Genomic DNA, 144179 nt, shown 5'->3' with positions numbered 1-144179 from the left:
CTCCACACAGACAGTGACCCAAGCCAGGAATCGAACCTGGGACCCTGGAGCTGTGAAGCAACAGTGCTACCCACTGTGCTACCCCACTGCCATGACAAAAGCTCTGGATACGATCACCCTTATTCTACCTCTCATCCAGCCACGGTATGAAAAATGAACAAAGGAATAAAAACACAAGTCTTTCTCTCCTTCCCCACTTGTCGGACTCTATAGGTCATTCAAATTAATCAAATTATTATAAAGCGTGTCATGTAATTGAAAAACTAAACGTAACATATCACCATACATGCAAAGTCCTTAATCCGAAGAAAAAATGACAAACTGTATAAAAAGAAACAATCATTTACGAGAAAATAAATTCGCAGTGCCAAATAAAAGTCTAGCTATGAAACCTTAACAGACTGCAGCAGTCAAAACCAGCATGCCCTGTCCAAGCTGAACACCATCCAAAAAGGCAGATTCAAAGTGACTCAAAATTAATTGAAGGTCCAATGAAAACATAAAAGAAAGGAATGACAGATGGAATTATCATCCATCGCTGGTCTTCCAATTAATTTCTGATTCCACATGCCAGTCTCGTCAAAATTCCAGGAATCTGGGCTCAATTTGGCTTCATGAGCCCACTGAGAATGCTGTTTCCTTCACATTAAGTGAAGAGATGGAGTCGTGAAGAAGAGTGATGGGGAAAAACGTCTGTATTCACAAATGGATAGAGATAGGTTAGGTGAGTGGACATCCATTTTGGTCGGAAAAATGGAAAGGCAACTTATAATCTAAAAGGAGAAAGACTTCAGAGTGCTTCGGTACAGAGGGATCTGGGTGTCCTTGTTCATGAATCTGTGAAAACTAACATGCAGGTACAGCCGGAAATAAAGAAGGCAAATGGCCTTCATAGCTAAAGTGATTGAGTATGAAAGTATGAAAGCTGCAACTGTACAAGGCATTGGTGAGACCGCACCTGGAGTACTGTGTACATAGAACATAGAACGTACAGTGCAGAAGGGAGGCCATTCGGCCCATCGAGTCTGCACCGATCAACTTAAGCCCTTACTCCCACCCTATCCCTTTAACTGAATAACCCCTCCCCTTTTTGGACACTAAGGGCAATTTAGCATGGCCAGTCCACCTAACCTGCACGTCTTTGGACTGTGGGAGGAAACCGGAGCACCGGAGGAAACCCATGCAGACACGGGGAGAACGTACAGATTCCGCACAGACAGTGACCCAGCGGGGAATCGAACCTGGGACCCTGGCGCTTTAAAGCACTAGCCACGGGCTGGTTTAGCACAGTGGGCTAAATAGCTGAACAATGCCAGCAGCGCGGGTTCAATTCCCGTACCGGCCTCCCCGAACAGGCGCCACAATGTGGCGACTAGGGGCTTTTCACAGTAACTTCATTGAAGCTTACTTGTGACAATAAACGATTTTAAAATTATTTATTTATTTACTTGTGCTACCGTGCTGCCCAAAAGTTTTGGTCTTCTTATTTGAGGAGGGATGTAGTTGCAACAGAGGCAGTTCAGAGGAGGTCCACTGGATTGATTCCAGAGATGAGGGATTTGTCTTATAAAGAGAGATTGAGTAGTCTCGACCTCTCCTCTCTGAGGGGGCCCCCTGTTCATAGGCTCACTAAAAATGTCCTGCTGTGCCAGGTAAGGTAAGAGAGATGTGACAATCCAGACATTGTGATCTGGATTGAAACATTGCAGTTAAAGTACAGCACCTGTCACTGTGAATTTTAGAACTTCAATTTCTTAGCTGAAATTGAACAAATCGGGGCTGACACTTCCATGAAAGTGAATGGGCCGATGGTCTTATAAGACTTGAGATTAAAGTCAATCAACACCAAGCTAGGAACAATCCCAGAGGTTGAAAACATTTGTATTTTTCTCAGCACATTAATATAGCCATGGAGCCTTTCATCCTACAATCAACGCCAGGTCAGAGGGAACAGTCAGGAAACTTCCCATATTTCACCAGAATATCAATATCGACTCACTGCAAATTAAGGCATGTCTGCATTTTTTAATGGTACAATGAAACAAAGACTGATCATCTTGAAACAACAGGCATTACCTTCTTCCAGACCCTTCCATCAGGCAGAAGGTACAGAAGTCTGAAGACTCGCACATCCAGACATAGGAACAGCTTCTCCCCACAGCTACAAGACTCCTCAACGACTCCCCCTCGGACTGATCTGTTCCCTGTAAGAATATTCACAATGCCCTATGCTGCTCTTGCTCATGTATTTGCTTTGTTTGCCCCCTTGTTCCACACTGTAATCAATCACTGTTCTGTCGATGTACCATTTGTCAATGTTCTCTGTTGATTATTCTTGTGTCTACTATGTTTATACTGTGTACGTTCCTCGGCCACAGAAAAATACTTTTCACTGTACTTCGGTACATGTGACAATAAATCAAATCAAATCAAATCAAATTGAAAGGTGCAGAATGAGTAATCAGCAAAAGGTGAGCTACATCCAAAGTCACACCATAGTTAAGAAAGGAATGGTTATTGACACAGGAATAAAATATAGGGGGATATGAGTGATTTTTCTTTTCTTTAAAGCTGTGGATATAATATTTATTAAAGGGGCAAGTTAAAGAGCTTTTGCCAGATGTTAATCAATGAAATATGTCACACGAAGATGCATTTCGCCAACTCCACGGATGAGGTATACCATGAAAAGCCTATTACAGCAACTCAATTTGGCACACCAAGTCTGCATCAACCCTCCAAAAGGACACTCTACCTCAGCTCATTTGGCCCACTAGGCCCACTCCCCCACTCTTTGGGCGGGATTCTCCCAACGGGAGACTAAGTGCCGACGCCGGAGTGAAAACCCGAGTGTTTCACTCCGGCGTCGGAGGCCGCTCCTCGCCCGTTATTCTCCCACCCCCGGGGGGCTAGGAGCGGCGCCGCGTCATTTATGCGCGCCAGGCCTTGGCGTCGCGTGAAAGCGGCGCCGCATAAATGACGTCACCTGCGCATGTGCAGGTTGGCCGGCGCCAACCCGCGCATATGTGGTTGCCGTCCTCCCCCCGGGCGCCCCGCAAGACATGGAGGAGTGATCTTGCGGGGTGGCGGAGTAAAGGATTGCGCCCTTTAGAGACGCCGGCCCGCCGATCGCTGTGCACCGATCGCGGGCCAGACCCAATCTGAGCGCCCCCCGGTGCTCGATCCTCCCTCCCCCCCCCCCCCACAGGCCGCCCATGCAGCGTTCGCGTGCTGTTCACGCCGGCAGCAACCAAAGAACAAAGAACAAAGAAAATTACAGTACAGGAATAGGCCCTTCAGCCCTCCCAGCCTGCGCCATCCAGATCCTTTATCTAAACCTGTCTCCTATTTTCCAAGGTCTACTTCCCTCTGTTCCCGCCCGTTCATATACCTGTCTAGATGCCTCTTAAATGGTGCTATCATGTTACAACTGTAACTGTAACATGACCTCTACCACCTCCGCTGGTATAGCATTCCAGGCACCCACCACCCTCTGCGTAAAAAACTTTCCACGCACATCTCCCTTAAACTTTCCCCCTCTCACTTTGAAATTGTGACCCCTTATAACTGACACCCCCACTCTTGGAAAAAGCTTGTTGCTATCCACCCTGTCCATACCTCTCATAATTTTGTAGACCTCAATCAGGTCCCCCCTCAACCTCCGTCTTTCCAACGGAAACAATCCTAATCTACTCAACCTTTCTTCATAGCTAGCACCCTCCATACCAGGCAACATCCTGGTGAACCTCCTCTGCACCCTCTCCAAGGCATTCACATCCTTCTGGTAATGTGGCGACCAGAACTGCACGCAGTATTCCAAATGTGGCCGAACCAAAGTCCTATACAACTGTAACATGACCTGCCAACTCTTGTACTCAATACCCCGTCCGATGAAGGCAAACATGCTGTATGCCTTCTTGATCACTCTATCAACCTGCGTTGCCACCTTCAGGGTACAATGGACTTGAACTCCCAGATCTCTCTGCATATCAATTTTCCCCATGACCCTTCCATTGACCATATAGTCCGCTCTTGAATTTGATCTTCCAAAATGCATCACCTCGCATTTGCCTGGATTGAACTCCATCTGCCATTTCTCTGCCCAACTCTCCAATCTATCTATATTTTGTTGTATTCTCTGACAGTCCTCCTCGCTATCTGCAACTCCACCAATCTTAGTATCATCTGCAAACTTGCTAATCAGACCACCTATACCTTCCTCCAGGTCATTTATGTAGCTCACAAACAACAGTGGTCCGAGCATGGATCCCTGTGGAACACCACTAGTCACCCTTCTCCATTTTGAGACACTCCCTTCCACCACTACTCTCTGTCTCCTATTGCCCAGCCAGTTCTTTATCCATCTAGCTAGTACACTCTGGACCCCATACGACTTCACTTTTTCCATCAACCTGCCATGGGAAACCTTATCAAATGCCTTACTAAAGTCCTTGTATACGACATCTACAGCCCTTCCCTCATCAATTAACTTTGTCACTTCCTCAAAGAATTCTATTAGGTTTGGAAGACATGACCTACCCTGCACAAAACCATGCTGCCTATCACTGATAAGTCTATTTTCTTCCAGATGTGAATAGATCCTATCCCTCACTATCTTCTCCAACAGTTTGCCTACCACTGACGTCAAGCTCACAGGTCTATAATTCCACGCATAAATTTCCTCTTTTGTCTTTAAGTGAGCCAATCCTTTCTCTAGTTACCCTCTTGCTCCTTACATAAGGTGGACTTGTCCACCTTAATGTCTTTTAGAATACCCAAAACTTCCCCCTTCCGTATGACAACTTGACCGAGAGTATTTAAACATCCATCCCTAGCCTCAACATCCGTCTTGTCCCTCTCCTTTGTGAATACCGATGCAAAGTACTCATTAAGAATCTCACCCATTTCCTCTGAGTCCACGCGTAAATTTCCTCTTTTGTCTTTAAGTGAGCCAATCCTTTCTCTAGTTACCCTCTTGCTCCTTACATACGAATAAAATGCTTTGGGATTTTCCTTAACCCTGTTAGACAAAGATATTTCATGACCCCATTTAACCCTCTTTATTGCGCGTATGAGATTCATGCTACTTTCCCGATATTCCTCCAAAGCTTCATCAGTTTTGAGTTGCCTCGATCCTATGTATGCTTCCTTTTTCATCTGAGCTAGTCTCACAATTTCACCCGTCATCCATGGTTCCCTAATCTTGCCATTTCTATCTTTCATTTTCACAGGAACATGTCTGTCCTGCACTCTAATCAACCTTTCCTTAAAAGACTTCCACATTTCAAATGTGGATTTACCCTTAAACAGCTGCTCCCAATCCACATTCCCTAGCTCCTGCCGAATTTTGTTATACTCTGCCTTTCCCCAATTTAGCAATTTAGCACTCTTCCTTTCGGACCCCTCCTGTCCTTGTCCATGAGTATTCTAAAACTTACGGAATTGTGATCGCTATTCCCAAAGTAATCACCGACTGATTACCGACCAGGTGTGGTTTGCAGCGGTGTGAACCCATTGTATTGGGCAGGCCGCTTGGCCCATCTGGGCCGGAGAATCGTCGCTCGCCGGTTACAAACAGCGAGCGGCGATTTTCCGAGCGGCCTGTCGTAAATCTCGGCGCGCCGTTTTGCGGGGGGTGGGAGAATCACGTGCGGGTGCCGAGGCGGTGTGGCGGGATTCGTCTGGCCACCCCGCGATTCTCCTACCCGGCGTGGGTGAGGGGGGGAGAATTGCGCCCTTTGCCTGTAACTCCACGTGCATTAATCATGACCAATCCACCTAACCTGCACATTTTGGACTGTGGAAGGAAACCGGAGCACCCGGAGGAAACCCACACAGACACGGGAAAATATACAAACTCAACACAGACAATCAGCCAAAGCTGGAATTGAACCTAGGTCTCTGGCGCTGTGAGACAGCAGTGCTAACCTCTGTGCCATCGTGCCATGTCATGCTGTGCTTTGAAAGTACGGCGAATTATAATGTAGGAAGGAACGATCTAAAGTACAGAATCTGAAGAAAATCTAGAGTAAGGATAGGATTGACCACAAATCAGAACAGTAATAAGAGTACTGGTCTTTTTATTGTAATATCAGGATTCTTTTTGGTATCACGTAGCATGATTTGACATTTTAAAGTGTTGACTGAACTTCGGTTGGTGACATGTCCAGCAGCTGTCAGGTTATATTAAGCTATGGAAATAATTGTATCATTCCAAAATATGTAAGAAGTGGCCCACTGAGGAATTGGTTGCTTTCTTCTCCGTTTTCTATTCTTAAAATATCCAGTTCAAGTTATTAATGGTGAGCAAGGGCAGCATGGTGGCGCAGTGGGTTAGCCCTGTTGCCTCACGGCGCCGAGGTCCCAGGTTCGAATCCCGGCTCTGGGTCACTGTCTGTGTGGAGTTTGCACATTCTCCCCGTGTCTGCGTGGGTTTCGCCCCCACAACCCAAAGATGTGCAGAGTAGGTGGATTGGCCTCACTAAATTGCCCCTTAATTGGAAAAATGAATTGGGTATTCTAAATTTATAAAAAAAAAAAAAAAAAAAATTAATGGTGAGCAAAATTCCCAAACATTCCACTATTATACCAGTCCTACCATGAGGAAAATATTAGAGTCGATGCTCTGTTGGTTAGTAGCTGCAGGAACCCTTTAACGTTATATTGAGGTATACAAAACCATTACCCCTTTCTTAGCTTTGCCCCTTCAGTGAAAGCTGTGATATGAGGCAGTAATGGGAAAACTACACCATTGGGGAAATAAAGTAGACATGCTTTTTGTTTATGCTTGCTATTTATTGATTCCTCTGTGTGTGTGCGTTTGCGTGTGTGTGTGTTGGGGAGGGGGGGGGGGGAGATCAAGAGTAGGGATGGGAAGATTGGCAAGACCAGTAATTCCCCTCTGGACAAAGAGCTTTACCTGGTCCTTCTGCCAAGTAAAACGCTATGAGATACTGGAGATTGATAAATGCCCCAGCCTCAGTAAGGTCCACATGAAAAGGAAGGCAGAGCAGCAACAACAAGACTGTCAGCTAAAATAAGGCACCATTAACATGGGGAGTAAATCCTGCAGCTAAATCTGTTAATCCAACACACTTCATTCTGGCCTCTCGCATTCTATTCTCTACTAACTCGTGGTCATTCAAAACTATACTACTTAAATCCCAACTCAAATCAAATCCCTTACACCCATTACCTCTCTGCTTCCTGATCTACACCCAAGGCATTTGACAGCAAGCCAACCACGGCAATACTAGGGAGAGATGGCCAAAAGTTTGGCCAAAGAGTTATGTTTTAAGGAGTGTCTTAAAGGAGGAAAGGGAGATAGAGAGATGGCAAGGTTTAGGGATGGAAGTGCAGATCTTAGTACTATGGTAGCTGATGGCACAGGCACCAATGGTGGAGTGATTAAAATCAGGGATGTTCAAGCTGTCACTAGAGGAGTATCGATATCTCGGAAGATTGTGGGCTGGAGAAGATTGAAACGATAGGGAGACGGGAGGTCATGGAGGGATTTGAAAAATAGGATGAGAATTTTTGAAAAATATTATTTTTCGTTTTTTTCCAATTTTTTTTTACAATAAATGCAACTAAGTAACAAAAAGAAATATCAATGCAAAACAGATACACCCCAGAACAAGAATTATAGCAAACATAGGAACAAGCAAGACAGGATAAATTCGAAACAGTATGCTTAAGGAGCCAGTACCCCTAGTTTATATAACAGATTAATTCAACAACAGATTAACAAATTGAGTGGGGGAAAGGAAGAACAATTCAGTGCGCAAGCGTTTAAGTATTACGGTATGAAGACTAACAAAATGAAATTAATTCGCTCATGAAAATCCCAACGGGAGTAAGGCAGCCAAGGTGGAACCTATGAATTTAAGATGGGGTCCCATACTCTACAGAACACATCAGACTTAGGCCGGATCACAGAGGTCAGGAATTCCATAGGAATGCATTCCATAATTAACCTGTACCAGTTTTGAATTGTTCACTAATTATCACTAATCCAGGAGCATAGGATATTCCTATGAACTGTGACAGTCAGGATATTGTACAGCCTTTTCTCGTTAGTAATTTTCCCATCTGGAAGACCCAGAATCAGGAATACAGGCTCAGACTCGAAGGTTAACTGCAAATCTTCTCCAGTTCATAAAATCATAGATTCATAGAATTCCTACAGTGCAGAAGGAAGTCATTCGGCCCATGCACGGGCCCTTGCTCTGATAGAACACCCTACCTCGGCCCAATCCTCCCCCCCTATCCCCATAGCTCCACCTAACCTTTTGGGCAATATTAGCATGATGCATTCATCTAACCTGCCTAACTTTGGACTGTGGAAGGAAACCGGAGCATCTAGAGGAAACCCATGCAGACACGGGGAGAACGTTCAAACTCCACACTGACAGTCACCCAACATAGCAATTGAACCCAAGTCCCTGGTGTTGTGAGGCAGCAGTGCTAACCACTGTGCCATGATGCCACCTTCTCTAACCACACCAGATCAATCGGATTGAATCTTAACACAGATCCATAAACAATGTATATAACCAGACTACCAGGCACTTTAGGCACATAAGGGATATAGCAGGATCAAACTTATGTCTATATATTATATATTATATAATATATTTTTTTTAAAACTTAGAGTACCCAATTCATTTTTTCCGATTAAGGGGCAATTTAGCGTGGCCAATCCACCGACCCTGCACATCTTTGGGTTGTGGGGTCGAAACCCATGTTGACACGGGGAGATTGTGTAAACTTCACATGGACAGTGACCCAGAGCCGGGATCAAACCTGGGACCTCAGCGCCATGAGGAGCAGTGCCGGGATCGAACCTGGGACCTTGGCGCCATGAGGCAGCAGTACTAACCATTGCGCCACCGTCCTACTCTGACTAAGCATTATATGATGATGGTGCAGTATCTTAGACTGGGCCTCCTTCGTTTTATTGCAAACCAAACCTATACCGACACAGTCCATATATTACTGCATGTCTCCTCATCAATATTGATTGTCAAGTCATTTTCACAGGACTGCAAAGCACTCAATGTGCTACTGCAGGATCCACAATTTAACGTATCATACAACTTGCTGATCAACTGTGTGGGCTTTCACAGAAATCAGGATTCTTTCCACCAAGGAAATTGAGGAGTCAAGACACAAAGTTGTCTTATTAAGGATAAAGTCTCTAATTTGTAACTACTTAAAAAAGGAGTGTCCCTTAGCTCCTGGAGATGGAGCGTTACAAACTCAGGGCGAAGATTCTTCGTGTTCCAGATAAATTAACTAATCATTCCATTGATTTCCTTAACAACTCTAGCCGACAGTAGTACGGACATCACCTGCAGGGGATACAACAATCTAGATAACATACACATTTTAATGAGGGCAATCCTTTCCAGCCAAAATACTGGCAGGGCTGACCAACGAGTTAAATCTCACCTAATAGACGCAATCAACCACGGGAAATTGGCCCCATATAACTGCCTGAAGGAAGGGGTAATTGAAACAGAATGGCCGGGATTCTCAAATCCCGCAGCCAAGTTCTGACGCCGGCGTGAAAAGTGGCGCGAACCACTCTGGTGTCAAGGGGCCTAAAATGGCAGGTATCCACCCCTTCCTAGGGGGCTAGTACGGCGCCGGAGTGGTGTCCGCAGCTCTGGCGCCCAAAAGCCTGCGCACCATGGCCGGCGCGATTCCGTGCATGCATGTGGGTTCCCGTCTCCGCGCCAGCCCCCGGGCAATATGGCTGAGCCCTACATGGGCCCGGCACGGAGGAACCTAGGCCCCCCACGGAATTAGCCCACCCGCCGATCAGTAGGCCCTGATTTCAGGCCAGGCCACCGTGGAGGCCCCCCCCCCCCCCCCCCCCGGGTCGGATTCCCCCCGTCTCTCCACCAGGACGGCCCCCGCAGCCAGAACTCCGAGGTCCTGCCGGGTGGGACCATATGTAACCCACGCCGGCGGGACTCGGCCGAACTCGGCGGGCACTCGGCCTTTCGAGGCCCGGAGAATTGCCTTGGGGGGAAGGGGCGCTTTCAACGACCCCCGACCCCGCGGGCACCTGAGAATCAGCGCCGGAGAATCACCGGGATTGGCGTGGCGCGATTCACGCAAGAGGAATAGGTTTACCACTCAATTCACCCGCTGACATAGCCTCAGACTTAGTGGGCACGATTCTGTGGCCTCGCCGCACCGGTCTTGGTGGCAGGACGAGGCCGTTGCCTGTCATGAGAGCCTCTCGTGAGATTCCTGATGCTCAAAATGTCTCGCGAGATTCTGTCGCAATCTGGATCTGGATCTCACTCTCACTGGGCGTGATCCGGATCTGAATATTTAAATGAGCAAGTTACTCATTTAAACACGCGGTGCCCAGGACTCAATAGCAGCACCTGGGAGAACCCACCAGGATACCATTTAGTACTGGTCTACACAAACATACAGCTTCTGCCTTTCATACTTTAAGCTTCTCTCAGCCTGCTGAGTAAATAAGGAATCGAGGGCCACCTTTGCTGCGTTAACCTCCTTCAATGATTCCCTGTTGGGAGTCTCTCATGCCTCTCCTGTGCTTCCAACAAACAGACTTCCAGCTGGCACTGATTCTCCTCCATCTTATGTCTCTGTTGTCCGTAGAAAAGATAATTAGTCCTTTTGAATAGGCCTCAAACATTGCCCATAAAATGAAAGGGGAAATGTCAGGAGTCAAATTGACTGAAAGAAAAAACTCAAACTCTTTCTTGAAATAAGTAGTAAATGAAATATCTCTCAGCAGTGAGGCATCAAACCACCACGTTCTAGATCAGGAGTGGGGGGTAGGGTGGTGAGCCCTCAGGCAAAAAAGCATAGGATCGCCCTTGGCGCAAAAACAGGATGAATTATATGGTGACACTGATGAGGGGCTGGGAAGAACATAAAGTCTCGATTGCTGGGGTGTAGGGTGTGAGGTACAAGTAAGGTTTCCTGCAATAGATGTGCTGAAGCAAGGCTCAAGATGGGCAATTGATGAAGGTGCAAATGCGCAGCCTTAGTGATGGTATGGATATGTGGTCGGATGTTCATCTTGGGGTCATATATCACCAACTTCAAAAACAGTCTTGTTCAGCCTCAGAGAGTCGCCAGGGAGAGGGATGAAGCTGGTAGCTAAAGCACGGAAAATGGAGAAATAAAATTAAATTGAGGAGAGTAGAGCATACTTCTATATAGTGCCTCTATGAAATTGCTTAGAATATTTTACTTTGCTAAAGGTGAGAATTCTACGTCAGTTATTGCTATTATTATCACAACCACAATACTAACTAATTATATAAATGGGAAATCGCCAGTATTCTAGGGGGGCTGAGATAGAGACGAGAGATGCAAAATTTTAGTAACAAGTATTACAGTGAGCTTTTCTGGAATGAATTACACTGGTGAAAAATAAAAATGATATTCAGGTGTTGCTTGTTACTGCTCCCTTTCTCTCAGGGGTGTGTGACCCCATGCGGGCTACTGATAAACGGCTAAAGCAACGTTCAAATAGTAGTGGGAAACACATGAAGTACATGAGGAAGGACAGCTGGAGATAAAGAAATTTAGGGACACAATTTTACATAATAGTTAAGAAGCGATTAAAGGATTAATTTGAATATCAGGGCAGCCATATAATAATTGATCTAAGTACAAGGCTAAACACAGGGTCATACACAAGTGAGGTAAACGGGAGAAGACTTAGGACTGTTTGCTGACTGCATTCCGGCTGCCTGTAGTTTGAATGTCTTAAACATAGAGATATCTACATCAGAGAAGTCAGAAAAATCCAGTATAAGACATGCACTCGATATTCTATTCCCCTGTAATTGACGGCAGATTATTTCTCAGTAAACCTACTGTAATCACAAGCCTCTCTTAATACCTTGCTGCAGCTGTCAGTTTACCATAGAAACATGCAAATGATCAGCGAGAGACCCCTAAAATCTGCAGCACAAAAAAATGCAATAGTCTAAATCTATTAACTCTGCCCTAGATTGTTATTAGTAAGAGAAACATTTCTGATTTACCAACAGAAAATTTATAGTGAATGATAATAGAGTTGATGGATGTTGAAAAGAATCATGTGTAGAGATTGTTCGCCTTGTAGAGCTTCCAAATACAGGGCCCAGGAGAAAAAGCAAGTCAGAAACACACTGACATTTATATATAATTACTATTGTGATCAGATTTTGACCCCATTCAATGCCCTTGATTTGATGACAACTATCTCATCCCTCCCTGCATCTTTACATTGAAAAAAGCAATAAATGGTTTTGGGTTTGGGATTATCATATTTAAGAACCAAGATAGAATAATGAGCAGGTTTTGTTGCAGCAGAGTTTATTCAACAAGTATATAGTGTTAAGAAGAGAGACAGGGAGAAACCAGGTTAACTACAGACCTGTCAGTTTGATATCCAATTTGGGGGAAGCTGCCAGAATTAATCAGCAGAGACAAAGGGACTGGAAACGTGGTCAAGTATCAACCAATCAAAGCATGTCAGCATGGATTTGTGAGGGGTACTTCATTGGCTAGTCTAATTTTTTTCCAAGAAATGTGGTGGTTTGTGGCAGTACTAGGAAGTTTTCCCGTAAAATGGAACAAGGATTTATTGGTACCAAATAAAGATCAACTCTTCACAGGCACAGAGTCACTAAACAGGACTTCACTCTCTGGCTCCAGGGTCCAGTCTGCCCAAGATCCCACTCGCAGGGCCACATGCTTTTTCACCATTAGCTGGGGTCCACGCATTGCCATGCCATTGGCCCTGAGCCGATCACGTGGACAGTAAGGGTTCGCCTCTTAAAGCGGCTGCAGTACTGCAAGGACATTACTTGTATTCTGTAAAGACTTAGGGTGGGATTCTCCCGTACCGGCGGGGTGGGTGGTCCTGGTGGGATGGAGTGGCGTGAACCACTCCGGCGTCGGCCCGCCCCAAAGGTGAGGAATCCTCTGCACCTTCAGTGGCTAGGCCGGCGTCGGAGTGGTTTGCACACTGCGGCTGGCGTGGAGGGCCTTTGGCGCCACGCCAGCCGGGGCCGAAGGGACTCCGCTATCCGGCAAGAGTCCGCGAATGCGCAGGAGTATCAGCGGCTGCTGACGCCATCCCCGTGCATCGCATGGGGGGGGCTTCACCTACGCGTCAGCCATCGCGGAGGCTGACCAGGCTGATGCATAGGAAAAGAGTGTCCCCACGGCACAGGCTCGCCCGCGGATCGGTGGGCCCCGATCGCAGGCCAGGACACCCTGGGGGCACGTCCCGGGGCCAGATCGCCCAGCGCCCCCCTTCCAGGACCCCGGAGCCCGCCCACGCCGCCAGGTCCCGCCGGTAAGGGACCTAGTCTGATCCACTAGGACCAGAACCGGCAAACACCAGCGGGACTTCGGTCCATTATGGGCCAGAGAATTCGGGCAGCACCGGGACCCATTGAGTCGCGCCGGTCCCCGCCATTCTCCAAGGTGGGCGGCGCGATTCACGCCTCGCCGACTTTTGGAGGGCCGGAGAATTCGGAGGACAGCGGGGGCGGAATTCACGCCCCCCCCCCCCCCCCCCCCCCCCCCGGCAATTCTCCGAACCGGCGGGGGGGGGGGGTCGGAGAATCCCGCCCTTAATTACCTGCAAATTATTCGCATTCAATGTATCGTCTTGCATCATTGACTTTGTCTATATATGTGTTTCTGGAACCCAACTCTTCATTCACCTGAGGAAAGAGCTGTGCTCTGAAAGCTAGTGATTCGAAACAACCTGTTGGACTTTAACCTGGTGTTGTAAGACTTCTTATTTGCATTCTGGATAGAGGAACATCTGTAAGTGTTGCCTGTACAGACTAGCAGAAGGACTTGCAAGAAAGATAACAAAATTGAGAGTGCGCAGATTAGTAGGTAACCTTGTAAAGATACACTAATAAGCTGGGAGGCAAAAGACAAAGGTGGAATTTTATGTTGGTTGGATAACCAATGGGAGGGCCGCCAGAATTAAGTAATTATCAGGCACTTAGCTGGCCACCGCGGACCTTCCCTTGAATCTAGGGTTCTCTGAGCAGAAATCACATTGTGAGGGCTGCTGGTCCACAACTCTCCATTGTCCATCAGTACCACCAGGAGTGGTGGCAGCTGCTGGTAATGCACCTACCAGAAGCCTAGCATAGATAAGGAACCCAGTGCACAGGTGAGTGAGGGAAGGATGGCGATCATGGGGAGAGGGTCACTGGCTAGGCTGGAGTGGGAATGGTACATAGGGCAGGGAGTGGTTGTCAATGGTTTCACCCCTCTTCCCGAAACCAAATTCCTTAAACAAGGGACCCTTCAGAAACCTGTGAGCAGATCTCACAGGATTTTGCTTTTCGGCTTCCCCATGTGGCAACTCCCCCTGCCTGCCCTGTTTGAGTACCAGCCCTTAAGTGGGCATTCATCACCTTAGCATTCACTCCCTCCGCCATCAACACACAGTGGCAGCATTTACCAGATATGTGCAGAAACTTGCCAAGGCTCCTTCGACAGCACTTTACAAACCTCCGACCTCCATCACCTAGGAGGAGAAGGACAGCAGAAGCATGGGAACGCCAGCACCTTCAAGTTCCTCTCCAAGTCACATACTATCCTGACTTGGAATTATCTCACTGTTCCTTCACTGTTGATGGTCTAAAGACATGGATCATCCATCCTTATCGCACCATGAGTGTACTGACACCCCATGGACTGCAATGGTTCAAGAGGGCAGCTCTTTCCCATCTTGTCGAAGGCAATTAGGGATGGACAACAAACCTTTCCAGTGAAATTCCCATCCCGTCAAAGATTTTTTGAAATCTAGAGTAATGTTTTCTGTTTTGGGCAATGAAAATATACATTGGTCTTGGAAGTGGTTTGGCACAGATTCAGCAGAAAGATGCCAATGCTTAAAGGGTTAACCAACAATGACAAGCTGCAAATCAAGGTGTTTAAAATGATCAAGGAGCTCGATATGGGAGATACAGAAAAACAAATTCCTTTGCTGGAGAATGCAGAACATGTGGGCATAATCTTAAAATTGGAACCTGGAATTTTAGGAAACATAGGAAACACTTTCCATGCATAGTGGAAATTTGGAACTTTCTCATTCAAAAGGCTGTGAGCATTGAGTCAATTGAAGTTTTCAAGACAGATTTTAATAGAGTCAGGGTACTGAGTACTGGTATCATGGAGCAAATGGAATTGAGATCAATTACCATCTAATGGTGATTACCAATAGAATTGTGAAACAGCCCAAAAGGGGATGAATGACCTAATCTTGTTCCTATGCTTCTATATTTAATATTTTGTACTGCGTAGTACAAAGTGAATATTTACATTTGTTGCAAATTAACAGTAACTTGTGGCCAATTTTCTGACTATCAGGTAAAAAGGCACTTTAGCTTGTTACATTATTCATTTTAAAATAGAATGAAAAAGGACCATCCATCATGTGTATGAATTATATAAATAATGGGTTAGATTCTCCATTGCCCAACACCAATCAGGGGAGAATGGAGGTTCGAGGGAAAAAAGGATTCTGTTGCAACGATCCGATCCCCCGCTGGAGCCGCAGCGTGTAATTCATCTTGCTTTGGCCATTTCCTTTTGATTAATGGGCTGGAAGCCCAATTCACACCCCCACCCCCTCACGTTATGCACCGACCAGTCAGAAATACTCCAGGTGGGCTTTGGTGCAAGTTTGTCCAGCTGTGGCCCTGGCGCAGTGTTCTCCGAGGTGAGTCAAGGGGGTCAGTGAGGTGCCCAAATAGTCCATTGGAAGTTCCCCCCCCCACAATGCAAATGCTGCCCTCCCTGCTGACAAGTAGGGGCATCCTCCCCCCGCCATGGAAATAACGGGTCATTCCCCCACAGCACACAAGCATGAGTTTGACCTGACCACCCGTCCACCGATCTCCCATCAGACCCCCCCCCCCTAGACCCCCCATTAGATCCTCCCATCAGAGACCCTCATCTGAGACCCCCATCAGAGACCACAATCAGAACACGCATCAGAGACACCCATCAGTCACCCCTGCCTGAAAGCTGAAAGTAGTCCAGGCAGTAGAGTGAAAAATCACTGCATTTCAACTGACCCTTCCCTAACATCTGCTGCCTCAGACAAAAATCTTTAAATCAGCAGCTTTTACAAGTATCAGAGGCTTCCTTGAAAGCAAGTACACTTCAAAGGGCGTCAAATCCTTGACAGCCTTTGAAATGCAAATTTCCCATTCAATGACACAGCGATACATTGTATTAACCAGTGATTGACAGTTTTATTACTCCAGGGACAGGTGCTTGGTAGATTGTTGACCTTTCTTTCCCTTCATGCTTGAATGTGTCTCACGTACCCTGCTTTGATGTAAACCACAATGTTTACAAACACTCTATGATTGACAGCCCCTCACCACATCAAAGCAGCTAAGTGCTTCCTGCTGTGAAAAAAGAGGAAGTGCAAGCACTCAGCTGCTTTTGGTCTGGGGCGTTGTTCGGGTCACCTTCATGCATGCGTACTGTGAGAGTGTGACCCATTATTCCAGTGATGGGGGTAGGATGCCCCTAGTTGTCAGCATGGGGAGGGAGTATGGCAGATTTGTAGTGGGGTGAGGGAGGCCCGCCAACACAGTTCGTTACTGGGCATTCCGTTTAAAATGACACCCAGTATTGGGATTCCGATGGAATCGGGAGAGCTCTCCCCCATGCATAAATTAGCATGGTAAAGGGGAGAAACTCATACACTGAACATTTAGGCTCCAGAATGGAGAATCCCGGCCAATATGTGCACATCCGTGATGAAATTATCAGAAAGACCATGCCATCGAAAGTCGCTTGCATGAGGCTGGTTTTGGAGGCTGGAGGCTATTTGCAATCTGTCCACTTTTGTACAGTTAACATATTCAGAAGCAAATGCTGGGTGCTGAGACAATTTTTAATTTGTGAGAAAATGATGCCGGGATAATAAAATAGTTTGGTTGTCTTTCGAATTGGGAATCAGCTGGAATGTTAAAATAATTCCAGTCAGCATCATAGCAATAATGTTACTCTAGTAATCCAGAAAACCAGATCTAATGATTCAGAGACATGAACTCAAATCCCACCCTGGCAGCTGGGGGATTTCAATGCAGTTAATTAAATAAATCAGGAATAATAATGTCCTGTAAGGGAGTAAATCTACTGCCCATACCTGGTCTGACCTACCCAGATCCACAGTAGTGTGGTTTACTTTTGACAGTCCTCTGGAGTGACTCTTCTGTCATTTTCAAGATGGCAACTAATCACCACCCCCTTAAGAGCAATTAGGGATGGGCCTTGCCAGTGATGGCCACATCGTGTGAATGCATAAAAATAAAACTTAGGAGCAAAGGTGGACTAATTGGTTATTAAGGTGAGCAATAAATGTTTGTTGTTTAATTTTCGTTCATGGGATGCGGGCGTCGCTGGCTGGGCCAGCATTTATTGCCCATCCCTAATTTCCCTTGAATTGAGTGGCTTGCCAGGAAATTTCATAGTCACTTTGCTGTGGATCTGGAATCACATGCAGACCAAACTGGGTAAGGATGGGAGATTTCCTTCCCTAAAGGACTTTAGTGAACCAGTTGGGGTTTTACAACAATCGATAGCGGTTTCAATGACATCATTAGATTTTATTTCAATTTATTGAAGTCAAATTTCACCATCTGCCGTGGTTGAATTCGAACCTGGGTCCCCAGGTACTCTAGATTATTCATCCAGCGACAATAACATATTGCAGTCACCTCCCTCCTTTATCAATAACTGTGCTTCCTGATGTGTTGGGTATTCTGGATCTTTGGAGACTGCGTTTACCTTAGCAGTAACATATACAGGCTACCAACACTTGAAATAGTACAACACAATTTTATTAAGCTAGGAACTGTTGAACATACTTTCACTGTGGGTCGACACTATGTTAGATTAAACTGAAGACCTATGCCTATCCTGACCAGTCTAGACTGTTAGCACATGGTGAAAGTTTGTGCTACTAGCTGCGAGCTCCGTCCTTCTCAGAGGCTGCATCCCAAATGAGCGGTAAAACTAGTGCCCTCTGGCTTTATAGTGAGCGTGCTCTAACTGGTGATTGTGTGTGTTGATTGGTCTTGCAGTGTGTCAGTCAGTGTGTGTCTGCACCATTATATACTGATGTGTATATTATGACACTTCCTATTTAACGTTCCATGGTAAACATTTCTAGGGGAGATCAAGACATCTCCCTCAATTCTAAAAAAGCATTTGCACTCAGATTTCGCCAGAGATCATTGGAGAAGGATTGTGACCAGTTGCTCTAAGGCAACCAATAAAAGGTCACATTCAAATAAAGATTCCAATTTGAAACCCAAATTAAACAAAGTTATCAACAAGCTCTTGATTAATAAGCATTCAGACTACAATGTTAACGTTTTTAACTAGACTTTTCCCATCAGTACCATTCCGTCTGATCCCTGAGAAACGTTTCAGCTCTGAAAGGAGAAGGCTAAAAGGGGATCTTAAATACAAGAGTTTTCAAAAATATGGGCATGGTCCAAAGCGCTACTTCAGGACGAATGTTAGATAATACCTCAATGCAGAAAAGGGTTGATTCCACAGCCGGAGAGGGAAGCTCTTCCAAGGAGCACTGGTTGGAAAATCACAGGTCAGATCTCATGATTTTCCAACCATTAAATTTCCTGAATTGTATTGCTTGCTACAGGCAGCTTCTAGTGGCAGAATCAGGCCTATTGAATGATCAATGCAATGAATGAACTTATGGGTAGGGCAGAAACATATCAATTATTCAAAAGTAAGTTGGATGCTTTAAAAAATTTATTTTATGAGGTGCCGGCTTTGCTGGGGAAGCCAGCATTCATTGCCCGTCCCTGATTACCCTTGAGAAAATGGTAGTGAGCTGCTTTCTTGAACTGCTGCAAGCCATGTGGTGTAGGTACACCCACAGTGCTGTTTGGGAGGAAGCTCCAGGATTTTGACCCAGCGACAGTCGAGGAACACCGCTATATTTCCAAGTCAGGATGGTGTGTGACTTGGAGAGGAACGTGTTTCCAAGCATTTTCTGCCCTTGTCCTTCGAAGTCATGATGTAGAGATGCCGGCCTTGGACTGGGGTGAGCACAGTAAGAAGTCTTACAGCACCAGGTTAAAGTCCAACAGGTTTGTTTCAAACACTAGCTTTCGGAGCACTGCTCCATTCACCTGAGGAAGAACCAGTGCTCCGAAAGCTAGTGTTTGAAACAAATCTGTTGAACTTTAACCTGGTGTTGTGAGACTTCTTACTGTCCTTCGACGTGGTAGAGGTCGTGGGTTTGGAAGATGCTGTGGAAGGAACCTTGGCGAGGTGGTGCAGTGCACCTTGTAGATGATACACACTGCTGCCACTGTGGCTGTTACAGTGAAAGAGGTGAGAACTGACAAAGGTGGAACATTGGATCGCTCTGAATGGACCAGCTACGATGGGCCTTTCTCATCTGCAGGCATCTTGTCAGGAATATACAAGAATTTTATTATGCAGTATCGACTGATAAAAGCCAAAGGTATGACGGTATTTGAAATAATACTGTACGAGTTAACAAAACAGTGCTAACGAGAATCTCTGGAGATAATTCAACAATGGAAAATGTCACGGCCATATTTTGTTTGTGTTAATGTTGGTCTTTTAAAATTTCTTTGCTGGTCTGTAGCACATAATCCTTTCGATTCAAGTGACATTAGAACCCCCTGGGGACTTTTCCCCCTTGCAATAAAACTCCAATCACATCAAAAGCCTTCAATGGCAGGCATTTTGCTTTCAGTACCTAAAGTAAGTGCTGTCATCTTGTGAATGGGTTTCTCGACACTGATCACCCGAAACAGATTATTCAGGCTTCTGCTGGGTGCTTACAATGAGTACCACTTTCCTTTGATTACCACTTGTGTTGAATAGAAAAGTCATTTACATAGGTCAAGTGCTTTCCTTCATGCACTTACAGCAATAATTTTCAATTATTACATCTAAATTTGGATTGATTACCTTACATTCTGTTTGCAGTAATTTTTCGGCTTTTCTAGTGGGTGATTCAGCAGAGAACACAGATGTCCCCACCCCTAAACTGATTTGAAAGGTGCTTTCCTGCCCACCATCAGCATATCCACCATTAGAGAACTCATGATAGGTTATAAATGGCTCATGTAAGCACCAGAAAAGTTCTCCCTAAAAAGTATTCCTATTTTCAGAAAACAAATAGATTCACTGTTTTCATCAACGAGAATTGAAAGCAAGGACTACATCAGGTTTTACTTAGTGGCTATGAAGCATCCTGTAAACAGAGATATTCCTGCACTGAATTCAAGGTATGATTTTCCACACCTGCAGTTATTCCCCCCCCCCCCCCCCACCCCACCACCCCAATGGAAGATACCCCCACATCACACAGAGGGTGGATTTTGTTTTAGTGTTGTGGGCCCCTCCCCCACCCACTGGCTGGAAAACCATAGGGAATCCCATGGGACCTCCGAGGGATAGGTTCAGATGGAGGCCTGATGCAACAATGACCCCTGGAAGACGGAAATCCTGCTCCTGAGAGCACACAGTCAATCAAATACCACTTCAGGCAGCACAACTGGGAGTGGGCCCATTGCAGGTATCTGCCCCAATAGGGTTTCCTAGGCAGGCCTTGGGAAAGCCATTTGTGTTCAGGAGAATCCCTTAGTCACTGCTAAATTCTGGTGGGCTCAGGAATTAGACTGATTTCCATCCCATCACTGACGGGACGGATTGTCGCATCAAACTCTTCCTGTTTCAACTTAATTGGGGACAGTTTTCCCAACCTCAGGGCTCCAATACGGGTACTCCTGTCCGATTCTCTTGGCACCCCTGCCACATGCCCACTCCAGCTTGCTCCACTCAACCCAGCCCCAAGCGAACTCTCTCAGATTTCTGTTAGTATCAATCTAGCCACCTGTGAAAGTGGCTCTGTTAATTTTCCTCTGAGATTCCCTCTTTCCGGAGAAATGCATGGGACGGATTCTCTGTCGGCCGACGCCGAAATTGGGAAAGGCGATTGGGCAGAGAATCGATTTTGATGCCGAAATCTTGGCGGATTTCGGGTTCACGCCAAATGGCAATCCTCCAGTGTCTTGATAGCGGTGTCAATGTAATCCGCTCGCACGTACCAGAAGGGCATTTCAACCCCATCACCAACAGCTCCTGCAAGATACAAGACAAGACGCAGGATTGCACTGCAGGCCAGTGGTGTTGGGGGGGGGGGGGGGAATGGTGTGTTGGTGTGAGGGTGGTGTGGGCGTGAGGGTGGTGGTGGAGCGGGGTGATGTGGGCGTGGTGTGGGTATGAGGGTGGTGGTGGAGAGGGGGTGGTGTGGGAGCGGTGTGGTTGTGAGGGTGGTGTGTGGGTGGTAGTGGGTATGAGGGTGTTGTGGGGGTGGTCAGGGGAGGTAATGCACATGCCATGGGGAACCACAACTAAGCGGGGTCTCACTTCCTCGCCCTTTGCCGACCTCCATCCCAACAACTGCCTTTTCTTCGGGCCGGATGACACATCCAAGGCCCTCTGTTTTGCTGCAGCGAAGGGACACACGTCCGGCGGTCCCCCTCCAGTCTTCACCCGCTCCCATTGGTTATGAGCGGCCTTTTCCTGGTTCGGGGAACGGGAATTAGACAGTCCGACACATGCAGCCCAGGGGGTGGGCAAATGGTGGCTTCAGTAGCTCGGGCACCCGGACGTGGTGGCCGGTATGGGTTCCGGCATGTAGTGTATAGTGAGAGTTCGCCCACCCTCCGGGTAGGGGGATGGATGGTTACGGGTGTGTTGGATGGGTGTTGGTACCAGGGGCACAGTGCTGCCTCCTCACCCTGGACGCCTTGAGGAGGTTGTGCAGTTTTTTCTGACACTGCAGGCCGGTCCGAGCGGTGTTGCCCACAGTGCTGACCAACTCTGCCACCTGCGCCCAGCCCCAGCAAACGGCAGCGGCTGGCAGCTTCCTTCCCACTTGGTCACCCACCTCTCCTCCACGGCATCTAGCAAGGTCTCCAGTTCTGTTTTGTTGAACCTTGGGGCCGCGTGTCTTGCTGCCATCTTGTTGGCTGGGATGGTTTGTGTGGAGAGTGCAGTGTGTATGTGCGGTTGCCGTTTGTCAGCCACCTGCATGTCGATTGCGAACCCGGTGAATCCGGCACCATTTCTCGTTGCAATCGATTGTGTGCCACGTGGCGCTGGTGCTAGCCCCTTAACAGTCGCAGAATCGGTCCAGGTGCGGCGCCAGTTTCGCTGTTGTAGAGATCCACTAACCAACACCACGTCTCAGAAACAGAGAATCTGGCCGACGGTTTCTGTTCAGTGTCTCTCTCTCTGCGATATAACACTCACAGTAGCAAGGTGTATGTATGGTTGATGTATACAAAGTAGCAGTGATCACCCTGTGCAACATATTGCTGTATCACCACTCATTGCATGTTGGATCACAAATGGTGCACCAACGTGATGACTTCAACGACAATTTTACAATTTATTTGGTTCGTGAAATGATTGACAGGGAGCTTTGCATAGAGTGTGCATGATGGGGACATTAATTGATACATTATATTTTTTTTTAATAAATTTAGATTACCCAATTATTTTTTCCAATTAAGGGGCAATTTAGCGTGGCCAATCCACCTACTCTGCACATTTTTGGGTTGTGGGGGCGAAACCCACGCAGACACGGGGAGAATGTGCAAACTCCACACGGACAGTGACCCAGAGCCGGGATCGAACCTGGGACCTCAGCGCCGTGAGGCGGTTGTGCTAACCACTAGGCCACCGTGCTGCCCTATTGATACATTATATTGGAGTAACAACATGGAAACAGTCCATTCGACCAATCAGTCTGTGTTAGTGTTTACCCTCAATGCAAGTTGTTACAATCCCCACGAGGCCCAGGGGAGTGAGCCGATTAATCTCCCCATGAGCCTTGTGGAATACAAGCTCCCCCGCTGAGGGATGGAGGCCCATAAGCAGGATAGTTAACTCAGGGCTTTAAAAGCCGGCCCAGATAGGAAGCCAAGCTGCAGAGAGTAGTCCCGACTGGGTCTGAGACAGTTACTTGTCAATACTTTAGGTAATAAACCATTCATGTGACTCTCCTTCCCAGGCTCAACTGGCAGATCAGGTGCCTTTCATGAGGCGGTGCAGACTCGATGGGCCGAAGGGCCTTTTCTGCACTGTATTTTTCTGTGATTCTGTGATTACTAAACAAGTAAATAGTCCAAACAATTCTATTTATATTTAACCAACCAGTTGTCCGTTCCCCTTCAACTCATTTGCCATGAGTCATGGGGAGAAATTTCCTGCTCGTCTTCAAATAATGCCATTTTTGTTCTAATTCTTCTTTACAAAACACAGCACCTTACAACAGTCCAGCTCCCTCAATATTTGTTGCAGTGAAACAGTCAGCTTAAATTGTGTACCCTGGACCTGAATTAAAATATTAATAATTAAAATGCTAGTTGTTAAGCAGGTGGGAACCTTTCATTCAAAAATAAGAAAGAGCTGTGGTCTAAATTACAGGGAAGCTATCACAACGGTATAAACATTCTTCAAAGGACAGAATTTGCTAAGCTAGATGGACATGGTTTCCAGTGTGTGCAGGATGGGAAAGGACAAGAAAATGCAGTAAGCTTTTGATCCTGATGTCATCCCGCCCTCCTCTGGTTGTCCCTGTTGAGGGAACCCCCGTGGGTATGACAGGAAAGCTATTAAAGGTGATTAAAAAGATAATTAAGAGCTAGGAGAATTCTGTGAGTCAGAGTGTGGGTCTTGGCACCTTGTGCATATCACCTGTCATGCTCTCCTGCAGTCCTGATGCACTGTCTCCAGGTTAAATGGAGAACACTCTTTCTACTGGTTTCCCAAGCCACCTCCATCATGCCTACTTGGCTGCAGAGAATGTCCTCTTCCTCCTGTCCTCAGGGAGCTATTTATTTCCCATAAAATCTACTTCATAAAATTTGTACAACCATGTTACATTGACATTTGCAGGGAGTATAATAAAATTCAGCGTGTCCCACTCTTAAGTGCCTGTATACAACATGTAAGGGTGGATGTGGAGATATGTTTCCTCTTGTGGGAAAATCTAGAGCTCGGTATCAGTGTTTAAAAATAAGTGGTCTCTTATTTCAGAGAGGGATGAGGAGAATTATTTTCGCTCAGATATTCATGAGTTTTTGGAACGCTCTTCCTCAAAAGGCAGCGGAAGCAGCGTCTGAATGTTTTTAAGGTAAAGGTAGATAGATTTTTGTTTAACAAATGGGTGAAAGGTTATCGGGGGTAAGCGGGAACGTGGGCTGATGTTACAATCCGATCTGTGTTACGCGAGGGAGATATTAGGAAACTAGGTCCAGAAATGGGATCAAAGGTGTAGCAGGCAATTCAGGGGTTAAAGAGACTGACGAAAACAACTGCCAGCACAGATTCAGAGGGATGCGCCTACACCAGGCTTGGGTTACATTGTCCCATTCAGACTTAAACTTGCTGGTGGGAATACACAGGATGCCCCTGTTCAGCAAGGGTGAGTCACTCGAGTTCCATTGCCCTTCGGGACACTCCAGTCTGACCAGCCATTAGCCCATTACAGAGTCTGATTACATCTTTCTCCATCAACGGGAGGTTAGTTGCATATCAATAGCACGGCTCTGTTCTTTTGTATGAACAATCAAACAACCAGGATAACGATGATGGATTCAAGACTGGAAAGCCCAGGAGAGGCCTTTGTTTGAGGGGCTGGGAAGAGCTTAGAGAGAGAGAGAGAGAGAAAGAATCCTATTTTGAAAATGTACAAAGGAGAAAGCTTTGGAAAGTGAGCGAGAGAGGTCAACGAGAGGCTTTCAAAATGGTTTCTTAAAGAACTTCACTAATAGAAGAAAAATTGCTTTGTAAATACAAGTATCACCTTTGCCTCCCTGTGTAAGTGGAATGAGAGCTGCATGTTAATTTAAAATGCTGTTTAATGGGAAATTGTGTGTTAAAGTTAAGAAACCACATGCAATCTGTTATTGTCAACGTTGAAGTTTAAATGTTTAAATATTGTTTTACTTTTGTTTTAATAAAGTTTGTTCATAAAATAACCAACATCTATTTTTTATGATATCAGTCCTGGAATGAATCAATCTTTCCGTACCACATTAAAACTTTAAAAAGTTGAGGCTCTGGTCCAGTACCTTAGCCACTTCTGAGAGTTGACCAGGCATCCATAACTTAAACCATGATCTTATTGAATGGCTGAGCAGGCTCAAGGGGCCGAGTGGCCTACTCCTGCTCCTAATTCATATGTTTACATCTATTGTAATGCACTTGATAATTATAATATGCATTCCCTGTCAAGCAAACAGGCTAAAGGAAAAACATTTCAAATTGGGAAAATTAGAGAAAGTGCAATGGAATTCAATTTTTCTCTTTACAGCATGTTGCATTCTGACTTTCAATACTCTTGATAATTACATTTCCAGCTTTCTACCAGAGGGGTGCTACAGATTTTCCAGGCCCTATGGCGGAAAGGTCTTAGACTGCAAACTTTCCCCATTGCTCCTCTTAGCAGCTTCCCAAAGCTGTTTTTCCCCTCTCAGTGCATAGCCCTGGACCTTGGAATGGGGGGGCGGGGGCCGGGGGGGGCGGGGCCGAGGGGGGGGCCGAGGGGGGGGGGCCGAGAGGGGGGGGGGCCGAGAGGGGGGCCGAGAGGGGGGGGGGGCGAGAGGGGGGGGGAGCCGAGAGGGGGGGGCGCCCTGGGGAGTGCGGCCACCGCACATGCGCTGGTTGGCACCGGCCCAACTGCGCATGCGCGGGACCCGAGTCTCTGGCGCCCCCTAGCACATGGCGCCCCGGGCGACTGCCCGAGTTGCCGGTGCCTTGAGCCGGCCCTGAAGACCACATTTCAGGGAGATCAAGAGTGCCTTTCACCAAGTTCATGATCATTCAGCTGCTGTTGGTGTCCATCTCTATTTGCCTCTTTGGAACAGTATTAGAGCACGGAATCCTGCATCCCAGACCTGCTCACGATGAATCACAGAATCATAGAATTTACAGTGCAGAAGGAGGCCATTCGGCCCATCAAGCCCGCACCGGCCCTTACAAAGAGCACCCTATTCAAGCCCATGTATCTACCCAATCCCCGTAACCCAGTAACCCCCACTTAACCTTTTTGGACACTAAGGACAATTTTAGCACGGCCAATCCACCTAATCCCCACATCTTTAGACTGTGGGAGGAAACCGGAGCACCCGGAGGAAACCCACGCAGACACGAGGAGAACGTGCAGACTCCGCACAGATGGTGACCCAAGCCGGGAATCGAACCTGGGACCCTGGAACTGTGAAGCAACTGTGCTAACCACTATGCTACTGTGTTGCCCAAACTGAACTTTGACAAAAACCACTGCATCTCACTCCAGATTTTCTTTTCAAAGACACAATCCAAAATGACGGGATGATGGTCTCTTCTCCATCACAGCCACCTTGAGGGCAATGTGGTTGGACAATGAGACTCTGGACCTGTAGGAAGGATTGACGTGGTGGGCCATATTCACCACCAGCCAAGTTAGGTCTTGGTGCTTGTTTGACAGTTCTGGTCATAAGGCACGCTGCCAAATGACATTGACAGTCTGCTCAAGGAATCATCCAACAGTATTTCCCATACCTTTTCCTGCAGGGCCTCTAGAACGTTATGTACAGACCACTGCATGAAGGACTTGGTCCTTGAGAGAGCAGGGGCGGGATTCTCCCCTACCAGGCGGGGCGGGGGGTCGCGGCGTAGGGGAGTGACGCTAACCACTCGGGCGTCGGGCCTCCCCAAAGGTGTGGAATTCTCCGCACCGTTGGGGGCTAGGCCCGCGCCGGAGCGGTTGGCACCACACCGACTGCTGCCAAAACCGGCACCAGTGGCCTTTGACGCCCGGCGCCGGGGCTTGGCGAAACGCCTTCGCCGGTTCGCGCATGCGGCGGTGGTGACGTCGGCGGCAGCTGCCGGCGCATGCACGCTGGGGGGTTCTCTTCCGCCTCCGCCATGGTGTAGGTCGTGGCGGCGGCGGAAGAAAAAGAGTGCCCCCACGGCACTGGCCCGCCCGCCGATCGGTGGGCCCCGATCGCGGGCTTGGCCACCGTGGGGGCACCCTCCGGGGTCCGATTGTCCCGCGCCCCCCCAGGACCACGGGGGCCCACTCGCGCCGCCGATCCCGCCTCCACCAGAGGTGGTTCAAACCTCGGCGGCGGGAGAGGCCTCCCAGCGATGGGACTTCGGCCCATCGCGGGCCGGAGAATCGCCGCAGCGGGCTCGCCGATCGGCAATGGGTGATTCCCGCCCCCAATTCCCGGGTGGCGGAGAATTTCTGCCACGGCAGGGGCGGGAATTTCGGCAGCCCCGGGCGATTCTCCGACCCAGCGTGGGGTCGGAAAATTTCGCCCCTGATCTCACTACAGCCCCTCAATTCCCACGGCAGAACATTGAAATTGGAGTGAGAGATCTGGGGAGCAACCTTCCCAGGTCATCTCTCTATTCCTGTGGTTGCCACAGCCTCAAATATCCAATATAAAAACAGAAAATGCTTGAAAAACTCAGCAGATCTGACATTAAAACATTTTTTAAAAAGGGTACAAGCATTTAAAAGTGAAACTTCTCATTAAAAGTTTAACAATCAGTGAAAGATCAGGGGCGGAGTCTCTGTTTCTGAGACTAAGGATGGGATTCTCCGTTGCCCGATACTGATATAGTAATTGGTGATCAGGCGGAGAATCCCTTCCAACGGCCAAAACGGGGAGTACGCCGCATGTCGTTGGGACCGGCGCAGGATGGCACCAAAAGGGCCTCCCCCGATGCTCCGACCCCGATGGGCTGACTTCCCGATGGCACGGGACACGTGTGCTCTGAGTTTTCATCACCCTCGAGTGCCGGCTGTGGATTGTGTCCAGCGGCGCAACAGTTGGGGCGAGGGAGCCGTTCCGCCGGGGCTGGGGGGACTGGTATGGGTGGCCTGGGGATGGCGAGGGAGGGTACAGGGGGGGCACTAGCTGGCAGGTCGAGTCCGCGCATGGCTGGCGCCATATTGTACGACGCGACAGCTGCAGGTCGTCGCCACGTACATGCGCGGCTACGGACCCGGCCATTCTCCGCCCATTTTTGGTGCGGGAGCCGGGAGCTTTACCCAGCGCCGCTGCTAGCCCCTCACCGATCCCGGAATCGGTAAGGGCTCTGTGCTGATTGTGGCCACCACCTGACCACCCCCTACTACTTCCCCCGACCCTGGCAGATACCCCCCCATGCCAGCGGCACAACTGTCAGCAAACTATGGTGATGTTGGCAGACGCCATGCCGATTTCACGATTTTTAAAAACACAAGTAAACCACACCATTGGAAACTCGGCCATCGGAGGTGGAGAATCGCAGCGGAGAATACCGGGATCGGGCCCGCTAATGATATGCAAACGGTGGCTGTTGTACGTGCCTTCCGGAACACACTGACGCCGCTGTTGAGTTGCTGGAGCCTTGTGACTTGGTGTCAACCTGCCGTGATTCCGGCCTCGGAACCGATTCTCTGCCCAATTGGCTTTCCTGATTTCAGTGTCAGCTGATGGAGAATCCCGCCCCCGGGGCCGCCAGACCTGCTGAGTTGATCCAGCATTTTCTGTTTTTATTTCAGATTTCCAGCATCTGCAGTATTTTGCTTTTATTGCTCAAAAATCCAAATGTTGCTGAACGAATGTATCTCGTGCTGTGGTCACTTTAATTAGAAATCCTTCCTTTGACAGAATGGAGACGTCATATCGCGTTGCCTCTCTAATTGGACATGGAGACCAGAGTCAGTATTCTAAAGCCCTTACTTTGGGAGGGAGCCCTGACACAGCCTGCCCATTAGGAAATTATGTTCTGGACCAAGAAATTGTCCAACCGTTCCGATAGGGAGAAGGTGGAGAAGATTCTGCCCAATGTTTCTCTGGGCAGGGCAGGAACTCAGGCCGATAATGCTGGGTAGCTGGGGCTGTTTGGACCGTATGACCTTTTCTCATCCCTGAAACTTTTATGTCCTTGTAAGAATGTGGTAGCATGAGAAAGGTTTTTTTCTGCTGAATTTATCTTCAGTGCAATTTATTTGGTCAGCTGGAGAGCTGACACACGCAGAAATGGAGCGGATTTGAGTGCAAACAAAATCCTGTTTCACAGCAGCTGTAAGCAGACGGGTAGAAGATAACAAATGGAAAACAAATATTATTAGACCGTTGCATTCTTCAAAACTATCTGGATGTTTTTTTCAGATGTTTATCAGTGGGGACAATATATTCCATAATTAACTGTGATCACTGCAAACCTAGGAACATGTCCCTTTAATCAGGACATTTGTAAAGTATTCAGCAAGGCACAGCAAAATCAGCAGTTAAAGATCAAAGAACAATACAGCACAGGAACAGGCCCTTCGGCCCTCCAAGCCTGCACCGATCACATGTCCTATCTAGACCAACCGCCTGTATCTTTCTGTACCCCGTCTGTTCATGTGCCTATCCAGATAAGTCTTAAAGGTCGCTAACGTATCTGCCTCAACCACCTCACTTGGCAGTGTATTCCAGGCCACCACCACCCTCTGTGTAAAACATTTCCCCCGCATATCTCCGCTGAACCTAACCCCCCTCGCCTTAAACTTGTGCCACCTTGTAATTGTCAAGGGGGCTGTTGATTGTTAATTGTTGATTAACTTCTTATTCCTTAGAAATTACTGCTGATGACACCTGCAGTCACATGCTGATAGGCCTTACCACAGGCCTTACCACATCCAGTCAAGAAAGGTGGTGGACAACCAGACACCTGATGGAAGGGGAAGGCTCCGTGAGCATCTTCATTTTCAACCATCAGTGGGACCTAATCCACAAGTGCAAGAGGTAAGCCCGAAAAACCAAAGTGGCCCCCTGTGGTAGTGTCACCTCTGTGTGTATCGTGAATGCCCATTGGTCCTGTCCTATCTTACTGACCTATTGGTTGAGTGTCTGTGTGTCATGTCTCTGGTGCTCCCTCTAGTGTCTAGCTAGTTTACGTGTACTTACATTAACCCCTTGTGTGTCTACAGTGATGCAAAGTGTTATTCTCCCTTTTATCATGGGTACTAATTTAGTTCACAAGACCTGATATTAAAAGGTGGCTGAGTGCACTGGAAATAGAAAAGACAATTGGTGGAATTTTCTCATAAAATGACAAAGTGTAATTTTCAGCATGAAAATCAGTCGATTCCTGTGGGCCCAGCATCATGATCCCGATCGCAATCTTTAGGTACTTTGAAAAATATTTTTTTCATCACACGAAAAACACCACCCCTGAGGTGCAAATCGTCTGATTCGACCTCCCAGGGGTCCTCTGTTTTGTTATTCTCTTGGCGTAGCATAAGCTGCTTCCTTGATGTTCACTCTGACAAAGGAAGGTTCAGACATGGAGATAACTTCAACACGTTTATTAAACTATTTACAATTCTCCTACTCGGATTCGCCACTACTGTTAATCCTTCTATAGCTACTCAGACTGATGAACCAGTCTGCTACAATCAACGTGGTGGGTGTGATGTTCAATCAATCCTGTGTCTGTACTCACTGTGTGTCTCCACTGGAAAGAGGAAGATCATGTGTGCTATGTCCTTTATACATGGGCTGGCGTAATGCCCCCCTGTGGTAGTGTCACCTCTGTGTGTATCGTGAATGCCCATTGGTCCTGTCCTATCTTACTGACCTATTGGTTGAGTGTCTGTGTGTCATGTCTCTGGTGCTCCCTCTAGTGTCTAGCTAGTTTACGTGTACTTACATTAACCCCTTGTGTGTCTACAGTGATGCATATCACCACAATCTGAGCACTTCAATCAAGGGGCTGCTGCATTTAAACGGCTCCATAGCACTCACTCTCATTCAAGCCAGGAGGATGACAGCTAGAAGACTTACTCCTAGATTCTCAGAGGGGGCCCTCACTTGATTACTGGATGCCATGGAGGTGAGGCGGGTAACAATTGACCCGTGTGTTGGCAGGAGGCCCTCCAGCAAGGTCACCAATCCCACCTGAGACACGATGGCAGCACTGGTCAGTGCCAGCTGCATGACCAAGAGGACAGGAGTTCAATTCAGAAAAAAGATGAATGACTTTCTACGCTCAAAGTTAAGTGCCCCATCTCCTCTTGGCATTCGACCCTTCCCTTACCCTCTGAGATGTCACCTTGAACCCACATGATGCCACATCACAGATCCGCAGCACCTGGCCACCCAGCATCAGCCTCAAAACCCCGGCACTCCTTATCAGAACCCCTTTCTGCTTAGACGCAGTGCTCATACATGCCAGTTGTCCTTGATATCCAACCCGCCTCTCGTCTAGCTTATAATATCCCCTTTTGTGTCTTTGCAGGAGAAGATAGTACATAACCATTGAGGGAGAGAAAATGGAGGGTGGGTTTCCCATTTTAAGGATCCTGGCACGTTTTGAGGAGAGGGCCATGGAGCTAGCTGGAAAGGAGCAGGAACAGAGAGCAAGGTTGGCCTGCAATAGCAAAGTGAATAGCCACTATACCTTCACCCAAATGACAAGTCTCAAATGAGATATTTATTGATCAAACGCTAGACCAGGCCGTGCATTAAAACCATGTCCCTTGCCTTGTAGGAACATCAACCAGTGATCCTCATCCATTCACGAGCAGCCACCCTTTCCACCCTCGACAGAACCTCAGAGGAGATCTTCAAGGAGGACACGGCAGAGGCGTCACAGTTATCACCCGCACCATCTACCATCCCGGCGACAAGCACCTCAGTGTGCGACCTTAGCAGGCAGACCTCTGGGTCACTATGTAGTGAGCGCCACACAGCATCTGATGCACATCAGTTGGAAAGAGGGACTTCCTAGAGATCCGCCAATCGGAGCTCATCTAGATCCCAGGACACAACTGTGCCCCAGCCAGGTCCTGTGCCTCTGGACATTTTTGTCCCTCAGCTGCTTGAGATGCAGAGGCAGAGCTGGGAATACCAGGAGGCATTGTCAGCGACATTCCTATCACTGAATGGAGGAGCCCCAAAGTCTTCAGCCAAAGGAGATGTTGCTGGCAATGCCTGGCACCCAGGCCAACACTGCAAGGGTGGTGACCTCAACAAATCTGCCTTCACCCTCCCCACCAATTTCTGAAGACTTGCCCAATCCCAAGCCACCTGCACCCCAGATACCTAACATGCTGCCACTCAGAATGGCAATCCTCCCCCCCCCCCCCCCCCCAACATCCCACCCTCCGTCACTGGGGCAGATACCACAAAATACTCACTGTTCTCCAAGTTCAGCTTACAGCCCTAAAACGTCGCAAATATTTTTAGCAAACCCACTATGTTCCCCACTGAAGAGCCCAGCTCCAAAAGTACAACAAATCATCGTTGTAAATACAGGCCAGTGAGTCTAACATCAGTGTTTGGGAAGCTAATTCATCTCCACTTGGAGAGGCAAGGAATAATCAAGGATAGTCAGGATGGCTTTGTCAAGAAGAGATCATAGTCGAAATTGTCCAGTCATTGGGATTCTCTTTTCCCGCCTACAGATTCATAGCTGTGTGGGGTGGCTGCAATCAGAAATCTCATGGACAGCGGTGGGAAGATAGAACGCAGCCACCACCGAGACTGATAAGAAGGTAAGAGCCCATGGGGTCCAGGACTATTTGGCAAATTGGATCCAAAATTGGCTTAGTGGCAGGAGACAGGAGGTGATGGTCGAAGGTTGTTTTTGTGACTGGAAGCTTGTGTCCAATGGTGTTCCATAGGGAACGGTGCTGAGTCCATTTGCTGTTTGAAGAATATATCAGTGATCTAGATGGGAATTCAGGGGCATGATCAATAAGTTCTCAGATGACACAAAAATTAGGGGTGCGGTAAATAGTGAAGAGGAAAGCACTGGATTTTGGAACAATATAGTGTAAGTGTAAAAGTATAGTCACCATTATCCCAGATGACCATAGGCTGCTTCCCCTTTGAGGAGGAGAGTTGGCAGGTGGTGATTTAACCTGAGGGTCACCATATCTCAGGTGAGGTGCACGGTTAAGAAGGTCACTATGTAGTTCTATGACTTCATGAATAGTGGAATTGAAATCCGTGCTGCTGGTTTCGGTCTGCATCACGAACCAGCTGCCTGAGCTAAACCTAAATTAAAACGGGCCTGTGGAGCAGTGATGTTCCGTTGTTATGGCTACATACCTGAGAAAGTGTGTGGAAGATGAAGCATGAATGCACATGATGATCATGGGGAGAGGAACACTGGAAGGAGAGGTTGAAACCCTGAAGGTGGATCCTTGTTGAAGATATCCATGTAAAAGACAGAGCTATTGTGAGACCGGTTAACTCAAAGTGTGGCAAGCATCTTGGGGGGGGGGGGGGGGGGGGGGGGGGGGGGATCCATGGAAGTTGCTTTTGGTGCCATCTGTCTCGTAGAGCAGGGTGTCTGACCACAGTTTGTCTATTGGTTTACCGGACTGTGGACCTATTGTGAACATTAGAGTACAAGATTAATTTTTTAACCTGTATTATCCTTACTAATCTGTCTATAGCTGTAAATGTGAAGTGGTGTAATGAATATTTTATTATGTTGTTAAAAGTTCATCAGCGGCTTTGTGACTGTTCAATAGCTATTCTCCATATTTCTAAACTAAATGTAATGATCTATCAGACCTAGTTTCGCCTAGGGTTTGACTTGTCCAGTTGTAATATCAGCTGGGTTTGAAGCTGGGGTTAATTAGAATGCTCTCTCCTGTTTATTCCCTTGCACTCCGATGTATGCCCAATCTGGTATCTTTGTTCAGCAATGGACCAATCATAGTACAAATGAACACCCTTGGTGATAGGCATTGAAGTCCCCCACCCAGAATTTATTCTTTCTCCTTGCTTCCATCAGTTCGTCCGCGAAGTGAAGTACTCAAAATAAAGGACTACTGACTTGCTAAGAGAAGGCTGGTAGGTGATAATCAGCAGCAGGTTTTCCTTTATTTGACACAAGGCAGTGTGAGGTCATGCATTAAGGGAGGTCAAACAGTTGTAGGGAGTACACAATAAATGGGAATATACTAAGAGGGATAGACGAAGTGAGAGACCTTGGCGTACAGATGCACATGTCCCTAAAGTCAGCACTTCAAGTAGACAAGTTTATTAAGAAAGCATATGGAATGCACTCCTTCATTGGCAGAGGTATAGAATATAAAAATAAGGATATTATGTCTGAATTGCTTAAAACACGGGTGAGGCCACAACTGGAGTATTGTGTGCCGTTCTGGTCGCCACATTACAGGAAGGGCTTAACTGCTCCGGAGAGAGTGCAGACAAGGTTCACAAGAATGTTGCCAGGGCTAGAAAAGTGTGGCTATGAGGAGAATTTGGATAGGTTGGGGTTATTTTCCTTGGAATAAAGAAGGCTGAGGGGTGACTTAATTGAGGCATATAAAATTATGAGGGGAAGAGATAGGGTGGACAGGATAAAATTGTTTCCCTTGGTGGAGAATTGTAGAATCAGGGGACATAGATTCAAGATACGTGGCAGAAGGTATAGAGGGGATATGAGGGAGAACTTCCTTACGCAGAGGGTAACGGGAGTCTGGAATTTGCTGCCTGAGTTGGTGGTGGAGGCAGAGACCCTAAACTATTTTAGAAGGTATCTGGATCTGCACCTTACGTGCTCTAAGCTACAGGGCTATGGGCCAGGTGCAGGAAGGTGGGGTTAGAAAAGGCAACTGGGAATCCTCAGGCTGGCATGGACAAGATGGGCTGAATGGCCTCCCTCTGTGGCTGTATCTTTTCTATGATTCCATGTCATTAGACCTTATTGAGTCGACTTCCATTAACTGTGCATTATAAGGGCAGCACAGTGGCGCAGTGGTTAGCACTGGGACTGCGGCGCTGAGGACCCAGGTTCGAATCCCAGCCTTGGGTCACTGTCCGTGTGAAGTTTGCACATTCTCCCCGTGTTTGCGTGTGTTTCACCCCCTCAACCCAAAAGAGGTGCAGGTTAGGTGGATTGGCCATACTAAATTGCCCCTTAATTGGGAAAAAAAAATAATTGGGTGCTCTAAATTTATTTTAAAAAACTGTATGTGTGCCAACCTTTGGCAAATTTGACTTTAAGATAGGAGACAGGGTTATAGAGGAGCCTTAAAGATGCCAGATTGGGCAAGGACGGCAGGCGTCCTTCCCTGAAGGATATCAGAGAGCCACTTGGACTTTCATGAAAATTTGGCTGCTTTCATGGTCATTTTCTAGCTACCAGTTACCACGTTTACCAAATTCAATCTTACCATTTGCCATGGTGGGATTTGAACCTGTAACCTTTGGATTGCTAGCTCACTGCATTACTGCACCCTTTGTTTAAACAAGATTTAAGTCCTCCTTCAGTTTCGGCTATTCCATCTTGAATGGCAATAACTGAGATATCTAAAACTAAGTTCCAAAACAAGAATGAGAAGCTCGCCACTGCTCAAGCGTCAGCAAATGCCTCAGCTTCATGGAACTCAAACTGCAGTGTGCTGCATGATATTAATCTTAAACTGGGAGAGATTTTCTTTCCATTCAAAGAGAAGAACCTAAATTAAAATGTTCCATTAAGTTGGAATATACAGTGGCTGCAATGGATCCGACTGCTGGAATGCTCTGTGGAAAGCCAACATAGAAATCTGGATGATTTAGAAAGCTAGGAACAGACAAATTGTAGCATTTGGCCAACCTAAAGGACAATAAAACCCAGGCAGTGAAAGTAGCTGAGTTAATGGAGGACTGGCCTCTCACAACCTAAGCTAATAATGCCATAAATCGTAAAGTACTCTGGAAATTACATCAAATATTGGATGATCGTCAAATCAGGATGCTTTTTGAACTCTTCAATGTTGCAATGATCTTGATTTTTTAAAAATACAGTAATATATACATTAGAGGGTGAACTTCCACAGAGATTAGACATGGCAGGAACCCTGGAAAAATTGCTTAAACAGTGCATAAGTGGGACAGGCCCTGTAGAAATTCAGCCCCCCCCCCCCCCCCCCCCCCACCCCCGATCCCCATTTACTTTAGTGCTATAGTATCCAAGAGTTTGAATGTCAATCCAAATTAGAGGTAAAAATTTCCAGGGTCATAGCTTTAAGGTACTGCATCATTTGAATCTGGGAACTTAAAAAGTTTTGATTTTGTGCCATCTCACACTTGTCTGCATTGAATTTCATTTGCCACTTGTTTGCCATTCCATCAGCCTACGTGCCCTTGAAGCCTCTTTCCATCTTCCTTACTGCCGTTATTTTACTGCAGTTCCAAGTTTTGTTTCATCTGCAGATTTTGAAATTATGCCCTGCACCACCAATTCGAGTCACTACTGCACGTCAAAAACGGCAGCGTTCCTGTTAGATCCAGCCACTGGCACAGGCATGCCAGTGCGTATCGGTGCCGGTCCCAAACCTGGATATATGAGGACGGTGGGCATCAGGAAGGGCATCCGGCTGCAAAACCAACCTGGCAAATCAAAAGAAGCTGATGGTTCATATGAAACAGTGATCACCCTGCACTGTGGCGACGCCGAAGTAACGGGGAAAAGCCGAAAGAGAGCAAAAACTAATAGAGCGGTGGTTTTTGGTACTGACATATACTTCCCTCCAGCCTGAAAAACAGCCGTATGCCACAAATCTATTCTCGATCCTGTAGCAGATTTCTAGCCAGGCTGCTACTGCCCCTTTTACCCCAAGGGCTTTTATTTTGCAAACAAGCCTACTATGTAACACAATTTTATTAGTATTTTGCAAGCCAAATTGAACAACTTTGCAGTGTAAATTATAAAAAAAAAAGGCTATTTAAACTCTTAATTGGCCCCAGGAGAACTCCTGAGACCTAAGCTGCCCAATATAAATAAAATTCAAGGAGGCACAGAGGACTATAAAAAGTAGCCATGTGACCTCTGAGGTCCATTAAACAAGGGCAAAGGTGAAGATGCAGCAGAAAGGAAAGTCAATCTAATTTCACCATTTCATGAACACTTTCTTCCTCAAGGCTTTGGCAAGTATCCTTTTCCAAAATATTAGTGCATTTACCTTAAAAAAAACCCTATAAATTCTGACCAACATAATATGGACATCAAGAACAATTAAAACATACACATGTTCAATATCTGCTTTTATCCACATTGCAGACATTGTAAGCAGGTTTCAATATTTTATGCCTTAACATCTTGAAAACATGTTGAATTCCAAGTCGCACATGTTTTCTACACTTCACTTTACAGCCCAAAGTGTGTACGATTCCTCATAAGGCAATGGAAGACGAGTTAAAGAGATATTTTGCATCAGTCTTTACGGTTGAAGATACTTCAAACAACCCATTAATACTAATGAATACAGGGGAGCAATTAAATACCATCATTAGCATGGGCAGCATGGTGGCGCAGTGGGTTAGCCCTGTTGCCTCACGGTGCCGAGGTCCCAGGTTCGATCCCGGCTCTGGGTCACTGTCCGTGCGGAGTTTGCACATTCTCCCCGTGTTTGCGTGGGTTTCGCCCCCACAACCCAAAAGATGTGCAGGGTAGATGAATTGGCCATGCTAAATTGCCCCTTAATTGGAAAAAATGAATAGGGTACTCTAAATTAAAAAAATATATACCATCAATAGCACTAGAGAAGTAGTATTAGACAAGCGAATGGGGCTAAAAGCAGATAAATCCCCTGGACCTGATGGCTTGTATTCTAGAATCCTAAAAATAGTAGCTATAGAGATAGTGGATGCATTAGTTGTAATGTTCTGAAATAAATCCTTGGCTTCTGGAGAAGTACTGGAGGATTGGAAAACTGCCAACGTAACACCCCTATTCAAAAAGGGAGGCAGAAAGTGGGTAACTATAGGCCGATTAGCCTAGCATCTATTGTTGAAAAAATGCTGGAATTAAGGAAGTGATTACATTTAACATTTGTAAAATCATAATCTAATCGAGCACAGTCAGCATGGTTTCATGAAAGGGAAATCATGTCTGAATAATTTATTATAGTTTTTCAGGAAAGTCTCAACCAGAGTGGACAGAGGGGAACCGGTGTTATATTTGGATTTCCACAAGGCGTCGACAAGGTATCTCACAAAATGTTGTCAGAAGAGCCCATGGTGTTGGATGTAGTATATTCACATGGATAGAGAATGGCTAATGAGCAGGAAACAGCGAGTGGGGTTAAGAGGATCTGTCTCAGGTTGGCGAGCTGTAACCAATGGGGTGCTACAGGGATCAGTGCTGGGACCGTAACTGTTTACTATATTGATGACTTGGAAGGAAGCGAATGCACTGTAGCCAAATTTGCAGACGACACAAAAATAGGTGGCAAGGTAAGTTGCGAGAGGGATACAGTTTGTTAACACATATTGATAGGTTAATTTGGCAGATGTAGTATAATGCAGGAAATGGAGTATAATGAGGGAAAATGTGAAGTTGTTTATTTTGGTAGGAAGAGCAGAAGAACAAAGTATTATTTAAATGGGGAAAAACTGCAGAAACCCGCAACACAAAGGGGGTACTTGTGCACTGAAGGGGCGGCACGGTGGCAAAGTGGTTCGCACTGCTGCCTCACAGCGCCAGGGACACGGGTTCGATTCTGACCTCGGGTGACCATCTGTGTGGAGTTTACACATTCTTCTCGTGTCAGCATGCGTTTCCTTCAGGTGCTCCGGTTTCCTCCCATAGTCCAAAAATGTGCAGATTAAATGGATTGGCTATGCTAAATATCCCCTAGGTGGGGTTACAGGAATAGGGGGATTGGGCCTAGGTAGGTTGCGCTTTCAGAGGGTCGGTGCAGACTCGATGGGCTTAATAACCTTCTGCACTGTGGGGATTCTATGAAACACAGAAACCTAGCACACGGGTGCAACCGGTAGTCACGAAGACTAATGGAATGTTGGCCCTTATTTCAAGGGGTTGGCGTACAAGAGCCGGGAAGTCTTGCTGCAACTGTACAAGGTACTGGTGAGGCCACATCTGGAGTTCTGTGAGCAGTTTTGGTCCCTTTGTTTAAGGAAATATATTGTTTCATTGGAGGCGGTTCAGAGAAGGTTCACTGGGATGATCCCCGGTGTGGAGGGATTGTTTTATGAGCAAAAGTTAAACAGGTTGGGACTCTATTCACTGGAATTTAGAAGAACGAGACATAATCTCATTGAAACATAGAGTGACTTGACAGAGTAAACGCTGAGAGGATGTTTCCCCTCATGAGAGAGTTTAGAACCAGAGGGCATAGTCTCAGAATAAAGGGGTGCCCATTTAAGACTGAGATGAGGTGGAGTTTCTTCTCTCCGAAGGTTGGGAGTCTGGAACTTCTTGCCACAGAGAGCTGTGGGGGCAGAGTCCTTGTGTATATTTAAGGCTGAGATAGATTCTTGATCAATAAGAGAATCAAGGGTTACGGGGAAAAGGTAGGAAACTGGACATGAGGAATGTCGATTAGCCATGATCCTATTGAAAGGTGGAGCAGACGAGAAGGGCCTAACGCCCACTCCTTTTTCCATTTCTTATGGTCATATTAACTGTATTAATGGATTTGATGTGGAGGATGAATGTATGGGTGCACACCACAGACATCAAAGAATACTGCAGCTGAACCAAGAGCCTTGTTTAGTTTCTAAGATTTTATTGCGATTTTATATAATATTTAGTACACATTTATATATGCTCAGAGTCAACTAAGCAGGTGCCTATAAACTAATGGCAAGTCCATTGGCACAGGCATGCAAATTAATTAAACCCTGCACTTGATCATTCCTTTATTGTGTTACAAATGCAATCCATTGCAGGATAATGTCACGTAAAAAAAAAGTGGACATAGGGGACAGAGGTTTCCATCCCTTCAGCCGTGGAGTAATAATAATAATCTTTATTTGTGTCACAAGCAGGCTTACATTAACACTGTAATGAAGTTACTGTGAAAAGCCCCTAGTCGCCACACTCTGGCGCCTGTTCGGGTACATGAGGGAAAATTCAGAATGTCCAATTCATCTAACCATTACGTCTTTTGGGGACTTGTACCCAAGGGCTGAGAATACGGGATTATTTTTCAATGCTACAAACTGTCTTTAACCTGGAGAATTTTTCAATGCTACAAACTGTCTTTGACCTGGTGCACCTCTATATCAGTATTGCAGCTATACAGGTACAGCAGTTCCCCTTAGTTGCTGCCCACCTTCATTGCAGCTTCAAATATTGTCCCAGTTAAGCTCCTGCGGTGGGGAGGAGTATGATGATCATCACTGCTCACATGGTTTAGATGGCCGCAAATTCCATGGCAAATAGTTTGCCACTTTTCTCAAAGACAAGCCTTGTGGGGATTGTAGCAGCTCCACACAGTTTATTGTGGCAATTAGTGCTTGGTGGAATCTTGCCAAAGATAACTGGTTATTTTTAAATATTTCTCTTTCTGACAGTGTAGCTTGGGCCTACTCTTGCTAAAATTCAGTCCTCTTGTCCTCGGCTTGGAGTCCTAATAGTTAACCTTATGGTCAAAAAACTACAGAATTGAATTTTGATTGTACAAGGGCCCAGTTTCTTAACGGTACATATTCTCAATGGCTCTCCCCCTCTGTCTCTTCATTGGCAATGCCAATATCCAACATCCAGTGGACTTACCATTAGTTTAAAAGCATCTGCTTAGTTGATTCTGAAGTCTCTTCACAGAAGCTAGACAACTCCTATTACAGTAAGTAATTAATATTTGTCTTTCAAATAATTAACACTTGGTTTGTATTTAATGATGATACTAATGATTTGGAGAAAGATGCATTAAACTCTTCCACAGCACATTCCATATGAGATATTTCAATTTAGATTGCATCAAAATAACATTGGAGCCAGACCAGTAAACTCTTCAACATGCCGATGCCATTACAGACAACTAACTAGTAACAACCATTACTGATACAACAGGTTAGAATCTGCACCCAAAATGCTTCATGTTATTTGGATAAAAAAGTGAAAACAAAAAGATTAGGGAGCATTATTAGGTATTAAAAATCAACATAATGAGAAATTTGCCAGAAGAGTGTGTTAACATTATCAGCTGACAGTGTCCATTTGAACACTGGTACACTCCGAGACAGCTCACTGCTTTCGGGCCTGGGAGATGCCAGTCCCAGCTGCAAGCCACTGCTGGGAGAGGAGTGGCGAGGGCTGGGGAGCCTAGGCTGGCAGTGGGCCAGAATAGGTTTGTGGGAACCAAGGAGCACACCTAAATTTGGAAGGTCCCATGCATGCACCCTGATCTGCACCTAAAAAGGAGCTTCCCACCAGAAATAGGCAGGCTTCTTCAGTCATCCAGAGTAGGCTTTTGTGAATGTGGGGGTCGGTTGATTGCCATGGTTATCAGCAGTCTAAGGCCACTGAAGCCATTATCGTCCAGTTACCACCAATTTCAGCCGATTAGAATTGACCGTCAATATCTTCAATGTTGGTATAAAGTCAAATCAGTCATTCACCAACATGATTAGGAACAATCTTTGCACCTTTTCAACATTACAAGAATCATCCATCAATTCAAAGCACCCCAGTTTCTCCAGTTACAAAGCGCTCCAGAGATCCTACGAACACCATGGGGAACTCATGTTCAGCCTATTGCATCAGGAAGCCAGTGTTTTTGTAACAACTCTGAGCTGTACTTCCTTCAAGCAGAGTTGCCCACTCAGGGCACAGGGTTGCAAAATTAACCCAATGGTGGCTTCAAAAGGACTGATGACAAGATAAATGTCAGTCGTTGAAGGTAACGTGGTAAAGTCCATCAGCTTACCATGGGTATATAGTGAGCATTCTTCTTCAATGTAAACAGAACGTAGCAGCTTTGCTGTCATCTTACGCCCAATGTCATATTAATGACAAGCTTAACGCACAGACACAATGCATAACTCTAATCTATACACAGATTCATATGTAAAACGGGATCCCACTGAAAGGAAATAGTAATTTTGGGGGAGAGAGTTCCCAGACTGCTGGAATTCCAACATGGCAGCACATCTGCAGCAAGGCGTGTTCAACCGATAGCAAGTATTCAAGTAATAAAGAAAAAGATTCTCATCGTAGATGGGAAAAGCCTTTAGACATGGCAAAACTATACCTTAGTAAAGGGGTTTGGTGGGGGGAGGTAGTGCAGACAGCTCAATTAAGCTTCAGAGAGCGAGCAAGTGGAAGCTCGGGAACGAAGGGAAGTGGAGAAAAGAGAGAATCAGAAATAAAACAGCAATAATGAGATGGAGAAGGCAAATTAAACAAAAAGGATTGAAATGTAAATGATGATACACGAGCGCCTTGTTGAACGAACCTCCTGCCAGGATATATGCATAGAAATGCAGTAAGGAGTGTGTTTGCCCTAGTACTCTTATGGCACATTCACGTATTGTTTGTACAGAAGGATATAGAAGAACGTCAACCCAATCACAAAGAAAATACACTGCACTGGGGTGGTGGTGGGGGGGTGGGGGGGGGGGGGGGGGGGGGGGGAGGCCTATGGGAAAAATAATCTGCTATTGATATGGCAGCTACAGAGAATGTACATTAAATAAATATTTCTAGGTCTAAGTGAAGCTGTAGAATGGACTGTGTAGAAATGATGCCATAGCTAAAGGGTATTAAATCACATGCCCTGATGTGGTTAATGGGTTGAAAACTGCAGGTATTTGTGTAAGGCAGGAACCAGTAGAGAAAGAAAACAAACATTTCAGCTGTAGCAGACCAGCGTCTCTCCCTTGCTCCTGAGGCATGTGGCCACCATATTAAAACAACATTTCAGCTAAGTCTTATGGAGTTCCTGGAGGTTTGGCCACAAGAAAAACAAAGAGGGTGGACTGACTGGTTAAACGTCTATATTAAAAGAAAACTTTCTGAAGTTGCACATGCCACTTCATAAAATTCCAATTTATTGCGTTACAGCAGGATGTCAGTCGTCATATTTTCATCAGGGAGAGACTTTTTTTTTTATTCGTGTCCAGAGAGGCGCTGCTGGTAGTTTCTGGGTCGTGGGCGATCACCTCGTCTCTTTTCCGCTTGTGCTTTTCTCCCTCACACAATCTTCCGTCAGGGAGTCCGAGAGATCGTAGGCACACAATCGCTGTGGATTGTTCCACTACCTTCTTTGTTTTATCCCTGAGAGTAATGATAAAAGTTATAATGAAAAACGAATTAGTTAAAAACAGGCAGCGTGGTACAAGGGGCAGAACAGCTGGAACAGCAGCTGGACACGTCCATAATGTTAACACATGCAAACAGAAATCATGACATTTTTACCGTCGCATTTTGACAGGACTTATATTGTTGGTCCAACAGACATGTACTCGATAGGGAAATAAGCTTGGTTGTTAACTCTGTCTCGTGGTCGACAAACCTAAAATGTGCATGTGCCGATGTCAGGCAAGGCTAGTGAATTCAGATTGGGACATCCTATAGAGGGAGACAGCTTGCTGATTTACACGACAGAAAATACAGATCAGCATGAGTCATAGAAGGGACGAAAATGGGGGAAAAGATAAACAAAAATTACATCACGGGTCTGAGATTCCTTTTAAGCCACTTGCAAAATCGTTGATTTGCCTCAGAGAGTCATTAGAGTAACGAGTAACTCCTTGCCACAGAAAGCTGTCGAGGCAGAGTCCTTGTGTGTATTTAAGGCTGGGATAGATAGATTCTTGATCAGTAAGGGAATCAAGAGTTATGGGGAAAGGGCAGGAAAGCGAATGCGAGGAATATCAGAACAACCATGATGCTATTGAATGGCGGAGGAGACTCGAGGGGCCGAACGGCCTACTCCTGCTCCTATTTCTTATGGTCCTATTGCAGCACAGAAGAGCCATTCGATCCATCAAGTACATGCCGGCTCCCTATTGAGCAATCCAGTTAGCCACATTTCCCCCTCTAACCATGTCACCCTGCGAGTTTAATTCTCTCAAGTATCCATTCAATTTCATTTTGAAATCATTCATCGTCTTCACTTCCTGTAACCTTGTGGGCAGCGATTTCCACCTCACTGCATAGAAAAGTTATTCCGGGCAGCATGGCAGCGCAGTGGTTAGCACTGCTGCATCACGGCGCCGAGGTCCGAGGTTTGGTCTCAGCTCTGGGTCAGTGTCCGTGTGGAGTTTGCACATTCTCCTCGTGTTTGTGTGGGTTTCGCCCCCACAACCCAAAGATGTGCAGGGTGGGTGGATTGTCCACGTTAAATTGCCCCTTAATTGAAAAAAATGAATTGGATACTCTAAATTTAAAAAAAATAAAAGTTTTTCTTCGCACCCTGCCTGCATCTCTTGCCCAAAGCAATAACTATGTGTCTCCTGCTCCATGCACCATCAGTTAACAAAAATAGCTTTACCTGATCTGTTATCTAAGCTTATCAGGTATCCCCCTCAATCGCCTTTGCTCCAAGTACAACAGCTCCAGCTTCTCTAACCTAACCTTGTAGCTAAATTGCCTCATCCCAGTAACCATTCTGGTAAATCTCCTCTCAAGAACACTCACATCCTTCCTAAAATGTAATGACCCGAACTGGATGAAATACTCCAGTTGTGGCTTAACCAGAACTTTATAAAGGTTCAGTATAACTTCCCCGCTTTTGTACGCAATACCTCCATTCATGACGTCCAAGGTTCCATATCACTTTTTAAAAAGTTAAAATTTGCGGGATGTGGGCTTTGCTGGTTAGACCAGCATTTATTGTCCATCCCTAATTACCCTTGAGAAGGTTGGATGAGCTGCCTTCTTGAACCACCACAGTTCCTATGGCATAGATAGAGTGCTGTTAGGGACAGGGTTCAAGTATTTTGACCCAGCGACAATGAAGGAACAGCATAATTTATTTCCAAGTCAAGATGGTGAGTGACTTGGAAGAGAACCTCCAGGTGGTGGGTTTCCCAGGTACCTGCTGCCATTGCCATTCTAGATGGTTGTGGTCGTGGGTTTGGAAGGTACTGCCGAAGGACCCTTGGTGAGTTACTGCAGTGCATCTTGTAGATGGTACACACGGCTGCCACTGTTCGTCGGTGGTGGAGGGAGTGAATGTTCATGGAAGAGGTAGCAATGAAGCTTTGTCCTGGATGGTGTCGAACATCTTGAGTGTTATTGGAGCTGCACTCATCCAGGCAAGTGGAGAGTATTCCATTACACTCCTGACTTGGCCTTGTAGATGGTTGACAGGCTTTTGGGGGGGGATTCAGGTGGTGAATTACTCACTGGAGGATTCATAGCTTTTGACAAGCTCTGGTAGCCATGATACTTTTATGGCTAGTAATGTTCAGTTTCTTGTCAATGGTACCCCCCAGTATGTTGATAGTAATGCCGTTGAATGTCAAGGGAGGATGGTTAGATCCTCTCTTGTTGGAGATGGTCATTGCCTGCCATTTGTGGTGCGAATGTTACTCGCTACTTGTCAGCCCAAGCCTGGATATTGTCCAGTTCTTGCTACATTTGGATATGAACTGCTTCAGTATCTGAGGAATCGCGAATGGTGCTGAATAACAAACATCCCCAACTCTGACCTTATGATGGAAGGGAGGTCATTGATGAAGCAGCTGAAGACAGTTGGGCTCCGGACACTACCCTGAGGAACCCCTGCAGTGATATCCTGGAGCTGAGATAATTGACATCCAACCAAAACCACCACCTTTTCGCCAGGTATGACTCCAACCAGCGGAGAGTTTCCCCGCTGATTCCCACTGACTCCAGTTTAGCTAGGGCTCCTTGATGCAACACTCAGTCAAATGCTGCCTTGATGTCAATGACAGTCACTCTCACCTCACCACTGGCATTCAGCCCTTTGTCCAGGTTTGAAGCAAGGCTGTAATGAGGTCAGGAGCAGAGTGACCCTGGCACAACCCAAACTGAATGTCCGTGAGCAGGTTACTGCTAAGTAAGCGGCACCTGATGATCGAGAGTAGACTCATAGGCCATAATTGGCTGGGTTGGATTTCTCCTGTTTCTTGTGTACAGGATACACCTGGGCAATTTTCCGCATTGTCGGGTAGATGCCAGTGTTATAGCTGCACTGGAACAGCTTGGCTAGGGGTGTGGCTAGTTCTGGAGTACAAGTCTTCAGTACGGTTGCTGGAATATTGTTAGGGTGCATAGCCGTTGCAGTGTCCAGTGCCTTCAGCCATTTCTTGATATCATGTGGAGTGAATTGAATAGGTTGAAGAATGGCATCTGTGATGCTGGGGACCTCCAGGGAAGACCGAGACAGATCATCCACTCGGCCCTTCTGGCTAAAGATTGTTGCAATGTTTCAGCCTCACCTTTTGCACATGTGTGCTGGCCTCCTCGATCATTGAGGATGATTTTGTGGAGCCTCCTCCTACAGCGAGTTAATTGTCCACCATTAACGGCTGGATGTGGCAGGACTTAGAACTTAGATCTGATCCATTGGTTGTGGAATCGCTTAGCTTTGTCTATTACTTGCTGCTTATGCTGTTTGACACATAAGCATACCTGTGCCGTAGCTTCACCAGCTTAATGCCCAGTCTCGAGTTGTTTTATCTGTTCAAAATCTATCCCATTTAGCACAGTGTCACACAAGATGCACTGTTTGCCACACTTCCTAGTTTGATATCATCACAACTTATAAAATGTTACTCTGTATTCCAATATCCAGGTCGTTTACATAGATCGAAAAAGATGTGGTCACCGTACTGACCTTTGGGGACACCATTGTCTACCATCCACCAGTCTGAAAAACAACCATCAACCATGACTTGCTTTATTTTGTCCTAAAGCCAATGTTTTATCCAAGCTGACACCAACCCTCCTATTCCACGAGCCTCAATTTTGTCTCACAGGTTTTTATGTGGCATTTTGTCAAATGCTTTCTTAGAACGCAATACCCCTTTATGAATCTTCTCTGTTACTTCATCAAAAAATTCAATTCAATTATTAGAAAGGTTGTTTTATCCTAATTACCTGACAAGACTAGTGTTTATACGAGTAAATTTTGATTTGGATACTAATGTATAATGCAATGGCTCCAACAATAACTTGATTTTGAATGAAAAAATGATCCTAACTAAATGTTATTTCAATCCAGCTGCATAAATGCTGCAGCATAAGTGCCTCAGCAAGGAAAGACATAAGGAATGCTTTCCACAGATGTGCTGTCTGTGACCAGTTATCATTTGAGCATATGGACCCAATAAAAAAAAAACTCTCACTCAGACACATTACAGACATTTGTGAATCAAATCATGAAGGGCAAAGTAATTTATTCAGGTTCTAATTTCTCAAAGCAGAACAGCTCTTCAGCAATTAATTAATTAATATAAATATACGAGTGAAGAGGAATCATGCTAGGCTTTCAATAATCAGTTTAATGCCTGAAAAAGTCAGGTCAGGAACAGAGCGCACGTCAAGTCAGAACTCAGGAGGACAATGGCATTTTTGTTTTGAGGTTTTTTTTCAAAGAAATATGTTAATCATTTGCTTGGTGTTCAGGTACTTGCTGCTACCAATTATAGGTCACACTTTACCCTTGTATATTGTATCAGGCAAGAGAGGCCGAGGAAGCACGTCAATATTAGCGAACGTCCAGTCACTCAGCTCAGTTCAAGGGCAATTAGGGATGGGCAACAAATGTTAGCCCAGCCAGTGGCGCCCACCATCCCATGAATGAATTTTAAGTAGATGAACTGACTGGACAGAGTCAGGATCAAATAAAATCTCACCTGTTTGGCCCAGCAGGAGAACGACCAGTTTACCCTTTTTAAAACACGCATTGCTTCCGTTCCAAGACCAATGCCTTGGTTCAGTCCTTTGAAACATTACACTCCTCAGATGGCGAGCGAGATGGGTGAGCAGCCAGGTCCTTTGGCCACTGCTGTTCTGTACCTGACTGTGACAGCGAGGTGTCAATTGCATCATTCCACCCTGTGGGGAAGCATCGGAGTTTATCCCTCATTAAAAAGCCCAGAAAGCAGTCAGCTGTGTGGCACCATGGGGTAAACCTATGCTGTGTTGCTCTATGGCACTGCATGGTGACACGTCAACTGGAGAATTTTCAGTCAGAGCTGTTACGTGATGTAAGACACACCAGATTGGGTTCAAATGCTATGATTTAATTTGAAGATTAAGCGCAGAAATAAATAGCTAAAGAATCACAGATCTTACAGCACAGGGAGAGGCCATTTGATCAACAGCTCTTGGCTGGAGATTGCTAGTATTTTGGCCTTTGAGTTAGAAGCACATGATTTGAATCCCACTTCAGACAGTCTCAGCAACTAGAGATTGGAGCTTTGTCTCGCCATTCAGCATTGACGTCTGGAGAGTTACTCATGCCAGGTAGGGGTGGGTGGCCTAGCCCTTGTTGAATAGGCTGTGGGAGTTTATGAATGAATGCGAGGGTCACTGGCAAGGCCAGTCTTTATTGCCAATCTCAAACCGAGATGTAAGCGGTGATGAGCTACCATCCATAAACCACTGCAGTCCATATGATACAGGTATACACCCACAGTGCTGTTAGAGAGCTTGAGGATTTTGATCTACTTCACTGAAATGGTCCTCAAATCAAAGTCACAAAAGACATCGCTGAACATGAATCCAGAACAAAGAGCCAGAGCTGTTGCCACGATGCTTTATCCTTTTTATTCCGCCCGATCTTCTGTAGTTCTTTATTTCACACTGACCACACTGTTCCTCTCCAGTGCCCACTTCAGAGGCACAGTACTTGCAAGATACTCTTGGAAGCACTCAAGGATCTGTCTTTGGTTTCCTTCTCTCCCTAACTCTATCTTTCCCCTGTGAGTATAATGTGCATTTTCTGCATATTTAGCCAGCTTCATCTCTCCACCAGACTCATGACGCTGCCTCTGTGCTGCTTGTTCCTCATCCAGTTTTGGATGAGGCCCACTGTTTTCCAGCTAAACTTTGGGAAGACCGAAGCCATTGCCACAAACTTCATATTCCAGCTGTCTACTCCGTCCTTCTGTTAATAAACTGCTTCAGGCTAAAGCAGATCTTGGTATTCCATTTGTCTGCAAGGAAGGATTCCAAAATCACATAGTCCCCATCCACAGACACCTACTTCCCTATTTAATATATCAGTCCCACTTATATCCATCAGCACTGTGCTCACTAACTCACATTGGCTTCCAGTCCCCAAATATCTCAAATCTGTAATTTTTATCCTTGATTAATTCCCCTCATGAACACCACACTCCTCCATCTCTATTACCTTCTCTAGCAGTACAATCCCTGCCCCTCAAACTCTTCATTTTTCGAACTCGGGCCTCTTGTGATTCACCCCCAAGATTAGTGACCACGTCCTCAAATGTCTAGCCATTACACCCTGGAACAACCTCCTAAAACCCACCTGCTTCCTCAATTACCTCTTTTCTTTTCAGGCTTTCCTTAATTCCCACCTTTTTATCCAAACCTTCAATCATTCCTCCTAATTGAGATCAATTGTCATTCTCCCTTGTGAAGTATATGTTATACTTTATTCTATGTTTAAAGCCACTAAATAGACACAATATATTGTTGTCCTTTCTGTTACGAGGTTCCTACATCAGCAAACAATGCATCAAAAAGAGAACTGGATAATTACCTGAAGAGATTTCTAGGGCTTTGAGGAAAAGGCAAGGGAGTGGGACAAGGTGAGCTGATCTCTCAGAGAGCCTGCATGGAAATGATGGGCCAAATGCCTCTTTCTGTGCTGTAACCATTCTCTGATTCTATGTAGGTAATCCAGCCAATGTTTTGTACAAATTTATTAATCTTGTGCTTCATGCTTTTTTTAAATAAAACTAGAAGTACTCTTCATATATAAACATAAAAGGGGTGAATTCAGTTTCTGTAGCATTGCTGGAGATGATGCCATGGAAACGTAGTGCCCTTTTGCTTGGACAAGCTGCACAATTGGCTGTTTCTGACATGGCCCACGTGGTGCGTCTACTTGTGAAGGGCGATGCACGGGAGTTCCCTGCATGCTATCCTGACATCACTCAGCCCTACTGGCTGCCCGACGTCCAAATATGGACCAGGCAGGCTGGCTGAATAAATGTGCATGTCACTCTACACAGCAAGATTAGCAGCTGAACTGCAAGACAGGCCCAGCTCCAGTGCTACTTAAAGGGCCAGGCACCCAACACGCAGATTAATTGATTTTGAATATCCTCAGCTGTTACAAAGTGCCTAGAGGTAGGGTGGAGTGTTTTTGGATTTGTTGGAGAGAGATGGATTTGGCAGGGGTTGTTGCTGCATCCTCACTGCGAGGGGCAGAGGATTTGGTGACCTGTCCACACAAAGGTGGCAAACCGTATGGGGGCAGCAGCTGTAGTGTCTCTTGTCTGCAACACAGCGACTGTGGAGAGGCAAACTTCTGCCAAGTTGGAGCTGGAATCCTCCACGCTCATCGACAGGTGCGGCAATCTGCAGCCAATGCTGCCAGAAAGGCAAAATACAAGCCCATCAGCTTTCTGCTGTATGCCACCTCATCCAAGTCCTCGTCTGAGTACTGTGCCTGTGACCTTGCCCTCTGGTGAACTGGCAAATCAATTATCCTTCCTGACCTGACTGAAACGCACTCATGCCCAATGACTCACTACATGCCGATCCCAACCCTGCGCTGCCTTCCATGATATTTGCAGTGTCAGTATCTGACTTGGAGGCTCCGAGTGTCAGATCAAGTGACGAGGCCTCTTTATCAGTGCTGTACTGTTCTTCTCTCTCTCTCTTAGAGTTCCTGTGGCTGGCCAGGCAGCAGTTCTCGAGTGTCTGAAAACAGCATATCAGAAGGTTGGTGTGGAGAAAGGGGTTGAGGTGGAAAGCAATAGGTCCACCATTAGCAGCTCGCTCACCATGCCAGAGGGCAGGATGAGGTGAGCCTGCAATTGGGAAGTGACACAGGACAGGAACATGCCACCACCCTCAATGCTCTCAGTGACATGGATGCCACACATTTTGTTGCTGCTGACTGTAAGATAAAGAGATCCGACTCCTCCATCGGCTCTGGGGATGGAAGTGTCTTTGCTTCTGCGCTCCCCCCCCCTACCGCCCCCAGCTCTGCTTCCTTCGAATGTGTGCCAACTTGTCCTACAACTGAAAGGGCCGAGTGTCAGTGTTTACATGGCACTGTGTTTGGCTGCCATTGTTGAATAACTGAAGTATGTGGAGGCAGCACGTGGTGGGCATGAGGTTGGCAGCATTGAGCGTGTGAGGGAGAGCACCTGGATGTGAGGAGTCCCCAATGCCAGGGGGTGTTAATGGCAGCATTGAGCGTGTGAGGGAGAGCACCTGGATGTGAGGAGTCCTCAGTGCCAGGGGGTGTTAATAACATGATGCATTGAGCAGAGTGCGAGGCTGATCATACAGTGGATAGGAGATAATAGGTGAAGTTGCATTCACTGACCTTGACCACCACGTGATGGCATTAGGCTTCTTGTGTCACTGCTGTCAGGCCCTCAGGTCCAACTCTTTCTGGCCAATTGTTCCTATTCTATTCAGAGGGTGCTCCCCAGGGCTTCCCGCAGAAATATGGGGTCTCTCCTTTCGCCCGCCTCCATCACCGAGGCCTCCAGTGCCACATTTATCTCCCTGGAGCCCTCTCTCAGCCTTAGTGTACCATTCTTCTATGTTTCAAATTGCAGCATTATTATTCAGTGCAGTTTCCCTTTAAGAGGGACAGACAGCCCTTTAAGAGCAGAAGGCAGGTTGTACCACATGCTATTAGCACAACACGCTCGGCCCCCTGCTGAGCACAGAGGCAGCTGGCAGACACTTGGCGCTATGCTACAGTCATAGTAATTAGATGGCGGTACCAACAGAGCCGGCATGGGCCGGTTACCCCCGCACCTGAACGATGTAGAAGCCAATTTTTATTCCAACCTTTTTATTCATTGTGTTGATGGTATCTATTTAACAACAGTTAATAAATACATCCCTGGGGGTAAACAGTAAAACCTTTGACTGCACATATTAGGACAGCCTGTTCTCTGGCTTTTACATCTTTAACCTACTCAACATCTGATTCAGTAGCTTTCAAGTCCGAACTCCCGTGCTCTGATGTTTGAGACAAGATTTATTATCCAACATGGTAGGAATGACAGCCCCCTACTGTTCAGCATCAGGAGATGCTTTCACAAAATATCAGGCCAAAGGCTTTCCAAGATTTCTGCGTTCAATTCGAATGAAATCTAACTGCTGGAAAGCAGAAGTTTCTAGGATTTGCTTTCAAAGCAATTGCATAAATTCTGGAAGGGAGAAGGAGGGTGGGCGGGGTGGGGGGGTTTAGAGATTTGAGAAGGTGAAATATTTCGTAGAATATTTAGCAATTTAAGTAATTAATCTAACATTTTCAGACAGTCAACCAACACAAGAGATGAACTATTACTTTCTTTCTTCGGTTGTGTGCAGATAATGTTCTTTTCAAAGCTATTTTCTTCCCTTCCCCATTGGTCTACGCAACACCAGAGCCAAGGCTAACAATCTGCTCCAACACTAAAGTTAGTGCAGCTCTGAACGATTGGCAGGGCATGTGTGACAGTTGGCCAGAATTGATTTGGTCACCTATATTTCTGTGGGTACGCCCTTGGCCTCTGGCCAGCTCATCTTTCCTTGCCCGCCAGTTTTTAATTCCCAAAAAGCATCAATATGCGGATGCCAGATGGTACCTTTTCTGAGTGGATATTACTTATGCCCGGGCCTTGATATTGAGTGGCTGCCCTTGCACGGGGCAGCAGGATGGGCACACATACCAGCTTCCCAAGAATAGAATCCTTGATCAATGTTCTCCTCAAGAGGAACAACGCCAACTGCAGCACCTCCAACTTAAAACAGATCAGAGTCCATGTTCCCAGCCAGGCTACACAATGTCAACCTACCGAATCCTTGGGGAGAGAGGAGGGGCGGTTCCTGCCTTCCTGACAGTGATGAAACTAAAAGTGGGAAGCCCGCACTCAGCCACTCCATGCTGTTGTACACATGTCCCAAACCATCATTCCAATGACCACTCCAAACCAATTCTAATCTGTACAAGCACATTCCGAGTTCAACAATTCCAATCATTTAAGATCACAGATCTACAACTGAATAGGTTATCGGTGCAGGGGCCACCTGTAGAAGGGAAATCATAGAATCCCTACAGTGCAGAAGGAGGCCATTCGGCCCATCAAGTCTGCACCAGCTCCTTACCTGATAGAGCACCCTACCTAGGCCCAATCACCCACTCCTATCCCCATAACCCCACCTAAGCTTTGGGCAATACTAGCACAGCCAATTCACCTAACCTGCACAACTTTGGGCTGTGGGAGGAAACCGGAGCTCCCGGAGGAAACCTGCACATACACGGGGAGAACGTGGAAACTCCACACACAGTCTGCCAAGATCAGAATCAAACCCGGGTCCTTGGCGCTGTGATGCAGCAGTGCTAAACACTGTGCCAAAGTGCCGCCCCACGCAATCTGTAATAAGAAAAGCAGGGCCCAAACACAGATGCCCAAAACCCCACAATACATTGGCCTCCAGTCTAACAAAAAACTATTTACAACAACTCTTCTGTTTTGCTCTTCTTCACTGCCTGCTGCACTCGCAAGCTTACTTTCAGCGACACCCCAAGTTACAGAGAAGGTATTTGGACAGATGGAAAATGAAAAGTTCATCTGCCATTCTCGACCATGTTGCCAAGCAAACCTGTGGTAACAGCTTTTATTTCACCAGAAGAAAAGTAAGACATCAACTCAGAATTCACTTGCCTGGGGTAACTTGATAATGCATTAGGTTCTGTGTTAGCCTGTCATCCTTGATTCTGTTTAAATATAGCTCAGACAAATGAAATGAAAGGCTCCATCTGCTGGCAGTAAGAGTCCGATATGAAGCGAGGTTTATTATTCTTTCATGGGAAGGGCATTGCTAACGAGGTCAGCATTTGTTGCCCATCCTTAATTGTCCTCGAGAAGATAGTGAAGAATGACCTACTTGAGCCACTGCAATCCAGACCCACAGTGTAGTAAGGAAATTCCAGGATTTTGACAAAGTAACAGTGAAGGAATGGAGATATGGTTTCAAATCAGAATCATGAATGTCTAGGAAGGGAACTTGCAGGTGGTGGTGTTTCAAAGTGTCTGCTGCCCTTGTCCTTCTAGGTGGCAGATGTTGTGGGTTTGGAAGCTGCTGTTGAAGGGGCCTTGTTGACTTGGGGCAGTTCATCTTGTAGATGGTAGAGTGCTGTCACTGAGCATTATTGGTGGAGGGAGTGAATGTTTATGTTGATGGATGGGATGACAATGAAGCAAACTGCTTTCTCTTGGATGGCATTGAGCTTCTTAAGTGTTGTTGGAGCTGCACTCATCCAGGCAAGTGGGGAGTACTCCATCAGACTCCTTGGGCGCGATTCTCCGCTGCCCACACCGGTTGGGAGAATAGCGGGAGGGCCTCCCGACATTTTTCACGACCTCCCGCTATTCTCCCCCCACCCACATCACGAATCGCCGCTCGCCGTCCGCGGTGATGGGCCGAGCGGGCGGGCCTTTACGCCCGTTTTTTCATGGCAGCAAACACACCTGCTTGCTGCCGTCGTAAAAACGGGCGCTGGATGCCCCTTTGGAGCATCCAGAGGCCCGTTTGGGGCGGGAGCACCACCATTGTGCTCGGGAGGGGACAGGCCCGAGATCGGTGCCCACCGATCGTCGGGCCTGCGTCCAAAAGGGACGCACTATTTCCCCTCCGCCGCCCGACAAGATCAAGCCGCCACATCTTGTCGGGCGGCGGTGGAGAAATGTGGAACCGCGCATGTGAGGGTTCCGTCAATGGCGTGACGACGGTCGTTAAGGCCGTGACGCCGTGATTCCCGGGGTCCCGCTCCTAGCCCTGATGTGGGGGGAGAATCGGGTCCCGGGAACGGGCGTGAAGGCTGCCGTGAAACACGGCCAGTTTCACGGCAGCCGTTACGACTCTCCGCATTTGCGGAGAATCTCGCCCATGACCCTTGTAGATGGTAGATTTTGAGGAGTCAGGAATGAGTCACTGCTGCAGGATTCCCACCTTCTGACTTTCTCTTGTAGCCAGTGCATTTACATGGCTGCTCCGGTCAAGGTTCTGATCAATGTTGATCCCCAGGAGGTTGATGGTGGGTAATCCAATGATGTTAATGCTGTTGAATGTCAAAGGGGCATGGTTTATTCTCTTTCACTGGAGATGGTAATCTGTGGGACACCAGTGGGGCTCAAACGTTACTTTCCACTTATCCGTCTAAGCCTGGATGTTGTCCAGGTCTTGCTGCCCATGGGCATGGACTGCTTAAAGGCTGAGGAGCTGGAAATTGTAATGAACATTGTGCAATTATCAGTGAACATCCTCACTTCTGACCTTATGATGGAATGAAGGTCATTGATGGAAATTCTGAAGATGGTTTGGCTGAGGACACTATCCTGCAGTGATGTCCTGGGGCTGAGATGATTGGCCTCCAACAGCCACAACCACCTTCCTTTGTGCCAGGTATGACTCCATCCAGTGGCAAGTTTTCTCTAATTCCCACTGACTTCAATTTTGCTCCAGTTCTTTAATGCCACTCTGTCAAATACAGCCTTGATGTCAAGGGCAACCACTCTCAGTTTATCAAAGGAATTTAGCTCTTTGCTTCATGTTTGGTGCTGCAGACCATGTTTGGCTCAATGTTGTCAGGAACCAAGTAGCTCTGGTGATACCCAAGATGAGTTTAGGAATAAGTGCAGCTTGATAGCACTGTTGGTCACATCTCCCATCATTTTGCTGATGATGGAGAACGGGCTGATGGGATGATTAGTGGCTGGGTTTGATTTGTCCTGCAGCTCCCTATGGACACGACATACTTGGACAATTTTACATATTGTTAGGTACATGCCAGAGTTGTAGCTGTAACGGATCAGCTTGGCTAGAGTTGCAGCTAGTTCCGGAGCACAAGTCTTCAGTCTGCAGCCAGGGCCCATAGCCCTTGCTGCTTTTTGGACAGTTCTTGCAGGCTTAGCCCAATCGTGCATAACTGTCCTACTTAAAAGAACTAAATGACAGTCTTACTTGGAGTTGCCACAAAATGGTTGGCTGAGGGTGGGAAAAGGAAAGAACGTCAAACTGGTAGAGTAGGGCCAAATTACCTGACATGCTTACTTGTTGTCAACATGCCTGAAACAGGAAGGACTTTGTTCCTTTACCTCAAAGACAATTTTATTTTACTTGACTGAGATAGGCCAAACAAGGTTAGCGACCAAAAGTGATCCCTTTATTCTATCAAATGAGGTTATATTTATTACTCAATGCAGGCAACAAACAGCAGAAATTGCATTTAATGCGAGTGAGATCTCATATACCCATTAAACAGCTTAATGCCAATCATTTAGTGGGCAGCACGGTAGCATGGTGGTTAGCATAAATGCTTCACAGCTCCAGGGTCCCAGGTTCGATTCCCGGCTGGGTCACTGTCTGTGCGGAGTCTGCACGTCCTCCCCGTGTGTGCGTGGGTTTCCTCCGGGTGCTCCGGTTTCCTCCCACAGTCCAAAGATGTGCGGGTTAGGTGAATTGGCCATGCTAAATTGCCCGTAGTGTCCTAAAAAGAATGGTTAAAGGGGGGATTGTTGGGTTACGGGTATAGGGTGGGTGTGTGGGTTTGAGTGGGGTGATCATTGCTCGGCACAACATCGAGGGCCGAAGGGCCTGTTCTGTGCTGTACTGTTCTATGTTCTATGTATTTCTTCTGGGCATGGAAACTTTCCCATTAAGAACCGGAAACCATCAAAGGGGGTTGCTGCATGTTTGCAAAGACATCAGCAAAGTATCTGAAGTAAGTGCAGCATCATGAGCGGCTTGCAGCAATGAGAATTTGCTGATCTGAACATTACTTCGGAAAGATGATAGATAGTCATTGAGAACCTACTGGTCTGGGTGGAACTCAACAGGTCACATCTATTCTACCTCATTCAACAAGGATCTGAACCATTTTCTACATCTAATATTTCAAGTAGCTTTTACAAATGTCGCTGTTTCACACGCTACATTCTCAGTACATCATAATAATGCGCAACGGAAGCTCTTCAAAGGCAAAGTAAACATTCTCTCTTCAAAACTAGCTAATTTTAGCTCACTTTTCTTTACTGGTTCAATAATCTATAAAGTTTTGTTTCTCGTAAAGTGCTTTGTTAACATTTAATTATTAAGTAAACACAAATTTATATATTCATAGGGTGCCGTGGTTAGATGAGGTTACATTTTGCTTCAATTCAGGGCTTAAACAAAGTGCAAGGAAAACAAAGGTAGTTTTAAGGGATTTATATTTGTATTGGTGAACATTAGAAATAAGGTGTACTTTTAAGTGGGCTCAATTAATGTTTATGTGCTGGACGAGTAAAACCTATAGTTAGATTCATGCTAGACATAAGTGTTTGTATGTGTAAGTTCCAACTGTGTTTCTATTGTGCTTAGAGAGAGATACAGTGTGGAGAATAAATAAACTAGCAGTGGTTGCTTTGCAACTGTCGCCTTGTAAGGTAGAGAAGCTTTTAAGTTTTAGTTGAGCTAATTTGATTTGAGTTGGTAGTGAGACAGAAGGCAGCTCTCACAGCTCTGCTCGAAGCAGTTAGTTTAGAAGGATAGAGGGAACATTTCTCTCAGCTTTGCTAGAAGAAAACCATACCTTGGAGTAATGGTTAAGAAAGCAAGTGCAGAGACCTGAAGAGCAGGGAGTTTAGGAAACTGGAGAAATTAAGGGAGGCTTCCAAGAAATTTGAGGGACTAGAACAGAACACTGTTCAGTAAAGACAAACAGAGCAGAGACGAAGGCTGAGACACCAGAAAGATATCTGAAGTGATTTTCAGGTTTGTGAAATTTTACGCCAGCCCTTGGAACATGAGTTGAAATAACTATGAATATCGGTGGCTGGATCTCAAGAGCTTGTGTAAAAGTAGTTAAGACCAAGAAATCCTAAAGGGGTTGGTGTAAAATCCTGGACTGGATCCATGTTAAATGTGGAATGGAAGTTTTGTTTAAGTGTCATTTGGAAAACCTGGTCTGGATTTCAGAATGCAAATCGCAAAGGGAAAGCATTTTATTGAGAGAAGATTTTAAAGCTTGTTTTTGGGAGTGGAGCTTGGAAACTCTCATGTGATCACCATCTGGGGAATTAGGAGGAGAAAACCACAGACATTAACTTGGGTTCAGAGCGGAGTGCGTGTATTTGACCACATTTATTTTGTGTCCTTAAAAGGGACTTTTTGTGTTAATGAGACCATTGTAGCTGCAGATATACTTTGTAATCCATGTTAATCTAAATATGTGTGTATTTATTAAACCAAGAGGGGAGGAAAGGAGTATTGTACAATAATCCAACTTTTCATGTTTAATAATTTTTTTTTTCTTGTTGTTAAACCAAATTAGCAGTCCTGTGACTCTGTTCCTCCATGTTGTATCAAAAGAAAGTACAAGTTATGGTCTTGAGAGCCAGGGCTCCATTCTGGAACATTCCCGTCAAGTTATAACATCAACTGGGACATTTGGAACCAGGGGTGGCAGAAAATCAACCTCCACATCACTTACCAACAGGAGGAGCTGTAGTTTCTGTCTGCTACTGTCACGACTGAATTAAATAATCTGTCTGAAGGCCTTTGTACCTAGTACAGAACAAAGTGTCCAGTTAATGATCTGTGCGAAGGTGTTTGGACCCAGTACAGAAGATCCCGTTAAATAGTCTTTCTGAAGGCCTTTGCGTCTCGTTCAGAACAAAACATTCATTTAAAAAGACAAAAACAATCTGCTGGAAACACCCATTTTCTATCTTTCTTTCAGTTTTCCAGCATCCGCAGCACTTGGTCCGGTTAAATAAACCATTTAAAGATCCTTGCATCCAGCACAGTTAGGCATCTTAGTCAATCACTTCAATCAATCGTCTCAGTTATACCCAAATTTCTTTTTTTAGAAAGGCAGAGTCTACCCAGTACCCCCGGTGCAACTCGAAGGAACTCCCCAGTTTAATGTAACGGATGCTAGACATCTGAAATAACAACAGAAAATGCTGGCAAGACTCAGCAGGCTGGGCAGCATCTGTGGAGCAAGGCACAGAGCTAATGTTTCCAGTCTGCATGGCTCTTTCAGAGCTAAAGAGACGCAGAAACGTGATGGGTTTTATATTGTTAAAAGAGTATAAGGTGGGTGGGAGTGGGGGGATATTTGACAAAGATGTTACGGGCACAAAACAAAGGGAGTGTTAATGATAGTGTTATAGACTAAAGAAGGTGTTGATAGTAGCATAAAGGTAAAATGGCAGAATAGCAGAACGAAGGGCAGCGCTTATCAAAACTAAGGGACAGGTGACAAATAGAACATAGAACAGTACAGCACAGAACAGGCCCTTCGGCCCTCGATGTTGTGCCGAGCAATGATCACCCTACTCAAACCCACGTATCCACCCTATACCCGTAACCCAACAACCCCCCCCCCCCCCCCCCCCTTAACCTTACTTTTTAGGACACTACGGGCAATTTAGCATGGCCAATCCACCTAACCCGCACATCTTTGGACTGTGGGAGGAAACCGGAGCACCCAGAGGAAACCCACGCACACACGGGGAGGACGTGCAGACTCCGCACAGACAGTGACCCAGCCGGGAATCGAACCTGGGACCCTGGAGCTGTGAAGCATTTATGCTAACCACCATGCTACCGTGCTGCCCAATAGCCCTGGGGAAGGATGGTGGTGGTGGGGGGGGGGGGGGGGGGGGGGGGGGCGACGTGTGGGGGCGAGGGGGAGGCACGTGTTGGGACAAAAAAGAAGATAAAAAGGGGGTCACGGTGGAGGAGAGAAAATTGTTGATTCCCAGTTTAAAGTGTGTGTTTCTATAACTCAAGTGTTGCCCCGCTACAAAATGAAAGATTTATTTGATGTATCTCATTGAATAATATTCCCAATGATGCGTTGTTGTTGTCCACGTTCCGAATGTCCCTGATCGCAGAAGTCAGTCACCTAACCTTTTTCACTTTTGGAGAAGATGTGATCAGTTTCTTTTAAAGGAGTGTCCATGATAAGGATTCACTTATAAAACAAAGTTGCTGATCTTCTGTCTGCTGCAAAATGAGTTTTACTTGCCAGTTCTGTTTAACTGGATTTAAACTTGGGGCAGTTTAACACCAACTCTCAAACAAGGATCCCATAGAGTCTTACTAAGCAGTATTCTTTTAGCATACCAATGGAAAGCTCAGTTAAAAGCTTGCTTGCATTGTGTGAAAATCTAAGCCATGGGACAAACTAATGGTCGAAAACCTACCGTGGTATACACTGGTTGAGGAAGCTTCTGTTTCCGACACCACTCTAGTAATGTCATTTTGGGTGTGATTTGAGGTGGGTAGTCACGTCTGGAGGAGGCAACACAAACAGCATAAATTAGTCACTTGGAATGTGAACGGTGCACAATTATTTTATTATCATAATGGCTGACAAAAGAATGCTGAAACTATTAGATGAGCGAATCTTTTGGTCAATAAATTAGATTTAGTGCCGAGTTTAAAGAAAGGGCATCTGATAGTGGACTCACTAAACTCGTTTATGGATGTTTTGCAGTCACCTTCTAAGTCAGTATACTTACATTCTTTGGCCAACGATTGTGGCTACATACCTCGTTAAATGGTCTTTAAATCTGCCAAAAGTCTCCCGCTGTCAGTTGGAAAACATGGGGAATGATGGAAAAATGGTTAGTGGACAATTTCCACTGGCAGTAGTTCCTCCTGCATTCCACTCGGTATTTTCCTTTACTTGTTTCGTCCTAGATTCACTCAAGCTTTTTCCTTCACAGTATGCACATATTGTAATGAATTTCTAAAACTTTTAGTTCCGGGAGGACACAATGCAATGTGTATTCCGGCTGTGATTTATGTGAAGTGTAGGACAGAATGCCATTACTACCCACTCTGCGTACAGCAGGTTGTGGAAAAGATTCTTCACTGCCAGGACAGGGAAAAGCTTTCCCCGATGTGTGTGCGTGCAATTCCTGTAAACTTCTCATCTTGACAGCTCATTAAATTTGAACTTTTTTGACTGGGGCGTAAGCTGTATTGCTTTGTGTTTCCCTTACTGAGGCACCACTTACGTCCAGGTTCTGAGGCACCACTTACGTCCAGATTCAGGAAAAGAATAGCTCAACTGTAACTGATAGAAGTTTGGTAAATAGCCAATGTCTGAAGCTGATAGCATTACATTTGTGTCATGTTAGTGGTTGCTTCAGTTTACAGACTCTTGGCACAAGTCTGAAGCCACAGTAGTTTCAGGCTGGTGATTAGGAACTCCAGATGATGATCCCCCCCCCCCCCCCCCCCCCCCAGTGCTGTCTCACTCAGCTGAGATCCAGTAAGCTGGCAAACTGGGGAATCAAAGGGTGTTGTTTAACCATGGAACCTTTCTGTTTTGCATTGCTCATCTACCCACTGGGCAACCATAATAGGACAGACCATGTTGACTTGGAGGGGATGGGGGACGATGGACATACAAACAAGGAGCGGGACTATGCCACTCAACTCCTCAAGCTTGCTCCGCCATTTAATAGGATCATGGCTGATCTGATAGTGAATTTCGATCTGCATCCTGCCTCCCCCCAGATAAGCTAGATTCTTCGTTTACCAAGAATTTATCCACATCTGCCTTGAAAATATTCATGATGTGGAGATGCCGGCAGTGGACTGGGGTGAGCACAGTGAGAAGTCTTACAACACCAGGTTAAAGTCCAACAGGTTTGTTTCAAACACTAGCTTTCAGAGCACTGCTCCTTCCTCAGGTGAAAAATATTCAAAACTCTGCTTCCACCATCTTTTCAGGAAGAGGGTTCCAAAGAATCATGACAGTCTGAGAGAAACAATTTCGCCTGATCTCCATTTCAAATTGCCGGCCACTTATTTTTAACCCGTGGCCCCTAGTTCTAGACTCTCCCACAAGACGAAACATCCTCTCCACATTCACCCTGTCAAGACACTTCAGGAAAATGTTTCAATCAGGTTGCCTCTTACTCTTCTAAACTGCAGTGGATACAAACCCAGCCTGTCCAACCTTCCCTCATAAGACAACCCACCCATTCCAGGTATTAGTCTGGGAGATCTTCTCTGAACTGCTTCCAATGCATTTATATCCTTCCTTAAATAAGGTGACCAATACTATATACAGTACACCAGATTGAGTCTCACCAGTGCCCTGTACAAATGAAACATATCCTGGTTACTTTTGTAATCAATTAACCTCACAATAAATGAGAACATTCTATTAGCTTTCCTAATTACTTGCTGCACCTGTATACAGGCCTTTTGTGAATCATGCACTAGGACACCCAGAACCCTCCTTCTGCACCTCAGACTTCTGCAATCTCTCATTATTTAGATAATAAGTTTATTTTTCATTCTTCCTGCCAAAATGGACAATTTCACATTTTCCCGCATCATACTCCATTTGCCAGATCGTTGCCATCTCACTTAACCTATCCGTATCTTTTTGTAGCCTTCTTATGTCCTTTCCCAACTTACTTTCCTACCTATCTTTGTGTCATTAACAAGTTTGGCAATCATCCCCAACCATTCTTTCATCTAAGCCATTTATATACATTATGAACAGTTGAGGTCGCTGCACTGTTCCCTGTGGCACAGCACTTGTTACATCTTGCGAACTTGAGAAAGACCCATTTATGCCTACTCTCTATTTCCTGTTAGCCAGTCAATCCATGACAACACGTTACTCCCCAAAACATTAGCATTTATTTTCCACAATAACCTTTATGTGGCACTTATCAAATGCCTTTGGGAAATCTAAGTACGTGCATCCACTGGTTCCCTTTTATCCTCGACACATATTACTTTGTCAAAGACCTCCAATAAATTGGTTAAACATGATTTCCCTTTCACAAAACCATGTTGACTCTGCCTGATTACCTTGAGCTTCTCTAAGTGCCCTGCTATAAATTCTTTAATACTAGTTTCTGACATTCTTCCTATGATAGATATTACACTAACTGGCCTGTAGTTTCCTGCCGTGCCGTAGTGGGGCCATAATCTCCAGGCCAAAGTGTTGTCAAGGTCATGCTGATGCAGAAGAGTTGTTCATTAACAACTAAACATCCTTGCAGTCTACCAACCCAACTGTGAGTAAATCTATTCTTGGGATAAGTTTATAAACTTTTAAAACGTCAATATCATGGCAAAGTGCAGCGAGTGAATGGACACAGTAAAAACAAACTAAACAAACACGGTAAATTTACATTAGGGAACCCAAGGAGTCTAATTACGTTTAAGGTTTCAAATCTGACAGACGTTTTCCTGTTAGTCTTTGAAAAAATGATCAGCTACCAATTTCAATCTGATCATCATTACCGCACGAGGAGTGTTAAAGAGTCACGAAAGATTAAGCCTCATTTTCGGATAGCAGATTTTTTCAGACAAAGTTTGACTTAAACCTGACAAGCGGTAGGATAAAAGTATGTTTCTTCAGTTATTAGAAAATTGGAGCCATGAGCTAGTCTGAAAAAAAAAATGGTTGCATAGTTCACCCAAAAAAATTTAATATCACATTCTGATAATTGTAACTGTTTTTCAGCCTTACTTGTTGAACCTGATTGCCATTTGTATGACATCAGGAGATCCATTATCGCCAGGCTGTTGTTCCAATTTCTCTTGACATTTCGCATTCAACATGTCCCTCTTTATTTCCAAGCAAGCCATAACTTCTTTATAATATTCATTCATTTCAAAAGCCTCACTGTTTATAGGAAGAATGCAACCATGGTTACCAAATGTTTGTCACAACAAAAAAACAACTGAGCTTTAACAAATTGCATACCTGATGTTCATCACTTGGAAAATGTTGGCTTTTTTGTGCCAACATTTTACAAGGGGGCACAGAGAAATCAGAAGTCCAAGCTGTTTTATTGCTGATGCGATTCTTGTGGGATCACATCAACATATTCTTGTGATAAGAGCTCTTGCCACTTGTCTTGTATTCCAGATTTAAGACAATCTCGGTGGCATCACTCAGGTCTTTTGAGACAGAAAATTGTGGGTTCAAGCGTGCTCCAGGACTTGTGCCCATAATCTGGACTGACACACGAATAACGAGGGATGACAGGATTAAGGGTATTTCCTAATTTCTGGAATACATTTTGTGAAGGATGAGGATCCAGTTGTGGCCAAACGCACAGGTAGAACAAGGAATAAGGTTCTGCTGAAGGAAGTTGGTGTCTAAGTTAATAAGAACCTTCAGGATAATAACCTCTGGATTAATAAAAATAATAATAATCTCTATTAGTGTCACAATTAGGTTTACATTAACACTGCAATGAAGTTACTGTGAAAATTCCCTAGTCGCCACACTCCGGCACCTTTTTGGGCAAACTAAGGGAGAATTTAGAATGTCCAAATCACCTAACAGCACATCTTTAGGGACTTGTTGGAGGAATCCCCCGCAGACACGGGGAGAACATGCAGACTCCGCACAGACAGTGACCCAAGCCGGACACCCAAGTCATGTGCAAGTTGACAGAGGGTTACACAAGTCAGAGTTGAATGAATCAATATCCGGTGAAGGGATATTAAGAAATCTAAAGAGAAATGTCAAGGCTATTGAGCAGTCTAGCAATTTGGGTCAAGATGTGCAGATCGTGACAGGAAGGAACAGAGTGTTTAATGGTAATAGTGTAGCAGTGATAGTTAAGCCAGGGAAAAATGGGAAAATGTTAAATTAAGGGCACTTTATATGAATGAACAAAGCACTTGCAATGACGTAGACAAGTTAATGGCACAGAGAGAAACAGGTCTGATATAACAGCCATCACAGAAATGTGGTTGTATAATTACAAATAAATAAATATTGTCACAAGTAGACCTACATTAACGCTGCAATGAAGTTACTGTGAACAGCCCCTAGTCGCCACATTCCAGCGCCTGTTCGGGTACACATAGGGAGAATTCAGAATTCTCAGCTGGTACGGGAATTGAACCCGCGCTGCTGGCCTTGTTCTGCATCACAAACCAGCTATCTAGCCCACTGAGCTAAACTAGCCAAAGTCGAGAATTAAATCTCCTGGGGATCTTTATGTTCAAAAATGACAAACAAATGCAACGGGGGAGGGGTTGATAAAGGCCTGGATTGTGCGAATACTAAAGAAGGGTATGCGTTTAACAGACAGGAAAGTGATGGTGCTCACCGCTGATTTTGACTAAAGATGTACACAAAGGTGTACTGATCTCCGTGGTGTCGATTTAACCTGATCAGTTTGAATCTGGCTACAAATCAAGCAGATCACCAACTATTCAGCAACGATGATGTAATCAAGATGGGGCAGCAGCCAATCACATTGAAGAATTCTCATAGTCAGCAGACCAAGAGGTAAAATGGACTTCACTTCACTTTTTTGAAACTTTCCAGTTAAAGGGACCAAGTGAAATATATCCAAGTTTGGTGATGAAGCAGAGGGAGAAAATGTAAACTGAGAGAGTCTGCAAAGTGAATGTGGGCAAGAAGGTGGCAATAACATCTGAATGGTGAAAAATTATTAAATGCTGGTATTCGGAGAGATATTGCCACAAAACACAAGTAGTTAACATTCAGGTGCAGCAAGCAATTAGGAGAGTAATGGTATGTTGACCTTTACTGCAAGGGAGTTGGAGCACAACAGTAAAGAAGTCTTACTGCAACTGTACAGGGCTTTTGGCGAGGCCACACCTAGAGTGCCATGTCCAGTTCAGGTCTCCATACCTAAAGAAGGATAGACTTGCTTTAGAGTGGGGTACAACTAAATTTCACTGGATTGATTTCTGGGATGGGACGGCTGTCCTAACAGACGAGATCAAGTAGTCTGGGCTTATAATCCTTGGAGTTTAGAAGTAGAATGAGAGGTGATCTCATTGAAATGAATAAGATTCCGAGAGGGTTCGAGAAGGGCGGGCACAGAGAGGCTATTATCCCTGTTTGTAGAGTCTAGAACTAGGGGGCATAGCCACATCATAAGGGCAAAAACAGACTATCTGGTCATGAATCGCATTGTTGTTTGTGGGCCTCTGCTGTGCACAAATTGGCTGCTGCATCTTCTGTACAGCAACAGTGACGGAATTTCAAAGGCAATGCATTGATTGTGAGATGCTTTCAGACATCTAGAGAATGTGTAAAGTGCTATATCAATGCAAGTTCTTCCTAATAGATAGCAGAAGATGCTCTCTCTCAACCCAAACTAAGTTTGGAAGTGCAAAAATCCATTATTGTTCTGTTCAGTCTGTTAACCCAGTTCAAACGGACACAGACGGGGAATACTTCAGTATTTGCAATCACAGCAGCACATAGCAATCGCACTTGCCTGCCTGCATTGGAAATTCAGACATGAAGTGTCTTCAATTTTCTGTCTGTTAGAAATACCAGAGGAGGGTTTTGGACAGTGATGGCCAACCCGCGGCTTGGGAGCCAAATGCAGTCCATCTGGGTTCCGAGTGCGGCCCACGTGACATTTTGTTGACCGTTGCCCAAGCGCAGGGTTGCCATGTTCCACTGATTTCCATCTGCATAGTTTTTTTTCTAACAGTATGACTGAAGTGATTGAGCTGCTTGCTGAGTGTACACAACATTGACTGTGAGAGCCGTGCACTCCTCTGTTTTCAAAGCATAAGTACTTCTTTTGTTTTTACCATTTGAAATTGATGACAGCTGTAGAAATATATGAATAAGCATTTTCTATAATTCATTATGAAATATTTGGCGTCTGTTCAATCTTATTCATGCCATCAAGATCAGTTAACAAACCAGATTTCAATCTTGCAGCCCACTGAGATGAAGGAGGGCCGCTGATGTGGCCCACTCACTAGCCTAGGTTGTCCATCACTGTTCTGGGAGGTAGGGCATTTAAAAAAAATCATTTCCATACACTCCAAAAAAAGGATATGATTCATAATCCGGTGCAACATTCAGAAGCTACTTATTTATTCAAGTTTCTGTTCATGGGGCAGTACTATGGGAAAGTCTTTTTCGTGTGTACAAAATAAAATGAACTGGAAACTTTTTTCAAAAAGTTATATTTATTTTCTTTTGGATTTATTGATTCATTTCGCTTTACCTGACAGAATTACAACCTACCCTTAAGTGGAATTGAAATGTAGCTACTTAGAAGAAGTGTTTTAGGTGAGCTTTCCAGAAAAATTCAAGGGCTGTTGAATAAAACATGCATTTTTCCTCACTTCAGATAATGCATGAAGCCTGGTGCATGCAATAGGAGAGCACAGGCAGAATACGATCACACGCTAAATAACATTTAGTAAATAGGTGGCATATTAATGGTAAAATAGAGCAGAGTTTTTCTTTAAAGTTTTGTTCCTGTATTGTTGGTAAGGATTCTGAAGGATATACTTTTAAAAAACTGTGTTTATCCCTTCCTTCTGTTAGCCATTTGTTGTCATATTTTAGGTCAACATTTAACGTTGAAACTATTCAACTAAACACATAACTGGAAAGCTCGAGCATAAAGCATTGCCTGTTACATTGTTGTTGAGGCTCTAGCTAGTCATGGTGTTAAAGTGTATCTGAAGCTTTCTTCTGTGAGGAAAACAAAGATAGTTTAAGGGGTTTCTTTTTGTACTGGTAAACATTAGAAAAAATATATAGTTTTAAGTGGGTTTAGTTTAATGTTTCTGTGCCTGGAAGAGTAAAACCTAGTTAGATTCATGCTGGATCAAGGTTTTTGTATCTGCGGGGAGTAGGTTAAGTTCCAACTGTGTTTCTATTGCACTTAGAGAGGGCTATAGCGTGAAGAATAAATAGAATTAGCAGGGATTACTTAGCAACTGGAGGCCTTTGTAAAGATAAAATGAAGCTTTTAAGTTTTAGTTTTAGCTGAATTTGTTGGCAGTTGGAGACAGGACACTGGGGAGCCGTTTGGGGATCAAGAGTTCAAGCAATTGTGAGCAGTTTGCTCAGCAGTCAAGACAAAGAAATCCTAAAGGAGTTGGTACAAAATCCTGGACTGGATGCACTGTTAAAAGTGGAGTGGAAGCTTGAAGAGTCATTTAGAAAACCTGGTCTGGATTTCTGAATGCAAACTGCTAAGGGAAAGCATAATTATGAGAGAAAAGTTTAAAGCGTATTTTTAGGAGTGGAGTTTGAAAATTATCAAGTGACAATCATTTGGGAAAATTATCAAGTGACAATCATTTGGGGAAATTCCAAGGAGGCATCCATAAACCTTCAGAGTGGAGAGTGCATTTGCCCTCAGTCACCTTGTGTGCTTAAAATGGACTTTGTGTTAATGAGACCATTGTAGATTAACTTGTGTGTAATTGTTAAGGAGGTGTAAAGGCGTACTGTATCATAATCCAATATTTTCATGTTTAATAAATGGTTTTTTCCTTGTTGTTAAAACTAATTAGCAGTCCTGTGACCCTGTTCCTCCATGTTTTATAAAAAAAAAATTCAGGTTATAGTCTTTTGAGTCAAGGTTCCATTCTGGAATCTTCCCGTCCAGTTTAACATCAATGGGATCATGACACCCCCAACTGTATTGTTTTTTTCTGCTTTCATAGAATTAACGATACTTATACCCTAGATCAGGGGTGGGCAAACTTTTCCGTGCAAGGGCCGCATTCAGAAATTCACAATTCACAAAGGGCCGCATAGTATATTAAGTAAAATAATCACTTCACCCGGTTATGATTGTGGGCGCCTCATATAGAACATAGAACAGTACAGCACAGAACAGGCCCTTCGGCCCTCGACGTTGTGCCAAGCAATGATCACCCTACTCAAGTCAACGTATCCACCCTATACCAGTAAGTAACCCAACAGCCCCCCCACCCATTAACCTTTAAAAAAAAATTTAAAAAAAAAAAAAAAAATTTTTTTAAAAAATTTTTTTTTTTTTTTTTTTTTAATGACTTGGTGGGCCGCAGAAATACCTTTGGCGGGCCGCATGCGGCCCGCGGGCCGTAGTTTGCCCACCCCTGCCCTAGATAGAAGCATAGCTATCCCCATCGGCCTAGCTGACTGTGAAATTTGGCTCCTTTGCACCCATATTTTCAGTGCAATAGACAGAACGGCAACTGAGTGGGAATAAGAACGGAAGTATGTAAAGCAGGTAGACTGTGGCATCAGTCAGACCATATGACCGATTTGATGGAGTGGTGCAGTTTTTGATCTCATAATCCAGCTAGTGCTTTCTCTTAACCTCGCACAGTTGAACAGGCAGGAAAATTAAAGGGATCATCAACCCCTGTCAGGTTTTTATCGATTGTTGTGGAGATTGTTTTGATAGTTTATACTCTTAATCAAAGTTGGTGAACAGGGAGAAGTATTGTATGCGGTGAAGGCTTTTGTTCTGACTTCAAAAAGGTCCTGCTCACACCACTTACTCCCAGTGACATGTGCTGCAGCTATCATTCTCTTTGGCCGGCCACACATCAGAGAGATTGAGTAAAGGCAACACAGAGTCGTAAAAGCTGCTCTCAACGGGAGACCTTATCCACATAGGGCCTTCAGGGAGCAATTCTCTTAACATAACATCAGCAAGAAACAGTCGGCGCGATTCTCCGACCCCCAGGCCGGGTGGGAGAATCGCAGGAGTGCCGGGCGATGCCCGCCACATCGCCCTGGCACCCGCACGCGATTCTCCCACCCCACCCAAAACGGCATGCCACGTTTCACGACAGGCCACTCGGAGAATCGCCGCTTGCCGTTTCTAACAGGCGAGCGGCGATTCTCTGGCCCGGATGGGCCGAGCGGCCTGCCCAATCCGACAGGTTCACGCCGGCGCCAACCACACCTGGTCGCTGCCGGCGTGAACAGCGCGCGAACGCTGCGTGTGCGGCCGATGGGGAGGGCGGGAGGGAGGATTGAGCACCAGGGGGGTGCTCAGTAGGGGTCTGGCCCGCGGTCGGTGCCCACCGATCGGCGGGCCGGCGTCTCTAAAGGACGCACTCTTTTCCTCCGCCGTCCCGCAAGATCAATCCTCCATGTCTTGCGGGGCGCCCGCGGGGAGGACGGCAACCGCGCATGCGTGGGTTTGGCGCCGGCCAACCTGCGCATGCACGGGTGACATCATTTAAGCGCCACCGACCACGTCATTTACACGGCGCCACTTTGACACGGCGCCAAGGCCCGGCGCACGTAATTGATGCGGCGCCGCTCCTAGCCCCCTAGGGGTGGGAGAATAAGGGCCGAGGAGCGGCCTCCGGAGTGAAACACTCCGGTTTTCACTCTGGCATCGGCACTTAGTCTCCCGTTGGGAGAATTTCGCCCAGTGTCTGTGTGTAGTGTCTCCATTTCACTAAGGAGGTGCTCACTGAAGTCTGACAGCTGTTTCAGGCAGATCTACTGGCACAAAGCAGAGCAAGGACAGCACTGCCAGTGGTGTGGTCATGACCTTCTTTATGTTGGGATCTTTCCAGTTTGGTGAAGGGCTGTCTTGACTTTGAAATGTACTGCCTCAACATGGGCAGCAACAGCCTGGACTGAACTCCTAGCAGGACAGGGCAAAAAGGGTGGCGCAAGTGTTAGCTCCCTTGAGGGTGAGGACGCTCTCAGATGACTCAGTTGAGGACATTGATGGGGCAGCGTACAGAAAAATGCCAATGGCAATGCACACACAAATGCTTGCTGCATTGGGAAACCTGCCAGAAAGCCTGCAGGAAAATGGCGGAGTTGATTACAAAGCTGGTACAAAGCTTTGGGCAGAACTTGGGCCTTATCATTTCCAGCATGGGATTAGTGGCTAACTCCATGGGAACACTTGTGAATCGAATCATAATGCAGTTCCTGATGGCCAATATCTTAAATTTCACTCGAGCACCGCCCAGTGTCTGAGTACTGCAGTGCTAAGCTTTAATTTATTCTTTCATGCGATGTGGCCATTGCTACTGCCAATCCCTAATTGCCCTCAAGAAGGTGGCAGCGAGCTACTTTCTTGTAGGAACACCCAGAATGCTGTTGGGGAGTTCCAGGATTTAGCTCAATGACAGTGAAGGAACGGCGGTACTGCTACAAGTCAAGGTGGCATGTGGCTTGGAGGGGAACTTGCAGATGGCTCCCAGACAGAGGCTGCCACCATCATGGCTTTGGCTACCAGCACAATCTGTCCTCCAGCAGATCACAAGGATTGCTCAGGTGCTATCCAAGGGGAGTGCCAGTGGCTCCATGGAGAATGAGCCTGCTGCCCTCTCTCAAAGAGTGGCAGCATGCACCTTCCCACCACTGCTACTACAGTGCCCCTGTCGCTGCTTCTCATCTAGATTCTGCCTCTATGTTACCCAGTAAAGTGCACACAATTCCAATATCCGTGATATCTAACTAACATTATAGTTATGAAGTAAAAAAAGTGAGGCTTGAAATCTGTATCAAACAGGCAGCAGGATTGCTCTGCTTTTCCAAAGCCAACCAACATTGCAATTCTGTATCTGTACCATTAGGTGGCAGGCTTAGATCATCAATGTTAGCTGCCAGTTAATCATAACACAAAAATACTCCTCAAGCCCACTGCCACATCCCCAACAAGCCTCAAATAGGAACTGATTTTGCCAATAGCATGACAGATTATAAATTTGTCAACACTGATTAATTCAACGTCCTGTAAGGCTAATTCATTTGTGTTTCTGAGCTTACTTTTGTTTGTAACTATAATTTCCTGGGTTTGACTCACAGAACATTTACTCACATGCTACTGAGACCGGAATACAAAAAGGTTTATCAGATCATCGTGAGTGCAATGAAATATAGGCCACAATATTGGTTACACCAATATTAAATGTGACTCCAGATCAGGAGGGCATTGGTAAACCTGGTTTAAACCCTGGAGGGTTTGATTTGTACAAAATTAGAATTGTTCATTCTGTTAGATAATTGTATGCAAGCTCAAACAATTCCGAGTTTAGGACTATTGTAGAAGTAAAAGCTGCAACGAAGGCCCACCTAGGGTTCTCAGGGGCAATAGCTTAATTTGGGTCCAGTTGCCTCAATGTTGAAAGGGCAATCATGTAAAAATGCAATAAATTGCAATTTCAGCTAGCTCTGAGGAAAGATCGTGTTGTATCCGAGATGTCAACCTGTCCTTTCCTCGTACAGGAGTTGCATTAATTTGCAGATTTTACTGTTTTGATTTCAATTTCCAACATTTGCAACTTTTTTCTTTAAGCTTCTTCAGCAATTTTAGCACGGTTTTGTTCTTTACCTCACTCTACAGACAGTGCTAAACAGTTCCCAGCCTGATAACCCAATGAAAAAGGTGATCTCACAATTTGCAGCTGTTCCCTGATCTGACCAAAAGTCAGTCTGTTCAGCACTCTGCAGGGTTTTGGTAGCAATCGTGCTGACAATGGGACTGTTATTACCCAAATTATGTGTGGCACGGTTGAGTGAAGCAAATTTCAACATGGCAAAACCCAGGTTCAGTCTTACTACGAGAATGCTTTAGCAGCATCATTGGGCATTTATTAGGCAAATTTATCAAAACAGGTTTACAAAATGGTACCTGGAAGAAGCAGGCTTTAAAAATCAAAGAGTATCAGCAAAAATAATTAAGCAAATATTCTGAAGGCGACAACGGTAACATTACCACAGCACAAACTAATCACGGAGTTCATTCCCCTCTTTCCGTATTCAGCAATTTTGGTGAGTCTGATTGGCTTGTTTGCAATTCCTCATTAAACCTACAGTTAATTCATTATTCTCTATTCTTCAGCTGTTATTATTGTGGAAACATGGAAGAGTTCAACTAAAATCACGTTAACTGCTTTATGCAATTGTATCTGATATGGTTCCATGAAGTGAAATGCTTGAGGTTTAGATTAATTTGGTGAGATGTCAGCAAGCAACTGTCCCAGGAATTCAATACACCATTAACAAACGGCATAAAAGAGTTCTTGATGCATCTGGATTACATTTTCCAGTCAATTTATTGTTAAAGGCTGACTGAAATATGCACCTCAAAGGCACACAGATCGTCGGTTGAGCAGTGTTGTCTTCCAATATCATGTTGGTTGCCATCCTAACAAGGCTTTCAGGTGAGTTTTTAAAAATAAAATTAAAATGTTTAAAAAATCAGTCACATTTTAGTGAAACAGCAAATTCCAAAATGGAACAAGCTACTCCTCAAACAAAAGCCTACAATGGAATTGGAGCTGAACAGAGGCCTGAGGAAAGCACTTCAAACTGTGCACAGAGGCTTCTTGCACACGCTTGGTTCAGTGAAGCCAAAGATTCCTGTAATTGCAAAGTGGGGATATCATTTTAGTATTAGAGTGCAATTTGTAAATGCGAAATCGGAAAGTATTTTTTCACGCAATGTGTAGCAGAAACCTGGACCTCTCTTCACCCATGAGGCTGTGAATGCCAGATCAATTGGAGCTTTCAAGACCGAGATTGTTGGATTTTTCTGAGGTGAGGGTGTCGACGAGGTGAGGGGCATGGAACAGAGGTATATAAAGAGAAATGAAGTAGAGATTAGCCATTATAAAACAGAATGGCCGAGAGAGAGTAGCCTCAAGGGGCTCTGTGTGGTCCACTCCTGTTCCTAACGATCCAGGCACAGAAGCCAATACTTCAAGTGTAAATAAGAAGAAATCAGATGAAGGCTATTTTGGGTTTCTGGAAGTTTTCATATAAACAAAACACACTTAGTCATCACAGGTACAATGTTTTCTCCTTGAGCTAAACACCAAGTGAAATACTTACCAGATCTCTTCATTCGATTGCGCAGCATGCAATTTTTTCCCCTGAGCTGATTCCAGTTTCTCTCTCAACATTTGGCACAGGCAGTATTTTGTATTTGAGTAATGACTGTCGTATCTAATTGCCTGGAGATCAAAACAAATTATATCAATCCTTCTATAATACATTGCCTGAGGCTTTACAAATCCTTGTCCACTGTTTTGCAGCGTGGTTCAAATTCCGCAGAATTATTAATAATGTTTATATAGATTTTAGTTATATTAATTCCAAAGCATTTGAATTCAAATCAGTCTGTCTAAAATCACTGGACCAGCTTTTCTCTCCTTTTATGGCTCCCATTATTTTGCTGTCATTGCTGCTTTCCACGAGTCAGTCAGGCCAGTTTGAATGGTGGGCAGAGCTTTGGATTAAAGCGTGGATTCCCGTGCCAAGGATCTACAAACCACTGGAAACGGGGTTCTGTTTTTAAAATGAATGAAATTAATTTCTATCCTTTCACCTTTAATCTCTCAGTTAGTTTCCCAGGATTGTCCAGTTCTGCTGTAAGTCAATGGACTTTTTGGCTGGGCCGTCCAAACCCCCGTGGTGAGTCCTGCCAATGGCAGGATCCGAAAATCCCGACCTATTGTAACAGTCGTTACAAAGAAGAGTATGGATGTTGGTAGAATGGAAGGTGCAGAATGGCGATTGGCCATTCAGTTACTTCAAATAGCGACAGGCTGACAAAATGTAACATTTCCTGCTTTAGATACTCTCTTTTCAGGAAAGCTTCTACCAATGATCTGGGATATTTTTGACAAGAGACAGTCTGTTGATGGAAATTATGCTGAGCTTTTTGCATGTCTATCGCGGTTCGATTATTCTGCAGAGTGCAGACACCTTTGGCTGACAATGGGTGGTTTCATGCACGATGGCTCTTTCCATCTTACTTTGTCACAGAAACATAGAAAATATGAGCAGGAGTAGGTAATTTGGCCTTCGAGTCTGCTCCCCCATTCAAAATGATCAGGGCTGATGCTGTATCTTAACGCCATTTTCCTGCACTCTCCCCATACCCCCTGATGCCTTTAGAGTCTAGGAATCTGTACATTTCCTTCTTAAATATATTCAGTGGCTTGACCTCCACACCATTCTGTGGTAGACAATTCAACAGGTTCCCCACCCTCTGAGTGAAGAGGTTTCTCCTCCCCGCTTGTCAAGGGGCTACATGGCCAGTTTTGTTTTATTGTAGTTTCCATGGAGCCAAGCAGACATTGTGACAAAAAGAGATGGATAATAATTTTAAATCGGGAAAAAATATTATTTTTAACCCGACTTAGCTATCTTCCCTTGCCCCGTTATTTGTTTATGGATCGCGTGAGATCGGCTGAATATCAAATTATTAACAATGGGAATTAATCCAACTGGGAAGCAGATAAATTGTGCCAATATCTATTAGGAGTACACGTTCTCCAGAATTTTGCTTATTCATTACTTCTTTCTACAATTCACATATGTTAAATCGCCTGCCAAGTCAGGGACAACTAAATATACTCACGTATGTGAGATATTCCTTTAGAACCTTCTCTGCTGGTAACAGTCCTTCTTTTCTGAAGATGGAAGGATTCCACATGGCTGCACGGGCCACCATTACTGAAGACGTATTTGTTACTTTACGAAACTCTTCGATGCTTGCATGCTCCTTGATAATCTCCTGAGAGCCTCCACTGAGTGGACAGTAAACTGAACGTAAATCACAGTTGCAGAGATGTGGCACATTACACTCGAAAGCACACAGGATACATCATGCAGCAAAACAAACCCAAAAGACGACTTGACCAAGGTAACATATGGGAACGAAGACAACAGAACCTTGATTCCCTGGACAAACCCCCCCATGTATTCAGATATTTATAGAGATTTATTTTAAATCACGTGCAATTCTTTGAATTGATGAAACTATATTTTCCAGCTATGTGGGTGTATAAAATTCTTCTAAATTATGTGCACAATATTAGTATTTAATATTTAATTTAATCTTGGTCTGCGTCAGGTTATCCAACTTCACTGTAAGACCATAAAGGCATAGGAGCGGAAGTAGGCCACTCGGCCCAGCGGATCTACTTATAATAATAATAATCTTTATTAGTGTCACAAGTAGGCTTACATCAACACTGCAATGACGTTACTGTGATAAACCCCCAGTCGCCAGATTCCGGCGCCTGTTCAGATACACCGAGGGAGAATTCAGAATGTCCAATTCACCTAATAAACACATCTTTCGGGACTTGTGGGAGGAAACCGGAGCACCCGGAGGAAACCCATGCAGACAGGGGGAGAATGTGCAGACTCCACACAGACAGTGACCCAAGTTGGGAATCAAACCCAGCTCCCTGGCGCTGTGAAGCAACAGTGCTAACCACTGTGCTCCTTCACCATTCAATGAGATTGTGATTGATCTGATGTGATAATCCTCAACACTTTCCCACCCTTATCCCCATAACCCTTAATTCAGTTTAGCACAGGGCTAAATCGCTGGCTTTGAAAGCAGACCAAGGCAGGCCAGCAGCATGGTTCAATTCCCGTACCAGCCTCCCCGAACAGGCGACTAGGGGCTTTTCACAGTAACTTCATTGAAGCCTACTTGTGACAATAAGCCATTTTCATTTAATTTCATTCAATTAAAAATCTGTCCATCTCCGCCTTGAACTTAATACAGTATTCCCCTTTTATAACGCGGGTGTTGGGGTCCAAGACAGCCACCCGCGTTGCATCCGAGCCGCGGATATCCACGATGGGGGTTTTAAATAAATTTAAAACCCCCATCGTGGATCTAATTAAAACAAGCACTGCTGCATTTTTAACAACTTAAAAGTTGGATTGGAGGGAGAGAGCAGCGGGCAGTGTCAATTTCAGCGGCCGGCTGATTGTTTCAGTGAGAGAGCAGCTTCCCTCTCCGGATCAAAGTGAGCCGGCCGGTGAAATTGACACTGCCGGCTGCTCTCTCCCTCCAATCAGAAACATTAAAACTTAAAAGTTGGATTGGAGGGAGAGAGCAGCGGGCAGTGTCAATTTCAGCGGCCGGCTGATTGTTTCAGTGAGAGAGCAGCTTCCCTCTCCGGATCAAAGTGAGCCGGCCGCTGAAATTGACACTACCAGCTGATTGGAGGGAGAGAGCAGCTGGCAGTGTCAATTTCAGCGGCCGGCTCACTTTGATCCGGAGAGGGAAGCTGACAGTTGGGGTCCATAAGCCCCCCCGCCGTATATCGCGAACCGCCGTATTGCGGAGCGCGGTATAACGGGGGACTACTGTAATGCAGCTTCTACAGCCCTCTGAAATAAAGAATTCCACAGGTTGACTACCCTCCGAGAGAAGAAATTCATCCTTATCTCTGTCTTACATTGGCAACTCCTTACTCTGATTCATGATCTCTGGACTCGCAGCATCTACCCTGTCAAGCCCACCGAGAGTCCTACATGTCTCAATAAGGTCACCTCTCATTCTTCTAAACTCCAACGAGTACAGTCCCAACCTACTCAACCTCGCATAAAAAAATCCCCTCCATACCAGGATCAACCTGATGATCCAGATTGCCTCCAATGCCGTATATCTTGCCTTAAGTGACAATGAGAGCTTCTTTAAATATATAAAAAGAAAGAGAGTCAAAGTGAACATAGGTCTCTTAGACAATAAATATGGATTTATGGGAACACAGAAATGGCAGAGGAGTTAAACAGATATTTTGCAACAGTCTTTATGCTGGAAAATGCTTCGAATACGGTGTGGGGGGGGGGGGGGGGAGCAATTAAATACTATCAATAGAGAAGTTGTATTAGACAAACTAATGGGGTTAAAGGCAGAGCAGTCAACTGCCCTGATAGCTTGTATTCTAGAATCCTAAAAGTAGCTACAGAGATAGTGGCTGCGTTGGTTGCAATTTTCCAAAAATCCTTGGAAACACCAGAGGATTGAAAATTGCCAGTGTGACACCCCTAATTATAAAGGGAGGGAGGCAAAAAGCCAATTAGCCTAACATCTATTGTTGAAAAAATATTGGAATCAATTATTAAGGAAATAAAGCAGCACATTTGGAAAATCATAATCTAATCAAGCAGAGTCAGCATGGCTTCATGAAAAGGGAAATCGTATCTAACTAATTTATTAGAGTTTTTTTCAAGGAAGTCTCAACGAGAGCAGACAGAGGGGAACTGGTGGAGGTGTTGTTTTTGAACTTCCAGAAGACATTCAGCAAGGATCTCATAAAACGTTCAGTCATAAGAGCCCATGGTGTTGAATATAGCATATTGACATGGGTAGAGAATTGACTAATGGACAGGAAACAGGGAGTGGGGATAAGGGGATCTGTCTCAGGTTGCTGACTTGTAACCAGTGGGGTTTTACATGGATCAGTGCTGGGACTGTAACTGTTTATTATATTGATTTAAAAAATTTTTTTTTAGAGTACCCAATTATTTTTTCCAATTAAGGGGCAATTTAGAATGGCCAATCTACTTATCCTGCACATCTTTGGGTTGTGGGGGTGAAACCCACGCAGACACAGGGAGAATGTGCAGACTCCACACGGACAGTGACCCAGGGCCGGGATTCGAACCCGGGTCCTCAGCGCCGTAGGCAGCAATGCTAACCATTGTGCCACCGCGCTGCCCCTGTTTATTATATTGATGACTTGGAGGATGGAAGCAAATGTACTGTAGCCAAATTTGCAGATGACACAAAAATAAGTGGGAAAGCGAGAGGGATACAAACAGTTTGTAAACAGATATTGATAGGTTAATTAATTAGGCAAAAAGTTGGCAAATGGACAATAATGTGGGGAAATGTGAAGTTGGAAGGGAGAACAAAAGAACAGAATACAGTATTACTTAAATGCAGAAAAACTACAGAAAGCTGCAACACAAAGGGACTTGGGGATACTTGTGTACAAAGCACAGAAAGTTAGCACACAGGTGCAGCAGGTAATCAGGGAGGCTAATGGAATGCTGGCCCTTATTTCAAGGGGTTGGAGTATAAGAGCCGGGAAGTCTTGCTGCAACTGTACAAGGTACTGGTGAGACCACATCTGGAGTTCTGTGAGCAGTTTTGGTCCCTTTGTTTAAGGAAATATATTGTTTCATTGGAGGCGGTTCAGAGAAGGTTCAGTTGGATGATCCCCAGCATGGAGGGATTGTCTTTATCAGCAAAGGTTAAATCTACTTATTGGAATTTAGAAGAGAGGTGATCTCATTGAAAAATAGAGGATTCTTAAGGGGCTTGACAGAGTAAATGCTGAGAGGATGTTCCCCTCAGGGGAGAGTCTAGCATCAGGGGGTTGGTCTCAGAATAAAGGAGAGCCAATTTAAGACTGAGATGAGGAGGAATTTCTTCTCTCAGAGGAGAGAATCTTTGGAACTACCTGTCAGAGACAGCTGTGTGTGCAGAGTCCTTGTGTATATTTGAAGCTAAGAACCGATGGATTCTTGATCAGTAAGGGAATTAAGAGTTACGGGGAAAGGACAGGAAAGTGGATGCAAGGATTGTTGGATCGGCTATGATCCTATTGAATGGCAGAGCAGGCTTGAATGGGCCAAAGGGGCCAGTTCCCATTTCTTTTGGTCTTATTAAGGGGACCAAAATCAAAACTGTTCCCCAGCACTTCATTGCAGCACTATAATGGGCCTCTGCAACCTGGACTTGTAGATGGCAGCGGTGTGTGCTTAATATGTGATCATTTCCCTGATTCAGAAGGATAGTCGCTCTTGGACAGGACAGAGCTAGTTAATTGTTGCATTTGATCCCACACACCCAGTGCAAGTTGTCCCGTTCAGGATGAAAAATCAGCAAAATCACAGCAAATATATAACAGAGGCAGTAATACTTGTCACAGCCTTCGGAGCTATGTGGTTGCAATTAGAGAACCCCACATGAGGTCTCTTAGGTGAGAACTATTCGAGTTAGATGCCCAAACAGTCGGCCACAGAGCTTCTGCAAACCTTTAGGTGAAAACATGTATACGTAAGGTGACACATAATCAATGAAGACAATTCCTCTGAGATTAATTACAAATCAGCTCACTGGTTTCACATTTCAGTGATATGGAGAGAAAGGAGCTAAAAATACATCCAGCTGTAATATTATTTGACAGCTATTCACTGGATAAGTTGAAAGGCATGAAATGCCGGTGTTGGAATCTAGTTGGGTGACTTGCAATTTTTGAAAATTACAGGGAAAGCAAATGTGATGTACTGCAAGGAGTAAGCAACTTCAGATTGCTGAAGCCACACAACTTGGCTTTAAATCCAAATGACAAATCCCATTCTCCTTTTAATTCCCACGATCCTCAATAATAATAATCTTTATTGTCACAAGTAGGCTTACATTAACACTGCCATGAAGTTACTGTGGAAAGCCCAACGTCACCACATTCCGGCGCCTGTTCGGGTACACGGAGGGAGAATTCAGAATGTCCAAACTGCCTAACAGCACGTCTTTCGGGACTTGCGGGAGGAAACCGGAGTGCCCGGAGGAAACCCACGCAGACACAGGGAGAACATGCAGACTCCACCCAGACAGTGACGCAAGCCGAAAATCGAACCTGGATCCTGGCGCTGTGAAGCAACAGTGCTAACCACTGTGCTACCGTGCCCGGCACAGGATGGCAGTTTTGACCATCAGGTGAAATGAAAGATAAAATGCCAATGCTCATGGAAGCTCTCTTATTCGCAGGCTTGCTTTCAAAGGACAGAGGAGTCTGGTTGGAGATTTCAGCACTGATACACTAAAACTATCTATTATCTGAAATCTACTTTTTCCCCACACAAGGGAGGGCTGTTTAATTAATCGCATTATTCGAATACTTTCTCATTTTCCAACTGGGTCTGCGCAATTATTGGTAAATAGAAAACAAATAACCATCAAAATGTCCACGTTGAACTTTATTAACTTTGATATGAAGATGCACGAGTTGTCCTGGGCTTTGCTATCACAGGGCATCCTGAGGTGTGTCTCATTAGTTAGGTTTTCTCCTGTGCCCTTAAGCTCAAAGTTATTTTGCCCACTAAGCTGCCTTAAGTGTTAACTGACAATGGGGCATCTGAGGCTGTGCAGAATGACAGACCAACAATTAAGCAATTCAATTTAAGAACTGAACGTGAAACAGGAACAGTGGAGAAGGAGGGCAAAGAGGAAGCAAAGTAGACACAGTTAAAATAAATAATGAGAGGGAAAGAAAGACTGGTTTAAGAGCAAGAAAGTAACAAAAAGAAAAAAAAATGACAAACATTAGGTTGATTGGTGTAATATTAACAATTATGTCATTCTGAGGGATTTGCACTGCTAGATACAAACTCGAACCTTCAATGGAGTTGAGAAACCACAATAATTCTATTCAATGTCATCCAACACAGAATACGCAAAATCTATTTTTTTAGCAGATGAAAGGGGTGTCACGGCGACACAGTGGTTAGCACTCCTGCCTCACAGCGCCAGGGACCTGGGTTCAATTCCTGGGTGACTGTCTGTGTGGGGTTTGCACGTTCTCCCTGTGTCTGCGTGGGTTTCCTCCGGGTGCTCTGGTTTCATCCTACAGTGCAAAGGTGTGCAGGTCAGGTAGATTGACCATGCTAAATTGCCCTTAGTGTCCAAATGATGTGCAGATTAGGTGGGGTTATGGAGATAGGGTGAGGGATTAGGCCCAGGTAGAGTGCTCTTTCAGAGGGTCGGTGCTGACTCCATGGGCCGAATGGCCTCCTTCTACACTGTAGGGATTCTATGATTCTCTGATGAAATAAAATTCATTACCCAAGAGTTAAACAAAAGAGTCAAATAAAACTGCAGTACGTTAATCCGAGTGTGAGGGTAAAACAATGAATTTCTCCAGTTCGACTTATTGGCCATGTTATGATAATAGTGTGTGAAAAGGAGGCAGAGAAAAAGCTATTTCCCGAAGAGACAGACTCTAAAACAATCAATATAGAATCACAAGATACACGCAAGGCTGCCTTTAAATGAGGCCTTTAAATAAGGAGATAGGTGAGGTTTGTTGCCAAGTGTGCTAGCATGGACCTCCCAGCAGCACAAATCCCTAAAATTGCCCTAAACTACCGGATTTCCAAATCACCTTTTTCAGTTTGCCAACATTACTGTAAGTTTCACAGTGGATGGCATGGTAGTGTAGAGGGGTAACCTCTGCACCATAATATCCAATTCACTCACATCTTTTCTACGGGGAAAGGGTTACCCATCAGCTGAACGCTTGTTATATTCAAATACAGTTTGTAGCCTGTGGTAAGGACCGGGCAGAGATCTACAACCCTGTGGCTGATTGCGCAAAACAGAATTTTTTTGGTTTCCAGTTACAAATGAATGCTTTAGTGAACGGTAAAATAGTTTTGCTACTAATTTGCAAAATACTTAATTGAACCATAAAGGTTGATCTTGACCTTTGGCAGCCGTGGCCGCCAGTTATATGCCTGCCCAATTTACCATTCCAATGGTGTGGGATGTAAATGACTGGCAGTTCTGCAAATTAAAACTAATCCTGCAGTGCCAGCAGGTCTAACTTTGTACTGTTTTGTTTGACTTACTTTGCTATTACTGGGATAGACACAGCTTCAGAGATCGCTTTAATCACATCGCAGTGCACAGGATGTTGTGGCCTTTCCTCTTTCCTCCTGTGGAAAAGATAAAATATTGCACTGTGGTTACAGTAGAAAAGAGAAAGGTGTTATAAGACGATAAGACATAGGAGCAGAATTAGGCCACTTGGCCCATCGCGTCTGCTTCGCCATTCAATCATGGCTGATATTTTCTCCCCCATTCTCCTGCCTTCTCCCCATAACCCCTGATCCCCTTATTGATCAAAAACCTATCTATCTCTGTCTTAAAGACACTCAGTGAATTGGCCTCCACAGCCTTCTGCGGCAAAGAGTTCCACAGATTCACCACCCTCTGGCTGAAGAAATTCCTCCTCATCTCGGTTTTAAAGGATTGTCCCTTTAGTCTGAGATTGTGTCCTCTGGTTCTAGTTTTTCCAACAAGTGGAAACATCCTTTCCACGTCCACTCTATCCAGGCCTCGCAGTATCTTGTAAGTTTCAATAAGATCCCCTCTCGTCCTTCTAGACTCCAACGAGTACAGACCTTATACACACATTCACTGTCATAGAGACCTGAAGCAAAAGGAGCCACTCTCCTAAATTCCTCTTCTGCAACTCCTGACTGCCACATTCCTCAAATTCTGACCTCTAGTGCATTCCTGATTTACGTCATTCCTGAAATTGCCCCTTAGTGTCCAAAAAAGGTTAGGTTGGATGCCTGGGATAGGGTGGAGGCGTGGGCTTAAGTGGGGTGCTCTTTCTGAGGGCCAATGCAAACTCGGTGGACCGAATGGCCTCCTTCTGCACTGCAAATTGTAAGACTGTATGAAGCTCTGGAATTTCCTCTTTCAACCTATCTTTCTCTCCATCATTCTTTAAAAACTCCTTAAAACTACCTCTTAGAATCATAGAATCCCAATAGTATGGGAGGCCATTCTGCCCATCAAGTCTGCACTGACCCTCCGAAAGAACACCCTATCTAGGCCCAATCCCCAATAACCATTGGACACAGGGAAAATTTAGCATGGCCAATCCACCTAATATGCACATCTTTGGACTGTGGGAGGAAACCGGAGCACCCGGAGGAAACCCACGCACACACGGGGAGAAAGTGCAAACTCCACACAGACAATCACCTGAGGTCGGAATTGAACCCGGGACCCTGGAGTTGTGAGGCAGCAGTGCTAACCTGTTAACACCGGTCATAATATCTCCGATGTGGCTCAGTGTCACATTTTGCTGGGTAATGCGCCTGTGAAGTGTCTTGCGACTTTAAAAAAAAACATTAAAGACACTATACAAGTACAAGCTGCTGTTGGCATTGAAGATGCAGCGATGCAGCAAGGAGCAGCTTTATCCATTACGCCATCAGTGGAACTAAAAAATACATTGCAATCTGCTGCTGTGCAGACTACACATTCCACATATTGTTTAAAGCTGACCAAATTGGTACTACTTGTGTACAGCCTAGCAGGGATGGGCAAGTATATCTAACTGAGACACAGCAAGGTACATCAATTGACTATCATCACTTCCTAGTTCCCTTCTGTGTCACAGACGGTCCTGACTTGACCATGTATCACCGACCATTCCTTCATCGGCACTAGGTCACCAAATACTATCACCATAAGGATGGTATCGGTGTAAAAAGACTCACCTCCTTCTCCTATAAATATGGCCTCACCAGCATTGCCAACATCCTGAGAACAAATTAAAATCTTCCACTGCAGCACAGAAAGCCAAGAAGTGATTTAAATAAAGGTGTTGAAAATTTGAAAGGGTTTATGATGGGCGGAATCGGGAAAGGCTATTTCCACTAGTCAGGAGATCCTGAACATGACAACTGGAACTGAAAGAGAGGGCAAGAAAAAATTCCTTTACATGGTGTTGCTGGAGGATGGAATGCTGTGCCACAGAAAACAAATAAAGGACAATAATTACATTAAGTAAAAAGTTTTTAAATGTTCAAAGTAGAAGACAAAGATATGGTGGGGTTGGGGTGCAGGAGAAAGGGCTCAGTTTGGATTGCTTTAGCAGCACAGACACAATGGGCCGAACTGTGGGGAAAAGGTCTGCGGATCTAAAGTCTGGCCTCACAATAACAAAAAACGGTTATCGCAAATAATATGAGTTCCCCCAATGCAGAAGTCTAAAATGTACTGGTACAGGAATGATCAGCAAGTAGGAATCCTGTGGTGAGTAACTCACCTCCGGACTCCCCAAAACCTGTTCACCACCTATAAACACAAGTCAGGGGTGTAATGGAATAAATACTCTCCACTTGCCTGAATGAGTGCAGCTCCAACAACACTCAAGAAGCTCGGCACCATCCAGGATAAAGCAGCCCGCTTGATTGACACCCCATCCACAAACGTTCAAACCCTCCACCACTGACGCACAATAGCAACTGTGGGTACCATCTATAGGATACACTGCTGAACTCACCAAGGGTCCTTAGACAGTGCCTTCCAAACCCACGACCACTACCATCTAGAAGGACAAGGGCAGCAGACACCTGGGAACACCATCACATGAAAGTTCCCCTCCATCCTACTCACCATCCTGACTTGGAAATATATCGCCGCCGTGCCTTCATTGTCATTGTACCAGAATCCTGGAACTCCCTCCCCAACAGTACTGTGGGTGCACCTACACCATATGGACTGTAATGGTTCAAGAAGGCAGCTCGCCACCACCGAGGGCAATTAGGGATGGGCAATAAATGTTTTCCTAGCCAGCCACGCTCACATCCCTTGCATGAATAAATAAAAGTCTCTATGGCTACAGCAGTATTCCCTGCCAAACTAGTAGTATGCCCCTTCAGCAGCCATTAAACAAAGGGGTCAGGTGCTGACCTGCTTTGCTACTTGCCTTCAGATGAATGCCTGCACACCAATATAGCAACAAAACTGCCTGCTTCAATCTTCACAAAGGATCAGGGAGCACTGTTTTGAGTGCTGTGACATTATGTCCGCCTTTCTTTAAATGCTGTTGATTGAACAACAGTTTGTACATTCTGTAACTTCTCCAATTAGACATCTGCTCTGTTGGACAGTCTTGCACATCACAACGACTGGATAAGAAGTGTTCATAATTATACAGGTTTTGTTCAGCTAACAGGGAAACAATTAAATCTATTGGTCTGTGAATTGTTACTTAGATGCATAACATTTTCAAACATGAAGCAAAAAGAATTTTTTCAATGCAGACAGTTGTCAGGATTTGCAATGCCTCACCAAGAGGAGAACTGGAAGTGGAATGCAGAAAAACGTTTATAAATCAAGTACATAGTTAAAGTACCCAGGTCCCCAGTACCAAGCTGAAGCCAGGGGCACCCTGTTAAAGTCAGCATAAAAAATACTTCTGTTTCTCACAAGAACATTCTCAGCTCTTGCTCCTCTCTAACATCTACCTGAACAACATGACACGATCTCAGCTTGAAGAAACAACCAAAAATCAACGGGCGGGATTCTCCATTTGAGAGACTATATGCTGATGTTCCATGGTCCTGATGGGGGCGCCATTCTCTGAGCCATTCAACACATGCAATTGGGCCTGGTGCACCACGTGGAACTGCTGCCTCACAGTGCCAGGGATCAGGATTCAATTCTGGCTTTGCGGAGTCTGCACCTTCTCCCCGTGTGTCTGCGTGGGTTTCCTACGGGTGCTCCGGTTTCCTCCCACAATCCAAAGATGTGTAGGTTAGGTGGATTGACCAGGATGAATTGCCCCTTAGTGTCCAAGGGTGTGAAGATTAGATTGGGTTACTGTGATAGGGTGGGGGAGTGGGCCTAGGTAGCATGTTCTTTCAGAGGTTCGGTGCAGACACAATGGGCTGAACGGCCTCCTTCAGCAATGTAGGGATTCTATGCATATAAGCACGCCACGCCCGACACACTCTCATTCCAGCCAAGAAGATGGCACCAAGGAGAGCGGCCCTGAGGTTCGCTGTGTAAAGCTAGAGATACTGCTGGATGCTGTGGAGGAGAGGCGGGACACCCTGTTCCCCGTGGTGGGAAGGAGGCTGCCTCCTACTGATGTCAATCGGCCCTGGACGCAGCTGGCAGAGGCCATGAGCACCGTGAGCCCCACTGGCAGGACCGGCCCAGCAGTGCCGAAAGAAGCTATACAATCTCACCATCTCTGGCCCACTGACACCAGCCCCGCCCTGCATACCACCCCCCCACCCCTCCCCGGAGCCCCCACCAGGTGGACCAATAGGCAGCGCCAGGTCAGGATGGGCAGCACCCCAGTCCAGTCAGGGTGAGTCACAACCGGCACCAACCCCTTCCCACACTCTTGTAACTTACATCCCCACACAGAGGGTGGCCCAATGCCAACCACCATCAGCACCCCCCCTGGACCTCACACTGCACCACATGCAAACACCCATACCGCCCGCCATGGCTGGGTGCCCTGCACACACAGGGCAACAGCTGCGGACCCCCTACGCTACCCGCATCCGAGTGTTCTACACTGTGCATAATCTGTCCCCCAGGAGAAGGCAACCACCAGGACTGGGAGAAGACCCAGAGGGGGCCCATTGGTCCAGCAGGTCCTCACCGACGCAGAGGAGAGGTATTGTACCTGGTCGATGGGGTGGCAGAGGCGGAGGTCTGAATGGGACAACCAGATGAGCGTCCAATGACCTACGATCTCACCATACATCTTGCAGAGTCAACTCCTGAAAATGCAGGACCGTCCGGGGGTGCCTCGCATGTCGGCCCTCTACTATGTGGGATGGACTTCGAACAGATCTAGGCAACACAAGATTGGGCATCCATGAGGTGCTGTGGGTCATCAGCAGCAGCAGAATTGTATTCACCCACAATCTGCAACCTCATGGCCCACCATATCCTCCACTCTACCATTACCACCAAGCCAGAGGATCAACCCTGGTTCAATGGAGAGTTCAGGAGAGCATGCCAGGAGCAACATCAGGCAGACCAAAAAAATGAGATGTCAACCTGGTGAAGCTACAACACAGGACTACTTGTGTGCCAAACAGCATAAACAGCAAGTAGTAGACAGAACTAAACGATTCCCCAACAATCAGAACTAATCTCTGCAGTCCTGCCACATCCAGCCGTGAATGATGGTGGACATTTAATCAACCCACTGGAGGAGGAGGCTTCACAAATATCCCCATCCTCAATGATGGAGGAGCCCAGCACATTTGTGCAAAAGGCAAGGCTGAGGCATTCGCAACAATCTTCAGCCAGAGGTGCCGTGAATGATCCATCTTGGACTCCTCCGGAGGTCCCCAGCATCACAGATGTCAGTCTTCAGCCATTACGATTCACTCCAAATGCTTTTGAGAAATAGCTGAAGGCACTGGATATCGCAAAGGCTATGGGCCCTGACAATTTCCTGGCAATAGTCCTGAAGACTTGTGTTCCAGAACTTGCCACACCCCTAGCCAAGCTGTTCCAGTACAGCTACAACACTGACATCAACCCAGCAATGTGGAAAATTGGCCAGGTGTGCCCTGTAAACAAGAAACAGGACAAATCCAACCCAGCCCATTACCGTCCTATCAGTCTACTCTTCATCATCAGCAAAGTGATGGAAGGAGTCATCAACAGTGTTATTAAGCAGCACTTAGTCAGCAATAACCTGCTCATGGACCTTCAGTTTGGGTTCCGCCAGGGTCACTCAACCCCTGACTTCATTGCAGTCTTGGTTCAAACATTGACAAAAGAGCTGAATGCCAGAGGTGGGGTGAGAGTGACTGCCCTTGACATCAAGGCAGCATCTGACAGAGTATGGCATCAAGGAGCCCTATTAAAACTGGAGTCAGTGGGAATCGGGGGAAAACTCTCCGATGGTTGGAGTCATACCTGGCACAAAGGAAGATGGTTGTGGTGGTTGGAGGTTAAGCATCTCACTCCAGGGCATCACTACAGGAATTCCTCAAGGTAGTGTCCTAGGCCCAACCATCTTCAGCTTCTTCATCAATGTCCTCCCTTCCATCATGTCAGAAGTGGGGACGTTTGTAGATGACTGCAAAATGTTCAGCACTATTCGCGACTCCTCAGGTAACGAAGCAGTACATGTCCAAATGCACCAAGACCTGGACAATATCCAGGCTTGAGCTGACAAGTGGCAAGTTATATTCACACCACACAAATGCCGGCCATGACCACCTTTGACAAGAGAGGATCTAACCATCGCCCCCTGACATTCAATGGCATTACCATTGTTGCATCCTCCACAATCAACATCCTGGTGATCTATTCATCAGAAACTGAACTGCACTAGCCATATTAATACTGTGGCTACCAGAGTAGGTCAGAGGCTAGGAATCCGACAGTGCATAAATCACTTCCTGACCCCCACAAAGCTTGTCCACCATCTACAAGGCACAAGTCAGGATTGAATGGAATACTCTCCACTTGCCTGTATGATTGCAACTCCAACAACACTCAAGAAGCTCGACACCATCCAGGATAAAGCAGCTTGCTTCAATGTTACCCCTTCCACATATATTCTGAGGAACAGTGGCAGCCACGTGTACCACCTACATGATGCACAGTAGTAACTCACCAAAGTTCATTAGGCAGCACCTTCCAAACCCACGACCACTACCATCTAGAAGGGCAAGAGCAGCAGATACCTGTGGGAATGCCACTACCTGGAGTTTCCCCTTCAAGTCACTCACCACCCTGACTTGGAAATATATCGCTGTTCCTTCGCTGTCGCTGGGGCAAAATCCTGGAACTCCCTCGCTAACAGCACTGTGGATGAACCTATACCCCAGGGACTGCAAGAAGACCACTCACCACCACCTGAAGGGCAACTGGGGATGGGCAATAAATGCTGGCCTAGCCAGCGCTGCCCACATCCCGTAAATACATAACAAAAATATAATCCATCTCCTGAACTTTATCTTAGAAGATCCAAATAAATCTGTCTACCCAACGTATTTCGCCCTCTCTTTATCTCTGAAGAAGAGTCACACGGACTCAGAACATTAACTCTGCTTCTCTCTCCGCAGGTACTTCCAGAGCTGCTGAGCTTTTCAAGCATATTCTGTCTTTGTGTCAGATTTCCAGCAACCGCAGTATTTTGCTTTTATTACAATGTCGCCTTCCCACTGCACTCTGTAAATATTCCTGTACCTCAGGGCAAACAAATGAAACCACCACCCAAATGAGAATGTCCAGACTTCACTTCTACCTTCCGTGTACCGCCACCGCTGCAACTCCTGTCCTTTCGATTCGTTTCACAAGCTGAATGGTGTCTTCCAACTGCAATTAAAATGATTAAAACAAATGGTGAGCATCAGTTTTATCTCTCTTGATGACCAACACTTTAAACAATGAGTGCCAGCATTGCTATTCTTTGTAGATGTCAAGCGAATGGCAAAAATAGCTTTATACAACTACTTTTTGCTTTCTTGGACTGTATAACCTGCTGCTGACACTCGGTTAGAATTTGCCGTGGAAAAAGTTTGGGAGCAATATCTGGTTCAATGATCTATGGGGCTACTCGCTGCAGCTATTGTTGTCAAACTCCTTTCTAGCATGCAGAAGGAAGGTGTCAGGATTAAACTTGGAGAGATAATTATAGTTTGAACAATTATGTTGATCACACTGGTATGTCGGAAACTGTATTCCCTCATGGTTATCGTACAACAGGAGAAAAGTATAATTTGATGAAAGCACCAATGGTTCAAAGTTAGCAAAAGTAGTTTTTGGATTTTGAACAAAAATAATATTCGGAACAAGTCTGGGAGTTTCCCACACCTATAAATACACATTCACCTTTTATATTGTATCTGGACAACTGTATTGTATCTGGACAACTGAGCTATTGAACTGAGAGAACTCTGCCCCACTTATCGCAACCCCCAGCTCCTGGCAACAGCACCACACGCTGATAGGATCGTCTAAGCTTTAAGAAAATAGTACCCCGTGGTGTCTCACAAATGGAAATTAGTTGCAGGAAGAAAGACATTAAAGGGGAGTGACCAAAACGTGGTTGAAAAGATGGGTTCAAAGAAAGTTTTGTGATGGGAAACCATAGCAGCCCTCTACGAGGTCACGTCTGAGCCAAGTCCTTGTTTGAGTAATCCAAACCTAATCCCACACTGCTCGTACAGCCCTGTATCTTCCCCTGATAATATTTGTCAACATTTTATCTGTCTGAACCACTCATCTGAGGTAACATATCCCGTGCTCTAACAATCCTCCGCAAAAATAAATTGCTTCTAGCCCCTCTCCTCGCTCACTGGATGATAAGTGTCACTGACTCTCCAACCAAAGTAAATGGACGTGCCGTATTCAGTCTATTGAATCCTTTAAGCTTTAAAGAGCCTCGTTAAATCTCTTCTTGAAATTAGCTGCTCCAACCGAAATAGTTCCAGCATCTCATGTTTCTCCTCCCAACTGCAGTTTACTATGGTGGCGAATCTATGCTGTATGTTCTCTGTGACTTTAATATCCTTTCCATACTGGGAGTTCAAAACAACAGTCCTACGAATGTGACCTCAGAACTGCTTTGTACAAATTCATTAATGAGTGCCCAGTTCCTTCTTGTTCCAATTACGGCACAATTTTAGCGTGGCCAGTCCACCTAGCCTGCACATCTTTGGGTTGTGGGGGCGAGACCTACGCAGACACGGGGAGAATGTGCAAACTCCACACGGACAGTGACCCGGGGCTGGGATCGAACCCGGGTCCTTGCCGCTGTGAGGCAGTAGTGCTAACCAAAGCGCAATTGTGCTGCCCGCGTTACTTTTTATTAAATGTACTCTCACAAGCCTTGGTTTCTCTGCGGTAACCTCCCTCCTCACATCTATTTACATTAGACTGTTTCCATCACTTCTACCCTCCCACTGCCCCATGTCTTCCTGTAGTTTTCTTTATAAACACAACAATGCTTCTCACTCTCTGCCAAACTTCCAACTTTTGTGATGCCAACAAATTTCAAGACATTGAAATGCAACGGATTTAGTAAAGGATTTTTTTCAGACAAATGGAAGGTAGGATGCACAAAGGGGCCAGGAGTTAGAGGACCAAAGTTTGCAGGAAGTGATACAGGGCTGGAAGAGATTGCAAGGGATGGATGTGGACCCAGATAGATTTGAAGGTGGGGAAAAACACAACGATTTTAAATTCAACGCACCGGGAAGTTCAGGTAGGTTCGAGTAGAGGGTGGTCAATTAGGGCTCAATGTGACACAAGATGCAGAGGGCTAACATTAGACGCTGGGAGTTTAAGGAGGGTGAAGGATTACAAGAAGGGCATTGGAAAACAATATGAAGTCTAGGAGCTCATACAGGAAGATTTAGATCCACACAACATTCATTGGGGAAAAAGAAACCAAAGCAGGTTACTGGATAGGTTTCCAGTTTGGATCCACCATGGTCACTCCTAAAGAAGATTTTCTATTATTTTGCTCTCCACTCACTCTTAGGATGGAAGAATTTCACAAAATCAGTTGGCAGTCACTGGACTGAAGCAAAATAATGAAACGATTGAATGTCTAACTATCAGGGAGAATTAAGATTGTCCCGTTTACAACGATAGGGAATAGCAAAGTTATAATCTTTGTCACCCCTGCACCGAGCTGATTCACGGCTCCCCTACCCGTGTCTTCACACACAGCAAGTCCTTTCAACCATCACTCCCGTGCTTGCTGATCTATACTGGCCCCTGGCAACATCTCAGTTTTAAAATTCTCATACTTGAATTCAAATCCCCCAATCTCTGCAACCTACTCCAGCCCTGCAATCATCTGAAATCTCTGCGTTCCTCCAATTCTGGCCTTTTGGCAATTCCCAATCTTGACTGCTCTCCCATTGGTGGCCCTGCCTTAAGTTGCCTAGGACCCAAGCCATGCAATTTCCTCCCTACACCATTCAACCCCACCTCCTCACTCTCTCCTCACTTAAGATGCTACTTAAAACTTACCTTGTCGTCCAATTCTTAGTGATCATCTTGATCTCCCTTTATGTGCTTCATAACTGAAGCGTTTATAATGCTTCTGTGAAGTGCCTTGGGACATCTTACTGTACAAAGGCACTATTTAAATGGAAGTTGCTATTGCTAAAACCAAAGAAAGACTGATGGGTGGTTGAAAGCATTGCACCACAGTGCATTTAAGTAATTAATTTATCAATGATCCCATCTTCATAAACTGTTTAAATTATTTAAGTATAATGCATAACATCAGTTGTGGTTGTTATTGCTGGGTATAAACACATGACTCAACTTCATTTGTGTGTCCCCTGGCATTAAGGGATCACTGCACTTCGAAGAATCTGAGCCGTTTCTGAGAGCTGCGCGGCTTGACTTGAATGGATGGTTTTAGTTTTCTTTTCGTTCTTGGGATGTAGATGCCACCAGCAAAGCTCATATTTACCCTCCACCCGTTGTTGCATTTGAGAGGTCGTTGGTTGACCATCTTCCTAAAGCAATGCCGTTCAGCGCATTGCAGAAGAAGGTTCGTTGATGCAGGTCCAGAGATATATTTTGGCCAAGCCAGGTAAATGTGACAGGTTTCCGTGCCAAAAGAACATTAGTGAGCGCCAGTTAGGATTTTAGAACTATTTACCAGCTTTGTTGATTCCAACTCTGGAGTTCCAAATTTGAAAGGAATAATAATTTGAATTGTTTATTGGGACTTGAATACATGTTAAACCTTCTCTGGATTATTACTCAGGGTCTCTGGGTTACCAGACCAGTAACGGCCACATGACTGTACCTTTTCCTATTAGTAACAAAAACAATAAAGACTGATTGTGAATATACAGGCATTTAGGAAGAAGAAAAATACCTAGACACTTACAGATGGTAAAATTCGAATTTTGCAGGTCACTGGCTTTGAGATTCCTTTGACCAGGGTGGAAAGGATCTGAAATGGTCGGACAAAAAAAACCAGGCAAAATTAGTTCAATACCGTTATTAATATAAATTACATCAAATCTTGATCTGCTGTATCGATGCTGAATTTAATAGCCCCTGACCAAGAGGTACGGCCAGGATATGGTTTCTGAAGATCCATTCGCTGACCTTGACAACTCATGTGAGGTTACCAATGACGAAGGGAAAGAAGTGGGGAATTCATAAGAGGCCAAAGTTGGAGGAACACAAATTATCACAAGGACAGTTGAGTTGAAAGAGGTTACAGAGCTAAAGGAGAGTGCAACAACGGAAAATAAAGATGGCAAAATCTGGGGTTTGGATTCTTCGCACGCCGATGCTGAAATCGCAGCTGGCATGGGGGCGGAGAATCCATTTTACAGCGTCGGTTCTCCGATTCTGCCGAAGTCTGGTCGAAGTCCCGACAGCGTGGATCTATGGTCCAGACGGTCGGGATACTCACTTGGCGGCTGCGGACCTAGTCGGGGGGTGGGCCAATCAGAGGCGGGGGGAGGGGAATCTTATAGGCAGCCAGGAATGTTTTTGCGAGGGATGAGGGTCGGGCGCGCGGCCAATCGGGGGGGGGGAGGCTATTTTTTGGGTGCAGTTCCGGGGTTTGTGTCTGCCATGGGGCACGGCGCGGCCGCTGGAGGCTGCCAGCGTGCGCATGCGCGGCCTCCGACCCGGAGGTGCGGGGGCCCGTTCCGGTATCTGCAGCAAAAGCTGCTAGATCTACGCCGGGTACCTGCTAGCCCCCTGCAGGGTATGAATTTGTGTCCCTTTCATGCCAGCTTTTCTGGCATGAAACTCCACCGTTTTGACGCTGGCGTGGGGACATGGAGAATTCAGCCCCAGGTATTGCTGGACCAGGAGCCTATGTTGGTCAATGAGCACAGGGATGGTGAATGAATGGGATGCCTGTGGATACAGTTAAACTCAAATAAACTCCAATCCTCATGTAATAAAACAGTACTTTCTGATATTGGGTAGCTCCAGTTTACCTCCCAATCAAATCCAGTGCTAAAGCTCTACTGAAACATATCCACAACAGCATGCAGTCTCGCCCAATAACTGACGTTATTCAGGACATGATCATATTATATAAAGTGTTACAAAAGGGGAAAACTGGCATGGCGATCGAAATGCACGTTCAATTCAAGCTTGCTGCTTCCAGTATGATAACTGCGTGAGCCCAATGTTTGCCCACTTCAGGAAATCCACTTAAAACCACTACACCAATTAAAGCCAACCTGCTCCTCAGAAAGGAGAAATTTATTCTGAATGGAGTGGCAGCTGGAAGTGGTTGAGGAAGACATTCTCAGCAAGAAAAGCACAACATGGGACAGCGCGTGCTACAAGGTTCTCAGACCTATCAATAGAAATGTTTGGCCCAGGAGGTAGACAGGTGGAGGAACTTTTAACTCTCAGAATGCTGATGGCCGTCACGGTCAATGTGAGCAGTCTAGCCCCAAGGATCTGGTTGCAGTGCCATAAGTGGTAAAGATCAATGAATGGATCTCCAAATGTCATTATCCTTCCCCATCAAGCACCGGTCTCGTATGCTGCAAATTCACTAACCCACAAACAGCGCCTATCAATCAAGATTCAGACCTCATATTCTTAGTTTCACGTCACCCTCACACACATAGCCCTGCTACAAACCTCACAAGTACATCTCACAGCTTGTACACACTGTCACCTATTCATCAGTGACATCCATATTACACAAATACAATGCACCGCACTCATCGACAGACTCCTCTCTCGTGCTAGGTAAAGTGATACATGTCTGAGGCAGCAGCACCTAACTGGCAGGGGACAGGCATGGTTGCAAGTCCTTATTGGAAGGGAGCAAAGTGCTCACTCTCACTGAGGGGGACTGGATTGAGGCTGTGGTCTGAATGAGGCTTGGTTGAAAGCATCAAAGAGGACAGTATGTTAATACCAAATCTTCCTTCTCTCATTCCACTATTTTTTCTGAATTGCAAGTTGCTGATAGTGCAAACATGCATCTCTTGCTTATCCCCCTCCCCTGACCACAACTTACCCACGTACTTTTCGGCTTTCAGATCCCCAAGAACCGCAACCTGGCTGCTAAGAAATGCCAAGATGCAATTTCATACTTGCAACCACCAGTTTAGATACTGATAAGGTACGCACTTTAGAGGGCAGCTTAAGGGCGTGGGATTGCCATGTCCTGACACATCGCGCCAACCGGCGTGCAGACAGGGTATGGGGACAAGGGAAGCAGATGTCAGCTGGTAAGAGTATGAGGTCACACATGGGACTCAGATGAGGACTTTTCCAGGGTGATGTACAGGAAAGGGCTGATGGGCGTGCATACAGAAATGCTTTGTACATTGGCAAGCCAGTAAGAAAATCTGCCACCTCACTCCCTATAGATTTTCAATAATTTTAAATAGCAGTGCAAACTTCAACTAATTTTGCAAGAGCCAGTAGATTGTCGAAATCATTCCGCCATTAACCAGGAAGCATTGATGTGGGGTCCTTCCTGCTACTGAATGCATGCTTAAAAGCGATGTTTGCTGGAGTGTTGAGATTGAAATGCCAAGATGCAATTTCAGATGCGCATCCACCAATTCGGTTACGAATTGAAAGTGGCAGTGCTGATGCCAAATGGGCACTGCACACTGACTGATATCACAATCTGTCAACTCCGTAAACTTCAGGCACATGTTCCGTGTGTTCTCACTCACCACCTCATCAAAATGGTGCTCAGTCCAGCTGACACCAAGAATACGCACATGGCGTGGATGTCATTTTGGATCGGAAAAGGCACCCTAGCACTGAAAGTATTTATAGAATCACAGATACTTACAGCACAGATTGAGACCATTTGACCCATCATATACGTCCCAGTCGACAAGGAGGCCTCCAGCCGAATGCCACTTTCATCTTTTGGTCTGTATCCTTGTAGGTTACGGCACTTCCAAGTGCGTATCTAAGAACCTTTTTTAGGGAGCCCTCAACCTAGGGAAATAAGGCCTTTCCAATCTATCTAGATCCCACGTCACTTTAGCAGTTAAAGGTGACCTAGCCCTATAGGTCTGTACAGGTGCTTACACTTTCCACAAACCTCTGCCCACCTTTCGTCATTGAACATTAAACTGTATCAACATATCTTTCCATTCCTTTCTCCACCATGTAGCTAAGTAATATCCCAGTCAATGCGTTTACTCCATTCACCTCATTTACGCCTTGTGCTAGCGAGTTCCTCGTTCTCACTATTCACTGAGTAGAGACATTTCTGTCTTTCCAATTGAATTTATTATTGACTATCTTACAGTTATAACTCTGAGCTCCTGACTCGCCCACAGTGGAAATACCTTGTCTACACCTACCCTCTCAAACCTTTAAACAATCTCTAAAGACTTCCAACAGCGCACTATCAGTCGTTTCCTTTTTTTGGTGGTACAGCTCAAGCCCGTTCAATCTTTCCTAGCAGGTATAATCTCTCAGTTCCCATATTCTTTCCTGCACCCACCTTCTCCAGCACCTCTATGTTCTTTTTCATATTTTGGCGCCCACAATACTTCACAGTGCTCCCAAGTATAGTCCCAAGGATCAATAAAAGGTGAATATAGCTGTCTGCTCTCAAATTCTATCCCTTAAGGAATGAAACCCAGTGCTTTGTTTCTTTTTCATGACTATTAACATGCATCACTACGTTTAGTGATGTGTATCTGTATCGCCCAGTTCCTCGTTCCTCTACCACATTTAAGCACTTATTTTTGATAGGAGTGTGTGACCTTATTCTTCCTACCAAAATGTATTCCTCACTTTTTTTCTATATTGAACTTCATTTGCCAATTACATGCTCATTCTGCAAGAATATTAATGTCTTCCTGTATTATGTTGCAGTATTGCGTATTAACTCATCCTCCAACTTATCAGTTGCAAATTGTGCTCCCAGTTCCTGAGTGCAAATCATTTCTGTAAATACTGACTTGTGGTCCCAGCACCCATCCTTGTGGAACAACGCTGCAACTTTTTCCAATCCGAGTAATGACCTTTAACCTCGGCTCCGAAGAAGTGTCAGATCATATACTGTTCTTCTCTCCACAGATGCGATCAGACCTGCTGGGTTTTTCCAGCACTTTGTTTTTATTTCAAATCTCCAGTATCTGCAGTATTTTGCTTCTATTTTTAAAATTTCTTTCATGGGATGTGGGTGTCACTGGCAACACCTGCATTTATTGCCACTCCCTAATTGTTCTCGAGATTGTGGTGGTGAGCCACCTTCTTGAACTGGTCCCTGTGGTGTATGTATACCCACTGTGCTGTTAGGGAGGGTGTTCCAAGATTTTGACCCAGTGCCAGTGGAGGAAAGGCCGATATATGTCCAAGTCAGGATGGTGTGGGGGTTGGAGGGGAACTTCCAGGTGGCAGTATTAATAGAATTATAGAATTTAGAGTGCAGAAGGAGGCCATTCAGCCCATCGAGTCTGCACTTGCACTTAAAAAGAGCACCCTACTGAAGCCCACGTACCTACCCTATCCCCATAACCCCCACTTAACATTTTTTGGACACTAAAGGCAATTTATCATGGCCAATCCACCTAACCCGCACATCCTTGGACTGTGGGAGGAAACCGGACCACCCGGAGGAAACCCACGCAGACATTGGGAGAGCATGCAGGCTCCGCACAGACAGTGACCCAGCCGGGAATCAAACCTGGGACCCTGGAGCTGTGAATCAACTGTGCTAACCACTATGCTACCGTGCTGTCCATGTGTCTGTTACGCTTGTCCTTCGAGGTGGCAGAGGTTGTGGGTTTGGAAGGTGCTATCGAAGAAGCCATGGTGAGCTGCTGCAGAGTACCTTGTAGAATATGCACACAGCTACTGTGCATTGGTGGTGGAGGGAGTGAATATTTAAGGTTGTCGATGGGGTGCCAATCATGGGGCCTGCGTTGTCCTGGGTAGTGTTGAGCTTCTGAGTGTTGTTGGAGCTACACTCATCCACAGAAGTGGAGAGTGTTCTATCACACACCTGACCTGTGCCTTGCAGAAGGCAGATAGGCTTTGGGGAGTCAGGAGGTGAATTACCTGCAGCAGAATTCCCAGCCTTTGTAGCCACAGCATTTATATGGCTAGTCCAGTTTAGATTCTGGTAAATAGTAACACCGGGATGTTGATAGTAGAGGATTCCTGCACTCTTCATTGAACTAGGGTTGATCCCCTGGCATAGAACATAGAACAGTACAGCACAGAACAGGCCCTTCGGCCCTCGATGTTGTGCCGAGCAATGATCACCCTACTCAAACCCACGTATCCACCCTATACCCGTAACCCAACAACCCCCCCTTAACTTTACATTTTAGGACACTACGGGCAATTTAGCATGGCCAATTCACCTAATCCGCACATCTTTGGACTGTGGGAGGAAACCGGAGCACCCGGAGGAAACCCACGCACACACGGGGAGGACGTGCAGACTCCGCACAGACAGTGACCCAGCCGGGAATCGAACCTGGGACCCTGGAGCTGTGAAGCATTTATGCTAACCACCATGCTACCGTGCTGCCCCCTATCAATGCCCTATCAATGTTGGCAATGATAAGAATGGTGGATATGCCACGCCATGAGGTTACAGATAGTAGTTGTGTGATGAATGTAGGAATTTCAGATGTATTCTATTCTAGTTATTTAGTGCAGTAAGGGTTAAAAACCAGAGTTAACGTTTGACTGCTGCAAACATGTTTTGAAAGAAATCCTAGTTTGAAAGACAACAAAGGTTTTGGGAGCCGGGGTACATAACCCATCATAAAAAGCTTGGGCTGATGAAGTTTTGTTTGGATTAAGGGGATTCCCTGTGGAGTTAATTAAATTCAGCTTGGTAAAACAATGTTGTTACTGGGTGGAGCTAAGCTATCAGGCATTTTGCAGAAAGCAGGTCAGTGGAGTTTTAGATGAAGCTGTGAACAGATGTCAAGCAGTTTGCTTTTTTCAGTTTAAAGATATTTCTGCAGACAGGAGAGCAGTGTGGTTGGAAAGGTGAACAAACAAGCTGAAAAAGCTTCTGAAGAAATACAGCCAGAGTTTCTGCATGGTTCTGACAGGATTCAAAGCTTTTTTTTTTTAAATGCACAACATCTCTCTTTCTCAAAGAACATGTCTGTAAAGCAGGTATTCCTGGGTGCTAATGGTATTTTAATAGTGGACTGAGAGCGGAGATGGTTTTTCTTATTGTTTGAGTAGGAATAAAGATAGCAGTTGAGGGTATTGTACTCACTGTATTGAGTAACATTGTTTAAGGGGTAATTGTAAATTCTTGTGTGATGTTAAAGATATTTTAATACTGAGTTGGTAATAAAGTTTGTTTTAATATACCAATATCCTTACTTCTTTGTGAAATCACTCCTGGAAAGAGGTATCCTTTCCTCACAGCCATACAAACTCAAATAAAGTATTGGGGTTTCTATCTAGTATCCTCGCCACTGTTGGGTTCTGGTCTGGGATTATAATAGTGGAGTACAATTCTGCTGTTGCTGATGGCCCACACTCCGACTTAAGTCACCAGATCTTTTCGAACTCTGTCCCATTTAGCATGGTGCTAGTGCCAGACAACGCGATGTAGGGTATCCTCAATTTGAGGATGGGACTTTGTCTCCACAAAGACTGTGAGGTGGTCATTCCTACCAATACTGTCTTGAACAGATGCATCGGCAACAGGTAGATTGGTGAGGATGAGATCAAATAGTTTTTTTCCCTCTTTTTAGTTCCCCAACTACCTGCTGAAATGAAAATCGCTTATTGTGCTCTTTAGGACCTGGCCAGCCCAGTCTGTGGTGGTACAATCAAGCCACTCTAGGTGATGGACATTGACGTCTCCTACCCAGAGTACTATGTGCCCTTGCCACCCTCAATGCTTCCTCCATGTGGTGTTTAAATTGGAGGAGTACGGATTCATCAGCTAAGGGAGGAAAGGGGCAGATTCATCAGCTGAGGTGATATGGGGAAATCAGCTGGAGCTTTCCTTACCCATTTAAGAGTCCATTGCTGTGGGTCTGGAGTCACATATAGGCCAGCCCAGGAAAGGATAGCAGATGTATTTCTACACTGTCTTAATCCCTACTCTGTTTTTCTGTGTTCAAGTCAGCTTGCTATTCATTCTCCTACTTGTCCCCTGACTCCACGTTTTGATTCATATGTTTACAGTGCGGCATCCTATTGAAGCTTTTTGGGAATCCAAATAAATTGCCCTTTACTTATTATGTCTAATACTTCCTCAAAGGATTCAATAAGGTTGGTGAAGCGTGATCTTCCCTTTTGAAATCCATGTTGACTATTATAGTTGCCAGATGGTTATCTAGATATCGTTGCTAGATTGCAGAAATTTCACTGTCGGGCTTTAAAGGAAAATCAAGTGTGTTTAATTGCATCCCTCAGGGAATGTAATTAAATAGTGCGCAAGACCAGAACAGTGCAAACTTTTCATCAACCGTTTCTCACTTCATCTGAAGTTTTGTCTTTGAGTAGCTGAGGGTCAAAGATGGCCTTGGGTGGCAGATTTTCACAAGGCAGGAAATTTGAAGATCGTACTAAGTGTCATATCCTTCTCCAGGATTAACATTGCCAAGAGCGGGTCATGGAAATGTAACAGAACACAGGATATTTTGTGTGGTTCAATGTTATCACCAATGTGCCGCATGTCTCTGGTGAAGAGTAGCCATTACCATAGAAACGAGAAATCAAATAACCACAAAGAAAAAAAAACGAGGAAATCTTAAAAATCAATCTTCGTGAAAAACGTGTCTAAAATTTCAACAGGATGTTTTGAGGATGCAATCGATTAACCTTGATTCTTTTGCAAATATTACGTAAACATAGAAGATAGTCTTTAAACATTTGGATTTAAAGGAATTTTTGGATGTGTTGCAACCTTGTGGCGTGTTATTTTAATGTTTCTTTCTGTCCCACCCTTAAAAGGGCTGATCCCCTCAAAAAAAATCAAAGAAAACAGTTACTAACTGGAAGGTGCAAGCCATGGCTCAGTGATAACAATCTTGTTTTGGGTGTGAGGGGTTCAAGTTGCTCTTCAGGTACTTGGGCACACAATCCGTCTCAGTGCATTATTCAGAGCATGTTACATGGTGAATATTTATCCCACAATCACCAACACTGGTAAAGAAAAAAGTCAGGTGATCTGCTCAATGTTTCATGGCCTCGCTGTGCACAAGGTGATTGCTGCACTTCCTACAATACACTTGGAAAATGTTTCATCGGCCGTTAAGCAGTTTGGACCATCCTGAGATCATGAAAGCCACCATCATACAAATGCAACGCCGTAATTTTTATGCCAGGAGGAGGTGCTGTTTTTCAGATGGGGCAATTAACTGCAGTCCTGTCTGCCTTTTCAAGAGTGCCTCGAGCATTATTCAAAGAACAATTTAAAAAAAGAAAAACGATGGAGAAACTGGTTGGGTTCAAAGATGAAAGGGGGGGGGGGGGGGGAAAGAGAAGAGGACATCTGCATAATTTTCAATTTAATTCGCCCAGCCCTTCCCTATATTATTACTGAACTGTGCTCAGTAAAAGGGGAGGCATTTGATGCTACATTTTATGGGAGTGGACTTCACCCATAATCTAACAGGCTGAAGATTGTTTGTCACTGGTGATAATAGATAAGATAATGTTTCATTTATTATTTTGGGCTTGGCAGTGCTGAAGAGCAAGCAGGCCCAGCAGAAAGTGGCAACAGGTGGCAGCACAGTGGGTTAGCACTATGGCCTCACGGCGCTGAGGTCCCAGGTTCGATCCCGGCTCTGGGTCACTGTCCGTGTGGAGTTTACACATTCTCCCGTGTTTGTGTGGGTTCCGCCCCCACAACCCAAAAACGTGCAGAGTAGGAGGAGTGGCCAAGCTAAATTGCCCCTTAATTGGAAAAATGAACTGGGTACTCTAAATTTTTTAAAAAAGGAAGTGGCAACAGAGCCATGCTGGTGATATGCTGTTTGTAGCTTTGAGGCGAAGGGGCTGCACTAAACAGGAGCTAACGGAGAAAACAGTCCATGTATTGGTTTTCCAAGTCCCCCCCCTTCAAATTGACAATGTCACTAGATTGAACAAGAAGGTGTGATGCATTCTTAGTCATCTGCTGACTGGATTCATAAAGGCCTTTCCAAAACCGTTTTGACATTCTTGATTGATTCCTAAAGTGAAATATTACTCAGCTGTTGCATGCAATTGATTTGCCATTGAGATCATACAACTGAACACTTTACAGTACTTGAAAAATCGGGTCAAATATCATGCATATTAATATGGTTATTAAAATCCTTTAAATTTCACAGTGCACATTTTGCATTTAATACACACCAACATGATCAGAATATAGTTTCAAGACCATGGGCATGATTCTCCGACCCCCCCTGCCAGGTCGGAGAATCGCCGGGGGGTGGGGGGGCGTAGTGAATCCCGCCCGGACGCTCCGACGCTGGCTGCCGAATTTTCCGGCGCCGGTTTTTTGGCGGGGGCGGGGATTGCACCGCGCCGATCGGGGGCCCGTTGGCTGTGGACCCCCCCCCCCCGGTGATTCTCCAGTCCCCAATGGGTCGAACGGCCGCCCGTTTTCAGCCAGTCTGCCGGCGTGGATTAGACCAGGTCTGTATCGGTGGGAGCAGGCTCTGAGGGCCCCTCACGGTGGCCTGGCCCGCGATCGGGGCCCACCGATCTGCAGGCGGGCCTGTGCCGTGGGGGCACTCTTTCCCTCCGCGCCGGCCTGTGTAAAGCTCCGCCATGGCCAGCAGGAATCATGCCAGCGGTTCTGGGAATATGCTAGTGCTCCTGCGCAGGCCAGGATTGTGTGTTTAGGGCGGCGCCAACCACTCCAGCACCAGCTTAGTCCCCGCAGGTGCAGAGAATTCCGGGCAGCCTGACGCCAGAGTGGTTCACGCTACTCTTTTGCACCAGTACTGCCCGCCCCGCCGGATACCGGAGAATCCCGGCCCATATTCCTGTGCATCAAGAGCCATATAATTTCCTTCAGTGGCACAGAAGACTTGGTGGTGAAGCAAGTAGACAAAAAAATTGAAGAAATGTAGATCTTATGTTGTCCATTAAGCAATAAATGTTTCCTTCATTCCGATACTATAATTGTACTAAATATACCTCAGGTGTACTTAAGAACATTTATGGACCATGCAAGTTCACGTCTCCAATCCAAACTGTCTAACAGGGAGAAATCGCACAATCACACCACCCTCCTTCTCCTATTGTGAATTACTAACTTAAAAGTCCAAATTATGCAGTGAATAGTTTGGATTGGTCAGAAAGTATATTAAAATAACAGTCTTTATTATTGTCACAAGTAGGCTTACATTGACACTGCAATGAAGTTACTGTGAAAGGTCCCTAGTCGCCACACTTCGGCGTCTGTTCGGATACACAGAGGGAGAATTCAGAATGTCCAATTCACTTAACCTGCACGTCTTCCGGGACTTGTGGGAGGAAACCGGAGCACCTGGAGGAAACCCACGCAGACACGGGGAGAACGTGCAGACTCCACACAGACAGTGACCCAAGCCGGGAATCGAACATGGGATCCTATTGCTGTGAAACAACAGTGCTAACCAGAATGAGCGTGGAATGTCATTGACTGGCCGTCTTGGTCACATGACTGCTAATAATACACGACAGCATTAAGCAGATCTAGAGACATAATTCTAGGAAAACACAACTTACTAGTGTTCTCTTTGCTCTTATGTGCTCGGTCGAGTCCAGACCAGATTCCACGATTCGGATTCTCCGTGTCTAAGTGCTGGCGCCAAAGGAGAATTTGTGGACTTTCACGTCGGAAAAATCGGCGCCACACCTGCACGATTCTGCTACTGGTGAGGGGTTAGCACCGGAGTGGCTGGACTACCAGCAAATCCGATGGAAAACAGTGAGGGATGGCCCGTGATGTCAACATTCGCAGGGCTGACAAGCTGCAGCCGAGTTTAAACATTACACCACCCACACAGACTGATTGGGGCTGAAATGATGGGACAGGTTGTGCTGGAGTGCTCATACAGCTGATGGGTTGGTTGGGGCCAGGACGCACCCAGCAGGGGGGGGGGGGGGGGGGGGGTGGGGGGGGTCATCTATACAACCCAGGGCACGCCCGGGCTGTCAGCCACATGCACAGCTGCATGGTTGCCTTGTCGGTTGCGGTAATGGTGTTACCTCGACCCCAGAGCCTACTAGTCCCCCAGCCCTGGCAGAAGCCCCCCCCCCCCCCCCCCCAGGCCAGCGGCAAGGCTGTCGGCGAAGTATGATGGTGCTGGACACTGTCCGTATGCCCTCACTCTCTTAGCAGCCACCACGCCAGGTTCCCGATTTGTGAGCGCCATCAGGAACTTGGCCCATCGGAGGTGGAGAATCGCGGAGAGGCCCACTGATGATAAGCAAAGGGTGTCAGCGTAGGTGGCCTGCGTCGCATTGACACCGTTTTCAGGGAGGCGGCGCATCACGATTCAGAGTCAAACCGCCGCCTGCCCCGATTTGGCCCACGGGAGCTTTTCTCTGCCCGATTGCACGCACCAATTTCGGTGTCGGACAACAGAGAATCCCGCCCCACACGTCTCAAACTCCAGGACTGGATCCCAGAGCTTTACGAAGGCCCTGGCCTTTGCTCATCTCTCCCTCCCTTTTCAAATCCATTGATTCAACTTCCTCGGCCTCTTGCACTTCAGAACATAAGCAATGCCACAAAGATCTCCAAGTATCCATTTATGGATTTGCCAGAGAAAGTTATTTTCAAACGGAACATTCTCACATCTTCTAATTAGTGTCGCCAACTCAGACTGGCCTCATTCTTGGGAGATTTGGTCACGTGCTGTTTGATTACATGGCATTCAATCACGTGACGCCATTCGTGATGCTTAATCATGTGACATTTCCCACCATTTGTAAATATTCTGACATTTACCTTGGTTGAGCGTCTCAATATCACCAAACCTGAATATTTGATTTTTGAAGCCCCCCCCCCCCCCAACTCGTGCTGCAAGGAAATCGCGAGCCACTGAAATCTCCACTCACATCGGCTTGACTGGAAGATCCCGCTGGTGAGAAGGGCTGGAAAATCCCAATTTTATCGTGAAGGGAATAATATGATGTATTAATCCACAGGAAGACAAAATAATACATTCAAGGATAAGTAACCTTTAAATAAAAAAACAGCTTCTGTGATGTTTCTACAATATCAACCACACGAAGGAGCACCAAGTGAATTTGACTGACGCAACAGAAACTATAATCGATATAAAGAAATTTGACTTCTTATAAAACATAGCAAGTTTCAAAAATAAAACAAAAAAAATTTAATTCAGCAATTCCCACATGTCGTCGTGGAAACCCAACTTCAGAATGATGAGACAAAATCCTCAGGAAGAAGCAACAAAGCTGTTCTGACAGTACGACAGCCCAGCCCACATCACAGGCCGCGCGTGTGAGCATAGCCTCTACCAGGCTGTGTTTCGCTCTACCTCCCCCACCTTGTGGGCGGGTTCACACCAGCGGGAAATTCTGGTCCCACACCGGCACGCGGGTTTCCCGGCAAGGAGAGGTGCTGTCATTTCCCGTTGACAACAGCAGGTCTGGCAGATCCCACTGGCGGGCTGCCTCCACCGCCGAAAAACACGTGGCGGGCTGGTGGGAAAATCCCGCCCTGTGTTTCTTCTCCTCTTCCGCGCTCCCCAGATGTTCTCTCAGGAATTTATACTCTTTTGAGTACGTCAAATTAACAGAGGGTGACAAATTAGCAAACGATCAAATGAACAAATTATTCTCTTTTGAATAAAACAAAAGTCAATACATTGACATACTTGGGAATTTATATTAGCCCCAAAAACATCATCCTCACAACCAACAATGAAGCTGAGAAATGTGATTAACAGGGGCCCAGGGGGACTCAGCCAGTGAGATCTGCTTGCAAGGCACAGCAGCCAGGGTACTGCACACACTCGAATCAGGCACACAGGGACCATGAGGCCCGTGTTACCAGCAGCAGCAATCTGGAAACCAGTTTCACATGCCGCTACTCCGTCCCGATGAGGAAAGTTGCCAACGTTACTTCGGCTGTTGCGTCGTAGATTTACCCAAATAAAAAGATTTTAGGGGAAAAAATTCTTACCGATTTTGCCCTTCCTTTCAGAGCTCTGCCAGAGCTTTCAGAATTTGGTAACTGTGATCCTACAGCCCATTCCTGATTTCCAGGCCGTTCAGGCCAACGGAATCTTCCGGTCCTGCCGAAGGCGAACCCCCACTATGGGTTTCCTGGCGTTGAGGGGGGTGGATTCAATGGGAAATCCCACTGCTGTTCATCAGACTTTCTCTCGCCTTTAAATCTCCGTGAAACTTTGAATAGGAAATTACTATTCATGGGAGAGGAGAATGGCATAGTGACTGCCCCAAGACATTTGGGATGTGAGTGAACAAGACATGCGACTGTGCACCTCCTTAACCAATCAGAATGAGGGGTTGAACAGTGTAGAATCTGCCGCAAGAAGTGTAAATAAGCATAGTGATCTCAATGCCAAAGCAGGTACAGAAAGCAAAATAACGAGAAGGAAAGAAAAATTGAATGAAGAGAGAGAGAGAGAAGATAAAGACAGGGAGAAAAAGTGAAAGAAAAGTTGAAAGAGTGAGGCTACACATTTACAATTGTTAACTTTCAGGGCTAGAGAGGGTGATGATCAGTAATTATGATGTTTTACACTATTAAAAAATTTAGACTGAAGTGGACAAATCCAACCTTCCTGTGACCAGTTTACTTCATAATTACAGTGCAAATACAGGAACTTAATGACAATAAACGCAGCTGAAGGATAAACCGGGCAGTGAGATGCCATTAATGGCGGTGTAACTCGGAACAACTTCTGGATTTTGGTATTTACGTGTCCATCTACCCACAACTAAAATTGCTGTGCTGTTTGGGCATAAACAGTGAACACCACTAGCCTCGCTATTACTCGGAGTACAATTTATGCCTTTATTTTTACAAAAAAGCTAAATAAAATTTTTTGTGCGAAGGCCTCAATCTTAGTTCCACATAATCTGCTGCCCATGATCATGGGAAAAATTGCAGGATGGAAATATTTAAAACCACCTTTGAGGCATATCATAACTTCTTAAATGTCCTTTGTTCCGTTTTCCTATTTGTCTGCTCGTGTACTGTAGACTGGCAATTAATCAGCTTTCATACCCAATTAACGATCTTCAATGGAGACACAGGACTGATTCAAATTTCAGTTTTCAAAGCAATCACTTGAAATGTTGAACTCGAAACGGTTTTGTTGACTCATTTTGTAATCCAAAAGCTTTAGGATACAATATTCCAATGAAACTGTCTATGGGAAAAATAATTAAGTGACGGATATTTTGCAATGACTTGCTGGCAATTGTCCCAATTATGATGCAGGGTGAACCTTCTTACTGAGAGACAGAACACCTCTGAACTCATTCTTTCCTGGGCACGGCTGTTATCATGTATATGTCAATCTCTGAACTCCCAGTGAAGCATGCTTAATTTAAAGCTTGACGGCACCAAAGAGAGCAGGAAGATTTTGTTTAATCCTGCTGCTGGGAATATAGTCTGAACTCATGTATGGTATAACCGTATGCTTTAATCTTCCAGCTCAGGTTATGTATCTCGCCCAATGAAACCACACATATGGTTACTCGTGCTCTGATCCATGTCAGAGGCATTCAGGAGAAAGTGGTCACTTTTTGCGCGCCACGTGAAGCATCTGCATTATTTTAGAGCTCTGGGAAGTAGTGGCTAGGTTCATGTGATGAATGCCCAGCTAACAACTGTCTGCTCATGACCGGTCGTCAAGGCTGACATTATCAGGTCACCAGAAACTAATTTTAACCACCTTTATCATTATTCTAAATGAAACCATCATGTTTCTCATGTGAATGAAGCTTTACTTTATCGCATCAACTCAATTTGGCACTTAGCCGAAGGGTCACATTCGAGTCCCTGAGATCCGGCAATCTAGGAAATATAGCGACATCGCCAGGATGAGCTGTGGAGTAATCGGTCTTAACATTTGCTCAAACATTAATTGATCTGTGGCAATCTTCCCAGAAAAAAGACATTTCCCATATCATAAGGTTTGAGACATAGACATTTCCATCTTTCTTGTTGTTCCATTGCTCATCTGCTTGCAAAATAGCATCCATTGTAATTTTAGAATTGAAAGAAAATGTTGATTCTCTCTCAGTATTACGGCCTGCCAACACATTTTGCTCATTGGACTGGTTCCGAGGATGAGGGGATTATCCCGTGAGGAAAACATTGAACAGACTAGGCCTCTATTCCCTGGAATTTAGTAGTACCAAGTAATCTAATTGAATCATTCAGGGGGAATGTGTTTGTGTGGCGCATGCAGATTACATTGATTCCACCATGGGTCACTAACAGCGTGGCCTGCACGCCGGTTTTCGATGGAGGAACATTATGTGCCCCATGCGGGTAACGGACTGCGCTCCACCACTTATGTAAACTAACAATGCACAATAAATTTCTTACAGAGATTGACAGAGACGTTGCTGGGGGGGGGGACGTTTCCCCTGGCTTGGGGAGGGGTGGCTCAGGCTAAAGGGGTGACCATTTAGGACTGAGATGAGGAGAAATCTCTTCACTCAATGGATTTAAGAATATCCATCATTCTCTAAATCAGGAGGCTGTGGTTGCCCATTGAGTACATTCAAAACAGAGATCAACAGATGAGAGCTGAATGAATGAAAGGATATGGGGAAGTGCAGGCAGGGGCAGTAGAGGTAGAGCAATCGAGGTCTTATCGATTGGAGCAGGCTTGAAGGCCGAACTGCCTAGCCCTACTCCCATTTCTTTTTTTTAATAAATATATTTATTAAAAATCTTTCATAGTTATCAAAACACAAAACAATTAAACAGACATACACAATAGCAAAGAAAAAACATAAAGGCAAAAAAGCAGAAACATATACAACACCTAATTATCTTTTTTTTTTAAAGTATTATTTTTAATAAATTTAGAGTACCCAATTCATTTTTTCCAATTAAGGGGCAATTTAGCATGGCCAATCCACCTCGCCTGCACATCTTTGGGTTGTGCGGCCGAAATCCACGCAAACTGAGGGAGAATGTGCAAACACACGGACAGTGGCCCAGAGCTGGGATCGTGCGGCAGCAGGGCTAACCCACTGTGCCACCATGATGCCCTCGCCTAATTATCTTTAACCCAAAAACTAAGCCTAACCCCCTAACAGCTGACGGTGACTAACTCCTTAAAAAAAGGAAATTAATGGCTACCATGTTAGTAGAACCCCCCCACCCATTCCCGATGGTGTACTTGACCTTCTCCAAATACAGAAATGATAGGAGATCACCCAGCCAAGTTGAGGCACTGGGCGGTGCAGGAGACCTCCACCCCAGCAGAATTTGCCTCTGGGCTATCTATGAGGCAAAGACGAGGACTTCCGATTTCATCCCCGATTGAGCCACCAACGAATCAGAAAACCCAAAATGGCCACCAGCAGATGTGGGTCCAGGGCTACACAGAGTATCCTGCTCTCATTTCTTACACTCTTATATAATTTTACCCCAGCGGAGGAGGTTGGACCTATTCCATGGTGTCCAGTGTTTACTTCAGAACCCTGTAACTCAACGAGTGTTTATTTTTTGTTTGAGGGATCAGCGCAGAGGTTGATGAGGTGATGCTTTCCACCGGCATTTCTAAATAGCCAGGGTCAGCATGTTTACCGTGAAGTACACAGTTGTGTTGAGACCAGGGCTAGCTTACTGGAGATGAGTGTGTGCTTCCTGCCCGCCTCGCAGGGGTTTGAGTACCCAAGAAGGGCTTTAGGAAGAGTATTCAATAAACTCTTGTGACTCTGGACAGAGCCCCTGTGACATGAAGACAAAACTGAGCCTGTGGCCCAGCAGCTCAGGGATTGTCGATACTGCGGGACGAAGGCAGGTGGAGCTGGATAACCGAGTGGACAGGTGGATAAAAGGAAAGCTGTTCAATGTCCAGGGAAGCACTGAGCAGTGCTAGGAACTGTGGAAAGGTCACCCCAACAGGGCAGCGTTTTGCTATCAAAACATTTTGTGATACTATGGTTTTTTAATAAAACTTGTGTGCCACTTGACTCCTCAACAATGCTGGCTTTTTACCTCTGAGGGAGTATTCCTTAAAAGGTGCTGCTCTAGGCAATCACTGTTAGAGTATCCATTAATCTTTATGCCAGTGTTTATTCCTAATGCAATGGACCTAATGGAGAGTCCTAAAAATAAACGACAGCCAGAGGCAGTAAATTTTATTTGTCCATGTAGGATTGTTGCTCTACATTACACTAAGCTATAAATAGTTACTCGGATCAATGCCATGTTGCCATTTAAAATTACAGCAAACAAGGATGTCCTGTCCCATTCAACGAGAGGTTTATCATTTTTAAATAGTTTCTATAATTCTTTCAGCTTAATAACATGTTGCCTTTTTATGGTTAACAGGACCAATTCAACTAGTATCATAGAATTTACAGTGCAGGAGGAGTCCATTCGGCCCATTGAGTCTGCACCGGCCCTTGGAAAGAGCGCACCACTTAAGCCCACACCTCCACCCTATTCTCATAACCCAGTATCTCCACCTAACCTTTTTGGACACTAAGGGCAATTTATCATGGCCAATCCACCTAACCCGTACATCTTTGGACTGTGGGAGGAAACCGGAGCACCCGGAGGAAACCAACGCAGACACGGGGAGAACGTGCAGACTCCGCACAGACAGTGACCCAATCCGGGAATCGAACCTGGGACCCAGAGCTGTGACGCAACCGTGCTAACCACTGGGCTACCATGCTACCCTGCAGAAAGCTTAATGGCGGCAGTGGGCAATTAATTCAGGGGAGGGTTAACATAATTTTGGTCTTGCCCGATTTGCACAGTTCAACTGCTCACTGAATAAATTCACTAAAGCCACCCTGGGAGTCTTCCTTTGGTGGTTGTTTTGAATTCAATCTGTGTATCACAGGAAACCACAATTGCTTTATAATGATCAGAATTATTCTCTGCAACCTCTTGAAGTCTATGAAGTGTAAATATAAATGTAAATAAAGTCCATATTGAGATTACTTTGTTGACCAAAGACATTATGAAAAAAAGTCACAGCCCAAGTTTTCGTTACCAAAAGGGCAAAATTGTGATTTGTTTTTGTAGATATGCGGGTGTATTTAGTCATGTCGAATGAATAGCATTCCAATTCTCTTCTGGTACTTTGTGGTAAACTAAGGCAGGCCTTTCATCTGCTTCCATAGCGCGGAATTCCTGGAACAGGTCGCTAGTCTGTCACCTGAGGTTTATAGTTTGAGGGGCGCCACTCTGCATCAATCATGACTGACCAGAAGTGTCTCCCGCTCTTACCGTCAGCCAGTGGCGTGTTGGAAGGATTTTGCAGGTTGACACACTCAATCTATTATGAACACACCTTCCTTGGCCATCACGTCCTGGTTCAGAGGCAGGGATGCTACCCACTGCGACACAAGACCTCCAAATGCATAACAGTACTGTCGTATGAATGAAAGGAATTGATGAATGGAGGCCCTCTCTCTTGAGCCACTATTTCTGCTTGATTCTTCTTTGTAAGTTATTTTTACTGTTCGCTGGAGTTCAGAAGAATCAGAGGGGATCTCACAGAAACCTATAAAATTCTAACAGGATAATAATAATCTGCAATGAAGTAACTGTGCAAATCGGCTTGTCGCCACACTCTGGGGCCTGTTCGGGTACACAGAGAGAATTCAGAATGTCCAATTCACTTAACAAACAGGTCTTTCGGGACTTGTGGGAGGAAACCAGAGCACCCGGACGAATCCCATGCAGACACGGGGAGAACGAGCAGACTCCGCACAGACAATGACCCAAGCCCGGAATCGAACCTGGGACCCTGGCGGAGTGAAGCAACAGTGCTAACCACTGTGCTACCGCGCCACCCATTAGACAGGGTAGATGCAGGAAGGATGTTGGGGGTGTCCGGAACCAGGGGTCACAGTCTGAGGATACGGGGTACACAAATTAGGACTAAGATGGGGAGAAATTTCTTAATCTAGAGAGTGGTGTGCCTGTGGAATTCTCTACCACAGATTGTAGTTGAGGTGAAAACATTGTATGTTTGCAAGAAGCAGTTAGATATAGCACTTGGGGCGAAGGGGATCAAAGGATATGGGGGGTGTGGGAAGTTGGATGAGGCTACTGAGTTGGATGATCAGCCATGATCATAACGAATGGCAGAGCAGGCTCGAAGGGCCGAATGGCCTTCTTCTGCTCCTATTTTTTATATTTCTATGAGAGCAAGCTGAGGCTATATCAATCGGTGTAGTTTATATAGTCAACCTTGTTTAAAAAATGGAGTCTCTCAAGTCCTCCTTGCAAATCGAAATGTGACAGGAAATGATTTTATGTTGGCAGTGTATTTTATACATTGTCACCTTCTCATATTTTACAAGAAAATCACCTCAATCAATGCCAGTAAAGAGTTTTGGGAAATTCTGTGGTCAGGAAAGGTATAAATTAGTTTTTTAAAAATATATAAATTTCCTCCATGTATCGTTTACAAAGAAAAGCTTTGTTAGATTTCTCCTTTGTGTTTTCTGTGTGCGCTAAGAAATAGCTTGATTTGATTGGATGGGATTTGTTTCTTGTCACGTATACCGAGGTACAGTGAAAAGTATTTTTCTGCGAGCAGCTCAACAGATCATTAAGTACATGGGAAGGAAAGGGAATAAAAAGAAATACATAGTAGGGCAACACAACATATACAATCATATACAACACCGGCATCGGATGAAGCACACAGGGTGTAGTGTTAATGATGTCAGTCCATAAGAGGGTCATTTAGGAGTCTGGTAACAGCGGGGAAGATGCTGTTTTTGAGTCTGTTTGTGCGTGTTCTCAGACTTCTGTATCTCCTGCCCGATGGAAGAAGTAATGTGGGCGGGGCAAATTGAATGCAAGCCTTCCCTTTATTTATTGTTACCGTGACTATATAATTCTGTGGGAATTGGTGTCCCACTTCTGTCCCAAAAAAACAAAGAAGAGCAAAAAATTAATTCCCTCTTTGGAAACCTCTCTTTTCTCTCACCCAGAAAATCTCTCAAGTTTGGCATAGCGTTGTACTGGAGATAATATTAAATATTGTGTGTTATTGCGATAGGAAGTAAAATTACAAAGTACACTGCCCAGAAAAAGGCCATTCAATATAACCAGTCTGTGGTGGTGTTTTAACTTCACTTGAGCCATCTCCCACCCTTCTTCATATATCAGCATAACAGACCATTCCTTCTCTCGCTCCCATGTTTAAACAGGCTCCAAGCAAGTTTTCATAGTTAAGAACATCTCATGAGGTGTTGGTAACTGGGGTACTGAAACACAGATACCTCATTCCCTCAGTAAACCACATGAGCATTTGTTGAAACAATGCCTCATCTTTGCAGATCGACAGCGAGCAATTGAAAGATAATTCAGTGTGACTACTTACAGCTTCAATCTTGTCAGGGTTGGACAACAATGCTACTCCCATGCCACCCTGCAAAGGAAAAGAAAACAATTAGCTGGAGTCAAAGCTGCTTAATTTAAGGAAGAACATGTAGCAAGTAATAAGCAAACCAGAGGAATAACGTGCTCATTCCAAACAACAAATTGAAGTGTAAGTGCCTTGGGAGATTCCGAGATCTGCGAAAGAAGCTGTTTCTGTGAAATATCTCGGGACAATGTAGTGCTTTATTCTGTTAAAGGCACTATATAAATGCATCTTTCTGTTGTTTTATTATTAAATGTTAAATTAAGCCCCGATCTCAATAACAAGGTGCATTCAGTTGTTTGCCACTGTACACTGGAATGTAATTAGTAAGCAAAGAGCTGATCTTAATGTATAATCTCGAGTATTAGAATTTGTGTAAACATTGTTGTTGGACTGTGTCCCATTTGCACATATTTTATAAAATGAGAAGCTTTATTCTAAGGGATTTAAATTTCTGTGCCTAAAATCAGGTTACAACACTTCCAGTAATTGACTGAACAGTACCAGTAATTGACTGGGGAGGCAAAGTGGTTAGCACTGCTGCCTCACAGCTCCAGCATCCCGGGTTCAATTCCGGCCTCGGGTAACTATCTATGTGGAGTTTGCACTTTCTCCCGGTGTCTGCATGGGTTTCCTCCAGGTGTTCCGGTTTCCTCCTGCAGTCCAAAGATGTGCAGGTGAGGTGGTTTGGCCTCGCTAAATTGCCCCTTCGTGTCCAAAAGGTTAGGTGGGGGTATGGGTGGAGGCATGGTCGCTCTTTCCAAGGGGCTGTGCAGATTCGATGGGCTGAATAGTGTCCTTCTGCACTGTAGATTCAATGGTTCTAACAGCAGTAATTGGAGTGGCACATCTGACCACACAGTTCAGCCTCACCTTTCACCTACAAAGTCACAATTTATGGCCTGCCCACATTCTCAGCTTGTTCCCAACACTTCAAGCACCCGATTCATTACCAAAGTGTGCAGAATTATTTAGATCCATGCTTAAATTGGTGTTTTTATTTCATGGGTACAAAATATTTATTGCAATTTTATAGCCTTATCTGAAGACATTCGGAATGTGTCGATATTACAAACTGCCCAAAGTGAAACTTTCCACTTGACAATAAGGTGAGGCGATAAAAAGGCAGAGAATGCACAGATCTGCTTACTGGACCTTTACCATTCATTGTGAATGCAATTCTACCAATTCCACATAAAATTATTTAGGATAAAAAGGGGCACAACCAAAAAAGACCCCTCAATGTTTGCCCAGTAGATCAGTTTTTCAAGGAATTGAATTCATTAATCTGCTTGAAAGTGGGCATTAATAAATAGTAAAAGGCCCGATGAATTGGGCATTGCTCATCGTGAAACACAAGTTTCAGAAACCTCAATTATTGTCAATAGAAATGGACTGGCCAATTCGGATTGGATTGGAGAAAGTGGTTCAAAATAACAGAACACCGCATTTAAAAAAAACAGATCTTCACTGCATTCGCAACAGTCATGATTAACCTCTTAACAATGCATTTGTAATAATGTGGAAAGCACTATCCCAGTTCAATGCTACCTGAATTATCGTTACATATTACAATTGCAAAGTCGGATCTGAGATATCCATTATTAGATCAAGATTGAACTGATTATAAACTTGAGCTGTAAAATTCTATGATTCTGTCCAAAGTAAAGATGTTATCCTACTTTGGAAAATTAAAGGATAGCAATTTAATTCCCATCTCATGAACGGTTAGCTCTTCTGTCAAATTGAGGATACCTCTCGCTGCTAAGAATGATTTATTTTCCAATTAAGGGGCAATTTAGCGTGGCCAATCCACCTGCTCTGCACATCTTTGGGCTGTGGGGGTGAGACCCACGCAGAGACGGGGAGAATGTGCAAACTCCACACGGAGAGTGACCCGGGAACGGGATCGAACCTGATTCTTCGGCGCCGTGAGGCAACAGTGCTAACAACCACGCCACCGCGCCACCCTGCTAAGCTGAGGTTATATCACTCAGTGCCGTACCAGGGAATTACAGTTTTTCCTGCTCCATTACCTTTATCTTATCCAAGACCAAATTCTAGGGCCCGAGGTTTCTGACAGTAATGGAAAGGTCAACGCTTTCACGAGTGTTAACATTCTGGTGCCAGTTTCTCAACACTACTCTGTCACATTGTTAAGAAAAATTAGATTAGAATCTAGTTCTGAAGTTCACTTCAGAATGAAGTAACATTTCCCACTGAATTCCCACTGAGTGCATAACATTTAAAATGTGCCAAATTCAGCCCTTGATGGAATGTTTCCAACTGCGTTCAACAGGGTTCAAGGACCACATGGCAGCTCAGTCAAGGGGAATTTCAAGTTCACTATCTGTGTCAGAAGGCTACAAACCCTTGACTACATTCTGTTGAGTTATTGCCCTTGCTATAAAATATTCTAAGTGCTTGGGTTACAAAGGTCAGCTTACGAGCATGGAATGCATTGACTTACGCTCCCCTGTGTAGATGTTTATTGCTATTACCAGGATAAATGTTTTACTCCCCCCCCCCCCCCCCGATTACGTGAAGACGGTCTCTAACCCTGTGAGAATGCTCCGTAAACTAGTTAACGTATCACAATAGCGTAAAGGCCACTCCGAGTTCCCTCACTTCCCTGCAGCAAGGTGTCAGGATGCAGTCAGCATTCAGCGAAATGGCAGACCCAACATGTCCACCAGAGGGTATGAGGCTTTACTGGTTTCAGTCATTATATAGGTATCTCTGAACAAGAGTATTAAAAGTCCTGGAACTATTCAGCAAGTCTGGAAACATCTGCGGAGAGCGAAACAGAATTAATGTTTTGAGTGGACTTTGACTCTTCTTCAGAGCCGAATTCTACGTTCTGAAAAAGTCATATTCTTTTTACTAATAAACATTTTATTGAGGTATTTTTGATATTATAGCAACAACGAAATAAAAATGTACATGAAACTATAAACATAGTGCAAAAGCCGTCTCCCTCCCTTACAGGTTCCACCTCTATTAACCCCCTACGCTAAGCTAAACTAACCCCCCCCCTCTGCTGGCGATTAATTTTCCACAAAGAAGTCAATGAATGGTTGCCACCTCCAGGTGAACCCTAACAGTGACCCTCTCAAGGCGAACTTGATATTCTCCATACAGAGAAAGCTTTGTATTCGGGGGCTTTGAGTCCCTCCAAGCTAATAGTATCCATTTCCAGGTTACCAGGGAAGCAAAGGCCAGAACGTCTGCCTCTTTCTCCTTCTGGATTCCCGGGTCTTCCGACACCCCGAAAATCGCCACCTCTGGATTCAGCGCCACCCTTGTTTTTAACACCGTGGACATGACGTCCGCAAACCCCTGCCAAAATCCCCTAAGCTTCGGACATGCCCAGAACATGTGGACATGGTTCGCTGGTCCTCCCGCACATTTTGCACACCTGTCTTCCACCCCAAAGAATCTGCTCATCCGGGCCACTGTCATGTGAGCCCGGTGAATAACCTTAAATTATATCAGGCTGAGCCTGGCACATGTTGTGGACGCGTTGACTCTACTCAACGCGTCCGCCCATAGACCATCCACTATCACTCCTCCCAGCTCCTCCTCCCACTTGCGCTTGAACTCCTTGGTCTGCATCGCCTCTGACCCCATAAGTTCCTTGTAAATGTCAGAGATGCTCCCTTCTCCTACCCACCCTTTGGAAACTACTGTACTCTGTCCTGAATTGCCTTAGCGGTAGGAGCAGGAAGGTTGACACCTGTTTACGTTGGAAGTCCTGCACCTGCAGATACCTGAATTTGTTTCCCCTCGCCAACCCAAACTTCTCCTCCAGCGCCCTCATACTCGGAAAGCTCCCCACTATAAATATATCCCCCATCCTCTCAATCCCTGCTCTCCGCCATATCCGGAACCCCCATCCATACTTTCCGGGGCAAACCGGTGATTATTTATTTTTATTTTTTTTAAATAATTTTTATTGGAATTTTTTACAGAAAATATAAAAATATAACAACAAGTATAGCAACAAGCAGCAATATGCAACTAACAGCCCCATAACACCCAAAATTCCCCCCAAACGGTAACATCATTACAGATTGGGGACCAGACTGATGCTCCCTCTGCTCCCACGTGTTTCCTCCATTGCCCCCAGACTCTCAGGGCCGCCACCACCACGGGGCTGGTGGAGTACCGTGCCAGCGGGAACGGCAGAGGCGTAGTTACCAATGCCCCCAGACTGGTGCTCTTGCATGAAGCCACTTCCATACGCTCCAATGCCAACCCCTCCCCCACCACCCACTTCCTGATCATGGCTATATTCGCTGCCCAGTAATAGTTACTAAAATTTGGCAGCGCCAGCCCGCCCTCTCCCGACTCCACTCAAGCATTACATTCCTTACTTGTGGGGTCTTGCCCGCCCAAACGAAGCCAGTGATCACTTTGTTGACCCGTTTAAAAAAGGACCACGGAATAAAGATGGGGAGACATTGAAACACGAACAGGAATCTCGGGAGGACCGTCATCTTCACTGACTGCACCCTCCCAGCCAGTGACAACGGAAGTGTGTCCCATCTCCGAAAATCGTCCTTCCTTTGGTCCACTAATCGGAAGAGTTTTCTCGAGACTGCGTATTCGGCACAATCTTGCATCTTTGACCAAGTAGGGTGGTCAGTCAGTTTTGCGGGTGGGACCTGATTCAGATTAAATTAATCTTGAATCAGCGCAAAAGATAACTAAATGCACAAACGTATGCACTTTTGCACATAATTCACTTATATTTAAGATTCCCCAGTCATTTGGTAGTACAGAATGTGAGTATTACTGAAAATAAGAAACATGTTGAAGCTTTTCATCTCATCAGGGAGCTTCACAAGAATACCAGTATAAGAGGAAAACAGTTATTGTTTATACTGTACAGGAAGAGAATGCCGACTGGTTGACAAGCTGACTCTGAATGATAGAGGCTTTGCCAAGGAGAATACACCAGCTGATGGTGATGACAATTAACTGCCAAGCATTGTTACAAATTTAAATCAGGCATGTTGATCCTGATTGACTAAGACATTGCCCTCAGGAATGTCAGCAAATGGCTGTCGCTTATATTATTCAGCTGAAACAGACACAGTGTGTACAAATTCTTTCTGTCTGCAAAGAACAGTGGCTCCTGTGTGCTTCCAATGCACACAAATACACCACACTGTGAGCCTGACTGACAATCTTAAATTGGTTGCCAGCGTAATTCTTAACACAGAGGATTATTTAGCAAATGTTGCCCAAACGTGAAATCACATCTAATATGTTTTGAGCATTGCAAGCACGGGATGGAACATTGTAAGCACGGGATGGTTGGGTGCGGTTTGTACCTTGCCCATTGAGAACAGCTGCTGGGACATGCTGTTTGGTACAAACACCGTCACCATCAACTGGTACGTTCTCCATGACAACGCCTCCACCAATCAGAGTCCATTTGCCAACCAATCAGCATTCTTTATCTCATACGGTACCAAATTGACTACTTTCCCCTCACAATTGTATTCTTGCGGAGTGTACTAATGAGTAAAGGATGAAAAGCTTTGACATGTCTGATTCCCCAGTCTTTTGTACTGGTTCAGTCAATTCCCACCTGGATTATGGAAATAAAACTAGCAAAAGCTTGGCATCAGTATTTGTATCCCATAGGCACTATCCTTGCAAATATTACAGAAGAAACATTGGACATTACACCGTACATTGTTCTAAACTGTCACAGCAATTGATCAAAAATAAGAAGCCACTTTATTACTTTTGACCCCTCTGCTGGAAGAGGCATAGAATGATACAGCTGTATCTGTGCCAATTCTTTGAAGCTGCTGGGCCATAACCAGCAGCTTTTTATAAAAGGTTTGCGCAGGTTTCTTGTTTTTGCACACGATGCCTTTAGTTGGAAAGTCAAGAATCCCATATGCCTTTTAAACAACCTTCTCAACTTGTCCTGCCACTTCAAAAGCCTGTGTACATGAATTCTAGATCTCTCTGTTCCTGCATTGCTTTTAAAATTTCATTCATTTTGGCTCTCTTCATTATTGCAACCAAGTGCAACTCTTTATATCGCAATGCTAAATTTTATCTGCCATGTTATCTGCCAATTCATCAATCTGTGTGCAATCTGTTACCATCCTCCTCGTAGTTTATTACATTTTTGAGGTTTTTGTTAAACTTTTATTATGCTCTGTATATCTAAGTTACAAATGCACATTAACAACACAAATACCTAATTCTGACACCAGGGGAAGACCACTATGTACCTTCCTCTCCAGAGTGAAATGTAACCTTCATCACTTCTTTCTGCTTTCAGTCCCTTAACCTAGTTTGTATCCATACTGCCACTCTCCTGTTGACCTCATGAGCTTACATTTTTCTAACAAGTCTATTATGTGGTATTTTCTCAATTGCCTTTAGAAAGCCCACAAAAGGGCAGCACTGCGGTCTCACGGCGCCGAGGTCCCAGGTTCGATCCCGGCTCTGGGTCACTGTCCGTGTGGAGTTTGCACATTCTCCCCGCGTCTGCGTGGGTTTTGCCCCCACAACCCAAAGATGTGCAAGGTAGGTGGATTGGCCACGCTAAATTGCCCCTTCATTGGATAAAATGAATAGGGTACTCTAGAAAGCCCACAAACACAACAATACTATCCTCATCAACCTTCTTTCCTTTAGTCAAAGACTATTTGCCTTTCCATTTACTAATCCGTCTTTTTGCCAACATCAATTAATTTTGTCCCAGGTTATTGTTTGCAAAGTTTCCTCACCACCAACATTAGGTTGACTGGCCTGTAGTTACCAGATTTAACCTTCTTCCCTTTGTTTGAACAGGCATGGAAATTTACAATCCTGCAGTCTGTGTTATACTCCTGGTAACTAGTTGATGAAGAAAGAAACCAGAGCCGGTCATTATTTGGAATAAATTATTCACAGAATGAAACATTACAAATATATACCCCTGACTCCACTCTGTCAGGAAGTGATGCTTTATATGTACTCAAGCAACCATCTAATCAATGCCCTACACCTTTTTGTACTTAACTTTAATTGATACAAGTAATACCTTGTCAGGACTCCCACATCTAAGACTGTGACCAGAGCATCTAGAATCTTCACCACAATTAAAATGTGCCAACTTGTGCTTGTTGAGGGCGATTTGACGAGTCTTCCAGTATGACTGTCAGAATCTCGCAATGGCATTGAAACAAGCCATATGTCCCACCTGCCAGTATGTATGCTCTACATAAACTCCCTTCCACCCTTCATCTAATGCAATTAACATTCTCTTCTATTCCTTTCTGAGGATGATGTGGAGATGCCGGCGTTGGACTGGGGTGAGCACAGTAAGAAGTCTTACAACACCAGGTTAAAGTCCAACAGGTTTGTTTCAAACACGAGCTTTCGGAGCGGAGCTTTCACCTGAGGAAGGAGCCGTGCTCCGAAAGCTCGTGTTTGAAACAAACCTGTTGGACTTTAACCTGGTGTTGTAAGACTTCTTTCTGAGGATGGGGGAGGGCAGTGGTAGAAGATGGGCAATTTTGCAAGTGGACCTGACTCAGTCGAGAAGAACCAGAAAACAGAAAACAAACAAAAACTAACAGCCGACTTTTATTGGGATAAGTGTCCTTGCCATATGTGCAGCATACAAACATTAACCCGACCATGGTGACTAGAGTTAAATACTGCGTCAAGCCACAGGCAATACTTGTTAAGTTGGTTATGAATATTTCATTCAGCAATACAAGTACAAACACTTTCCTTTTCAAATCGCACAGTGTAATTCTTTACAGTAGGAAAAATCTATTGTGAATGGAGAGTTGGACGTCGTGCTGTTTTATATCAACGGGGTAGGTATCAACATGCCGTGATAGGGAAAGATGACACAGCAAGCATAAATTGCAGAAACTAAGAAAGCGTTACAGAAAGTCTGATCTTACCTTGGTAGAATATTCTTTCGGACAGCCCATGTTCACATCTATTCCAGCTACATCATTTTCTCTGTGCGGAAAGTAAGGAATATATTCAGAAAAATATACATGGTTTTCAAAATATTCTGCAAAATAAACATCATAGCTTCATCATCCTTACATTCAGAGTTACAATTTCATACGGCTGACACCCGTTTTGCTGCACACGGTCACACGCAGAATGTGATGACACCAGTGAAACATTTAATTGTGTGCTGAACACAAGGCACAATGTGTGAAAGGGATGGTTCACAACTGTTGCTCACCATGAATGAGAGGATACTGTTTCACAGTAAAACTGTTTGTAATAGTTAGGATGCACCATCACATTGTGAAATATGTAATTCTTTGATGTTTTGATTTTATATAAAGATTTATTTTGGAAGTGTGACAAACAGCTGATAAAACACCAGGGTGTAATTCAGCGGACTCAAGTTGAAGTCCGCTGAACGGAGTGATTAGTGGGGTGACTCTCTCCAGCTGCAGCGCTGAAAAACGTCCCGCTATCCAACGCCATCTGCGTTTTCTTTTGGCCTTGGGGAGTTCCGAGATCGCACAAGCTGACCAGGAGGAAATGCTCCTTGCCGATCGGTGGGGCCATTTTGAAAGGCTGCCCGATCTCTCCCGTCCACCCCCTCACCTTCCCCAACCTTTAGGAGGCCCCCGGGAATCCCCCCCAACCTGGCAAGGTCTTCAGGCCCGACCCGAATGGCGGCCTTCACCCGCTCACACACCTCCTCATCCACTAACAGCCCTACATCCAGTCTCCACTGCAGGCGGTGCTGCCCCCCCCCCCCCCCCAACCCCCCGGCCGCTCCACCCCGCGATCCACTTGCAAGTCCACCCAATGTGGCGTGTGATCTGAAACCACAATTGCTGAGTACCTCAAATCAATAACCCCCGTCAGCAGTGCCTTGTCCACCACAAAATAATTAATCCGAGAGTACACTCAGTGCGAATGGGAAAAGTACGAAAATTCCTTCGCCCTCAGCCTCCCAAACCTCCACGGATCTACCCCCTGCCATGTGCTCCATGAACCCTTTCAATTCCTTCACCAATACCGATACCCTCCCCGACTTTGACTCGACCGGTCCAACCCTGCTTCAATGACCATGTTAAATCCCCCCCCCCCCCATGAACAGCCAGTGCAAATCCAGATCAGGGATCTTGCTCAGCACCTGCCTCGTAAACTCGTAAAATATTGCCCACCTCAGACGCCATTTGCTTATCAGCAACGCCACCCCTCGCGTCTTCATATCTAATCCCGAATGAAAGACTTACTCTACCCACACTTCCTTAGCCTAGTCTGGCCCTCGATTTTCAAGGGCGTTTCTTGCAAAAAGGCCACGCTTCCCTTGAAGTTTCTCAAGTACACAAGCACACGCGACCATTTGACTGGCCCATTCAGCCCTCTCACAATCCATGTGACGTACCTGCCCCCCACCCCCACCGCTACATTAACCACCTCTGCACTCCCATTAACTAGCTAGCCTGGCAGTCCCCGCCCATGGCTCCAAACCCCCACAATATACCCATCCACTCGCTTGCACATATCCATATAAAAAGGGCAATGAAATAAGAAAAAGGTGCACTCACCCTCCATGTTTCCCAAATACCCTACCACAGAACCCAACAAGACTCCTCAAAAAAGAGAGGTTTTCCCCAAATCAACAAACAAAAAGCAACAAAAACGAAAAAAGTGAGCAAAAAAAACGACATCTCCTCACACCTCCTCCACTGTTCAATGTCCACCTTCTCCTGCCAGTCCATTATCCCTTAAAAACTCCAGCTCCTCCCCTGGTGTCTCAAAATAATGTTCTCGGCCGTTGTAAGTCACCCAGAGGCGGGCCGAGTACAACATCCTCAACTTCACGCCCTTCCTAAAGAGGGCAGCCTTCACTCTGGTAGGGTATTTGGGAAACCCGGCTCTCCTCTTTGCCAGTTCCTCTCCCAGGCACTGGTACACCCGGAGCTCATTACTTTCCCAGGTGCACCTCCTCGTCTGCCTTTCCCACTGCAATATTTTCTCCTTGTCGAGGAATCGGTGGAGCCACACCGCGATCGCCCATGACTGCTCGTTTGCCTGCGGCTTCCTCATCAGCGCCCTCCTCTTCAGCGCCCTCTGCTCCTGGTCAACTTCCAGGGGCCGGACAAAAGCCCCCTCCCCGGTCAGCTTCTCCGACATCTTGGCTACATATGAGCCAGCATCCACTCCCTCGATGCCATCGGGGTCCCCCACAATTCTTAGGTTAGCTTCCGGGAGCGGTTCTCCAGATCCTCCACCTTCTGCTTTAGCCGCTCCTGGGTCTCCCGCATCATCCCGATCGTGGCCGCCAACGAGGTGAGCTGCTCCTTCACCTGGCCCTGGGACTCCAGTCTCTGTTCCACTCGATCAATTCCATATTTTGGTGGTTTCACTGCCTTGGCTAGGTCCTCCTGGGCTTCCCTCCTCTGCCGGGTGAACTTCTCATTTAAGAAGTCCACCAGTTGCTCCGTTGACCACTGAGCAGCCAGGGCTGACCCTTTACCCTCCGCCACCTTCACCTGTGGTGCACAAAGAATTTCTTGCTCCAACAGGTCCCTTCTTCTCGACCCAATTCCAGTCGTGGATCCATCCACCGGCCCCACCAGTGGAGCTTAACTTCCCTCCACCACCTGGACACCTTTTCCCACCAAAACAACCGCCCAACAAACGGGGTAAAGGACCAAAATAACTGCTTGAGCAGGAGCTGCCAAATGGACGACCACTCACTCCATGGCTGCCACCGGAAGTCTTGCGTGGACCAGTACTAAACGGTGCTCTGGGAAGGTCTCCCAGGCCCTGCTGTTGAGTCCTGGGGGATGGGTGAATCCAGCATCTGGGTATTTTAATATGAGCCATAAGTCTCATTTAATATGCAGATTTGCATCTCGTCCAGCGAGGGTGCGATCCAGATCCCGCCGGGCGGAGTGAGTCGGGCGACTCTCGATCGGCCCGGCGCAGAGCCAGGTTTGGGGCTTGGGCGCAATATTGTTGCGCCAGACCCCCTTTAGGTGCAAGGAGGTCGCTGAATCGCATCCCAGGTTTTTTATAACATCTGTAACATTGCTCAGGGTGAATTGGTGGATACACTGTCTTATACAAATCGGGTGGTTACCAACATAGCGTAACAGGGAGAGTCTTCCAGAGATCAACTATTACTGCACCCAATTCTATTCTCTCCCAAAATTCCATCAGGAGTCACTGGATAGGGATCAGAAGCAAGAACACTGATTGAGTTTTCCTCCTCGTTCACCATCTATTACCTCCAAATAAAGATCAATTAAATCAATACACATACCATGTAGAATGAGGATATTGTTCTTTTGTCCTTGTATAAGCATTTGTCTCTCCCCTCCTCAATTCACTGACACCTTCCTGAGGTGCAGTGTTGGATTACGAGTCACTAAGCACCCTGCAGCACCCAGCTAAAAGGGATCAGTTCTCGCCGTGGGTTTCCTCTGGGTGCTCCACTTTCCTCCCACAGTCCAAAGATGTACAGGGTAGGTGGATTGGCCATGATTCATTGGCCCTTAGTGATCAGGGGCTGGATTCTCCCCTACCCGGCGTGACGGGGGGTCGCGGCGTAGGGGAGTGGCGCCAACCACTCAGGGGTCGGGCCTCCCCAAAGGTGGGGAATTCTCCGCACCTTTGGGGGCTAGCCCCGCGCCGGAGCGGTTGGCACCAGAAGACTGGCGCAAAAAACCGGCGCCCCCGGCAGCGGGGCTGGCCGAAAGGCTTTCGCTGGTCGGCGCATGCGCCGGCAGTGACATCAGCGGCCAGCTGCCGCTGACGTCACCACCGGCGCATGCGCGATGTGGGTTTCTCTTCCGCTATGGCGGAGGCCGTGGCGGCCGCGGAAGGAGAAAGAGTGCACCCAGGGCACTGGCCCGGAGTCTGAGCGGGGGGCCCCGATCGCGGGCCAGGCCACCGTGGGGGCATCCCCCGGGGTTCGATCGCCCCCCCGCACCCCCCAGGACCCGCTGATCCCGCCGTTACAGAGGTGGTTCAAACCTTGGCGGCGGGAGAGACCTCCCAGCGGCGGGACTTCGGCCCATCCGGGCTGGAGAATCACCGCAGGGGCCTCGCCGATCAGAGTGGCGAGATTTCCGCCACCGCCACTTCCCAGGTGGCGGAGGAGTTATGGGGTTGCAGGGATAGGGCGGGACATGGGTAGAGTACTCATTTAGAGGGTCGGTGCAGACTAGATGGGCTGAATGGCTTCCTTCTGACTAGATTCGCTAGTCATAGAACCTGACATAGAATCTGATTGAATAGTAGGGATTCTATGAACATGTCATTGAATAATAATCAGGAGAGGAGCCGGTCTATATTTCTCCCTTAACTCGGGGCATTGAGGCCTTTTGTCGCAGTTGCTAGTCCCAACCAATAAGCTCCGCACAGATTGGAAATGTGGGGCGGAATTGTCATTCGGAGGTCAGGAACCCAATATGGGGGCAAGTCATGATCACACATGGCATATTATCAAAAAGACACACTGCTAGCGGAGGCCCAATTAAAGACAAGGGAGCCGGCTCACCATGCTAGGAGGTACGAGGGAACAGGGAGACTCCGGTTGATGGAGGACCAATGGGAAGCCCTCCAGTACTAGAGGCCTACAACCCCGCGCTCAGGTGGGTGCTGTCAATCTGAACATGGAGACAGTTAGGATAAAGGCCAGATAAGCAATTTTGATTTTCAAACTGGCCATAGCTGCCTGGGCATGATTCTGGAGTTTTGGGGGCTGCTGTCCCTCACGCAAAAAAATAAATAAAATCGCTGCCACTGCCATCTTTTGGCTCGAATCTTTCTCAAGGAGAAAAAAAAAAAGAATATCCACAAGCACTCTGCATGATTTTGCTCTTTTTCTCCTCAATATTTCAGAAAACACTCGCTCACAACCAATTGCAACAATCCCTCGATAGTTAGAGGGCTTCCTCTCCACTCCCTCCCCTCCATCACCTCTGCACCCTAACCTCTGTCTAATGTGGGATGTGCAATATTCACAATTAACATTTTCAGGATTTCGAACCGTTCTTCATCATTGTGTTGCTGAGGAAACCGGCACGTTTGTAATAACCAATCACAGCTTCAAGTTCCTCACTAATTATGGGACACATTGGGCTTTATGACATTGGACTCTCCTTTCCTCATACTTTAATGCCCCACTTTGATTTCTCGGGGAAATGTTATTTTGAGGGCACCGTCCACAATTATCTCAACCAGTGACTGGTGCGGTGACTGGCCGCTTAAAGACTTACACAAGCTGTGCGACTGTCAGTGCTCTCTCAGCATCAGCTGTGCCCTGCAAAATAAAGAAAATTGAAAAAAGGATTAACTTCTAGATGTGCGCAGACAAAATACAAAAAAGATTCTGAAGGGCCGAGAAGCAATTACTTAAACATAAATGGAATTATTTACAATGGAAATGCCAGCAGCAGACGAGAAATGCAAAGTGACAGGGCTAATAGACATAATGTCATCAGATTCCCAGCAGCATTATTTCTGAGCCGTGGAATGACAGTAAACTTCATTGGAACTAATATCATTATTTAGACTCACAGTGGGACACTTTCTATTTAAACACTTCAAGCTGATTTAGTGTCAGCCAGCAGTAAATTGCAGGAAGTATTATTTGCTTAATGTAAAAGATCCCAAGACACCGTTTTAAAGATGGCCAACAGGTTATAAACACAGATTATCTGTTTATCTCGTTGCTGTTTATGGGAACTTGATGTGTATAAATTGGCTGCCGGATCTCCTACATTGCAATAGTGGCTACACCTCAAAAAATCTACTTCATTGGGTGTGACAACTTGAGGTCATGAAAGCCTCTCTTTTAAAACAGTCTGCGATTTTGCACATCAAGATTCATTAGGCTAACTGAATCCAAAGAAAGGGATGAGCTGCTGCTGATGTACTCAAATCTTTTGCCTTGGTTATCTTATCTTAAAGGTTACACCACTTCCCAAGTGACCCATTATATCCTAAGGCACTCAATGCAAAAATATCCCTTTGGATTGACAATAACATTCCATCCCCCCCCCCCCCCAAACACGAGGTCACTCAAGAAGGATCCACCTGCATTTCGATGCGCCTAGCGTAATTTCAACCAGGGGCCTGTAACCCTTAAATCAGTCCAGGGGTCAATCCAGGGCTGTCCAATCCTCAGAAAACACAAGACTGGTGAAGCAAACCCAACCTATTACGGTGTGATTAGCATCAATAGGAATGTTGGAGGTTAAAGAAGAAAATCACACTGGAAATACTTCACTAACTCCCCATCCTAGAGTTACTGCTGTGACTGTAGGAAATCAGCTGCTATCTAAACTCTGCAGGTGTGAGCTATGGGAAGACCAATCAAAGATGAAGAGAAGGCATTTTGACCTAACTGGGTTGAATTTTAAAACGGGAGAGCTGCAAAGCGAATGAATATAGCTCTGACAGATGATAATAACCAGGATAAGCTATAGAAAGAGTTTCAAAGGAAGAAAGGGAAAGAAAAACTTGCACAACAGACAGAAATTTGGGCATCTCAGGCTGGCTAAAAGGATAGTGAGAGCCAGCAGACAGGGCAGCCTCTGCCTTGTGGAGGAACTCGATAGCAAGAGAGCACATTTTGAATGGAGACGAGAGCACCGCACCAATTTTCTTCACCTTTACCAATACCACGGGAAACAGAATCCCCGCTTACAATGAGCGGGTGCTTCTTGACTACCATTGGAGGTCGCTCAGAGTCCATTTATGGTAGGGCACAACCAAATCTCTCGGGTTTGTTGGTGGTGATATACACTTGTCCACCATCTTGTGTTACACACACCTCTTCACTGAAACTGCTTTCAGCAGTCTTAATCACACTATTCTGATGCCTCATATATCAAATTACACCAGGAGCTTTATACACACTGGCAAACCCGCTGAGAATTTCATTTCAATAGCCCAAAGCAGAGGTGGTACACATGAATTTTCAACATCCTGAAATCAGTGCCTCCAAGGAACTTTGCACATCTTAGGGCAGCACAGTGGATAGCATTGTGGCTTCACAGCGCCAGGGTCCCAGGTTCGATTCCCCGCTGGGTCACTGTCTGTGCAGAGTCTGCATGTTCTCTCAGTGTCTGCGTGGGTTTCCTCCGGATGCTCCGGTTTCCTCCCACAGTCCAAACGCGTGCAGGTTCGGTGGTTTGGCCATGATAAATTGCCCTTAGTATCCAAAATCGTTTAGGAGGGGTTATTGGGGATAGGGTGGAAGTGAGGGCTTAAGTGGGTCGGTGCAGACTCGATGGGCAGAATGGCCTCCTTCTGCCCTGTATGTTCTATGCAATCCTCACATTCCACTTTCTTTTAGAGGTGTTATTCTGGAAATCTAAAAGATTGATTTTCTGCAATAGAAACCGTGCGTGCCAATAGCAGTAGGCCAACTAATCCAGAGCTCATTCAGTTTATACATTTGCAGCCATCCAGACACAGACCATTGCAAACCACCATTCATCATTATACATTTCCACTGGGCAGGATAGTTACTTCTTACCATTTGGAAGACAACGTGATTCTTTTCTCTTTCACAAGTCCGGAATACTACTCGCTCGTCACTCGCAACATAATCTATGGTGTCCAGCACCTCTGAGAAAAACAAATAGAAAGGCAAACTTAGCAAGATGGGTGAGTGCATGTTTTTTAAATTCCTCCATGGGAGTGGGGATCACTGGCCAGACCAGCATTTGTTGCCCATCCCCAATTGCCCCAGAGAAGGTGGGGAGCTGCCTTCTTAAGCAATCCATGAGGTGGAGGTACACCCACAGTGTTGCTAGGGAGGGAGTTCCAGCATTTTGACCCAGCGACGGTGAAGGAACGGCCGATGTATTTCCAAGTCAGGGTGGCATGTGGTTGTAGGGGAACTCTCAGGTGATGGTGCTCCCATGCATCTGCTGCCCTTGTCCGTCCAGGTGGTAGAGGTCGCGGGTTTGGAAGTTCCTTTGTATCAATGATTCCAGGCACGGGGTGGGATGGAAGGGGTAAAAACAATGAAATAGCACCTTCTTTTTTTTAAAAACTTTTAATTAAAATTTTCATTTTATAAACCGCAACCTTCTGCTACCTTTGCCACCGGTAGTCCGAAATGGCATCTTCAATAATAAGTTTCACGGACATTTAAGCTGTGCCTGGTACAATGCACAATATTTCCTTTACAAACTACATTTGCATATATCAAGTAAGCTGCCTATGGGATATCAAATGGCCGAGGTTGAGGTTTTGATGGCTACATCAATGCAATCTGGACAGAACCGGCCAAACTGGTGCAAACAAAGAGGGAATTTAAAACCCATGACGTATATCTGCAGCAACTTAAACTTGTGGGTTTTCTAACAACCATAGAAACCCTACAGTGCAGAAGGAGGCCATTCGGTCCATTAGGTCTGCATCAAACCTCCGAAAGACCATCCAACCTTGGCCCACTCCCCCACCCTATTTCTGTAACCCTGTGCATTGATCATGGCCAATTCACCTAACCTGCACATCTTTAGAATCTTTCCTGTTGATTCAAGGTTCAATTTGTCTGAATCAGGCTCCGCCCACAAAACAGGCCACGCGCCGACAGTGTGAATGAATGAATGAATGAATGAATGAAAATTGCTTATTGTCACAAGTAGGCTTCAAATGAAGTTACTGTGAAAAGCCCCTAGTCGCCACATTCAGGCGGCTGTTCGGGGAAGCTGGTATGGGAAGTGAACCGTGCTGCTGGCCTGCCTTGGTCTGCTTTCAAAGCCAGCGATTTAGCCCTGTGCTAAACAGCCCCTGCTGTAACTGTGGCATTCCACCAATGAATTGCATCCATTTTCTGGGTGACACAGGCGCTAGTTGAAACTGGCCAGTGTGCGCCAATGAAACAGCTTAATGATTTGGTATTGGTTTTTTTTAAAGTCATTAGCAGTAAATTTTAAACTTAGGTTTCTCATGAGGTCTGGGCACTCTTATTAAAAAGTGGTTATTGCTGATGAACACATTTTTAGCAGTATTAACATTTACTAGGTCATTCCTCTTAAATACAGAATATGAAAGAATCCTTGCTGCTGCCAAGAAGATGAAAAAAAGAGTTAGATCCTACTTTGCTGCCAGATCATGCCAGATTGTGAAAAAAATTACATTTGTGATTCAACAATTAACTGGAAACTAACAAATATTTGAAGGGCATCCTAACCTGATCAATTTCAAGCCCATCCCGGGAGCGATTTCCCAACTGCACGAAAAGCAGAAACTCTATCCCACTATGTGCAACCCAACCATAGCCAAGCTCCCCATTCCTGGACTGTATCTATCTTCCACTTGGGACCCTGTTATTATTCTAATACTAACCCTTTCATTCAATTTAATCAACTTCTTCTGCTAAATATTGGAAAAATGTTTAAGTATTCATCCCAGAAAGAAAAGGAAGTGTAGGGGAAATAAAATCATGTGGAGAAAAAAATGAATTTGTCAACTCACCATTCACCACTCTCTTGCACTGTATCATTTTCAAGTCAATCAATTCCTATTTAAAGGGGGGGGGAAAAAAATGAAGTTCACAAACTGACCGCAATATTATTCCATTACCAAAATGATTAATGCACCGATGACAGTAACATCACAGAAATCAAATACACTGTCTAAGTTCAGATTGTTGGGAAAGATTTGAGCAAATTTGTCCTAAACAACGTTTTAAAAAATGAAGTCAAGGAATGTAAAATAACTTATTGCTTTGAAGTTTGCCAGGACGCCCCTCTGCCAGCGGAGTGTTAAACTGCATTTTGGATGATTCTAAAGAGATTTGCCTGGTAGATTGCTTGAAATTTACCTAAAGGAGAAAGAACTTGCATTTACATTGTGCCTATTATGCTCTGGGCATCCCAAAGCATTTTAGAGCAAATGAAGGGCTTTTCAAGTTGTCATGTTATGAAGATATTAGAAACGTGGGCCCAGAAATGGGGCCCAAAAGTTGGCCGGCACTTTAGGGGTTAAACAGACTAAGGGAGGGGACTGCTGGCAGCAGAAGAGGGATACGCCCACAACCTGAGTTACCTTGTCCCTTTCAGACTTAACCTCATTAGTGGAAATACACAGGATGATCCACTCGAGATCCATTGTCATTCGGAACAAACTTGTTTGACCAGCCATCAGACCATCACAGAATCTGATGACCCATCTGTCTGTTAGTGGAAGGTTAGTTGCACATGAATTGCATAACTCTGTGCCGGGTTGGAGAATCGCCGGGAGGGGCACGCGCAAATCCCGCCAAGCGGCCCCCCTGGTGATTCTGCGCGCTTGACGGGCCAAGTGCCCGCCGAGACCCACCGGCGTCGTTTGCGGGTGGTCCTACCTGGCGGGACCTCGGCATTCTGGCTGTGGGGGACGTCCAGGTTGGGGGGGGGGGGCTGGAGCCGACTCAGGGCCGGGGGTAGGGCATGCGGTCTGGGGCAACCGATCGGTGGGTGCACTAATTCCAGGGGCTGGGGGCCTATTTTCCTCCACGTCGGACCCCTGTAGGGCTCCGCCATATTGCCTGCGGGCCGGCGCAGAGACAGCAGTTGCGCACATGCGCTGACCCGCACCAGCCGTGGCGCACATGTGCGGACTCGTGCCGGCTGTGGTGCGCATGCGCAGACCTGTGCCGGCTGTGGTGGGCCACCTTTTGGCGCCGGAGCAGCGCACAGCACTTTGTTTGAGGGGCTGGGTGGAACTTGAGAGGGAAGAAAGGCTGTTTTGAAGAATTACAGAGAAGGCTATTGAAACCGAGCAGAGAAGTCATGAAAGTTGCCACTGAGGCAGGTTTTGGAAAAGGATTCTGAACCAATGGCTTAACAGAAGAAAATTTGCTTTGTAAATACAAGCATCGCCATTGTCTACCTGTGACAGTGGAATAAGAGCTACATGTTCATGTACAATGTTGTTAATGGGAACTTGTGTGTTATGGTTAAGAAACTGCATGCAATCTGTTAACCTTAGGGCTAAAGTAAATGGTTAAATATTGTTTTCTTCTCTTTTGTTTTAATAAAGTTTGCTTAGAAAATAACCAAGCCCTAGTTCTTATATTATCACTCCTGAAGCAAATCGATCTTTCCGCACCGCATTAAAACATAAAAACTTTACGCGTCTTGTTCAGTATCATAGCCATTATTGAGGGCTGACCAGGCAGCCGTAACAAAGGCAGCACAGTAGCACAAGTGGATAGCACTGTAGCTTCATAGCGCCAGGGTCCCAGGTTAGATTCCCCACTGGGTTACAGTCTGTGCAGAGTCTGCACGTTCTCTCTGTGTCTGCGTGGGTTTCCTCCCACAGTCCAAAGACATGCAGGTTAGGTGGATTGGCCATGATAAATTGCCCTTAGTGTCCAAAACGGTTAGGAGGGTTTATTGGGTTGAGGGGGTAGGGTGGAAGTGAGGGCTTAAGTGGGTTGTTGCGGATTCGATGGGTCGGGTGGCCTCCTTCTGCACTGTATGTTCTATGTAAAGTGTAGTAACTATCGAAATGTTGGAAATGAGACGACCAACTGTGCACAGAGAGATCCCCTCAACAGCAATTATATTAAGTAACCAAATCATCTGTTTTAGTGGTGTTGATTCAGGGGTACAATATTGGCCGGGCATTCCTGGTCCTCCGTGAATTGGGCTATGGGACCTTTGGTACCCAACTGAGAGGCAGACAAGGTCTCCATAACCATTCTGAAATTCACTGCATGTCTCCTGCAAAGATGGCACCTGATTATGTAATGCTCCCTCGGTGCTGCAGTCGGAACTGTTAAGAGTCAGTCTGCATTACATGAGCTCACACCTCTGCAGTGAGACCTGACCCCACAACTCTAACACAACAGGCGAGGACAGCGGGAAGAATAAATACTCGGACAGACATCAGAACGGTGATCTTATAGACATGATTACAATTAAGGGAAGGGAAAAGATAAACTCACTTCAAATTCATCTAGGGTAGGACAAGGGTTCATAGAATTTCATAGAATTTACAGTGCAGAAGGAGGCCATTCAGCCCATCGAGTCTGCACCAGCTCTTGGGAAGAGCACTCTACCCAAGGTCAACACCTCCACCCTATCCCCATAACCCAGCAACCCCACCCAACACTAAGGGCAATTTTGGACACTAAGGGAAATCTATCACGGCCAATTCACCTAACCTGCACATCTTTGGACTGTGGGAGGAAACCCATGCACACTCGGGGAGATGTGCAGACTCCGCACAGACAGTAACCCAAGCCGGAATCGAACTTGGGACCCTGGAGCTGTGAAGCAATTGTGCTATCCACAATGCTACTGCACTTAAACAGATAAAGCTAAGCCTGATATCAAAGAGGCTCTTCCTACATGTTTCTCTAAATGGAGTAAACTGTCAGATAGATTAATGAAGGCATAATCCATGTGATCATTCATGAACCAATTGGATCCTGAAATGGGAGGGGGTGCTGTTTATAGGGCCTTTCAATCGGTCATTACCTTGTGATTATGCAAAGGTTTATCAACAGAGTATCATCTGTTTTTTTTTATAAATGAGTACCCTGACCGGGATAGTTAAAGGTTCAGCCGTGTTGGTGTCATAGAAACATATAATTCCTACAGTGAAGAAGGAGGCCATTCAGCCCATCCAGCCTGCACCGACCCTCTGAAGGAACATCCTACCTCGGACCACTCTCCCGCCCTATCCCCAAAATCCCACCTTACCCTTCACATCTTTGGGCTACGGGAGGAAAATGGAGCACCCGGAAGAAACCCACACAGATATGGGGAGAAGGTGCAAACTCCAAGCAGTCACCCCAGGCCAGAACTGAACCCAGGTCTCTGGCGTTGTGGCACTGTGCCGCCCGATGGGTTAGGTACCTTTCCCCTTATGGACTTCAGGCTCCGAGGTAAAAGGCCATAATTTAATTTGCATTTCTGACAGCTTTTCACACCTTTCCAATCAAGATCATAGCCCCCTTTTAGGTCTCCGCCCATTTGCCTCTAAAACATGGCCTTCTACCCAGCCCCCCCCCCCCCCCCCCCTCCCCCTTCACAATGTATTTTACCGTCAGCTCTCTAAAGTGGGACTCTCTCTTAAGTGGAGACAGAGGTCCAACTCAAAGTCCATTAAGCCCCCCCCCCCCCCATGTATTACTGCTGCAGCTCCAATGGGCGTTTGGGGGGGGTTGGTATGCGTAATCCTCGCCCTTGTGATATCTACCCCAAACCCCCTCCCCCACCTTTTGTGTTGGGAAAACATTACAGAGCCCTCGCCCTCTGCTGCAAATGATTAGAATTCACTTCACGTGAGCCAAATAGCCCGTCAAAATCATAAACCTGGTTAATGAAGAATACAAAACGAAAATGGTAATTCTGACAGCTGGACGTGGTGTACCATCGATGGCCAGAAATAAGATCAAGGCCATGGGGTGTGAGATTTTCCAAGCAATATCAGGCATGATGCTTGCTCTTAAATCCAATAGTGTATCGCTGGCAGGGAGGCTCACCACCGAGACCGAGACCGGGAGGCTGCTCGGAATGTGGCCAAAGAGTTCTTCCTGCACAGTGAGCAGGCCGCTCACGGCACGGTGGCACAGTGGTTAGCACTGATGCCTCACAGTTCCAGGGTCCCAGGTTCAATCCGGCCTTGGGTGATTGTTGGGTGACTGTGTAGAGTTTGCACTTTCTCCCCATGTCTGTGTGGGTTTCCTCCGGGTGCTCTGGTTTCCTCCCACGGTTCAAAGATGTGCAGGTTAGATGGATTGACCATGCTAAATTGCCCCTTAGTGTCCGAAAGATTAGGTCGGGTTACTGGGTTACAGGGATAGGGTAGAAGCGTGGGCTCAAGTAGGGTACTCTTTCCAAGAGTGCAGACTCGAGGGGCCGAATGGCCTCCTTCTGCACTGCAAGGAAAAAAGAAAAAAAGAAGCAGCACAGTGGCTGAAAGTCAATAAGAATGTTTATTGCAGAACGCAGCCTGTAACAGACTTTGCAGAATCATGCATAACCTTCAGCTGTGTTTAAAGATGAAAACAGCATGATGCAGATGATGGAATCGCAGAACGTTCACTGATCCCAACTTTATTTTTAAAAATCTATTTTTCTAGGACAGAGTGGGAACGGAACACTTCAAAAATAAAAGCTAATACACAAGTCCCGAAAGATGTGCTGTTGGGTAATTTGGACATTCTGAATTCTCCCTCAGTGTACCCAAATAGGCGCCGGAATGTGGCGACTCGGGGCTTTTCACAGTAACTTCATTGCAGTGTTAATGCAAGCCTACTTGTGACGTTAATGAAGATTATTATTACTGAATATGCCAATTCGAATAGCTACCGTAGCTTCAAATCTTATAAAACCATAAAGAATTATAGACTCAAAATCTTTTTTCCGGAATCATGTGAGCAGTTTGCATAACAAAATAAAAGCAAATTACAGCAGATACTGGAACCCGAAACAAAAACAGAAAATACTGGACAATCTCAGCAGCTCGGACAACATCTGTGGAGAGAGAACGGGGCTAACGTTTCAAGTCTGGGTGACTCTTTGTCACAGCTGGAGTGAACTGGAAATAGGGTCAGATTGGGTGGGGGCGTGGAGCAGTGGGGCGCGATAGGGGCCAGCGATAGGTGGAGATTGACAAAGGTGTTGAGGACAGATGACAAAAGATATGTAAATGGAGGCGATTCAGGCTAATAAAGGTGCTGATAGTGGCACACAGAAATTCGAATGTGTGAATGGCAGAACAGAGGTGGACAGTGTGTCAAAGAGCAACTAGGAACAGTTGGCCCAAGTGGAGTGGGGAGAGGGGAAACAATGGTGAGGGAAAAACAGATCAATAGAAGAAATTAAAATAAATTGGTAGAAATAAAAATGGGATAAAGGGGGAGGAGAGAATTCACAGACTGTAGTTGCCGAACCTAATGTTACGTCCAGAAGGCTGTCATGTACCTAATCGGAAGATGAGGTGCTGTTCCTTCACTTCGCGCTGGGCTTCACTGGAACATTGCAGCAGGCCAAGGACGGACATGTGGACGTGAGAGCAAGACGTGAGCAAACAACAGGACGGTCTGGGTCCTGCTTGCAGATGGACTGAAAGTGTTCTGCAAAGCGGTCACACTGTCTGCGTCTAGTTTCTCCAACGTCGAGGAGAGCACATTGAGAGCAGCAAATGCAATGGACCAGATTGAAGGAGGTGCAGGTGAAGCACTGCCACACCTGAAAAGAGTGTTTAGGGCCTGGGATGGTGAGCAGGAGGTAAAGGGGCAGGTGTTACACCTTCTGTGATTGCATGGGGAGGTGCCATGTTGAGGGTGATGGAGGAGTGGGCCAGGGTATCTCAGAGGGAACTATCCCTGCAGAATGCTGACCAGAGGAGTGAGGGGAAGGTGTATTTGGTAGTGGAATAGAACAGTACAGCACAGAACAGGCCCCTCGGCCCTCGATGTTGTGCCGAGCAATGATCACCCTACTCAAGTCAACGTATCCACCCTATACCAGTAACCCAACAACGCCCCCCCATTAACCGTATTTTTTAGGACACTAAGGGCAATTTAGCATAGCCAATCCACCTAACCCGCACATCTTTGGACTGTGGGAGGAAACCGGAGCACCCGGAGGAAACCCACGCACACAGGGAGGACGTGCAGACTCCGCACAGACAGTGACCCAGCCGGGAATCGAACCTGGGACCCTGGAGCTGTGAAGCATTTATGCTAACCACCATGCTACCGTGCTGCCCCATGCTGGAATCATGCTGGAGTTGGCGGAACTGACGGAGGATGATTCTTTGAATGCGGAGGCTGGTGGGGTGAAAAGTGAGGTCAGGAGGACCGTATCCTGCTTCTGGGAAGGAGAAGAGTGGGTAAGGGCAGAGGTGCGGGAGATGGGTCGGACACAGTTGTGAGCCCTGTCGATCACAGTGAGTGGGAAACCACGATTAAGGAAGAATGAAGAGATGCCAGCAGCTCTGTTTCGGAAAGTGGCATTATCAGAACAGATGCGATGGAGGTGAAAGAACTGGGTAATGGGATGGAGTCCTTACAAGATGTGAGGTGTGAAGATCTGTAGTCAAGGTAGCTGTGGGAGCCGGTGGGGTCGTAATGGATACCAGTGGACAGTCATCCCCAGAAATGGAGATAGAGAGGTCAAGGAAGGGAAGGGAAGTGTCGGAGATGGACCATGTGAAGGTGGCAGAGGGATGGAAATTTTGCATTACATAATGGTTGGTTCGAAGTAACTCTTTCCTTGAACAAATCAAGGCATTTGTGTTGCAATAAACATCAACGGTTTATTTTCTAGTATGGTCAAATGCTTGTAGTATCCCAAAGCTTTGTAGCAACATTCCATTTAAGGAAAGATATAAATGTGTTGGACAAGGTTTACAAGATCGACTGCCAGGAATGGGTGGATTGTTTTATGAGGAAAAGTTGGACAGGTACGGCTTATGAGAAGACCTAATTGAAACCTTTAAGATCCCGAGGGGTATTGACAGGATGTGGAGCGGATGCTTGTTGGAGATTCAAGAACCAGGGGTCACTGGTTAAAAGTAAAGGGTTGCTCATCTCAGACAGATATAACATAGAACATACAGTGTAGAAGGAGGCCATTTGGCCCATCGACCCACTTAAGCCCTCACTTCCACCCTATCCCCGTAACCCAATAACCCCATCTAACCTTTTTTGGTCACTAAGGGCAAGTTAGCATGGCCAATCCACCTAACCTGCACGCCTTTGGACTGTGAGAGGAAACTGGAGCACCCGGAGGAAACCCACGCAGACACGGGGAGAACGTGCAGACTCCGCACAGACAGTGACTCAGCAGGGAATCGAACCTGGGACCCTGGCGCTGTGAAGCCACAGTGCTATCCACTTGTGCTGAGAGAATTTTCTTTCTCTCAGAGGGATGGGAGTCTCTGGAACTCTTTTCCTCACAAAGGGGTGGAAGCGGAATCTTGAATATTTTTTAAGGCAGAGCTGGGTACATTTTGGTTAATAATAATAATCTTCATTATTGTCACAAGTAGGCTTCCATTAACCACTGCAATAAAGTTACTGAGAAAATCCCCTAGTTGCCATATTCCAGCGCCTGTTTGGGTACACACGAGGGAGAATTCAGAATATCCAATTCACCTACCAAGCACGTCTTTCGGGACTTGTGGGAGGAAACCGGAGCACTCAGAGGAAACCCGCGCAGACATGGGGAGAACGTGCAGACTCCGCACAGACAGTGACCCAAGCCGGGAATCGAGCATGGGACCCTAGCGCTGTGAAGCAACAGTGCTAACCACTGTGCTACCATGCTGCCCTACAGTGGGTGGAAGTATATCAGGGGCAGACAGGAATGTGGGGTTGAGGTTACAATCAGATCAGCCATGTTCTTATGGAATGGCTGAGCAGGCTCAAGGAGCCAAGTGGCCCACTCCTGCTGCTAATTTGCACGTTTGTATGTTCATTCCAAGGTAGAACACAATCTATAACGACCTAGATTAAACAGAACATGCGTTCACAAAGAATCTGTGAATGGTGTGAATTTTCAGCCGGCTTGGCTTCCTTCTCTCTCAAAAACAGTGAAAATCATTATAGTTCCGACTTTACAGGCCTGGCAAATTGAGAGACGGATGCAAGTGTGGATTGATTGTTTTTTAAAAGGTACATTAATACTTGATTCACGAGGTGCACTTAATTGATTCAGCTCCTAGGGCACGTTTTAAACAATTACAAATTAATGGATTAAGATCAAGAAACTGAACCAGCCAGCCTTATTCACAGCGTTGTACATTACTTTGTGCTGAATCATTCGGATCCAATTTTCCAGAGGTAGCTGATATTGTTACAAATGAAAGGTTTTGTAAGATTGTTGTGTGTCGTTAATTTAGAGTAAAATGGAGGAATGAAGGGGGTCATGTCGCCTGCTATGAATTCAGCTGACATCAAGTCTGGGTGCCTTGGGTGTTGAAGGTTAATGGGGTCAGGTGAAAGGGGGGTTGGTGCAGGTTGTTTTACTGAGAAGAAGCTGCACAGTGTTTACAACTGTAAACAATGACCGAGACATTTGTGCAGGTGGTAGAAATACTGTTAGTCTCCAGCAATGTTAGGTTTTATAAATGGGTATACTTTAAACTTTCTATTTCATTTCAAGATAAAATTAAACTGAGAATGTAACTGCAAATTAGCATTTCTACCTGGATACAAGGCCCAGGTGATTTACATTGCCATACAGGTGGGTATGGGCCCAGAGGAAAGCATTGCAGGATTGGCTTTCAGGGAGTTTCTTCAAATATCACAGAAACCTGCAAGGATGGACGGATGACGAATGGATGGAGGGACAGACAGATGGAGGGATGCACAGACGGAGGGAGGGACGGACAGACAAAGGGAGGGACGGACGGAGGGAGGGAGGGACGGAGGTCCAAGTGAGTAAGTGTGAGTGAGTACGTGTGATGCAACAAATCGCCCCAATCTAGTACAGTAAACAGTAATTAATATTCCACATATACATACGGATAAGACCAGCAAATACTCATATAAATGGTTCAAATTATCCGTCATTGTAGTCGGTGTCTCCTTTCGAACGGATAATGAAAGGATGTCGGAAAGAGTGGGGGAATCTCAGGATAACAGGATAAAGCCATGAGCATGTAGCACCATGCCGCCCGCCCTCGTACACTGGACAACAAAAACAGAGCCACACAATATACACAATCCCTTATGGGGTAACATACAACCAATCGGGACCCAACACGGCATCCCAAGACCTCCCAGCAATGAAAGGATACTCCAGAATAAGGGGGAAACAGGATACTGCCATCGGCACAAGACTCCGCTTGGCAGTGAACACACTCACACACAAAGGAGTGAGTAAGCCAAGGATTCTTACACCATGCCAAGGCTCACAACACAACAGACATCACTGCTCTCTAACCAAATCAAAGACACCATTCAGGCCCTGCTGTCAAACCATTTTGTACCAAGGAAGCCCCACTGGCAAGCAGAAGAATCTTCAAGACGCCCATCAATGGGATACCTTGGAGGAGATACAACCCTCCTCCTCCTGGCAAGATAGGGGGAATCCTCCAGAATCAAATATAACAAATCAGAGCCTGTATCAGCACCTCACCTACCCAGAGGGAGGGGAACACCAGGATTAACCAATAGATGCCAGTCATGGTGTGGCAATGTACACTTTGCCCTCCCCCCCCCCTCCCCCCGCAACCCCCGTCCAGCCTAATCTCCAACTGAAGAAAGACTCTAACATCGCTGAACCGAAGAACACACACTCACACTCAGGCCCTGCAGCCAACAGGGTATTCCATGCTCAGGAGAGTTGTCCAGAAACCCCAAAAGGGGACATCGCTGGGGAGGGTCACCCATTCCCTGCCCGACCTGGAAAACACAGTTACTGCTGCCCTCACCTACTCAACCGGCCTATACATTGAATGAAGCAAACTAACCCCCTCTCTAGACACCCCAGGCGCACCACTTAGGCCCTGCTGTTAACGGGGTTCCACCCATTTCCCTCATCAAAGAAATCCTAACAGGATGATATGCCCACCATACATTCAATGAGCCAAGTAAGCAAGTAACCACTGTCACTACCCACGCAGCCAAGTTAATATAGAGAACCAACCCACAAAAGGCTAGATATCTAGATATTCAAGGATATCCCTCAGTTTAAAAGCAAGGATTACAGCACATTAAAAAAAATCAGGCAAATAGCACACAACCTTCATTGTTTTGCAGGATAACAGGTGACAAAATGCCTCGGTACTCACATATTATCCACCCTTGTTAAGATAAAAGACAATAACACAAAATCAAGAGTATAATCACAAGGGAACAAAGTTCAGGATTTATGATGAATTGCAGGATAACATAACCATCCACTGAGCTTAAAACTGTGACAGGAGCGTGTTACAACATCCAGAGCTTCACTGAAGCCTTTTCCGCCATGTCATCTTCCCAAAGAGAAACCCAGGCCCCAGTGGGTAGCGAAGACCTGCCACATCTGGTCGCTTCCTACCCTGCACGACCAATGCAGAGGGCACGAGAAAGCAAGACCAGTGGTCAGAGTCGTTGACCGGCCCCAGACCTCGAAGTCCGGATACAATGTGCTCCATCAAACTCAATGTCCAGCCCGCAAATTGAGATCGGGAAAGCATGGCAGCCAGTTCTCTCATTCGGTCGGTAATTCATCCCTAGCTCTCCTCAGCAGGTCGGGTGCACAGATACTCTTTCTCCAGCCCTTTAGACCTTGGAAAATAGGAGGCAGGTTTAGATAAAGGATCTGGATCGGCGCAGGCTGGGAGGGCCAAAGGGCCTGTTCCTGTAATTTTCTTTGTTCTTTAGATCTCCCCGAATCACCCAGGATGTTTGACATGCCATGCAACAGGGTTTCCGCGGACTGAAGGTGAGCCCCCACCCAGGAAACTGCCCTGTTGACTGACAGGATTCTCTTCCCCGCTTCATGCATTCGCTTTAGGATATCTCGCAGTTCAGCAATGTGAGCACCAATAATTTGTGCCGGGGAACCGACCATTATCCACAACTTCACTGACAGTGACAGCCATCATCTCAACACCAATGGCATCGCCAAAGAGTAGGCCCACTCACCAGCCAATGCGACAAAATTTAGCCAGGATTGTCCAGGAGCATAGCACAGATTAGACACATCAGGATTGAATAATTATCGGTTGTGTATCAGGATAAAACAAGAGTAAAAGTTAAAAGCTCGCGAAAACGCAGCTGCTCCTGCGCATACATCACGCGACCCATTCTCCTTGTTGCTTTTAGTTTGTGTGTTACAGTAAAAATCTTAAAACTTAAAATCTTGTCACGCGATCTGTTCAACCATCCACTGGAAGTTCAAATTCTTTTTTTAAAAGTTTTCGGTCTCCAAAGGAATCGTATAAATATCGATGTTGTTTAAATTTAGTTATCATAACTGGGAAACCGCTTCACATAAGGAACTAAACCATATCACAATTTATTCATTCAAGACCGCAGCATGATTCCGCACATTAAGAGGCCATTCTACTCACGAATTCTGGCTAACAGTCTTCCTCACAAGATACCTAGAAACTAAATGCGAGGTATGGTTTTAATTATCTACTTTTCTTTCCCCACAGGAGGTAGAGCAGCAACAATGGGGTAACTACACCAAATGCAACAGGCCCTCCTGGTTTGTCAGAGCACAGAATGGAATCTAGGAAGTCAATACCGCAGAGATGTTGGCAGGAAAAGGAAAGTCAGAATGGTTTCCCAGTTTGGAAGATCATAAAATGTCTCAGAAGAGGCAGGGGCCTGGGACCAGGGCAGATGCAGACCTGGAGCACCTCCTCGAGTTGTAAGACAGAAGAGGGAGGTCCTCTTCCTGGAGGGTGGCAGAAAGAGACCATCCACCCAGACCCGGCAGGCCTGGCTGGAGATAGCTGACAGAGCAGATATCAGTATGGTTTGCTCAAAGTGGATTCATGACCTGAATCGCTCTGGCAATGCGAGTGCAACTCTCCAACCCTCAGGGCAAGTCTCTGGGAATTCGATCTCCAGCAGACACTCCAACGGAGGTGTCTCAGGGTACATGCTGCTCCTGCACATGGAAGAATCGCGTACCCATGGTACCGACTGTTCTCGCACAATGGCTCAGTGCTGCTGAGGATTTGCCAAAGGGATGACAATGATCAAAGATAAAATATTCTGACAAGGAATCATGTAATTATGGCACTTATCATCAGTATGAAATGCAAATTCTTCTAAGTCACTTCAAATGGATGGAATTATTAAGACTTTAAATAGGTAGAAACATAAGGTTTTCTTCTATTTATCTTCTACTACGGACCAATGCTTTTGGACCAAATCACCATGTGACCTCAGAATTTCAGCATTCAGTTCAGGGTGTAATCCAGGATGAAGTCCACACCAACAGAACATGACTTCAGTGAATTATGTACAGTGAAATGAAGAAAAGGACTTTGTCAGTGCTTTGCAAACCATGCTCCAAAGTGACCCCAATTTAACTCACCCACTGTTTAGCCCCTTTTCCCAAACCCCCTTCCCCACTCCGTTTACCCCCTTTTCCCAAACCCCTTCCTCCACTCCGTGTGCCCCTTTTTCCCAAACTTACTCCACAACTCCCTGTGTAACCCCTTTTCCCAAACCCCTCCCCCACTCCCTGTTTATCCCCTTTTCCCAAACCCCTCCCCCCAAACTCCTCCCCTCACACTCTCACTCACTCAGAGGCCTGGCCTTTCCAACAGCCTGACAGGAACATCAGGCTGCCCTGGAACCTCTCAGGATCCTACATGGTCAGGTTACCGGACCTAAATGTTGGTGCCAATTCATTACAACCAGCCAGGACTCCGACTCAGCAGCTTTCTTCCCTCCCCCATCCTAAACCCTGCGACTCCACTGAGTGGTCAGCAGCAGAAAGCTCCCTCCTGGTGGAATCAGTGGCAACAGCCAGTTCCGGGCACGAGGACCTGAGTGATGGCTCCCTCAGATCTGCTCCCAATCTCGTTATTGGCCAAGACTAGCCCTCACAATCTCTTCTTCTGCCTCCCACAGATGTAGACATCGAAATGCTAA

At 45.7% G+C, this 144179-nt stretch overlaps 1 protein-coding gene across 1 annotated transcript; it reads right to left on the bottom strand.

Moving 5' to 3' along the window:
• Positions 1-42884: 42884 nt before the first annotated feature.
• dus2 (dihydrouridine synthase 2) lies at positions 42885-131737 on the bottom strand. The gene is made up of 15 exons (XM_038805990.1): positions 131675-131737; positions 131102-131147; positions 129150-129241; positions 126883-126926; positions 121573-121633; positions 113600-113647; positions 92998-93063; positions 89383-89453; positions 82193-82279; positions 75168-75336; positions 73634-73755; positions 63542-63697; positions 60237-60324; positions 58514-58587; positions 42885-43131 (listed from the first exon to the last, which is right to left on the bottom strand). Exons 1-15 carry the CDS (start codon positions 131735-131737, stop codon positions 42933-42935), a joined length of 1386 nt encoding a protein of 461 aa, XP_038661918.1. The 3' UTR covers positions 42885-42932.
• Between the last annotated feature and the right edge of the window lie 12442 nt (positions 131738-144179).

This window comes from Scyliorhinus canicula, chromosome 9, assembly GCF_902713615.1.
Source record: "Scyliorhinus canicula chromosome 9, sScyCan1.1, whole genome shotgun sequence".
Classification (NCBI taxonomy): Eukaryota; Metazoa; Chordata; class Chondrichthyes; order Carcharhiniformes; family Scyliorhinidae; genus Scyliorhinus; species Scyliorhinus canicula.
This window is presented reverse-complemented; position numbering and strand designations above follow the sequence as displayed.

Bases quoted from the DNA above. Each gene is read 5' to 3' on its own strand.
- dus2 (XM_038805990.1), bottom strand. From the start codon at position 131,737: ATGGATCTCGAGTGGATCATCCTGTGTATTTCCACTAATGAGGTTAAG. The intron at 93,064-113,599 runs GTAAGTAGTCAC...CGACCATTTCAG, and splicing joins ACCCTGACAAGATTGAAGCT to ATCCTTTCCACCCTGGTCAA. The intron at 43,132-58,513 runs GTAAGTGATGTG...CATTACTCTCAG, and splicing joins AACTACAGCTCCTCCTGTTG to GGATAAAACAAAGAAGGTAG.